This window comes from Dromiciops gliroides, chromosome 5 (assembly GCF_019393635.1).
Source record: "Dromiciops gliroides isolate mDroGli1 chromosome 5, mDroGli1.pri, whole genome shotgun sequence".
NCBI lineage: Eukaryota > Metazoa > Chordata > Mammalia > Microbiotheria > Microbiotheriidae > Dromiciops > Dromiciops gliroides.
In genome coordinates, this window is record NC_057865.1 from 46,207,237 (window position 1) to 46,312,041 (window position 104,805).

The 104,805-nt window shown below is 39.5% G+C and overlaps 1 protein-coding gene across 1 annotated transcript; it reads left to right on the top strand.

The window, feature by feature from the left end:
* Nucleotides 1-27,188: 27,188 nt before the first annotated feature.
* Nucleotides 27,189-92,164, top strand: TMC2 (transmembrane channel like 2). The gene is made up of 18 exons (XM_043967503.1): nt 27,189-27,604; nt 30,439-30,591; nt 36,518-36,608; nt 40,961-41,042; nt 41,202-41,308; nt 45,802-45,900; nt 48,009-48,151; nt 51,004-51,151; nt 55,186-55,374; nt 59,448-59,627; nt 61,850-61,999; nt 65,662-65,790; nt 72,224-72,291; nt 73,174-73,413; nt 77,141-77,266; nt 81,329-81,407; nt 83,866-83,983; nt 91,938-92,164. The coding sequence occupies exons 1-18, from the start codon at nt 27,189-27,191 to the stop codon at nt 92,162-92,164; spliced, it is 2,745 nt and encodes a 914-aa protein (XP_043823438.1).
* The last annotated feature ends 12,641 nt before the right edge of the window (nt 92,165-104,805 follow it).

Genomic DNA, 104,805 nt, shown 5'->3' on the forward strand with positions numbered 1-104,805 from the left:
AGTGACAATTCTACTTAAATTAATTTATTTACTCAATGCTATACCAATCAAACACTCAAGAGACTATTTTATACAGCTAGAAAAAATAATACTGAGATTCATATGGAGGAACAAAAAGATAAGAATATCATGGGTAACAATTTTTTAAAAGTAGAAACAAAAAGCATCTATCAGTAACAGATCTCAAACTATACAAAAAACAATAATTATTACAAACAATGTGGTACTGGTTTAATAAAAAATGTTGGTCAGTGGAACAGAAAAGGTATATAATATGCACAAGCAAACAAACACAGTAGCATAGTAAGATAAACATAAAGTCCCCAGTTACTGTGGGAAGGGTACACTATTTGACAACAATCCAACAGGAATTAGGTTTAGACCAGTATCTCACACCACATACCAAGACAAGCCCCACCCCCCCGCAATGCATATATGTCCTGAACATGAAAAGTCATATCATAAACAGATTAGAGGAACAAGGAATAAATTACCTTTGGGATCTATGGATAGGGCAAGCGTTCATAACTAAACAAGTGATAGAATCACATTAGATTAAATGGATAATTTTGTGTACAGTATAAAAAATTTAAAAGACTTTGCACAAATAAATGCATTGTAATAAAAATAAGAAAGGTAATTGGGGGAAAATCTGTATAATAAGTTTTTTCTTCTGATAAGTTTTATTTGCAAGATATATGAGGAGCTGCTTCAAATTTATGAAAGTAAGATTCCCCAGGATATAAATGCTAGAGAGATATGAACAGGCAGTTTTCAAGGTAATAAAGCCAACCTATCAACAATTACATGAAAAAATGCTCTAAATCACTATTAAAACAGCTTTGTAGTTCTACTTTACACCTATCAGACCGGCAAAGGGGGCAAAAGAGAAAATGGCAAGTGTTGAAAGGTTCATGGGAAAACACTAGTATATAGTTGATGGAGCTATGAATTGGTCCAGCCATTCTGAGAAGTAATTTGGAACCACGTCCAGAAAGTACTGCATCGTGCATACCCTTTGACCCAGTTATAATATTACAAGGCCTATACTACCAAAGAAATCAAAAAAGAGGGAAAAGATTTATGATGTACAAAAATATTTATAGCAGCTCCTTTCATCCTAAACAACAATTGGAAACTAAGGGAAGTGGCTAAATAAGTTGTGGTACATGAATGTAATTGAATATTATTGAGCCATAAGAAGTGATGAAATGGACAATTTCAGAGAAAACTAGGAAGTCTTTTATGATGTAGAATGAAGTGAGCAGGACTAGGTGAACAATTAATACAATGATAACATCATAAAGGAAAACAACTTTGAAAGACTAAACTCTGAGGATGAACTTCAAGTCCAAAAGAATGAAGATAAAACATACCGCTTATCTCCTGACAGAGAGGTGATGAACTTAACGTGAAGAAAAAGACTTGTTTTTGGACATGACTAATAAGGGAATTTGTTTTGCCCAACTATGTACATATATGCTGAGAAATTCATTTTTTAATTTTCTTATAGCATGGGGCATTAGTGGGAGGGACAGATTAATTTTTTAAATCACTTTGATAATTTAAACTAAATTCCAAATTGTAATTTAATTTAATTCCAAAATTAAATTTTAATTTAATTCCAAATTTAAATTTAATTTAGTTCCAAAATTAAATTTTACTTTAATTTAAACTAAATTCTAAGTTTAAACTAAAATCATAAAAAGCTAAAAATTAAAGTAAAATAAAGAGATGGGACTAGATGACATCTGAGGTCCCTTCTACCTCTCTATTTATCATCCCAAGTCTGCTCTGGATCTTGGAGTCCTTTTCTGTAAAATGAAGGGGCAGGACTCTGTATGACTCCTGAGTTGTCTTCCAGTTCTCTGTTTATGATCCTAAGATAACCCTGTGCCTGTCTTTCTTCTTCTACAAATTTAGGGGGCTGTACTAGATGACCTGTAAGGTTTCTTCCAGCTGTCAATCAATAAACGAAAGGAACTGAGATCCTGGCTCGGAGTAGCTTTGTAAAAGATCCCCCTAAAACCTTGCTACAACATTTTGACGTCCTTCAGCTCTCTGATCAGAGTAAACCTAACTCCTTTGACCTTTCCCTGAGACTCCAATCTTTGAAAGTTGGTATCATTCTGTGTTGACTTACCCTACACCCTATCCCAAGCAATGATATCCTGCCGGCTGTGGTGTGCAGTAGTCTGATGACTAATCCAGTTCACATTATCCAGATGGGGTGTAGCCTCCCAAGGTAACTGTATCTGCTCCATTGTATTGTTCTGCAACCTCCTCCTTATGCATTCAGGTGTCTTGTAAGGAGATAGCAAAGTTGTTTACTTGTTTCCTTTTTCCAATAGGAGAATGTATCAAGAAGATTGTCACCACCGTACCTCTTCAGCAAGTTATGTTACAAACTAAACACCAGTGGAGTTGGACTCCCAAAGATCCTTGGTTTTGGCTTCAAATGATGTGGCTTTTGCCTTAAATAACCTTCCATTTGTTTCCACTGATATTGCATTAGAAGCCTATATAAAGACAATCATGTTAAGTCGAATCACTGCAGAATAAACCATTAAAATAAAAAACAGCAGGACTTTTTATCACCCTGCAAGAATATTAGTTTGCACACTTCAAAAATTACTGCAGGGGGTGGGGGGGATGGGGACTTCTGAGTCAACTATTACTTATGGATGAGTCAAATGTTCAATAAATGTAACTGAAGTATTAATTAGCTAAAGTCCTGTGTTAACGAGAATGAAAGAAAAGAAACCAAATATCTCATTAAAAGTTAAAAGGCATGTTGTTTTCACCGCTGGGATCTGGTTACACTTTTCTCAAACTAAACTGTTTTTACTTAAAAACTGTGAGCCTGTGAAATGTCAATCAAAAGGCTTAATGTTACAAACATGTTATTAGTTGATGCAGTGGAGTAAGGTCGACCTGTGTGATACAAGCTACCGGGGAGCCAGCTAAAGGAGAAGGGGAGAAAAGAAAGACCCTTTCCTAGACCTGCCCCCAAAGACTTGGGCACCATAATACTGCTAATTTATGGGGGATTAGATACCCAAATGAGCAAACTTTATGCCTCTACCCTGTATATTCAAGAAACATTCCATGCTTACGATGCCCAAAACACTGTTCTAGTTTCTAAGAATATCATTTTTAAATAGTACCTGCCCTCAAGCAGCATATATTCTTCATCATTCTCAGGATATGATATGTGATATGATATTTAAGGGCACCAAGAGGATCACCCATGCTCAAAAAATATCCTCTACTACAGTGCTTTATGCTCTTACTTGTACTCATTCCTTTGGGCTAAAAGGCACTATTTCTAGAAAGACCCTATAGGAAATGTGTTATCAGTAGAGAGCAAGATGCTTAGAGAAAGAGTCACAGGGAAGATCAACTAAAATGTGGGAGCCAGAAAGTGACCGATAAAATGGGCTCCTTTCAATCAGTTTCATTGAAAATGTACTAATAATGGGCCAAAGAACAATTAGTCAACCAGTCAATCAATTCAGTTGAGTCAAACCACTTGTGTGAAAATAGGCAATGTCTCATATATTCAGAGTCTTTTTATTCCATTCTCATCTTCCTTAACTTATTTCAGCATCTGATACAGTTGACCTACAACCTACCCCCTCCTATGTTGGCTTCAGAGATGATACTCTTTCCTGGTTCACCTCAAAGTGCACTGATTGTCCCTCCTTCTATAGCTCCTTCATTAATTCTTTATCCTCTGTGTCTCTATGTGTTCATTTTCATTATCACTTTAGAAGATCATGGAAGTGAATAGCTCATTTTAAAAATTGGTTACTTGGACTGGAACTTGGATTTCTGGACCACAGCTGTGTCCTGGACCTGGATGGGGGAAAGGGAAAAGAAAAGAATGAGCACTTATGAACACCCTACTCTGTGTCATACATTGTACTAAGGGCTTTACAAACATGATCTCATTTGATCCTCACAACAACCCTGAGAGGTAGATGCTGTTATTATCTCCATTTTTTGGTTGAGGAAACTGAAGCAAATAGCTTAAGTGACTTTCCCAGAGTCACACAGTTAGTAAGTATCTGAGGCAGAATTTAAGCACAAGTCTTCCTGTCTCCAAACCTTGCACTCTATCCACTGTACCACCTAGCTGCCACCTACCTAACAAGGGATGGTAGAAATAGATTTACCTAGAGTCTTCAAAATCTAACCAGCTGTCCTTAAATTAAAAGGAAAGGGGAGGGAGAAAAATACTTATGTATATTCTCTAAGCTAGATACAATAGAGAGTATTCCTGATTATAGAATAAGGAATGATGGTAAAAATTCTCAAAAAATTTTAAATTAAAATAAATTAATTTTTTTAAATAAATTAATTTTTTAAAATAAATTCTCAAAATTCATAGAAAACAAAATTTGAGAAGGAATGATCAATAACATTCAAGTCCTCAAAGTTCTATACAAAAATGCACAAAAGTTTGGGTAATAGGAAAAGTGAATTAGAAATCCTAATTCAAGGAAGCAAATATGACTTGATAGGAAATTTGGTGGGAGAATGAGACCCAATTAGTTGCAAGTTCCTGGAGGGCAGGGATTGCTCTGTTTTTTTCTTTGTGTCCTCAGTGCCTAGAACTGTGCCTTGAACATTTTGGTCCAAATCTATTGTTTCCTATTATAAATTACTCTCAGTGAGAAAATTCTCTCTACTAATTTTCTCAAGGGGAACATGATTAGAGATTATGCCATATCCAAAAGAACTGGTAGAGATATGAGAGGGGATAGAATAACATTATTCATTAAGGAGATATGATCATATGAAGAAATATAAGAATGAGAGGAGGAAAAACGTGGGAGAAAACCTGGATGAAGATCAGCAGAGGCAGAAACAGAAGCAATATTGTAATTAAAGTACACTGAGGAGGAAATAGGGTAAGAGTCATTTTTAATTGCCTTAATCAAAATTTCATCCTTCAATAGGTAGGAGGACCAGTCAAGCAACTACTATTCCATACAAGATTCACACCAATGAAAAATGGATTGACAATGTGGAAATCAAGGGAACCTTGGAGGCAAGTGACCAAACCATCTTAGAATTTGTAAAAGAGAAGAAAGCCAAGCATGGTCTGACATGAATCCAATGTTTCAAAAGAACAGACTCTAAAGACTTCAGATAAATACTAGGTAAAATAAAATCCTGTGGTCTAGAATTCCATTGAGAAATTTAGCCCCTGAGTGACAGGAAGTTCTTAAGAATGAAATACTCAACAGAGAATAAACTAGAGAGCACAAAATCCCCAATATTCCCAATGAATATAGATGCAAAGATGTTATATAAAATATTGGCGGAGCAGCTAGGTGGCACAGTGGATAGAGCACTGGCCCAGGATTCAGGAGGACCTCAGTTCAAATCCGGTCTCAGACACTTGACACTTACTAGCTGTGTGACCCTGGGCAAGTTGCTTAACCCTCATTGCCCCACAAAAATAATTTTCAAAAGAAATTAAATTTAACTCTTTAATTAAAAGGGGGCAGCTAGGTGGCGCAGTGGATAGAGTACTGGCCCTGGAGTCAGGAGGACCTGAGTTCAAATCCCGCCTCAGACACTTGATACTTACAAGCTGTGTGATCCTGGACAAATCACTTAATCCCAATTGCCTCACCAAAAAAATATAATAAAATAAAATATTGGCAAAGGAGTTACAGTAACACATGAAAAAGATTATACATTATGACCATGTTGAACTTATACCAGGGTTGTGGGATTAGTTCAATATTAGGGAAATTAAACACATAATAGACTATATTAGTAACACAAATAATGAAATGCTCAAGCCAAACAAAAAGGATTTCAACAAGGAAGAAAATGGAAAGTTGCCTAAAAAACTTAATATAAAAGCATAGAGGATTCATTGACCAAATTAGATTTTTTTTCAAAGATATGTCAAAATATATAAGCAAGAATAGTAGGGGCAGCTAGGTGGCACAGTGGATAGAGCACCGGCCCTGGATTCAGAAGGACCTGAATTCAAATCCGGCCTCAGACACTTTATACACTTACTAGCTCTGTGACCCTGGGCAAGTCACTTAACCCCAATTACCTCACCAAAAAAAAAAAAAGTAATGGTGCATGAATACAAAAGTGTATCATGGCCTTAGAAGAGGGAGGCAACATGGTACAGGGGTGAGCACTGGCTCTAGAGTCAGAAGACCCAGATTCAAATCCTGATTCTGATGCTTCTTTCATTGTGACCTTGGACAAATTATTTAACCTCCCATTATCTCAGTTTCTTCATCTGTAAAATGGAGAGGTCACACTAAATAACCTCTGAAGTCAGTTGTAGCTCTAGATCTAGGGTCCTATGATCTTAAAAACAGCTTCACTAATGCAAACACTTCAAAAGAGGTGAGACTGTCCAGAAAGGTAAAGATGACATAGACAGATGGATAGATGGGGAGAGATGAATGAATAAGTAAACATATATATATATATATACACATATATATATATACATACATACATGTATATATGTAAGAGGAGAGATGAAAAGAATAAATTCAAATCTAGAGCAGGACTACCATACGAGGTAAATGGCGTAGCTGATGCTTGGGAAAAGGTATAACTAATGAACTTCTTTTTTCTTCTTTTTTCTCTGCTAAAGAGAATGCTTCTTCCTGGAAAGGACAGGGAAGAAATTGGCTAATTAAAGCCAAAGATGATTAGGGTTAGAGAATATCTAACCTTTCTTGATGATTTCAAATCACCAGATCCAGATGAACCATAGAGCTCAGTGTTGTCTTAATTATCAGAAAGAAAGAAAGAAAGAAAGGAAGGAAGGAAGGAAGGAAGGAAGGAAGGAAGGAAGGAAGGAAGGAAGGAAGGAAGGAAGGAAGGAAGGAAGGAAGGAAGGAAGGAAGGAAGGAAGGAAGGAAGGAAAGAAGAAAGAAAGAAAAGAGCCTAGGGTTGCAAATGAGAGGCTTGTGGGTTTGATTTTGGCTTGTGGCACAATTCTAGAATGTATCCAAGGGTTAGCTAGTGAACATCTGAAAAGAGAATCAGTGATCACAAAGGAGCACCACAGCTTTATCATGAACAGGCCATACCAGACTAACTTTATGTCCTTTATTGGTAGTTTATTAGACTGGTAAATCAGATGATGCTATAAATAAAATGTACCTAGTCTTAAAGCATTTGACAAAGTTTCTTATGATACTTTTTAGAGATATGTAGGTTGCCTGATAGTACAATTAGGTAGATTTAGAGATGGTTTCATGGACAGAAGAGTTATCATTAATGGTTGGAGGTACATTTGGAAGATCTTTGGCACAGTGCCCCAGTTATCTTTGCTTTGTCCTGAGCTGTTTATATTTTGCCACTGCTGTGGATGAAGGCACAGGCAACATGCTTTTTTTTTTTTTTTTTTTGGCAGGGCAATGAGGGTTGAGTGACTTGCCCAATGTCACACAGCTAGTAAGTGTCAAGTGTCTGAGGCTGGATTTGAACTCAGGTCCTCCTGAATCCAGGGCCAGTGCTCTATCCACTGCACCACCTAGCTGCCCCTGCAACATGCTTTTAAAATGTGCAGATCAAGTATCCTGGCCCAGACCTAACACAGGCTGGTCTAGCCTAACACATCACCCAAAATTTTCCAACATAGCTAACATAATGTATGAGAGAATGCATATCCAATAAGACATTGATAAGATAGAACATTTGACTGAATGAAATAAGATTAGATTTAATAGGGATAAATCTAAATTCGTACACTTGGGTTCCAAAAATCAACCTCATGAAAGCCTGAAAGGGTGAAGAGTGGCTAGAGAGTTGATCATCTCAAAAATATCTGGGGGGGGTGGAATTCCATCAACTACAAGCTCAGTGAGTTAATAGCATAGTATAACTGCCCCCCAAAAAAACCAACTCTGTAATTTGATCGTGAGATACATTAGGAAAAACCATGTCTAGGTCTGAGGGGTGACAGTCCCAAGTCACTTTGCTCTGATTAGCTCAATGTTGAGCTGTTGTGTTCAGTTTTGGGTGCCACATTTTAAGGATGATGATAATCTGGGGAGTTCATAGGGGAGAGTGACTGAGAAGGTGAGAAGGACCCAAATTCATGTAATATGACAATTAAATGAAAGAACTGGAGAAGAGAAATGTGGAGGGAAGGGTACACAAAAGCTGTGTATAAACACCAAGGACTTTTATGTAGAAAGTAATTTATTTCATCTGGCTCCTAAGGGAGAAAAAGGAAAGGGGTAGAAGTTGCAAAGAGACAAATTTAGATTTGACATCTGGGGAAATTATAATGATTAGAGATGTTTTAAAAAAACAAGTCAGGGCAGCTAGGTGGCACAGTGGATAAAGCATTGACCCTGGATTTAGGAAGACCTGAGTTCAAATCCCATCTCAGACGCTTGACACTTACTAGCTGTGTGACCCTGGGCAAGTCACTTAACCCTCATTGCCCTGCAAAACAACAACAACAAGAACAACAACAAAAACCCAGCTCACTATTGGGTTCTCTCCCTGAAATTTTTCAAGCAAATTCCAGGAGATCATTTCTCAGGGATGCTATAGAGGGGATACTTGTCCAGGTACAAGTTAGATTCAAAGTCCCTTGAAACTCACATTCTTTGATTGTGTGATTATCTACATTGTTAGTTATCTGTGATGATGGTTTATTTCCTCACTAGACTGTTAGGTCCATAAGCACAGGGACGTGTTTTATCTAAACATATCTCTCCCAATGAATGTAGTATACATAGTACACAGTGTATATTGTCTAACTATATAAGCACTTGTTGAATTTGAAGCCCTAGAAAGGACCTCCATTCTTGTCACCTGTTTCATCTTCAGAATACAGCATTGACACAAGATGACAATCTGACCAAAAAAAAAAAATGGAATGAGATCATAAAATCTCAAAGGTGACCTTTTCAGGAAATGTGTGTTTTGCTGAATGGCTGTTCTTTTTTTGAAAAGTGTCAGCGTGATTGTAGCTTATTTTCCAATTTAACCACTGTGCCCAGGGGCCCTCTTTTCTCTGTATGTGGTCTATGTGTGATGCATTCTACCTATGGGATTCCAGTGCAAAAGCATTCTAAAATAAGGAAAAATTTCTTCCTAGCCTATGAGCTGTCCATTTTTCTAGTGCTGAAAACTAGCCCTAGTTCATAAGGCTCCAAAGGAGACGAGAGTGAACCTAGGGAAACATAAGACATCAAACCTATAAGAAATATAATCTACTCTCCATTCTAGTTCCTTTATGTTACATTTTTCTTGTTTCCAAAACAATAACCAGAATAGAGTAAAGATGTTTCTAATACCTTTGGCATTGTTGGTCTCCATCTTCAGCTAAAATGAGCCTTATCAAAAGAGCCATGATTTCATAAGAACATGACCTAATGGAGGGAGGGTCATCTCCCACTCTTAAACAGTCTTGTGAGAACTAGGTGGATAAACTATTCTAAAGTATGAATTAACAGGAAAGAGATCCCAGATGCTACTGGTGGAACAGGAGGCTGTACCTTGTGTCTCTAAATGAGATCCTTCTTCTGTATCTATTTCCCATTCTCTTTTTATACTTGAGTCTCATCTTTCCAACTCCATTAGACAGTAAGATGGAGGGGAATAGATGCTTCACTGGCTTATTTTTAACCTAATAAGTTAATGCTTAATCATCTTTGGTTTCAATTAGTTATATTTTCCCCTCTGTCCTCTCCAAGCAGAACAAGCATTCCCTTTAGCAGAGAAAACAAGAAAAATGATTTGATTAGCTACACTTTATCTCAAGTATCCACTATCAGAGAATCAAATCCTCCAAATCCTAGAACCACAAAAGTTGGCACCAAGCAGTTAGCATCAAGGAAACAAGGTCAGGTTTGGAAGGAGAGCCCAAAAGCTAGGCCAACTTGATGCCAACACCCAGCTCCAAAGATCTGAGAAAAGCAGGAAAATATTTGTAAGAGCTGAAATTTAGAATCAGGAAGTCAGTATCAAAGGATATTGAGATGCAGATAATGGCAGGGAACTGATGTTATTTCAGACATATTTTGAAGCTGAATGCAATCCCTGATCCTTGCAGGGATCTGTCTGCCCAGCTTCCTCCTGACTCAGTTTCTAGCTGAGCTTCTAGCTCATACACCTAAAGCCCTCTTCTGTCATGTGTTTATTGCTTTCTCCTCTCCATCTTCTAAGAGATTAACATATGAAGAATGTTGTTTCCTGAGCCTTCTTACTATAACCCTGGCCTCCACAATGGGTGTGTTTCAGCAAAAATGCCAAATAAATGTGAAAAATAAAATCAATACTCCAACATCTGAGACACCCCCTGCCCCATAACAGGCTCCAGTCTTAGCCTTCCTTGCTAACCTCACCAAGTAATGTGCTGGTGTTGATTTCAGGCACATTCCTTCTTGAAGCAACTCATGATAACAAACACAGAAAAGAATGACAACCTGTCTGTTTGAATGACCAACTCCCTTTTCCTTCCCTGGGATGATTAGAATCTGTCCTATCAGATTTTAGGTCCCAGGAATGCAGAGGGGAGGGTCAGTGATCCTAAATTCACAGTCAGGTAATGCTCAAAAAGCAGTCTGGCTGTGGACAAGTGAACATCAAAATCAAAAATGTCACCTACCACCCTGGATCTGGGATTAGTTAAGCCTCAGTACAGTACAATACAAGTCAATGCAATCCAACAATGAGTTATTAAGCACCTACCATGTGTGAGGCACTGTGCCGGATGCTAGGGTTAGAAAGACAAAAATGAGATGTTCTGAAGGAGCCGACTTCCACTTGGAAATCATCATTATAACCATTAACACCATTGTTGTCATCCAACACTTTAAGATTCACAAAGCACCCTACATAGGATATCACATTTAATCCTCACCACAACCCTGGGAAAGAGGTGTTATTATTATCTCATTTAAATAAGAAACCGAGGCACAGAGAGGTTAGGTGAATTGTCTGAGGTTATACAGCTCTCTGAAAGAGGCGAAGATGTGAAAGGGCAGTTAGGCTATAATAAGCTGATTTGGGCTTCTGTACCTATCTGTAAGACTGGTCTGCCTTGGAACCAAAGTCCCCCCCAAATGGCCATCGGGTTCATTAGGCTCTATCATGACTTGTTTAAAGGCCAATTAAATCTAAGATGTTGCTGAAGTCGAAAATATATAGGTGATGGTTCTATTGCGGGCAGAGCATTGTGCTAGAGCCTGGGAGAGATTTAAAGTTTGATCGGACTTTGTTGTTGTCATTGTCGTTTAGTCATTTCAGTCATATCTGACTCTTTGTGACCCCATTTGGGGTTTTCTTGACAAAGATACTGAAGTGGTTTGCCATTTCCTTCTCCAGCTTGCTTTACAGATGAGGAACTGAGGCGAACAGGGTTGAGGGACTTGTCCAAGGTCACACAGCTAGTATCTAAGGCCGGATTTGAACTCACCAAGATGTCTTCCCAATTGTAATCCACTGTGCCACCTAGCTGCCCTAGCTGGCATATAGTAAGTGTCTAAAATTATTTGAATTGAACCGAGCTAAAAGTAAAGTATAATAAGCACATTAGAAAGATAAACTAATTTCTCTGTGCTTCGGTTTTCTCGTCATAGAGATGCTAGAATCCAAATGTAATCACAGATTTAGGGCCGGACGGGAACCCTCCTCTCCAATGATATGGAAAGGGTAGTGGATAACTTAGGGCCAAAGGTATGATCAGTGGGATAAAGGGCCAGAGCTAATGGGCCTTTGGGTTTTTCAAATGTTCAGTGATTTGTTTCTAATTTCCAAGTGCTCCCTGGAAAGAAGTTTAGGCCCAAGTCAAATTGAGTTCAGAGCCTCAAATAGCACAAGAAGGATAAGGGTGATTGAGAATACATAAGGAATGTTCATAATCAAAATACCCAGGCCCAGCTCTAACTGAAACACTCAATGTGAATGGCAGAGTGGCCATTTAAGATGTTTATTATTAGGGAGCAGCCCTGAGAAATGGTCACACTGGGCAATGACTCCATCAGTGAGAGCCAGACTGATCAAACCTCTAGATCTACTAGCTGGGTCCCCTAGCCAGCATTCATCCCATGGCCCAGACCACAGCATTAACAGCCAAATAGGCAGTCACAAAGGCCAGACACCTGGAGGAAAGGGGGCATCCACGAAACCCAAGGTATCACAGAGTTGGAAGGATTAATAAAACATCCAGCAACTTCCCCAAGTGAATTGGAAAGGTGTGCTTAAAGGGGCAGATCATCCTGGCAAATGGACTAGATGTTCCAGGTCCACACCGGATATTTATTAAAATGCCTTGCTATTCTGGACACCTCTGCCTGAATTGCATGAAAACAGCAGCAGCCTGTGATAGATAACTCCATACAGTGTCTGTTGTCTAGGGCCCTGCTTCATGTTTAAATAATGCCCTGTAACCTAAGGCAGGCCAGAGCTTGGCACCAAGGAAACAGGAGCAGAAAAGTGTGCAGACTGGATTGATCGATACTCAGCATGTGTTTTCCTATTCCCCTTCTCCCCTCTCTCTTCCCCCCCTGTTCCCAGTCCCCAACTGCACCCTGGGAAGGCTTCCGAGAAATTGACCAGTGCCAAAAAACTAGCACAGCAGTGTTGAAAACAGGATGATGATGTGCACTAAGCTTTGCAACAGCATGCGCTAAGGAACAAGACGGCTCTGGAGGACACAGAAAAAGAAAAGCCAATTAGAGGTCCTCATGGAAGAAGGTGGGCTCTGCTTGGGATCTTTGGGAGCCCTCTCTTTCAATATCTCTTATTGACAAATAGGGCTTTGGGGGCTACTCATTATTTTCTGGGGAAAGTAGCCTTTTTGTAACTACTCTTTAGGGTGTGAAATCTCATTGAGGACCTTTCCAATGGATCAGAAATGTCCATGCTCTGGGGAATGAGGAGTTTCAAGGCTTCATCAGAGGACAGGAGCCTAGCCCATTAGGTGAAATTGACTTACAGAATCCTGAGAGATTCTGAAACAATATAAGAAGGAAGGGAGGTCCCAAAGGCAAGTACCTTCATCCCTTATTCCTTTGTCTTCTTGCAGTGAATATCACCATGCATGGGCCTGCGAGGAACTCACCTAGTAAAGGTAAAGGGGGAAATTGCATCCTGGTATATATACCAGTGTGAAAACTGCTTTTCTGTCTTGTGCATCTGAACATTACGGTGATGGTTGTGCTGAATTCCTTTCCTATGTGCTTGTCTTCAAATTTTCTTATGGGTTGGGAAGGGCACCTGCGTAGGGCAAGATGGAGTAGATGAAGCATTGAACTTGGAGTCAAGAAGCCCGAAATTCAAATAGTGTCTCGATATTTATCAGTCACATGACCTTGAGATATTTAACCTCTCTGGCCCTTAATTTTTTCTCTTTGTAGAATAAAGGGATTTGGTTCAATTACCTCAAAAGCTCCTTTCAGCTCCAAATCCATTAATAGTATGAATTGAATTTCATTAGGTATTATGTATTAGGAGATCTAGGTTCTAAACCTAGTTCTCTCTTTTTTTGTGAGGCAATTGGGGTTAAGTGACTTGCCCAGGGTCACACAAGTGTCTGAGGTCGGATTTGAACTCAGGTACTCCTGAATACAGGGCCGGTGCTCTATCCACTGCGCCATCTAGCTGCCCCTAAGCCTAGTTGTCTCATAACCATAATAAGGCCTTGGACAAGTCATTTACCTTCTCTGTGCCTCAGTTTCCTCATCTGTAAAATGAAGTGGTTCAATTAGATAACTCTGAAGTCCTTTACATCTCTGATAGTCTATAAAATATACATAAGATCCTAATAACTGACAAGTATATCACACTTTAAAGTTTGTAAAATATTTGATATATGCCATCTCATTTGAGGCTCATAATAGGTCCATGACTTATTTCCTAGAATTATCCCAATTTACATATAAAAAACTGAAGTTAAGAGATCTGAAAGGATTTGCCCAGAGTCACATAACTGGTATCAGGGGCAAGATTTGAATTTGGTCCTTTGGTGTCATCTAACACTCTCTCCACTATGATAAATTGTCTCTCAGAAGGAAATATTCTGGAATGGCCCATAAGATTACTCCTGCCTTGCCCATAAAGGAGTATTCCTAACACCAGGGTTATGAGACTCACAACCTAGATTTTTGACATTTTAATAGAGTTTTATTGTAGAATTTTTAGACTGGCTTCCCAATAGCAAGGCTATTAGCCATAAGGGTCCTCTTCTCATGACTCCAAAAGGAGTCTGGGGGAAGAGAACATGCCAAATGAAGATCACTTAAATGAACTAAGGTTATTTAGTACAAGGAAGAGAATACAGTGCTTAGGAGGGGAAATGGTAGTTGTCTTCAGATATTTGTCAAGTCGTGGGAAAAAGGATTGGATTTGCTCCCTTTGACCTCAGAGGGTAGAACTGTACACAATGAGTAGAAGAATTCACTCCCCCAGTGGTTGATAAGCAGGGCTGGTCTGCAGTTTTTGTATTACCTCCTCTTTCTCACATACCCCTACCTGCAAATTGTCCCATTTTTTCCACCTTAGGGAAGAACTGAGATTCAAGGGCCCAATCTCTTTTGCTAAGGTAGACCTACCTGGATTGTCTTTTTTGTTGTTGTTTTGTTTTTGTTTTTGTTTTTTACGGGGCAATGGGGTTAAGTGACTTGCCCAGGGTCACACAGCTAGTAAGTGTCAAGTGTCTGAGGCTGGATTTGAACTCAGGTCCTCCTGACTCCAGGTCTGGTGCTCTATTCACTGCGCCACCTAGCTGCCCCTGGATTGTCTTAAAGTTACCTAAAAAAGCTGTCTCCACCTTGAAGTCATTGCTGATCTTCAATGATCTTCAATGTGTTGCCAGCTTGACTTATAATAAAATCCTTTTAATTCTCTTTTGTCCGTTTTGCCTCATTAATCAGGGTGAGAGGCCAAAGGAAGACTTTTCCTTTCAACACAGTAGAGGAAGTTGTTGTTCTTGTTGTTGTTTGCCCTTTGTTCTCGAAGAAGACAATGATAGACATCACCAATCTCAGTCTCTTGCCAGTGGCAAGCTATGTTAGCAAGACAACAGGACAAGACCTCAGATGTAGAAGGCATTTGGGGTAAAGTGACTTGACCAAGGTCACGTAGCTATAAGTGTCTGAGGTAAGATTTGAACTCAGGTTCTCCCAACTTCAGGGACAGTACTCTATCCACCACTCCACCTAGCTGTTCCCTAGTAGAGGGAGTTAGTCACACAGGAGTTCCCTTTTCCAATGAAATCACAGGTTCGGTCCCTTTCTGAGACAGGGCACCAAAAATAAAGCATTTCTGTTTTTACCATATTCTGTGGCACAGGAGTGTAACATCTGTGCCAAGGACATGGGAAGATAAACTACTACTCCCTCATTCTGAAGCTTAAAGTAAGGAGCTGATCTGACCAGATACACATCAATTTACTACCTGTATGACTTGGAGCAATGCACTCACTTCGGATCTCAAGGAAGAACTCGTTGTATCTATTAAGCTGTAGACTGAGATTGTGACCTACTTATGTTCAAGGAGTCTCCACACCCCACACTCATATATCCTTGACAAATTTTGGCTATTTCAGTCCATTCTCAATATTACTCAGATTTCTCACTTTGCCTGGGCTTGTGATAATTGTAGACTATTTGAAAAAAAAAAAAAAGAACAGTGGGAATCACTTAAATCCCCAGAGTTCAAACAACATAGTTTTGCAAACACCACACATAGATGTGTGGGTTTTGGCAGTATCATTGCCAGTTGTTGTTGTTGCAGGTTTTATTTAACTTCAAATATTGAGCAATAATTGCACTGGCTGGTTTGGGACAACTTTTCTACTTATTTTCACACATGGGAACTGGACCATGATTTGTTATCTTCCCTTGCATATAGTGATTGTCTTTAACATTCATTAAGTGCCCACATCCTCAGAAACAAACAAAAAAAAATGCAATGCAAAATAATGGCCAAATAATGTGGCTTTGGGGGTCAAGAAGACTTAGTTTTCAAGTCCTGTCTCTGATACATTTACTTGCCGTGTGACCCTGGGAAAGTCACTTAACTTCTCAGCGCCCCAGGCAACTCTTTGGGACTAAGTCACAGGACAGTTGAAAATCTGCATTGGCAGATGGATATTTTTTTTAAAGATGGAGTCCTCCTATTTTGCCAGGACTAGAAGTACAGGGAAGAAGACTCTGTGGGAAATGACATACATACTTGAAATAGGGTAGAAGAGGACCCAGCTGAAGTTTGGGGGCCATATATGTGATTCATTAGGGAAGGGAACTCCTAAAGAGGAAATTCCCTCTACCAATGCAGGTCAACACCTGGTCTACTTTGTAAAACAGTCTTCTTGTTGTTTGTCCTTCCTTTCAACAGAGCAAGTTGTTGTTTGTCCTTAGTTCTCAAAGAGGACCATGATAGATGTCATGACTTGTAGTGAATTGGATTTAAGTGAGAAAGGGCTGTACAAAGTCACTAAACTCACTCTCTCCTCCAGAGCCATCTGGGTCCAATCAAAACATATATATTGGGGCAGCTAGGTGGAATAGTGGATAAAGCACCGGCCCTGGAGTCAGGAGGACCTGAGTTCAAATCCAGCCTCAGACACTTGACACTTACTAGCTGTGTGACCCTGGGCAAGTCACTTAACCCCAATTGCCTCACCAAAAAAAAAAAAATATATATATATATATATATACCAGGATACTTGTGACTCATAAGAACTTTCTCATTATTAGGGCAACTGGATGGAATATATTAAGACAGAGGGCATAGGTGTGAATTGAAAATATATATATAGATATAGATTTAGATGTAGATGTAGATATAGATATAAATAGATATAGATGTATCAGGATGATTAAAAATAGCCCCGGATGGGGGCAGCTAGGTGGTGCAGTGGATAGAGTACTGGCCTTGGAGTCAGGAGGATCTGAGTTCAAATTCGACCTCAGACACCTAACACATACTAGCTCTGTGACCTTAGGCAAGTCACTTAACCCCAATTGCCTCACCAAAAAAAGAAAAGAAAAAAAAGAAACAGCCCCGGATGTTTAAGGCAATTAGGATTAAGTGACTTGCCCAGGATCACACAGCTAGTAAGTCTCTGAGGTGAGATTTGAACTCAGTTCCTCCTGACTTGAGAGATTAGGTGAGGATAAAATAAGAATATTTGTAAAGTGGTTGACAAATTTTAAAGTGCCGTACAAATGCTAGTTATTATTGCTATTATTATTGGCCTGGATGATCTCTGCAGTCCCTTCCACACTGAGATTCTATGTTTTGGGGTAAACCTTGAAATAAAAGGATCTTTTGGCTTGGATAGAATAGAGATGAAAATGGAAGGAACCCAATGATTACTTTTCTTTCTTTCTTTCTTTTTGTGGGGCAATGAGGGTTAAGTGACTTGCCCAGGGTCACACAGCTAGTAAGTGTCAAGTGTCTGAAACCGGATTTGAACTCAGGTCCTCCTGAATCCAGGGCCTGTGCTTTATCCACTGTGCCACCTAGCTGCACCCCTGCAATGATTACTTTTCACCCAGCCCTGTCCCACCTCATCACTATCACACCTTCTCTGGTGCCTCCCCTGGAAGTCAGTGATACTGGATGAGTCTCTTTCCATGTACCTTTTCCCAGCCATTCTTGACGAACCCAGTCCTGTTGGCACACTGGAAAAATGGCCTGCATCCCCAAAGTGACTCACAATATAGCAGAAAGAGCCTCAGACTGGGAGTTTGAAGGCCTCAATCCACTCCTGTCCGCTTAATTCTCCAGCTGTGTCCCTATGATCTTGGGTTTCTTCAACTACAAAACTACAGTAATAATATGCAGGGTCCCCAAAATCTCAGTGTAGTCATAAGTTTTAGGAGTTCAAAACCAAGCGGACTTTTGGGATGTCTTTTACTTGTAATGCCTCCATCTCTGGGTCGTTATAAGGAAAGCGATTGGTAAAGTGCTGCATAAATGAGTTTCTATTATTATCCTCACCAGCGTCAGCATCCCCTTAATCCTTTCATGGAGCTGGGGAAGGAATCTAGCCTCTTTTGCTCGAAGAGAAATTACTAGGTCAGATACATTTGGGATACGGAATGACCGGTGGGGATAATTGTACCCTAGCACTTAGCACAGTGCCTGACACATAGTAGGTATTTAACAAATGTTGATTGCACTGGATTAAATTGGATTGGGAGGTCACCAGCCTTGATCAGGGAGGAGAGCCCCTATGTGTGTAAGAAGGCAGTGTTGATAGGACCAGATGGAGAATATAGGACGTGGGGAAATGAAGTGGAGAAAGGCAAGTAGGGAAAGAGATGGACCTGATTCCATTAGTACAAGGAACTTCTAGTGAGAAAATTCTATCGATGTGAATCGATGAAACTTTTAGCATTAAAGACTTTCCAAGGGCACTGAGAGGGTGGGTGAGAGACTTTCCCCGAGTCACACAATCAGAATGCATCAGAGGGGGCAGCTAGGTGGCACAGTGGATAAAGCACTGGCCTTGGATTCAGGAGAACCTGAGTTCAAATCCAGCCTTAGCCACTTGACACTTACTAGCTGTGTGACCCTGGGCAAGTCACTTAACCCTCATTGCCCCACAAAAAACAAAAAACAAAAACACAAACAGAATGTATCAGAGGCAGGACCTGGATCCAGGTCTTCCTGGCCCCGAGGCCACCAGTTCCACCAGAAATGTCAAACATGTACCTTTAACTACAGCCTACAACAATCCTCAGGCTAAAACGTAATTTGGAAATATTTGACGAAATAAGTAAAAGGACAATATAACATAGGTAATTTTAATTTGTGGTTTTCTATGTCAATATGTAGTCCTCGAGGATCCTCATGTATGTTCTGATAATAACAATGGCTGACATTTATGTAATACTTTACAATTATTATCTCATTTAATCCTCACAACAATCCTGGGAGATAGATGCTATTATTACCTCCACTTTACAGACAGAGAAACTGAGGCAAACAAAGGCCAAATAACTTGCCTAGGGTCACATTTTGAGGAAGTGTCTAAGGCTGGATTGGAACTCAGGTCTTCCTGAGTCTAGGTCCAGAGCTCTATCACCCGAGTCAGTTGAGTGGTCCCCATTTCTATTTGAGTTTGACACCACTGTGTTACACAATGCTGCCTTCAGGAATAAAAGCAAAACCAAACAAAAATGGAAGTGGTTCCCACACACCCCTAATACCCATTCTGATAGACACTTTTCCTTCACTTGCCTTAGTTTCTCTTCGTGACATCTCCTTTGTTTCCCCTTTCCTCCTGTTCCACTATAACCTCTGCTAGTCTTCGCAGGAAATTTTTCCTCTTCTCCTTCATTTTTCCCTTTACTTTGGCTGACTCTTCCAGCTATCCTTACGGCACTTGGAGAGCATGGTTCTGGTATCCAAGTTGAGTCTGGATAGTAAGGACAGGAAGTAGGCTGAGGTGCCTGTCTGTCTCAGCAAATCAAACTACCATGCTTCCCAAGGCATAATGCCTTCTTCACAGTGAAAGAAGGCTCATGCCATTCTTTGAAATCTCATGAAAACTAGGTTGTAGTTTAATTTCAAAAGCCCAAGAGGGGGGATGAACACATTGAGGTTACTTTCTAGACTGTCATTAGAGAAATGGCAAGTACATATATCAAAATTTCCCCCTTTAGAATCATTACTGAATGAATCACTTGATTATCCTATTTCTCTTGCTTCTACTTAATAGAAAAAAAATAAGGAAACGTCATCTTAAAGATTACTTTTATAATACAAACCTTCAAAATGGGTCAGCCCTCCTCCTGTGCATTGATATATTCTATTTACTTGCTAAATATAGGTAGTTGATAATTTCCTGAGGATGAAAGCCTTCTCCCTTGCTGGCCCCTAACTGCTATAATATGCTATTTCAATATTAACCTGTGTTTTCTTTATTCCTTTTCCCTGATTTATGGATAAGAGATTCCAGGATGACAGAATCAGAGATTTAGAGCTGGAAGGGACTGTAGAACCCATCAAGTCTGACACTTTCATTTTACAGATGAGGAAACTGAGTCCCTGAGAATTGTAATCTGCTCAAGGTCACGTTGACAGTTGATGAAAAACCAAGATGAAAGCCTGCCTAGAGAATTAATTAGATGCTGAGTGAGATGACAATATAATCCTACCCTACTTTAGGAGGGACTTTATGTGCTCTGGGAATAGCCAAGAACATTTCCTAAGGCAATGGTGGAAAACACTTAACTCAGGGATTACACTAATAATTATAATTTATTCAAGAGTAATTATGGAGCCACAGTGAAGGAGAGTGCATGGATGGAAAGACATCCTAGGTGTCAGGATTATTGTTGTTGTTGTTGTTGTTGTTCCTTTGATTTCAAATGTTTTAACTGGAGTGACTCTGATGCCTCCTGGCTATGTGACCCTGGGCAAGTCACATATAACCTTTGTAACTCACAGTTACTCTCTACTACTACTCTGCTGCTGCTACTTCTACTACCACTAGCACTCTACTGCTGCTGCTGCTGCTGCTGCTGCTACTGCTACTGCTACTGCTACTACTACTACTACTACTACTACTGTCTACTACTGCTGCTGCCACTACTATTTCTACTACTCTCTACTATTACTACTATGCTGCTGCTACTACTTTGTTTGCTACTACACATACCAATGTGCATCAATAGAGAAGGTTTCCTCACGATGCCAACAAAATCACAGGTAGAAGCAAAATTAGTAATTACTGAGCAGATATTTGTGTCAATTGTCCTTCTAGGCACTGTGCAAATACAAAGACAAATGAGATAAGGTGAGGTGCCACAATGGATAACCAGGGCAGATTTTCAGTCAGAGAACCTGGGCTTGAATCCTAGTTCTGCTCCTTTCAACCTCTGTGACCTTGGACAAGTCACTTAACCCTTTCTGGTCTTCAGTTTCTTCATCCATACTTGGTACTTCTCCTCCAAGGAATTCTAGTCCAGTTATAATAAAGCAGGAACCTAAGTGAGAAAAAATATCACTGCTGGAAAATATCTACCTTCCAGCTTTAAAGACTTTAAGAGATAGCTTTGAGGAAGTTTTATGGGGATATAATCATAATTAAAAACAACAGTTAGCATTTGTATAGTCTTTAAAAGTTTGAAAAGCACTTTACATATATTATCTCATTTGATTCTTGCCCAGGGTCACAAAGCCAGTGTCTAAGGCAGATTTTAATTCAGATCCTAGTTGACTCCAGACCCAGTGCTCTAGCCATTATACCATCCCAGGGTTGCTGTAAGGATAAAATACAATATTTGGATTTTTTCTTTTTCTTTCTTTTTTTTTTGCAGGAAAATGAGGATTAAGCTACTTGCCCAGGGTCACACAGCTAGTAAGTGTCAAGTGTCTGAGGCTGGATTTGAACTCAGGTCCTCCTGAATCTAGGGCTGGTACTTTATCCACTGCACCATCTAGCTGCACCCCAAATACAATATTTGTAAAGTGCTTTGAAACCCTTAAAATTCTGCATAAATTATTTAGTCTAAATAAGTATATGTGATTCATGGTATTACAAAGACAGGAAGACCTGGGAATTTTGAAGCCTCAAGAAGGGTAAGGAGGTACCGGTGTTAGCTCAAAGTACCTATGGGTCATAAGTGGTCTGAGCTTTTGATGCCCAGTTGGATTCTACTCCCCTGTAGCTTCTGCTAAATGAACAAAGATAATGGTTCTCAAGATTCATCATAATAATCCCACTTCAGACACCTATTAGCTAAGTACTCCTAAGTCACTTAGCCTCTGTCTGCCTTTGTATCCTCATCTCTAAAATGGGTATAATTACACCCACCTCCCAAGATTGTTGGGAAAATAAAATCAGATAATATCTTAAGTACTTTACCAACTCAAAAATACTATATAAAAACTTATTATTGTCATTATTATTACACATATATGCAAAGCATTTTAAGATTTACAAAGTGTTGTTCCACAACAAAGAAATGTGACACTTATTATCCTCATACTAAAGATGAAGAAACTGACACTCTGAGATAAACGTTTTGTGCAAGGTCCTGAAAGCTAGTGCAAATACCAGCTGTTGCTGTGTTAAATTGTGGTCTGATAAGGCAGATTTAAAGCACCCAAATTCATAGTAATTCTGCCCTTGGAACTATGAAAGAGTAGTTAGAAAACATGAAAATGGATTTTCATGATGGCCTACAGTTAGATAGAGAAAATTCTCTAACGTGTGCTATGGTATGGACCCCCAGCTCCGATTCAGGAAAGATAATTTCTCTATGAGGCTCCCACATCCTCAGGACATAAACAAAAGGCCAAAAGAAATGCAAAGGGGGAGCAGTTAGGTGGCTAATTACATAAATCACCAACCCTGGATTTAGGAGGACTTGAATTCAAATCCAGCCTCAGACACTTGATATTTACTAGCTGTGTGACCGTGGGCAAGTTACTTAACCCTCATTGCCCCACTAAAAAAGCTGTAAGGAATTAATTGTTATTTGAGGTTTTTATGCCTCAGCACACACTGGCCTGGGGCTCCTTCCTTGCCTCAATATTGCAGCAAGCCGCTTAGCTAACACTCCCCAATTAAAAATTGGTCCCCACAAAGCAAAGGACAGGGTCAACCAGAGGTGCTTATGAGGTCTAAGATTAGATAAGTCCAATGAAGTCTTTACCAGAATTTTTTTAAAAAAGCTTAGAAATAGGTACCAGTGACACTAATGCATTGTTGGTAGAGTTGTGAACTGATCCAACCATTCCAGAGAACAATTTGGAACTATACCCAAAGGACTATCAAACTGCACATACCCTTTGATCCCGCAATACCACTGCTAGGTCTATATCCCAAAGATATCCAAAAAAGAAGAAAGGACCTATTTGTACAAAAATATTTCTAGCAATTATTTTTTTGGTGGCTAAGAATTGAACAACAAAGGGATACCTATCAACTGAGGAATGGCTGAACAAGCTGCAGTATATAATTGTAATGGAATATTATTGTGCTATAAAAAGCAGCATGATTTCAGGAAACCTGGAAAGACAACTTCACTTTGCATCAATTCGTGTAATAGAACCAGGAGAACTTTGTACACAGTAACAATAATATTGTTTGATGAAGAACTGTGAATGACAGCTATTCCCAGCAAATCCAAGACAATCCCAAAGGACTAATGATGAAACATACTATCTGCCTCCAGGGAAAGAACTGATATTGTTTTAATACAGACTCAAGCATCCTATTTTTCATTTCCTTTCTTTCATTCTTTTTCTTTTATTCAAGTCTTCCAGTATTAAGCAACTAATATGGAAATATTTTACATGATTTCACATGTATAACTTATATCTGATTGTTTACCATCTCAGGGAAAGGGGAGGAGAGGAAGGAAGGAATAGAATTTGGAACTCAAAACTTAAATTGTTTTAACATACAATTGGAGGAGGGAAATAAAATATATTTATGAAAAAGAAATAGATGCCAATGACTCCCATCTAAAGTAAGGCAGAATGGGGCAGGATATAATGACTACTAGTTTCCCTATGTCTGGTTTTCCCCCCCACTCAGAATTCCAACCACCTGAATGAATGCCCAAGAGTATTTTTTGTGAGGCAATGAGGGTTAAGCGACTTGCCCAGGATCACACAGCTAGTAAGTGTCAACTGTCTGAGGCCTGAATTGAACTCAGGTCCTCCTGAATTCATGGCTACTGCTTTATCCACTGTGCCAACTAGCTGCCCCACCAAGAGTATTTTTAAAAAATAAAGCCTTAGCTCTCACCTCCCCAGTGTCCCAGAAAGAGGCAGGAGTATGAGGAGGGGAACTGCAGATGTGGCCACCACTGCTTCCAAGGTCATCATGATACTCCATGGGCAGGGAAAGCCCCACCACCATCTTGCATTTCTAGGTGTCCTCTCTCCTCTTTCCTAAGATCTTCCTTTAGTCTGACCCCTGTCCCAAACTGTGTGATGTTTCCTTGCCTTAAGAGATAAGCAAAAAACTTCAAATCCCAGAAGTCTGGGCAGGTCCAGGCTATTCTTGCCCACATCTAGGAGACACATTACTCTAGCCTGTATCAGATGCAGGTCACTTTGACCCCAAATCACTTGCCACTATAATACCATCCTACCTCACACTACTCCATGGTCTAAGAGTTCCAGCCACATCAGTATTCTGATACCTCTCCAACCAAGAAACAAATATACTGCCAAAAGAGCAAGGGACCTAAGGGATGCCCCAAAATCCACAGATGAGTGGCAAGGTGTGTGTGTGCACGTACATTGTAGGGGATGCACGTGTGTGGGGGGGGTGTATGCGCATGTTATGTATGTGTGTGTGTGTGTGTGTATGTGTAGGGAGAAGCTCAGGCATAACAACCAGAGGGGGCATGGGCTTTCATTTGAGTCAGGACACTGAGTGAGGTACAAGGGTTCAGTAAAAACAGCCTCAAGAAAGAAAAAAATTCTGCCCTTGAAGAGACATGAAGTGAGATAATAGAAGGGAAAGCACCTTTAAAAAGCATAAGGCAGTGTACAAATATGAGTTATCATCAGTGAAGACAGTAAGGCTGAAGTGGGTTTGAAGGGCATACCAGCCTGCTGAGCAGACTCTGTTTCCCATCCTGTAATTAGCTGTGTGACCCTGGTCAGATCGTTTTGTATCTCTGAACCACATTACCCTCATCTATAAAGAGAGGGGTTGGACCAGATGAACTCTAAAGTGGATTCTAGCATGGCATCTATGCTCTTATGACTCAAGAGTCATCTGGAATTGGGGATACACTTGTGTAATAGATTTGAGCAAGTCACATCGTGACTGCAGAGGAGGATGGATGACTTGCATCAATCGGAGCTGATAATTGCATGAGAGTCTCTTGTTGGAAATGCTGGTGTTTTGTATTTAACATCCTGGTGAACAGTCGATGCATGCTACTTCCATTTCTATCTATGACCAAGGAATTTAAACAGGAAGAAGTATGATAGGAAGGAAAATTATTAATTTAAAGCATTCTAATTAAGGGGAAGCTTTAAGGGACTGCCTAGAGATAAGAGCTAGTGTTTACATGGTGCTTTAAGGTTTGCAAAACATTCTACACATATCATTTTGTTTGATCTTCAGAACAACCCTGGGAGGAAACATGGCATAGTGCATGTGATGTTAGACAGCTTCAAGAAGGTCTGGGTTCAAGTCTTACCTTAAATACATACTGGCAGTATAATCAGTTCTTCATCTGTAAAGAAATGGATACTCTTTCCTCTTGTAATATACAGGATGACGCAGCACACTGCCTAGCATAGATCAGGGCTTTATTAAGGATATGCTGAATTGAATTGGACCAAACAAGCATCACTGCTGAACCCAGAGGAAAAAGAGTGAGATGAGGCATGTAGCTTGCTGTGCCCATTCTCCCAATCCAAATTGGGGCCTTGAGTCAAGTATATCAGTTTGACTCAAGGTTCAGTTTGAAGGATATTTTGATTTTCTGGTTCAAAAGCAGTAGAAAAAAAGCTGATAGTATGTGTGTATGAGTGTGTATGTATATGTGCATGTGTGTATGTATGTGTGGGGGTGTATATATGTGTGTATTGGGGGTATGTGTGTATGTATATGTATATGTATATGTATATGTATATGTATATGTATATGTATATGTATATGTATATGTGGAGGAGGTGTGGGTGTATGTGTGGGGGTGTATGGGTATATATGTGTATGTGTGTGGTTTTTGTGGGGGGTGGGGTGTATAGAGGAGTAAGGGGTGGAGGGTATATGTGTGTATGTGTCTGTAGAGGGTGGAAGGATATGTGTGTGCATTGGGCCCAGACCTGTGGATTCACTGGGACTGGGGAATCCCAAATGAGGAAACTCCTAGTAAAGCAGGTTGGCATCATGTCTGCACTTACTCTCTTGGTGTTTTTAGCCACTCTTTAATATTATAAGCCCCCCAGGGTCAAGCAGCCAATGTGTATCAGAAGGGGGACTTGCCCTCGGGTCTTCCTGGCTTTGGGGCCCTTTCTCCAGCTAAAACACCAGACTGCCTCTCAGGCATTCTAGATCTAGATGTTTGTATGCTTCTTTCTTTTTGTGGGCAGGAAATGTGTCCATGTTTCTGCTTTGCCCTAAGCAGTCCTAGGGTCTGACACTACCTGTATAGAGGGGGAAGGGACTGATGTGTAAAAAAAGAATGAAGAAACTAGGTATCTTGGGGTAATAAGGAGACTCCATCAGGGAGGGGGAAATGCAAAAGATGGAGGTGGGGAGTAAGAAAAGAAGAGGCCATGGTTTTTAAAAAAGGTCACGTGACAATTTTGTTTAGAGCCAGGACTAAGAAGGAAACTTCACTGAGGTAGAGAGGCATCATGACCCCAGGCACACAGGATGGATATACAATGCAAGTGCTTATGAGCTACAGTTCATACAGCTAGGCGGCTCTGAAGAATCTATCCCATTGACAGGCTTCATGAAAGTCCATTCCAAATGAGTAGAATATTGAGTATTGTTGGCCTTAGTCTGCCCCCTGTATTACCACTGGCCCCCAGCCCCGGTGCATGAAAAATAGTTTTTATTTTTAGTCCCTTCTCCTTTCGGGTGTGAAATCCCATTTTTGGAGTTGGTGGGTGAAAGATATTTGTAGCAGGAAGGCAATTTAGAGGTCATTTAGTCCAACCCCATCATTGTATAGATGACGAACTGAGGCCAAGAGAGATTGAAGTCACACAGGTAAGTGGCAAAGTCAGGATTTAAACCCACATCTTTTGACTCCAATTTTGCTCTCTGTAGTGCACCAAGTGATACTACAACATGCTGCCTCCCAGAAACTAGAGGTATCAGAAGTACATATGGTCTCTATATGGAGACCAGATAATTAAAGAAAGCATGGTTTATAAGGAGCAAGATTTTGTCAACCAATGAAAAAGCCCAACCACTACTGAATCACTTTCTTAGTCTGAACTGTTCCTTACACTTAGCAAGTAGTTATGGGACCGACTTGCCCAAGGTGTCTAGATGCCTTCAAGACAGAGCCTAGATTTGGGCCTTTTGCATTGGGTTCGTGCTTTTCTTGGCTTTTCCGTAAACAAGGTGTCAGTGGCTCAAAGCTTTCTAATGAAAACGATTAGAATGTGTTACTTGCTACCACACAGTTGAAAAGTCACCTTGGCCCTTGGGTCTCTTTTATCTTCTCTTTTCCAATTTCATCAGAGGAAACTGGAGAACTCTACACACTGGGATGGGTGGATTCCCCATCCCAGAACATGAAGTGAGCTGGCGCCTTCTTTGTCCTCTTCCATCCCATGCAGATTTGGTGGACGGGAAGAAAACCTCCAGAAAGCCAATCCCAAAGGCAGAGACCACACCAAGCAGGCCACAGGCTCCTTCCAACAGGAAGAAGAGAACCCATGACAGCAGAAGGGAAGAAAAAGAAGGAGGCAGTAAAGAAACCAAGGTCAGGGACCCCCACCGGAAGAAAGAAGTCCGAAGGAAACACCGTGAAGTGTTTGGGGAAGAAGAGTGGAGCAAAGCAGAAAAGTCTTGTAATGGGAAGAAGAGGAGGGACTGGAAGGCTTCCCGCAAGAAACAGAAAGAAGCCAAGAATAAAGAAAAGCAAATTCAGAAGAAGAAAGAGAAGCAACTGAAGAAACACAGGTAGGGTATTTTACCTCCAAACTTAACCTCATCCTAGGGAGAGGGGTCATAACCTGGGATCCATGTACCCCTAAAGGGTCAGTGGATAGATTATGGGGGTCTATGAATTCAAATGAGGGATTACATTTTTATTTTCACAAGCCTTTGGTTTCTTTTGTAATCCTGTGTATTATATCTTATGCGTTTAAAAACATCCTTCTGAGAAAGGGTCTGGAACCCTTTCCCAGCTGCCAGTGGGGTCTATGGCACACAAAAAGTGAAGAATCTCTGCTTTACAAGGTACCCCCTCCCCTTCCTGACTTGGGCATGTTGATGAGTCATCTTGAGACTTATTCAGCCTCAAGGATTCTATTCCTTCTCTGCTACTTGCATCCCAGGTAAAATGTGAAAGGAGAAGGAAAAGAAGATTAAATTCTATTCTGCCAAATTGATGGTTGTTAGCAGCTCCAAGAGGTTTAGGGAGAAAGTAGATAAAACTAATGGTCAAAATAATCTGTGAATTTCATCCATTCATTCTCTCCCCACCCCCAAATAGCAGGTAGAATCATGCCAATACTTAACTTATTGGGAATCAATGCAGCTTGAGACAGATGGGATAATCTCCTCCAATCCTCTCATTTTACAGATAAAAAAACCTGAGCCCAGAAAGGTTTAAATGCTTTGCCCAAGATCACACAGGTAAGAAGGTTAGGATAAGGTAGTATATTTAGAGCTGGAAGGGACCTTGGAGACAAGCTAATTTTTACTGATGAGGGTACTGAGGACCTGAGGAGTTAAGTGACTTAGCCCCGGTTACCTAATTAATAAGTCTCAAAAGTAGGCTTCAAACCCTCTCTCCCAGTACATTTTCTGCTACAGGAAATCATTTCTAAAGACTATACTTGTCCAAAAATAGAAAGGGCTGCTAATATTTGCCCTGTCCCCCCAAATAATTAACGTGTATTTATTTTATCTATTTTCATGTTTATGTGGAAAGCAGTCTGGTAGAGGGGGCAGGTTTTGGAACCAGAAAGATATGGTTCAGATTCCACTTCTGACATATTGGAGCAGCTAGGTGGCCCAGTGGTTAGACACTGAGACTGGAGTCAGGAAGACCTGAGTTCCAATCTGGACTCAGACGCTTACTGGCTATGCGAACTTGGGCAAGTCACTTAACCTCTGATTGCCTCTGTTTCCTCATCTGTAAAATCAGGATAATAATGGCACTCATTTCCCAGGGTTTCTGTGAGAATCAAATAAGGTAATAATTGTAAAGCACTTAGCACAGTGCCTGGAACATAATAAGTGCTAGATAAATGTTAGCTATTTTTATATCAGCCGTGTAATTATGAAAAAGTCACTTAACCTCTTGGTGCTTTGGAAAAGTCCCAGATGTATGAATGGCATAGAAGGTGTGTACCTACTTTGGGAGAAAGAGTTTCATCATCGAGGCTTTGCCAATAGCAATAAAATCACAGGACCAGTGTATATGTGTCCCTATATGTGTATATGTTGTCCCCCTGATAGAATATATGCCCTTGAGAACAGGGACAGTTTCATTTTTGTCTCTGTGTCCCTATTGCCTAGCACATAGACATCACCTAAAAACTTCTTGTTGATTGATTCATCAATAGTAGGTTCACTCTCCTTGCGAGTCTGAAAGCAGATGTTGGATGGTCACTTATCAGCAGTACTGTCCGGATGATTCTTATTCAGTGATGAGTTGAACTTGATGACTTCTTTTTTCCATATAAATATTTTATTATTTTACAGTTACATTTAGAGATAGTTTTCAACATTTGTTTTTATAAGATTTCTAGTTTCAAATTTTTCTCCCTCCCTCTCCTCCTTCTCCCCTCCCCAATACAGCAAGTAATCTGATATAGGTTATATATGTACAATCATATTAAACATATTTCTGCATTAGTCATGTTATGGGAGAAGAATCAGAGCAAAAAGGAAAAACCTCAAAAAAGAAAAACAACAACAAAACCAAAAACAATAGAAATAGTATGGTTCATTCTGCATCCAGATTCAACAGTTCTTTTTTTTTCTGGATTTGGAGAGCATTTTCCATCATGGGTCCTTTCGAACTATCTTGGACCATTGTATTGCTGAGAAAAATCAAGTCTATCACAGTTGATCAACACACAATGTTGATACTATGTACAATATTCTCCTGATTATGCTCATCTCACTCATCAGAACTTGATGACCTCTGAGATTCTTTCCAAGTCAAAGATGCTGTGACTCTGGGGTCAATTGCCTTAGAGAGTCACCAATGCCAAAGAACACAAATAGATCCCAAGTAACACAGGGCGACGGGTTGTTCTGGGATCTGGAGAGAATCCTACACTTCCCCTTCCCAATCTAGCATTACTTGGTGGAAGTGATGAGATACAGGGAGCACAGATGAGTGTGGGGTACATCACAACCCCTTTACCTTCTTCCTTGACAGTGTAGCTTATTCCCAAGACAACACAGTGGATAGAACACTGAACGTGGAGTCAGGAACCATGGATTCAAATCTCACATAAGATACTTCTTAATTTTTGATTGTCAGGAAGTCCCTCATGATCTTGGTTCCCTTCAGTTTAACCTTCAGTGCCTCAGTTTCTTCATCTGTAAAAGGAGGACAATGACACTTGCACCACCTTCTTCACACAGCGTTGTAAGGTAAAGAGTTTGTAAACACTAAAGCACTATTGAATATAAGTGTGACATGATTATTATGTTTCTCTCTTTATTTCTTGAAGCACTTCAAGTTCCCCAAGGTGATTTCTGGACAACAGCACAAAGAGCCCATAGGTGTTTTTTTTTTAAGTTTTCCTCTCTATCTGGAATTTCTCTCCTAGCTCTTCTCCATCAGTTTCCAATTCCTCAGATGAAGAGTCCATTGCAGAGGAAGAGATGGCCCACATCATGGAACAGGTTGAAGAGAAAAAGAAGGTGATAGCCACCATTCGGAATAAGCCTTGGCCAATGATGAAAAAATTAGAAGTTCTCAGGTAAATCTCAGTCAGTCCTTTTTCTACTTGTGTCCCTTCTCCCCTATCCCAGAAGCCACTAAAATCAGAGGGAATTAAATGGTTCTGAAGCTGGCAGCATGTGAGGATTCTGAGAGGAATCCCAAGGCTCTTGACCCATTCTGGGGATGAGACCAAGCCCTCATCTGGGAAGGAGACACTATCTTTAGCCCAAAGGCTGCCTCTTCAGCAGCCCAGGATCCATTGAGACAAAACATAGCCTTCACCAAAGTAAGGGATGAAGCAGTGCAATCAATTGGTATTTAAGACACAGAAGTAGTATATGGCCAAGGCCTCTTACCTTTGGGCTTAAAGTCTAGTGGGTGAGATGGCACTGACAAATGAAAAAAAATTAAATTATATGAAACAGGATATGATCCAGTGTTAAGTCAGCTTCACCGACTAAGTGCTTCTGGTATCCAAGGCCACCTCCTTCCAGAGGTAGAATAACAATCCACATGTCTGTGTCACTTCAAGGTTTACAAAGAGCTTTCCTCAGAAAGCTCCCGTGAGGTGATGGAAAATGTTCTCCACATCCAGAAAAAAGAACTGTGGATTCTGACTGCAGATTGAACCCTACGTTTCTACTTTTGTTTTTGCTTTTTCTGTTTTGAGGTTTTTCCCTTTTGCTCTGATTCCTTTTTCACAACATGACTAATGCAGAAATATGTTTGCTGTGATTGTACATATAAAATATCAGATTGCTTTCTGTCTTGGGGAGGGGGGAAGGGAAGGGAGGGAGGAAGAAAAATTTGGAACTAAAAATCTTATGAAAACAAATGCTGAAAACTATCTTTACATGCAATTGGGAAATAATAAAATACTTTTACGATTTAAAAAAAGAAAGCTCTCATGAGGTAAGTAGTGCAAAACCATTTTACAGGTTAGGAAACTAAAACATAGGGTAATACAGTGACTTGCCTCAGGTTATTCTTTGTGGGGATAGGACCTGTGATTTCACTGGTTTAAGGAGCATCCCAGAGATGAAAATCCCTCTACCAACGCTATTCAAGAATTTACAAACCTAGAACATTGTCTGGAACACCTAGAGGTTGGGCGACTTGCCCAGCATCCCAGGTGTCAGAGGTGGTACTTGAATTCATGCCATCACAATTCCAAGGCTGGTTCTCTAGTTCCCGCTTTCTACCCACTATGTCATATAACCAGTAAGTGTCAGGGCAATTATTTAAACCTGGGACCTCAAAGACCAGTATTCTTTCCCCTATAGCATTCTGCTGAAAAAAACAAAAAAGCATATGTCTAGGGCAGTGGTTACAAAGGCATGGAACCCTGGGAATCCCTGAGACCCTTTCAGGAGATTGGTATGGTCAAAACTATTTTAACAATAATACTAAGATTTTTTAATTACTAATATATTAAATATTAGTAGATATAACCAACTTAAATGAATATTCTTTGTGGGAGTCCTCAGGAATTTGTAAGATTATAAAGGGGTAGGGACAGCCAGGTGGTGCAGTGGATAAAGCACTGGCCCTGGATTCAGGAGTATCTGAATTCAAATCTGGCTTCAGACACTTGACATTTACTAGCTGTGTGACCCTGGGCAAGTCACTTAACCCTCGTTGCCCCACCAAAAAAAGAGTATAAAGACCACAAAGTTTGAGAACCATTGATCTAGGGCATTTGGAGGTAGGGAGGCAGTTGTGGACCTGAGAGTTACCTTTCAGTTTTTCAGGAAGAATTGAGTATGGGCATCCTGACATTGACATGATGGTCTCCAGAAAGGAGCATCAGCAATTCAATGGAAAACAGGTAGTGCCAGATCCTAGGACTGCTTAGGGCAAAGCAGAAACATGGACACATTTCCTGCCCACAAAAAGAAAGGATCATACAAACATCTAGATCTAGAACTCCTGAGAGACAATGTAGTGTGGTGGCTGGAGAGCTGGCCTCAAAGCCAGGAAGACCTGAGGGCAAGTCCCCCTTCTCATATATGTTGGCTGCTTGACTCTGGAGGGTTTATAATATTAAAGAGTGGCCATGAACACCAAGAGAGTAAGTGCATAAATGATGCCAATCTACTTTACTAAGAGTTTTCTCATTTGGAATTCCCCAGTCCCAGTGAAACTACAGGTTTGGGCCCAATTCACACACACACACACACACACACACACACACACACACACACACACTACACATAGATACACATAAATATACATATACACATATACATACATATATACATACACATACATACACACACAATCAGCTTTTTTTCTACTGCTTTTGAACCAGATCAAAATATTCTTCAAACTGAACCTTGAGTCAAACTGATATTGTACTTGACTCAAGGCCCCAACTTGGATTGGGAGAATGAGCACAGCAAGCTGCATGCCTCATCTCACTCTTTTCCCTCTGCATTCACCAATGAAGCCTGTTTGATCCAATTCAACTCAGTATATTCTTAATAAGACCCTGATCTATGTATGGCAGTGTGCTGGGTCATCCAGGTGAGGAAAGACCATCCACCTCGTGCCCTCAAGAAGTTTCTCCATCAGAGTGAAAGACATGTGCACAGCAATAAATTAAAATAGGATAAGTTTATTGGAAAGGTCAGAGTTATACTAGAGATTCAAGGAGAGAAGCCTGTTTCTATGGGGTGGAGGTGAGGATGGGGAGATCAGGGAAAAGACCTTCCATAGATAAAAAGCTGGTCTTGAGGAAAAAGGATGATTTCAGCAAGAAAGATCCTTCAACCCATTCCTGTTCCATCCCCTCTAGTGATACTCCTGTTTTCCATGGGAATTCTCTCCTGGTCATCCTTCCTATATGTGGAATGCTACTATCTAGATAAACACTGAAGACTTCCTAAGAGCAGGAACCACTTGGATGTCAGCTGCCTGAAGCTAGGCTGCATCCAGTGATAAATCAGTTAACAAATCCCCAGCAGGGCAGGAGGGTGTGGCTTTTATCCAAAGTCAGGGGTGTGGAACTTCTTCATAAATCTAGAGAAGCAGAGTAACTGGGCTCATCCTTCAAGGTGAAAAAAAAAAGTAGGAGAAAAAAGACCTCAGTGGTCAGCATCTATTTGTCTCTTCTCAGTTGTAGGTAATCAGGTGGTGCACTGGATAGAGCACTGGGCCTAAAGTCAGGAAGACCTGAGTTCAAATACAGATAACGTTTGCTAACTCTGACATTGAACAAATCACTTAACCTCTGTTTGCCTCAATTTTCTCATCTGTAAAATCAGGATAACAACAGCACCTGCCTCCCAGGGTTGTTGCGAGAATCAAATGAGTAAAGTCCTTAGTACCTTTCCTGGCATGTAGTAAGGAGATAAATAAATGCTAGGTACTACTACTACTACTGCTACCACCACTATTATTATTATTATTATTATTATTATTATTATTATTATTAAGGCTAACCTTAAGTAAAATTTCACATAAAAGACTGAAGAGTTTATCCTTTTTCTCAGGCCTCTACTTTCTGGATTGCCTTTCTCTCTCCATCTTCTTCAAAAGAAACTCCTGCCTTCTTCATGCCCTGCCCTCTTTAAAAAGAGAGGATTTGATAATTAGCAATTTATCCTCACTCATTCATTCAATGAGCATTTATTAAATATAGAAAGTTCCATATATGTGAGGGAAAGGTGCAAGAAGGGCACTTTAATATTCGTTTTTTAGAAATGCGCTTTTTTTAATGAGAGAAGTTTCTCATCAGAGGGGAAGTCAAGGTCAGTTTTCAAAGTTCCTGTGGAGCTGTTGAGTAAAATCTCTAGTGTTCTATTCTGAATAGTTCTGGCTTCCAGATGAAAGGTGGCTCATGGTTTGCTGATTCTGTCCCCATTATATTATTAATGGGTATCATTTTAGGGAAGACTTTGATGAGCATCCAGAAGAGGGTAACCAGAATAGGAAAGGCCCACATGGGGATCACTTGAAGGAACTGGGTTTGTTTAACTTGGAGAAGAGAAAGAAAACAGGTGGGACACTGTTACTATCCTCAAGTATTTGAAAGGTTGACCTATAAAAGAGGGATTAGACTTTTTTCTCTTGAGTCCAGGAAGGGCAGAAGCAGTCAGTCAACAGGCATTTATTAAGTACCTACTGTGTTTCAGGCACTGTGTCAAGTGATAAGAAGAAAAAGAAACGTGAAAACCCTGGCTCTTATGCTGTCAAGGGGGATATAGTCCAATGGAGGAGCTTACACTCTAATGAGACACTGGAAACAATGGATGAAAGAGGAAAGAGAAAACTTTTGAATAATAAGAGCTATCTCAAAGTCAAATGGGCTTCCTCAACAATCAGTAGGTCCCCCCCAGAAAAAAAAATTCAGTAGGTTCCTTCTCACAGGAAGTCATTAAGTGAAGGTTAGATAACCACATCTTGTACAGGGGACATTGATTCAGATATTAATTAGGGCTCATGTCTGACATTTTGAAGTTATAATGTGGAGAAATCTGAAACAACAGTTCTTCAGATCATTTGGTGCTTTCTGGTTGCATTTGTCCCCAACCATACCCAATTCTTTTATAGGTTTCTGAAAAGTTAACATCAGAGAAATAGCATGATCCAATCACCAGGCATTTATTAAGGACCTACTATGTGTTGGATTCTTTGCTAGGTCTTTAGGATAAAAAGAAAAAACAAAACCATTCCTACACTTAACATTTTCTCAAATGAGAAAACATATAAACATATAAAACATACAAACATATAAAAATAGGTACAAAAGATGTGACCAAAAGAATAGAGTGCTCCAGGAAGACCTGGATTTCAAATCTGCCTCAAATACTTACCAGCTGTGTGGCCCTGGGCAAGTCATTTAACCTGTGATGCTTAGTTTCCTCATCCAGAAAATACAGGCATTAATAGCCCCTACCTCACAGGGTTGTTGTGTGAATCAAATGAGATAGCATACACAAGGGTGTGTTGAAGAGCTGGGTGTTAAATTTTCAGGGTAAGCATTTATACGTCAGAAATCTGCAATCTCTACAAATCAGGGCTCGATTTACTGTTTTGTTGATTGTCTAGACTTAAGAAAGTGGTCATGCAGATCAAAGTTAAAGATGTGTATATACATTCCCCCCTCCCCAATCCAGTCGTTAAACACCTACCCCAGTTCTGCTGTATAAACATTACTTGAGCTCAGGTGTGCAGTAAAAAGGTCAAGGAAGAAAGTTATCATCAAGACTAGATGTCTAGTGACTGAAGGCTAATACTAATACTAATTTATTATTGTTGTTGTTAATTATTATTTGGGCAACTTGGTGGTGCAGTAGATAGAGCACTGAGCCTGGCATCAGGAAGATGAGTTCAAATCTAAGACACTTCCTAGCTGTGTGACCTTGGGCAAGTCACTTAACCCAGTTTTCCTCAGTTTCCTCATCTGTAAAATGAGCTGGAGAAGGAAATGGCAAACCAGTCCAGTATCTCTGCTAAGAAAACCCCAAATGGGGTCACAAAGAGTTGAATATGACTGAAATAGCATCATTATTATAATTATCAGCATTTACATAGCACTTTAAGGTTTGAAAAGTACTTTATTATCTCATTTGAGCCTAATGAGCTCTTTACCTTTGACTCATTTGGGGTGGCATAAAAAGAATTCCTTACCCCTGTATGAAAAGGACCCTGGTTTCCATGTCCCCTTCACTCTCTGAAGACATGTATATGTGTGTGTGTGTTTCTTTGTTTGTATATGTATATGTGTGGCCCAAATCCAGAATATTTTCCAGCTTGACCTCCGTGGATGTCTGTGGATACCCTCAAATGCTCTGACCTACTGGAGAATATTTAATAGATGGGCTGGTTCGTATCTTTGTCACTCAATACATACATGAATATTAAAGCCTTGTTATTATTAAGCCTCCTGCACACCCTTGTAGAGCCTACTTCTCTTATGTTTGGTTTTTAATTAAGCACTTGCCCTATTTTTTGACTAGGGAAGCCCAAGCTTTTGTAGAGAAGTTTGAAGGAGCATTAGGAAAGGGAAAAGGCAAGAAATTCTACGCCTATAAAATGATGATGAATAAGGTATGTGCCACATCTGTGAGAGATGGAGGGGAATGGGGCAGTTCGGTTTCTGGGTCAGTCTTGTCTTTATTCAATGATGATGATGAGTACATTGTTAAGAACTTATGTTCAAAGGTATTAGGGAAGCCCATTATCGATAGAAAATCTCCAATCCATGTAAACGCTTCTCAGATGGTAATGAGTGATCCCCAGAAAGCTGACGCTGTGTGCTGACACAGAGAGCTAAATGCCTAGTTCAGGGTCACACAATGAGTTGCTGACAGAGGTGGGAAGTGGATCCTGGCTCTCTCTTCCTGTTTCCATGCTCTGTCAATTTCTTTGCCCTGCTCTGCCCAAGCCAGCCTGTTAGGGTAGCACTATGTGTAAGACTTATTTTTTCTCCAACTCATTGTTGGAGATGAAGAGTTCTTCCATTCCAGCTATAACCTGGCTGGGGGGAGGGAAGGAGCAGGGAGGAAATTCAATCCCATGATCAAGGGATTTATAATCATTTCTTTATGCTAATGCTTCAAAGTCTCACCTGAGCTTCCTGGCTTGACTGTGTCCCTTGTCCTCTCGCATACCTGGTCATATATAATTAACAGTTAATTTTTAAAGCTGTGCTGTAATTATTTGGGGCAGCGAGGTAGTGTAATGGATAGAGCACCTGACCTAGAGTCATGAAGGCCTGAGTTAAAATCCAGCCTCAGACACTTACTAGCTGTGTGACCCTGAATAAGTCACTTAACCCTGTGTGCCTCAGTTTCTTTATTTGTAAAAATGAGCTGGAGAAGGAAATAACCTACCACTACAGTATCTTTGCCAAGAAAACCCCAAATGGGGCCACAAAGAGTCAAATATGACTGAAATGACTAAATAAGAAATAATTATTTACATGGAATTTGTTTCTTTATGTTATTCCTATAGAGTGATGAGCTATAGTGAACAGAAAACCAGCCTCAGATTCCAGAAAACTTTGGTTCAAGCCCTATCTAGGACATATATAATTGACTGTGTGACACTAGACAAGTTATTTAACATTGCATTTTCCCCAAGAAAGTCTCTAAGACTATAAGAAGCACAACCAGTTTGAAGAACATTAAAAATCTCTCTACACCAATTAAATCAAAGGTCTAAACCAAAAAAACAACCATAGCATTCTCCATGCATATACATACCATTCCCTGAGTTTGTCACTTCTGTTTTCCTGGTGAGATCTTTAAGGAACAAAAAAAATGAAGGAAAGAAACCAAGGAACGTGCTCAAATGATTCTAGATTTTTGATCTGCTTTGTTGAATTAAATATCTTCTTGAAACCTCTGTTAAAAGTTGGGATAAAATTTGGCTTTTGGATATGGACTTTAATTTGTGTTCTAATCTTTTCTTTTCTTTTTTTTTAAGTGAGGCAATTGGGGTTAAGTGACTTGCCCAGGGTCATACAGCTAGTAAGTGTTAAGTGTCTGAGGTCTGATTTGAACTCAGGTCCTCCTGAATCCAGGGTCGGTGCTCTATCCACTGCGCCACCTAGCTGCCCCTCTAATCTTTTCTAATAGCATAGTATTCAATCAATAAATGAGCTGGAAACGGAGATGCCACTATAAAAAAAATTCACTGTCCCTTTTTGCCAAATGTGAGATAGGGTAATAATAAGTGATCAGGAATAATCACCCAATATCAGCACAATGTAACAGATAAAAATATCTGCCAATGATCTTTAAGGAATATGTATTTGGGGTCAAAAAATTCAACACACTTCTAGGCCACAGTGAAAAAATGGTCCAAAAATAATATGAAATGACAATTTTGAAAAGGAGAAATATAAACTGTTAATAATTGCTTGAAAAAGCATTCATTCTCATTAACAATCAAAAAGATATTAATTAAAATAACTTTAAGATGCCCCCCCCAACCAACTAATTGGACAACTTAAAGGCAATGAAATCATGAAAGTCAAAGCCAGAGGGGGTGTGGAGAAATATCACTGGTAGAATTGCTAGCACGTAAAACCTTTTGTGAGAGTAATCTGGCAGTCACAGTAAAAGTTATAAAACTAATCATTTCTTCTGACCTAATACTTCCATTATTGAGAATATGCCCTGAAAATATTCTGAAAAACATAGCAGCATTATGTACAATTGAAAAAATCCTGGAGTCAACCTAGAGTCTAACAATAGAGATATAATTTAATAAATTGTGGTGATAGTAATAATAACAACAATATAGGGGCAGCTAGGTGGTGCAGTAGATAGCGAAATGGCCCTGGAGTCAGGAGTACCTGAGTTCAAATCCGACCTCAGACGTTTGACACTTACTAGCTGTGTGACCCTGGGCAAGTCACTTAACCCCAATTGCCTCACCAAAAAATAAAATAATAACAACAATAATTAACATCTATATAGTGCTTTAAGCTTTACAAAGCTCTTTACAAGTATTATCTTATTTTATCATCACACCAGCTCTAGAAGGAAGGTGCTCTTATTATCCTCACTTTACAGATTAAGAAACTGAGGCAGAGGTCAAGTGACTTGCCCAAGGTCACACAGCTAGTAAATCTCTGAGACTGAGTTTGAACTCAGGTCTCCCTGACTTCAGGTCTAGTACTTTCATCACTGCACCACCTACCTGTAGTGGTACATTAGCGTAATGGAATACCATAACATAATTAGGACCAATAAGTATAGGGATATACAGAAATCTTTTTTGAATTATGTTGGTTCATTTTGCAGAATTTTTTTCTTCTTTTTTTATATATTTTTATAAGCAATTGTTGTCTGGAAGAAAGAGTAAGGAAGGATACATTGGGAACTGTGATTAATGTAACAACAAAAGATAGCAACAAAATATATTTTTAAAAGAAATTGTCCAAAGTGAAAAAAGCAGACTCAGACATACAAAATTCACAAAACTACCACCATCTAAAAGGAAATATAAATTAGAAGGAATGGACAAAGCATCTTTGGTGGAGACTTAGAGGGAGAGACTGAAAAATTCTTGGAAAATTTTATCCATTAAAATGAGTGTAAGTACAAATAGTTACTAGGTAAATTTAATTAGTTTTATTGATAATCAATGTCAAATTTGTAATAAATCATCTAAAGTTTTAAAGCAGGAATTGCCTATATATTGAAAATAATTTAACACCTCTAGTGCCTTAGACATAAAAACATTTTATGTCTTTTTTAATTGGACTTAAAAAATAAATCCAACCCACATTAATTAGACTCTTGGCATGCGTGAGGCAATATACTGGGCACAGAGCACCAAAAAAAAAAAAAAAGAATATATTCTCTGCTTTTATGTATCATACAATCTAGGAAGTTGGCCTTGGGTCTTGACAAACAAGGAAGATAATAAAGGGACAAGGCTAGAATAATTCAGAGGGGGAAAAAAACTGTCATCTGAAGCACTGGACAAGCCTGATTTGGCTAAGGTTTTTTTCTCCCAGTCAATGAAGGTCTGTGTCTGCTAATAATACTCAAATACCCAAACATATCTGTGATGTTACATATGTGAATGCGCTCTTCAGTGATACAGATCAAAGCCGATCCATGCCTTCCCATCCTCTTGTCCATGGCCTCACATCAGTTCACTGAAGGGCATCTGCCCAATTCACTGGGGGCCTCCCTCACTTAATTCACATCTCTATGGCACCTGAAGATTTACAAATCACTTTTCTCACAATATGCCTGAAATGAGGAACTTGAATACCAATGATCCCCATCTTAGAGTTGAGAAAGTTGATCAGAGAGGTCGAAACTAGCAACTATTACACAACTAGTAAGTGTTACAGACAGGATTTGAATTCAAGTCTCTTCTGATTGTAGGTCCAGCACTCTTTTCATTACACCATCCTGACTCTCCATCATAGATCAATCTCCATTGTTTTCAATCAGTTTGAAATCTCAGAATGATATTTTTAAATTTTGTTATAATGTTTTCTAATGATATATATATATACATAATATCCATACTTAATATATTCTAAGACAGGATTGTGTTCTCCTGGCATAATGCTTAGCACACAGTAGATGCTTCATAAATGATTATTGACTTGACAACTAACAAAGTACTCAGTAGATATGGCAAATAGACATGTTGCTATTATTATATTTTCCATTATTCTTGCCACAGCTTCTCAATTACTTTAAAAATGAATGGGGTGGAGACAAGGCTTTGCTCATCGCCAACCTAGCCACTGATCCTCTCTCTCTATGGCTGGCCCTGCCACAGTTGCAAAGTGCTGGACCAAGGTGATTCCAATTGGCCACTGCCCCAAAAATGGCCCACCCCCTCACCATCCTCCACCTCCCAAATCAACCTTCTTCCACCTGCTGCTCTGGTAAGAATGCTACAGGTCAATTGTTTTCTTTCAGAAATGGATCAAATTTAAACGGGATTTCGATAATTTCAAGACTCAATGTATTCCATGGGAAATGAAGATCAAAGAGATTGAAAGTAAGTGTTTCTTGGGCTCTTGTACTCAGACTGACAAATGTTCAGCCAAGCAAGAGTTTGGGCGGTGGGTGTGCTTGGTCTTCTCTTCTGCTCACCAAATAGACCATGAAGTTTCTAATTGCCCCCAGACTTGAATTTCTTTCTTTTTCCTCAACCCAGGTCACTTTGGTTCTTCAGTTGCCTCCTATTTCATTTTCCTCCGATGGATGTATGGAGTGAATCTGGTCCTTTTTGGTTTGATTTTTGGTCTGGTCATCATCCCAGAGGTAAGAATAGAAGCCTCTTTATTTATGAATAGTAGCCTAATGTTTATGGCGGAAAGAGCAATGGGTTCAAGGACAGTAGACCTGAGTTTGAATGCTGGTTCCGCCACTTTTTACTTCTACATACTTAAGCAACATTTAACCTCTCTAAACTTCAGCTTGTTCATCTGTAAAATAGAGATATCAAACAGCCAAAATGCATTTAAGTGCCTACTATGTGCAGTCACTATCTGATAGCATTGTTATGAGGAAAGCACTTGGAAAAATCTCAAATATTAATCAATATAAGCCATTCTTCTTCTCATCATGTAGCATTTACCAAGTATGGGCAACTGGGTGGTACAGTAGATATAGCACTGGCTCTGAGGTTGGGAGGAGCTGAGTTCAAATCTCACCTTAGACACTTACTAGTTGTGTGACCCTGGGCAAGTCACTTTACTCCAATTGCTTTAAAGATCTGGGGCCATCTCTAATTGTCATGATGTATATCTTGCCACTGGACCCAGATGGCTCTGGAGGAGAGAGTGAGGTTGGTGACCTTGCACAGCCCTCTCTCACTTAAATCCAATTCAGTTCAAGTCATAACATTGCCCCAATATCATGATCCCCTTCAAAAAAGAATAACAACAACAACAATTTACCAAGTGCTAATTGTAAAATAGCTTATAGTCATTTAAAATATCACCCTCACAATAGCCCTGTGCCCTAAGCACAGTCAGTAGAATAGATACGACTAAACTACATGTGCTTCTACTTGAAGAAGTATTCTCCTGAGGTCGGATGCCATTTTAATTACCATAAGATTTAGGCTTAGAAGAATTCCTAGATCTTATATAGCCCAACCCCCTGATTTTACTGATAAGAAAACTGAGATCCAAAAAGTTAATTTGTTCAACATTATATTGATGATGATGATGGTAATGACTAGTGTTTATAGAGCACTTTTAAAAGTGTTTATTAGGTAACAGTCAGGATTTAATCCCCTAAGAACTATTCTTCAATATGGTCATTGTAAAACAAATATTTATTGAGTTTCTATGATATACGGTAGAACACAGCCTTCTAGAGTGCAGGGACAGTTTTGTCTTTGTATCTCTAGTTCCAGAAATGCTGTAGGTGTTTAACAAATGTTGGATTAATTGAACTGAAAATAATATGCGAGCCATTGAACTAGGTGATAACTCTTTGATCATGAGCAAGTCAAAACTTCTAAGAGCCTCTGTTTCCTCATCTGTTAAATGGGGATAGTAATTCTTGGATTCCTCACCTCAGAGGGTGGCTGTGAAGTTCAAATAAGACAAAGTATGGAAAGTATTTTGCAAGTCTTAAGGCAATATCTAATCATTCACTCTCATTATTGTTCACTTCTATTGCCTTGCTCTGTTCAGTCTTTACAACACATCTGAGAGGTGCCCAAAGCAAGGGATATTGTTCCCAATTCATGGGTGAAGAAAGCAAGGCAAAAATAGTTAAGTTACTTGCCCTTAGCCTCCTGACTCTGGAACCTGGACTCTTTCTATTAAACCCCCAAGTCCATTAAATTCAGTACACATCTACAGTTAGCTTTATTTGCTTATGCTTGTAGCAATGTCTTATGAATCCAAATGCATTCTTTGAAAAGGCTACAAGATAACATGGTTTCTACATGTAATATTTTCTTCCTGGTTTACCAATCAACCTTACAATAGCTGGTCAATAATTATTCTGTTATAAATGTATTACAAGCACATTGGACCTAATGTTACCTTTCATCACCACCCTTGGGACAATTTACTGTTCAGCTGTTCATCATGGAATTCAAAACCTCAACACAATGGAAATTAAAATGGATGAGTTAGAAGTGGCTGCCAGTGTGTTATAATGGGCCCAGACTGCAAATGTAAGCTCTATTATTTACAAACCCTTTGTTCCAAACTATACATTAGCCAAAAAAGCCTATTCAAATACCTTATTAACTTAGCATGACTCTTCATTGGCAAGCCTTAAAATCAAATGTACCTATCCAATTTAATATTCCATATTTTTATTAAAAGAGATAATTTCCTGACTCAGAGGCAGGGTAATTTAAAACCTATAGATATAGCGGATAAAGAACTGGCTGTGTGACCCTGGAGAGGTCCCATGACCTCTTACTGCCTTCAGGCAACTCTAAGACTAGAAACAAATGTACAAAGCAATTGTCAGTCTGTTTTGGTAGATGCAGTTCCCTGTACAACAGAATCATGAAGGCTAAAAATAAATAAATATCTATGGTATTTTTTTTAAAATCTGCAATATTGTATTTATGGTTGTTAATACTTGGACCGAAGTCTCCTGAGAGGGGAGTAAGAAGGATTAAACTCATTCAATATGCTACTTCTTACTTTTGCCTCATAGAGGATACTAAAAGTCCCCCATTAGCTAAAAGGATTTAATTTACTAATCCACTGCAATCCAGCCCTTTGAGCATTCCTTAAATACTGGCCAAATCCAAGCCTGGGGATGCAAAGGCAAGAGAAGAAACAGTCCCTGTCTTCAAGGAGTTTACATTCTACTTGCTAACTGTAAAAAATTTAGGCACCAAGGGAAAAAGCAAGAAGTCATTAAAATACCAATGGCATAAGATTTTCTGAATAATCTCTATACACATCCTGATTTTGGAGGGCTAGGGTTCCTTAGGATTCCCCTGCACAGAAATAAATTAGGAGCTGAAGCCAAGAAGAGCTCAGAGAAGTCATCACAAGTCTAGTAGAAAGGTCAAAAGTATACCTAAGATATTAAGAACTTGCTGACAGAGTGATATCTCAGAAAAAGAGAGATGTTCAAGTCACTTGTCCCCAAAGATAATGGTGTAATTGATCTACTTATAAGGTTATCCATCTTATAGGAGCCTCCTCAAAATGAGATTCAGAGCCCCCTAGGGAGATACACCTCAACAGACACATTCTTTCCAATATGCCAATAGCATGATATGATCTGAAGGGTGCCAAGGAGAAGTCTTCACCAACCACATCCCCTATGCCTGAAATTCTGCTTTTAAACATACATGCTTTGTGGTCTACAAAGATCTTTTATTTGCACTGATAATGCAAATATGGGCAGTACACACACACACACACACACACACACACACACACACACACAGTTTTGTAAATATTTCATTTTTAAGTGAGTTGTTAGAATTTTGAAAGCATTTTTCAATAGAAGCAATATTCTCCGAGGGGGTTAAGTTTCTAGAATACCCCACAAAAACCTATTTAATGTGTAACATAAATGAAATACTGTTCACAGTGATATTTCATACATTTAAAGTTACCTGGCCTCTTAGAGGCTATCTTGTCTATGCCCAAGGTCACATAGATTATAAGCATCAGAAGCTGAATTTGAATACTATTTGTAATCTGGGGGCTTCATGTATTTCTAGGAGGGAATGACACCTTACCACTTTATCAATGAACACCTTAACAGGAATTTACATTAGAAAGTAGAGGATTGGGGGCAGCTAGGTGGCGCAGTGGATAAAGCACTGGCCCTGGATTCAGGAGTACCTGAGTTCAAATATGGCCTCAGACACTTAACACTTACTAGCTGTGTGACCCTGGGCAAGTCACTTAATCCCCATTGCCCCACCAAAAAAAAAAAAAATAAGAAGAAAGTAGAGGATCAGGTTAGGGTATAGTTTGCCCAGAATAAGGCAAAGAAGCCTTGGAAAGAAGCACTGGTATTAAGAGAAGTGAAAGAGGGGCAGCTAGATGGCGCAGTGGATAAAAGCACCAGCCCTGGATTTAGGAGTACCTGAGTTCAAATCCGGCCTCAGACACTTAACACTTACTAGCTGTGTGACCCTGAGCAAGTCACTTAACCCCAATTGGCTCACCAAAAAAACAACAAAAAAAAAAAAACCTAGAAAAAAAAAGAGAAGTGAAAGACATTGAACAGGTAGAAAGGAGGACTCCAAAACACAGTTAACCTACTTCACCATCTCCCCTGGACTTGTATAGCAATATTAATATGGCTATAAGTAAATTGGTTATTCTGGTTAAACTAATATGTACCTCTCTTCAAAGGGAAACAAAACTCCTCAAACCTATATGTTGAAAACCAAAATCACTCAGATCCTCAGAGTAATTTTCTGCAAATCATTATCATTTTGTAACACAAAAGTGTTATCACACTGTGGTAATCTCCTGCACAATAGTATTTGAGAATTCAACTAACAGTGGAACTCAATCTCCTGGAGAGAGGCTGATGATTTTCTGAAAGGTAGCATAGTTAGAAGAAACCATTCTGAGTGTCTGTCTGCTCCTTCTACAAATAAATTACCCAAGTTTGCTTGGAGAGATTTTACTGACCCCCATCAGCAAATTCAGCAAACAAGATAATAATGGAAAATGTATGTTCCTCACTTTAACACATTAGAAGCTAAGGAGAGAAACACACACATATGTGGAGATGGAGACAGAGATAGAGAAATATATGGCCAGTGAAATAAAAATGTTAATCTCTCCCTCAACCAGGTTTTAATGGGTATGCCCTATGGGAGCATACCTAGGAAAACTGTACCCCGGGCAGAGGAAGAGAAAGCTATGGATTTTTCAGTTCTTTGGGATTTTGAGGTATGTATGGAATCCATCCACGAGAACCATTTTTGACTAGCTGACACACTCAAGCATTGTATCGCTATTTCACAAAGCCTCCATTTTCTAATCCTGATGGAGAGAGGTCAATGATTTTTTTTTAAACGGGGCAATGGGGGTTAAGTGACTTGCCCAGGGTCACACAGCTAGTAAGTGTCAAGTGTCTGAGGCCGGATTTGAACTCAGGTACTCCTGAATCCAGGGCCGGTGCTCTATCCACTGCGCCACCTAGCCGCCCCCAATGATTTTTATAAAGATGTTCAAATTCAAGCATTAGGTCATTGAAAAGCATGAAATTTTAAAAAAAGAAAGAAAAGCATGAAATTTAAATAGCTCCATCTCAGACTTGAAACATTGTGATGCCAAAACACACCATGAATGAACAGGGACTCAAGAGGGAATGTAGTCCTTTCTAAATAACCATTAGAAAATGGAAAATGGACCCTAGAAGTCATCTCTTTATTCTGCACTTCTCTACCCTGATACAACTTTAGCATCTTGGGCATCCTTTATTCCTCCTTGCCTCCCTTATGGAAAGAAAAGATTGTTTATAAACTAGTGATTGATAGGGAGCCAATTGTCAGAAGTACAATGGCAATTTGCCAGACCTGACCCAGAAAATTCCAAATGTCAATCAGGGACTTGCCAGATCAATTCTCAGCTATTCCCGAGGATTCCAATCATTATTCAACAAACTTAGGGTCCTAGTTAGTCCATATCCCCCAAGGTCACCTCCAAACCCAAGGGAAAAATAACTCAGATGGAGAATTGGTGGAGAAGAGGGAAGAAAACAGGATGGAATGGAATGTCTGATAACAGCCCAACATCTCTAAGGCTTGTGGGATAGGGGCTACATACAGTTTATCTGGAGCCTTTGAGGAATCACTTCAATCCCTCCAAAGAGAACCCCAGGTATTATAGATAGTAAGGGCTCAAGGATACCACAAGAAAATGCTGTCCAAACCCAGGATGTTTCTTCCATAAGCTGACAATAGGAGAGGATGATTAGTTGATGAGTAACATCCTTCTTGCTTTCCCCCACCCCCTCCAAGGTATCACCAAATTAAAGGATCATGCATAAGTCACAAGAGCCAAAAATAAACTAATATTATTGTGGGGGAAGAGCGAGTCTTCTTCTTTCCCTATTTACACCACACTGACCACCCATGGCAACATCACTAACCCCCACCCCAACACCAGGAATCTGAAATAGAAATACTCCCAAGAATCAAAAATTTTACCTTTGGTCCTATGCTCCCAAACCTATAGTCTAACATCTGGATGGAGTTATTCCATCATGAAATAGTAGGGACTTCTTGCAAGCAAACACACACACACACACACACACACACACACCCCTCCCATCCAATACTAACCCTAGGTAAGTGATCAGGGGTCCCTAATTGATGGCACATTTCCAGAACCCTTTCTCCCATAGAATAAGAGGTGGTCCAAATTCAGAACCATCTCTCCTACCCCAGGACAGCTGGTTGCTTTAGACATACACTGCCATACATGCAGTGTATCCTGGCTAAGATTTTGATTTCTAGAGATGGAACCTAAGAAGAAAATCTAAAGATGCAATAGCATCAGTGGCAAGACCTCCAGCACTTAAGGACAAAAAAAAAGCATATTTTTGTGAAATCACATTAAATCTGGACATTGAGGAATAATAGAAAGATATAAATGATCTAGAATGGTTTTACACATACACACACATACACAGACACCTCAAATGTAACCTCAGTGTATAATTCTTCCGCATCCTAATACCAGTTAGGCTTTAGAGAAAAAGGAACATTGCAAAGGAAAGAAACTAAAATAAAAGAAAGGATATGACAGTGAAGGGCAGTGGGCATAAAATGCACCCCAGACCTTAAAAATAAGAGAGCTAGAAAAAAATGAAGCCTTGCTCCCTTCCCTTCTTTCCACCTCAAGCATTAATTAAAACACTTCAAAAATAAAAACATAAAATAAAAAGCATCTGGGTCTCTGTACTTCATATATACTGAGTTTATTATACATTCACTAAACTCAGGGACATAAGTCACCAGAGCAATAAACAGTTGGCATTTACTATTCTGCAGGGTTACATCAAGTATTCTGCTCTCTTTTATGGCTACTACAACAACCAGAGGACGATTGGATGGCTGAAGTATAGGTTGCCAATGGCCTACTTCATGGTGGGGGTCAGTGTGTTTGGTTACAGCCTAATGGTTGTCATTAGATCGTAAGTAGAGTTCCTTCATTAAAATGTTTTTGTCTCCTCTATGTTAGTTGTCCCTTCAAGTCCAGCTCCCACAGCTCATCCACAAACTTCCTATTCGAAGTTCACATTTTTGTCTGAAAAACCAATTATATTGGAGCCTCTCTACCTACATGGCTTGTGATTCAACCTGTAGTATGATATTCCTTGTTTATTCTTAATAACCAATGGGCAGCTAAGTAACATGGTGGATATAGTACTGGGCCTTGAGTCAGGAAGACCCAAGTCCAAATCTAGCCTCAGGCACTAATAAGCTATGTGACTGTGGGCAAATCACTTCACCTCTGTCTGCCTCAATTTTCCCAACTGTAATATGGGGATAATAATAGCATCTATCTCCCAAGATTATTGTGAGAACAAAATAGGATAATATTTGCAAAGTGGTTTCTAAACCTTAAAGCACTATACAAAAGCTAACTATCATCATTTTTATTAATCCAGCACTAAAACTTGTATGGCTACACATGCACCATGGACAGCTCCCTCTTTCCTTCCTCATTTTCTGCTAGAATAATGAAGATATAAAAGTCAAGTAATCTCTTAAGCCCAAAACGAAGGGCTAGCAAGATACAGGCAGGCCTGGTTTAACATTCTACTGGGATAGCTCACATAAAAATTAAGTTTTCTTCTTGAGAAGAGGGAGAGAAGGGAAGGGAAGGGAAGGGAAGGGAAGGGAAGGGAAAGGGAGGGGAGGGGAGGAAAGGAGAGGAAAGGAAAGAAGAGAGGAGAGGAGAGGAGAGGAGAGGAGAGGAGAGGAGAGGAGAGGAGAGGAGAGGAGAGGAGAGGAGAGGAGAGGAGAGGAGAGGAGAGGAGAGGAGAGGAGAGGAGAGGAGAGGAGAGGAGAGGAGAGGAGAGGAGAGGAGAGGAGAGGAGAAAAAAGAAAAGAAAAGCTTTTCATTCTCCAGCCCTGTCAAATCAGTAAGCTGCTCCTGGCTATACTCTTTGATTTCTACCAATTCTGATTTTTGTTCTATCTTGCCCAGAACATTCTCAAATTCATGTGAAGTATTATCCTTGTGAGCCAATATTTGCATTTATATGCAGAGCCCCATAATGAAAGAGCTTTGGTTTTGTCATCTATAAAACAGGGATATTATCTCTACTTCCTAACTCACAGAATTTGAATTTCAAATGAGATAATGGAAATGAAAGCACTTTGAAAATTATAATGTCCCGTATGAAAATAAGCTATTGATATTATTATTATTTCATATCTTCTCATCTTTTTCAGTGGGGTTCAGAAGGAAATAATCTTGGGATAAGGCATAATCCTGCAATTCTTTTCTAATTAATGTTCTGCAAACTATTATTATTGGTGTCAGTTTCTATGATATCAGAAGTGATTAAAAATTAGATTGAACTTGATGGCCTCTAAGGTCCCTACATGTATAATAATCTGATTCTAAGAAAATCGAGCTAGATAATGAAATAGTTAAATATCTAATAGATACACAATAATGCTTCAAGAAAACTTGATTAAATAAAATCTAGATTTATAAAACAGATCAAGTAAGGGGAGGGGAGCTATTGCTTCACAGAAGAATTTTTCATGATGTATTGGGGTTTCTTTAAGTATCAAGTTTCTTTAATATTTTATGAGAGGCAACATGATTTAGCACATAGATTGCTGGTGTCAGGAAGACCTGTGTTTGAATCATACCTGGGGCATTTACTAGATGTGTGACCCTGAGCAAGACTCTTGACCTCTCTGAACCTCAATTTCATCATCTGTGAAATGATGGTGCTAATATCATCCACTCCACAGGGTAGTTGTGATGATCAAATGGTATAATGTATGAAAATTATTATAAAAACTTGATAACACTATGTAAATATGAACCATCATTAATAATTTATTGCTATAGGGATCCATAATTCCATACCTATAGGTGATCTTCCCATGACACAACTCCTCCATGCCTTAGTAAATGGGTCTTTATGAGTAGCTATGGATAATAACATTTATTACCTGGCAGTCAATCTTTTGGTGATGAGCCTTTCCGCATTTATTTAGAGCGAGGGATCTTAACATAGGATCTGTGAACTTGTTTTGTTTGCATCTTGATAACTATTTCAATATAACTGACTTCCATTGCAATCCTACATGTTTTATTTTATGCATTTAAAATATTATTCTGAAAATAGTTTCATAGGTTTCATAAGATTTTCAAAGGTGTCCATCACATACACACATACTCAAAATAAAAACCCTTAAGAGCCCCTGATCTAGGCTAAAGGACAGGTTCACAGTCCATCAGTACATCCACAATTGAAGCCTTTTCAGATTGGCAGAATCTGCCAAACCTTATGGTCTTCTGTCATATGCTCTAAAAACTCCAAATCACCTCCACATCATGATGAGACACCAAAAAAGGATGGTAGTAGAGTGATTAAACACAAAATCCACCAAATGTAATTTCCATGTAACATATATATTATTTAAGTAAGGCATCTGATAAAGCCAGAATTTGGTTCCACCACATACCTGTTGTTTGACCCTAGGTAGGTGTCTAGATATGTGCATGTTTTGAATGATGAAATAAAGAAGGGAAAGAGTTGCCCCTTTCTTACTTGACAAGATTCACATTTGCAAATGCTGAAGTCCAGGGGGATGAACTATATTCAGATTATCCTCAACCTATCCAAACTATACCTTCATCAAGATTCCTGCCTTGCTGTCATTTTATGCTAGAGGATTTCAGTCTTCCCTATTCTCTAACTCTTTATAACTTCCAACTTTTGCTGGGAGCATGTCACTGGGCCAGGTGAAACCAACTGCATTGTCTCTTGATCCTGTGTAATGTTTCTCTTTGCAGCATGGCCAGCAATGCCCAAGAAAGCACAGGTGAAGGAAATGGTGACAACTTCACTTTCAGCTTCAAGATGTTTACTAGCTGGGACTATCTGATTGGCAATCCAGAGACAGCTGACAACAAGTATGCATCTATAACCACCAGCTTCAAGGTAGCCTCCTGGGGACCCCTTTCTTCTTGGGGAAATTTCCTAGCATTTCAACCATCTCAGTTGGAGCTTCGGAAAGCAATTTCCCTAATAGCCTCATGACACAAATTTTATAAGATTGAGTTAAACCTGCATTTCAAGTATTAAGGGGGGGGGGGTGGCGCATGGCTATTGTTCCTTAATGAATGAATCTCTTGTTATCTATTTTTTTTTACTGTCATGGAGAATTGCTCTTTCCATGATGCCTCCCTTTTCTCTTTCTTTCTCTTTCTCCTTGTTTTCTATTTCTCATTTCTATTGTACTGTTCTTTCTTTTCTCTGGTCTATACCTTCAGGTTGGCCCCAGAGTACCCAAACCATTACTTGGCTTCCCTGGTAATGGTAAGGACAAAAGAAATTCTTGACTACCTAGCAAAGAACTAGGTCAAATTTAGCAGTAAGCAAAGATGATATCTGTCTACTTGGTGTGGTTTGAGAGTCATTAGGCAGGAACCTTGCCTAAAAATCAATCCCGTCCTTTGGATCATCATAACTACTGGCAGGAGAAGGGCAAAATGGATAGAGTGCTGGGCCTAGAGTCAGGAAGACCTCAGACACTTACTAGGGGCAGCTAGGTGGTACAATAGATTGCAAACTGGCCCTGAAGTTGGGAGGATCTGAGTTCAAATCTCATTTCAGACACTTACTAGTTGTGTGACCCTGGGTAAATCACTTAACCCCAATTGCCTTAAAGATCCGGGGCCATCTCCAGTTGTCCTGATGTATATCTTGCCACTGTACCCAGATGCCTATGGAAGAGAAAGTGAGGTTGGTGACTTTGCACAGCCCTCCCTCACTTAAATCTAATTCACTAGGGGGCAGCTAGGTAGTACAGTGGATAAAGCCTGGCCCTGGATTCAGGAGGACCTGAGTTCAAATCTGACCTCAGACACTTGACACTTACTAGCTGTGTGATCCTGAGCAAGTCACTTAACCCTCATTGCCCTGCCAAAAAACATCCAATTCACTGCAAGTCATGACATCACCCCAATGTCATGGTCCTCTTCAAGAATGAGGACAAACAACAACAATAACAGACACTAATTGCATAACCCTGGACAAGGCACTTAACTCTGTTTGCCTGAGTTTCCTCATCTACAAAATAAGCTGGAGAAGAAAATAGCAAACCATTCCATTATCTCAGCCAAGAAAACCCCAAATGGGATGACAAAGAGTCATATATGACTGAAATGACAGAACAACAGGAGAGGGATAATGGCTGCAAAAACAAACTGTATCGGGGGCAGCTAGATGGCGCAGTGGATAGAGCACTGGCCTTGGATTCAGGAGTATCTGAGTTCAAATCCGGCCTCAGACACTTAACACTTACTAGCTGTGTGACCCTGGGCAAGTCACTTAACCCCAATTGCCTCACTAAAAAAAAAAAAAAAAAAAAAAAAAAAAAAAAAAAACTGTATCTAGTTCACAATTGTGTTTAAGGATGGCCCTTCCTAGAGTCTCCCTGGTCTATATTCTACAACTGCCAGGAACATGCTTGCAATGGTGGCCAAACAATTCTACAGGAACAATGACACAAGCCTATTGTTTTTGGAGAATATCATAAAGCAGTGGCTTCTGCTTGTCTGCTGAAGTCAAAATCTCTGCCTAGTGTTCAAGATCTTCAATAACCTCATTTCCCACTGACCCCCAAAACAAATTATTTGTATTAGACCATTCTCTACAACTTTCCTAAATGTATACATCATATTTCAGTGCATCTGCTCTGCTCTTCTGCATCTCTATCTATTGAAATGTACAAGTTTCTGATTATTTTTTTAAAATAAAAGTATTTTATTATTTTCCAGTTACATGTAGAAATAGTTGTCAACATTTGTTTATATAAGATTTCAAATTTAAATTTTTTCTCCCTCCCTCCCCCTCTCCCCTAGACAGCAGGTAATCTGATATAGGTTTTATATATATAATAACATTAAACATATTTCTGCATTAGTCATGTTATAAGAGAAGAATCAGAGCAATAAGGAAAAACCTTAAAAAAGAATAACAACAGCACCAAAACCAAAAGAAGTAGTATGGTTCAATCAGCATCCATATTCCAGTTCTTTTTTTTCTGGATTTGGAGAGCCTTTTCCATCATGAGTCCTTTGGAACTTTCTTGTACCATTGTATTGGTGAGAAGAATCTAGTCTATCACAGTTGATCAACACATAATTTTGATGATACTGTGTATAATGTTCTTCTGGTTCTGCTCATCTCACTCATCCCAAATAATTTTTACTTCCACCAAAAGATTCCCCTGCCTACTTTGAGCCCCCTGCCCCACGATGATATCTTTCTCCTCAGAATTCACCTCTGTTCTTATACTTTCTTTTGTCTAATGCATAGAACTGTAGAAGCAAAGCATCTCAGAGTTGAAAGGGTCTTTGAAGATTCTATAGCCTGGCACCCTCATTTGACCAATAAAAAAAAAACCGGGACCAATAAAGGGGCTAAGGTTTGTCCATGGTCACATGGTAAGAGACAACATAGAAAGGTGTTGGGCTATAGTTGGAGGCAAGAATCCCACCTCTGACACTTACTAGTTTTGTGACCATTGGCAACTGTTCTAACCTCTCTGAACCGCAGTTTCTTTGTCTATAAAGTAAGGATAATAAAACCTAGAGCACTGACCTCACAGCATTGCTGTGGGAATCAATGTATATTATATATGTAAAGTCTTTTACAAACATTAACTCTTTTGGGGGGGGGGAGTGAGGCAATTGGCGTTAAGTGACTTGCCAGGGTCACATAGCTAGTAAGTGTCAAGTTTCTGAGGCTGGATTTGAACTCAGGTCCTCCTGACTCCAGGGTCAGTGCTCTATCCACTGCACCATCTTAGCTGCCCCCGAACATTAACTCTTTTTTTTTTTTTAAGTGAGGCAATGGGGGTTAAGTGACTTGCCCAGGGTCACACAGCTAGTAAGTATTAAGTGTCTGAGGCCGGATTTGAACTCAGGTACTCCTGACTCCAGGGCCAGTGCTCTATCCACTACGCCACCTAGCTGCCCCGAACATTAACTCTTAAAATGAAGATCAGCTGTTATTATTAATGACAAAGATGACAATAGGAGGTCTCCTTAATCCCAGTCCTGTACTCTCCATTGGAAAGGGCCTGCCAGTCTTACATTCCCAAATACAATTTTAACTCCAGCAGATCTCCTACTTCTCATGTATTCTCCAGGGTGCCTTGTATAGTGCTCAGCATATAGCAGGTACTCAATAAATACTTACTTTTTGATTAAAAAGAACCCCTCCCAGGTGGTGAAGGAGGTAATTTACTAAATAGCTATAGTGCCATGGGGAATAGTAAGTAGTCTACCACTATTGCAGTTATTTTTATCCAAAGACAAATAGAAAGTAGTATTCTCTGCACACAACCTTCAAATATTGATATTTAAAACAAGAGACTGATCTGCAATGTTTACATTTTGGTGACAATATTAATTTATTCAGCAAGTGTTAGAGTTAAGGAAGGTCAACACTTTGAGGGCAGAGACAGTTTTATTTAGATTCTGAGTCTAGCAGAGAACCTTGAACGTTAGGGGGTTGGAGAGAGGGGAGTAGGATACCAGTGTCACATGACTTCATCAGTTTCAAGAGCTCCCCTTGTGAAAGTTAACCTCTACTAATGCAGATCAGCAACTTAATCATAATTTACATCCCTAGAAAATCACCTGAGTAACTTGAGAAGTTGTGATTTTCCATGGTCACAAGACTGGCATGGTCACAGATAAGACTTGAACTCAGGTCTTCCAGTTATTTTGCCTCCCACAATGCCCTTAATAGGTGCTTCACATATGCTTGTTGAGTGGAATGGATGACATAACATTGTACTGTGGGGAATACAAAAATGTCTAAAGTTCCCACACTTAGGGAGTTTTGGGTTAACTATAACCTTTAATGACTGCTCACATCTTCCATTTGGAGTCTGAAGACCAGGTTACAGTTCCAGATTACTCGGTCATTATATTTTTTGTTGATTTTCTTTTACACATAAGGAGTCTATTGTGGATGAACAAGAGAGCAACAAGGAAGAAAATATCCACCTGACAAGATTCCTCCGAGTTTTGGCCAACTTCCTCATCATTTGCTGTTTGTGTGGAAGTGGGTATCTCATTTATTTTGTGGTGAAGCGATCCCAGGAATTCTCCAAAATGCAAAATGTCAGCTGGTATGAAAGGAATGAGGTAAGAAGGAAAAAGCTGAGTTACTACCCATGCTTATTGTGTTGAATGGTGCACACAGTAAAAATCTGACTGAGTCAGGTCGGCAGAGGGACAAGCAAAGTGAATCTGAATCTGTGAAAGTTTGAGCCACTGATTTTTTTAGACACACACACATACACATACACACCAAATTAAACTTGGCTTTGGAGTATTACCTATTAGAGTTCCTTAAGGAATCTGTTTCAATAAACAGATAAGACTGATTTATAATTAGTGTATCAATGATCTATAGTTTAAAATGAGGTGTTTCTAGAGTGTGAGAAAATACTTAGATCTCTGAAATCAATGAAATATCTTTGCTTTTGATCTCATTTACAATATTAACTTACTTAGTAAACTTATTCCCACTACAACTATAAAACCAATTAATAATCACTTATTAAGCACCTTTTCATGATAGGTAAACCAGGTTAGGGGCAGCTAGGTGAGGCAGTGAATAATGTACCAGTCCTGGAATCAGGAGGACCTGAGTTCAAATTTGGCCTCAGACACTAGCTGTATGACCCTGGGCAAGTCACTTAACTGTTTGTCTCAATTTCATCATCTGTAAAATGCGCTGGAAAAGGAAATGGCAAACCACTCCATTGTCTTTGCCAAGAAAACCCTAAATGGGGTCATGAAGAGTCAGACATGACTGAACAAGGGCAGCTAGGTGACACAGTAGATAGAACACTAGATTTGGAAATAGGAAGATTCATCTTCATGAGTTCAAATCTGGCCTCCAACACTTACTGTCTGTGTAACCTTGGGTAAGTCACTTAACCTTTTTTACCTCAATTTCCTTATTTGTCAAATGATCTGGAGAAGGAAATGGCAAACCACTCCAGTATCTTTGCCAAGAAAACCCCAAATAGGGTCATGGATAGTCAGACATTCCTGAAATGATACAACAACAACAAATACGAGGTACTGGGGATTCACAGGCAAAACCAGAACAGCCCCTGTCCTCAAGGAGCTTACATTCGATCAAGAAAACAATATGTATAAGAAAATGAAAGGTACAAGAAAATAACAAGTATAAAAAAATAAAGAATATAAGGTATAATAAAATAAAAGCATATACCTAGTAAATACATGTTGATTTCAGGAGGGAGGAGGCACTAGCAGCTGGAAGGGATCAGGTGAGATCTCACATAGGAGCTACTTCTTGAGCTGAGCTTTGAAGAAAGTTAGGGCTACACCAAATGTCGCCCCTGCTGTTCCTCTTCCTGCTCCTATCCCTGTTCCTCATCTTTCTCCTCATTAGCTAAATCTACCGTATTTTGAATTCACTCTCTCATTAAATGTTTCCAACAGCCCTGGGAAATAGGTGGTACAGGATGAAGGTCAGCCTGACCCTGTGTGAATTAATAGGCCCAGAGTTCAAATTGGCCTTTATCATATATTGCATTTCCTCCAGTAAAACGGAATCTCTTTGAAAGAAAAGACTGTTTCATTTTAATCTTTGCCGTCTCCAGGGCCCAATACAATACCAGGTACACAGTAGCCACTTAATAAATGTTTGTTGAATCATTATTTTACCTCCTTCTCCCTCTTAAGAGGGAAAGCAGGGAATGTGGGGTGCTTGAAGAAACAAGTCAAACAGAATGCACAGGTTACCAAATGAATGAATGAATGAATGAAGTTAGTTTACGATGTGCAAAAAATACCATGCTAACTACTAGGGATAAAAATAGAAAAATGGGACAATCTGTGCTCTCAAGGGGCTCACATTCTAATGGGGGAAACAACCCATGGAAGGATTCAGTTACAAATTAACTGGAAAAATCCCATGGTCCTTAGGGTGCAGTGGCAAAGCCAGTGGTCATGTCATGCCTCTTTCTTAATGTCATTTCTAGTGGTAAAATAAGTTTCTGATGTTGAACCATTTAATAGAACAAGGACTTTGGTGACAAGAACTCTCCTTTCTGGGTCTTTGGTAGCAGGGACTGCAGCCCCTGAAGGAGCAGGGTCCAGGCTGCATCCCCATAACGATAGCATCCTAGGATGACAGCAGAGAGGACTGGGATGGAAATATGGCTACTCCCAATGTTCTCGGGTTCGGGGTCTTAGGCTTTCTCTATTAGGGTTAGCTACTAAGTGGATCAAAATACACTAATGAGTAGCAAGCTTTTAATCTTGTGTCTAGCTTAGCTCACTTCCATTAGTATAGGAACTCTCCTACCTACTCTGATGACAAGTTTCAGAGAGCTTTTTGAGGCTCTAAGAGAATGAATGACTCAGCCACGGTTCCACAGCTAGAAAGTGTCACAAGTGGGATATGAACTCAGGTCTTCCTCATCCAAAATCTAGCACTCTGGCCACGGTGCTACAGTGACTCTCCTTTGCACACAATCCCTTCTCTATAAAGGCCTGCTGACAAAATCAATGAATCGCTGGGTGAATCTCTCTATCTTCTAGCCTTATAGAGAAATCTGCTGGGGTCCCAAATAAGTTAACTCCAAGGAGATGTATATAAGGACAAGCCTAGAAAGGGAAGGGATTAGGACTGAAAGATAGAAGATAAGTGAAGAAAAGGGAAATAATGTGGACAATTTAACAACAAAGTGAGAAAGAAAATTAGAGTCAGTCCTGAAAGCCAAGGAAAAATAAATGATGATGAGGTAGAGAAAGGGATAAAGGCCTGAAAATAGAAATTCACTTTCTAATTCATTTGGAAACTAAGCAATACATATTGTGTCCTGGCAAAGCTTCCCAAATCCTGTTGCATTGTCTCAGGGTGGTCATTGCAGGTGATTGTCCTTCCACACCTTGGTTGGAGGCTGACTTGGTGAGGGTCATTTATAAAATAATCCCCAGTTTTGTTCCTCAAAGTCAGCATGAAAGGCAGAAACTCAAGCAGCTGTGTTCTCTTCCCCGTTGTCCTATCTGCATGTCAAGAGATGCAGAGTCAGGGGGCAGCTACATGAGATAGCCACCCAAGCAACTCACGGCTTCATTTTCCAAAGGAAACACCATAACTAGCAGCCTAGAAATCAGTTGGTGGAAGGACTGCACAGGGTTAATTCATCTGGATACAGTGGTGATGACCAGTGCCCCATTCTGCATTATTAGCAAACTGGACAGGCATCAGATTGGATCACCGAGGTGATTCTAAGAAGTAGTGGAGAAAAACTCTTCTCCCCAGCATCTTTTGCTGCCACTGATGCCATGCCCCCATCTGTATTTTTAATAGAAGATTGTTTCAAAACACATCAAGAGGAATCATGTTTCTGCTGACAGAGAGGATCTTGGGTAGTGTGATGTGGACATGTCATTTAACCTTAACCTTGTTTAGCACCTAACTTACAAGATGGTGGAAAGAAACAGATGAGATAATATATGCAAAGTGATTTGCAAATGTTAAAGCTCTATATTGATGGTTGTTGACCATTATTATGATTTTAATGAAGAAGCCAGGTCACCAGGCACAGTACTCCACTCCATCTCCATATCACTGTTACTTGCATCTCTCCATCTCCAAAGGAATAAAAACTCCGATTATCTCATAGCCAAATATCCCTGGGATCAGGCAAATGAGCAACCAAGGAATTCTAAGTGGTTACTACATGACCACCAATAGCAAAGAAAGATAAAAGGGTCCCTTAAAGAGTATGTCATCTTTCTGGAGCATTAGAAGCGACAAACATAAGCCTCTCCTGGAGAGGACAATGCATGACCAAATGTAATGAGCTTATGAGTTGCATGGTACATACAAATGCTACAGGATCTGAGAGAAGATAGAAGTCAAGAAGGTCTAAAGCAGTCAGAAAGTCTTGTTCTATGGTCAGATTCCATCATAATTAACAGGAATTCCCTATTTCCCAATGTCCCACCTATGATATGGGCTGCCATCTCATGGTATCTCCAGGAAGTAAAAAGATAAGGCAAGGAGCTAGATTTGATATTATGATCATAAGTCAAAAAATTGGTGGGCTAAATGGGAATAAAATGATGAAGTCTATGCTTGGGATATTGGCATTATTATTGTAACAACAGTGATTAATGGTGATTTTAAAATATGTAATCATTGATTAGCTTCCTCCATTTGGCAGGTTGAAATTGTAATGTCCCTTTTGGGGATGTTTTGTCCACCCCTGTTTGAAACCATTGCTGCCTTGGAGAATTACCACCCTCGAATTGGGTTGAAGTGGCAGCTAGGACGCATCTTTGCTCTTTTTCTCGGAAACCTCTACACATTCCTGTTGGCCTTAATGGATGACGTCCATCTAAAGGTAAAAGGCTTACCACCAAGGGCATGTCCCCAGAACACTTGAGATTTGGTTGTTTCTATTCTTGTAGCTAATAGGAATCACAGTTTCAATTTATAATCTCGTGGTCATCATCATTCACATTGATATTTAACCCAATGACAGTATGCTTGATATACAGGGAGCCAGTCTTTGAATCAGGAAGACCTGAACTCAAGTGCCATCTCTGACACACATTAGCTTTGTGACACTGTTCAAGTTGCTTAACCCCTCAGTACCTTGGGCAACTCTCTAAGACTATCACGTGTCAAGTAGGTGCCAATATGCATCGGTGGAGAGAGTTTCTTCACTGGGAGGTACTAAAAACTTGTAAAACCACAAGTCCATTCTCCCCCCAAAAAAATTCCACTTTATGGAAGACATAACAACCCTAAGAGGTAATAAAGGTGTGTTATCTCAGTTTTACACATGAGGAAACTGAGGTTCAGAGGTTTGTCCATGGTCACATAACTAATAAGTATCAGAACCAAGACTTGGACCTTGCTCCAACAACAATGTTCTGTCCCCTGCTCCCTAAGATGATATTTACACCAAAGTACTGCATCCTCCAGTGCCATCATCCCCAAAGCTTGTGACTCTGGCAAACATCCCTTTTAACGTCCCTTCTAGTAAAAGGTGCTTGCATTCTCAGGTTCCAATCATCCTTTTAATATTCAAGTTTAAAAGGCAGGTTTTGAAAATAGAGATCACTGAGCAAATTTCTTCTTCTTTGCTCTACAGGATGAATGGTTAAAAAGGGGGGAGACTCAAGTCCCTCTTTCAGCTCAGGAACCAATAAGCTGAATGACCTTTGCCAACTGTTCATCTCTCCAAGATTGTAAAATTACTATTTTCTCATCTGTAAATTAAGAGGGTTAGATTAAGTGATCTCTGAGGTTCCTTCCCATTCTAAAATCTTACACTTCTAGGAACTGTTAATATCTGGAACACTGAGTTACCTCTAACTAGATAGTCCCTATGACTGTCATTGATCATTGTCAAGACAGCCAAGGTTGAAGGAAGAGACATTATCCTTCTTGCCAGGAACTAAGAAGAAGTTTTGGCACAAAGACTTTGGATAATTGTTTAAATTAAAACAACTGAGAAAGCTTGGACCCTTCAAGGCCACCTTGTGGTAAAATACCATATTGGGTCACTTCTCTGTGCTCCACAATCCACCCCAAGCCCACTCTTAATCATTTATTCATCTGCCCACTTGTCTAACCCTCTTCTTGATCCCTTCCCAGCAATGGACCTCTTTGAACCCCAGCATTGCAGGTTTGATTTTTTAGTGTCATCTAACAAAGACTGGCCTAGGTCCTCTTCTCTGGTTTATGCCCACTGCCTCAGTTTCCATAACTCCAAAATCAGCAAAACTTTGTCCCTGGGCATCTTTCAGATGTTCTATTCATTTGAAGACTTTGAGCCTTTTGATAGTAAATGCTCTAGAGGCAAAGGGACTGAACCCATTATTTCATCAGCATAAGGAATTCCAAGGTGAAGAAACTCCCTTCACCAATTTATAGTCTTAGAGAGTTATCCAGAACACTAAGAAGAAGTGACTTGCCTAAGGTCACACAGCCAGTATATGTCAAATAAAGACTTGAACCCAGATCTTCAGCTACACTCCATACTGCCTCTCCATTATATTCTCTCTAACAAGTCTTCAAATAGTTGAGGAAAATTATTATAGCTCTCCATTATCTTCTCTTCTCTGTGTGAAATAGTCACAGTTCACTTAACCCTTTTTCATAATTCCAAACTTTTCCAGAACTTTCAAGGAGCCTAACATTGATTGGGGAAAGAATAGCCAAAGAAGAAAGGGTCCCCTTTCATCAAATCCTGGCATTGGAAAGTTGGGTCAAGGGGTTGTGAGATTGTGGGACAGATTCAGATATAAAATTATGCCAATATCTATGTCGTATCCTTTGCTACTTCCAGCTTCAGTGTAGCTATAATCACTTATGTGAGTCACAAGCCCAGCCTAACTAATATATTATTCTAATGCTAGACTTCAGCAGAAGCAGCTAGGTGGTGCAGTGGATAGAGCAGTGGGCCTGGTGGCACAGTTAAAACTAGAATCCAGATCTCCTGACTCCTCACCCAGGGCCTTCTCTGATATGCAACTGCTTTGCTTTGATGGATTCACAATGCAGTAAAACTGAAATCTGACTTTGTCAACCCTGTACCTCAACCTTCCTTTCTAGCTTTCTAATGAAGAGGCAATAAAGAACATCACCCATTGGACCCTATTTAACTATTACAATGCCTCTCTGTGGAATGAGAGTGTGACTCGGCCCCCACTTCATCCAGCGGATGTGCCCAGAGGTTCTTGCTGGGAGACAACAGTGGGCATCGTGAGTAACATGGTTTTCCCTTAAAGATAAGAGTTCTATCACTCTGTTCAGTCATAGCCAACTCTTTGTGACCCCATTTGGGAGTTTTCTTGGCAAAAACTCTAGAGTAGTTTACCATTTCCTTCTCCAGCTTATTTTCCAGATGAGGAAACTGAGGCAAACAGGGTTAAGTGACTTGCCCAGGGTCACACAGCTAAGGTGTCTGAATCCAGATTTGAACTCAGTTCTTCCTGACTCAGCATTCTATCTACTGTACCACCTATCCCTACCAGGTTTCTTTTCATTTCTTTCACTTGTTTGTTTTCCACTTGGTGATTTTTCTAAACCACAAAAATATCACACCTATTTCCTTTGGTAAATTCTAGCCCCTTGTTTGATCCCATTTTCCATACCTTTTTTCCACATGCCTCCTATAATTAACAAATACCACTTAGGCCAGCTCAGGACATAACTGAGACATTTGCTTAGGGAGAACCACTCCCCCTCCCCCCAAATCACACCGACTATGATGATTCATATTGTTGCAGGGTATTAAAATACCTAGAATGATGCTTCTTCCTAGTGTGTATGACACATGCTCCCTGGGAACAAAATTCAAGTATATACACTGTCTGTCTAGATGATTCATTTGGCTTTTTTCAGACCACCAAATGGCCCATGTAACTACTATGCCATCTACTGTAAAAGTTTTGCCTTCCAATGAGTCAGAACACTGATCTGGCATCCATTAAAGAAAATACAGGGACTACAGGACTAAAAAGTTGTATATCTTTTGCCAGGTGGTTCAGGGTTAGTGGAAAGGTTGTTTTCTTTGGGGGAGAAGGGGTCAGAGAAAACAGTATTTGCATATTGTGTTCATACAAGGCTAAATTGTGTTTATCCAGAAAGCCACCTGAGCTGACATGGAAAATGGAGTGTGGCATTTTTCCAGTAATTCTTCTTATAGTATGAAATCGGGAAGGAGAGGAAAGTGCAGAGTTATAATCTTAGGCACAGAGGAACCTTAGAAAGCATCTAGTTTAGTTTCTATCTGGGAAACTGAGGCCTAGAGAGTGACCCAGTCACAGCAAGGTTGTAGCCAAATTGGGATTGTAGCTGAGGTTACTTGACTCCCACATCTGACCCCAAGCTAAACAGTCAAGATCTATTACTTTTTAATTACAAATTATAAAGTTTGTGATCCAGAGAAGCTGCACCAACAGTTTCAGAAAGGGATGATGGGGAGGAGGAAGAAAGAGAAAGCCTTTGGGTGTTTTAACAACTGACCTCTGCTGGTTTCTCCTGGTTTCTAGCTAATCCTCAAGCAAGTCTCCTGACTTATATAATACCTCAATCCCTCATTTATTTTCTTTCTTCCTCTTTATTTTCATCTGATCTACTATAATAGCTTCTTAAGCAGGTGTCACACTTTGTTTCTCTCCTTCTCACCACCAACAGGATAATCCTAAGTATGACCGCATCATTCCTCTGCTCAAAAATCTTCACTTTCTCTCTACCGTCTACAGAATGAAATAGGAATTCCCAAGACTGGCATTCAAGCAAGGTCTTCCTCTTTTTGCCTGAAATCTACACTGCAATCCTTACAGAATCCTCCCCTCTTCCATTCACTCTGCCTTCCAGCCAAACCAATCCAAACATTTTGTACACACAGTGACCACCCTATCTATCTCCTCCACTTTTTAAAGTCTTTTCCTTTCCTCAAGGATGACCTGAGGTGCCACCTACTCAATGAAGCCCTTCCTGAGCCATGAAGGATTTATTACTCCTTAATGATCTCATCTCATTCTGTTTCAAGCTCTTCTGTTCATTTCTCAAATAATAAATTGTAGCTATCAATGGTATTATCATTTATGATGCTTAAAATCTGTTAGGACTAAAATCTAATGTGTGGTCACCTTAAATTAAAAGCTTATAGCACCAATCTTTGGGCATTAAGCATTTATTAAAGTATTTAGAAGTTAGCAAAAGACAGAGGAAGAACATGTGGAGTTCAGAAAGAAGAAGCCTAGCTACCCTGCCCTGTAGCTGCAACTACTGCAACCTCCAACAGAAAGCAGGATCCCCGTTCTCCTAGAGTGGAAGCTACCTGCAGGACCGCCAGAGGGGCAGTCCCCACACACAGCTCCAAGCTAATTGGCTGGTAGCATTAATTGACATGACTTACAGGCAGGTCTATGAATAGATGTAAGTTCTGGACACCAGATGGCCTCTGGACATAAGTCACATGCTTTCTCCTAGGGGGAGTTGGGGGGAGTGCTGCCCTGATTCTCACAATGTCTTTCTCAGCAGTGGTGTGGCACCCTGATTCTCACACATTCCTACTAGATGAGGGTAGAGACTGTTTTCTTCCACAAGGATTTAACACTTATTTAGCAAGTGGCAACTATATGACAAGCCCTGGAGACACAAAAACAATAAAAAAAAAATGATCCCTGCCCAAAAGCAGCTTACATTTTATCAGAGGATACAATATGTACATCATGTACATATGTGTAAATCAATATACAACACACAATTGTGACAACAAAGAGTGATTTTTTGAGGGATGACCTTAGTAGCTGGTTGGGGGGAGGGATGGATTAGGAAAGGTTGCATGCAGAAGGTGGCACATGAGCCAAGGTTTAAGGGAGACAAGGGCTTCTAAGAGATCTAGGTGAGGAGAGAGTGCATTCCAAGCATGGGAGACTATCCATCAAAGGCACTGAGATGGGAAATAGGGTATGTGAGACCCTTTGTGCATCCCCAATGCCCAGCACAATCCATTGTATACACTGGGTTCTTAGTAAATGCGTATTGAATTGACTGATGCCCATGGCCTATGCTATGTGTAGATGTGGAGAGAACTGTTATTAAACAAAGCACCCAGATGTGATGGTGCAAAGCAGCATATAAAAACATCTATTACAGGTGAACAGGTGGACATTTACAGACAGCTGATACTTAGTCCTTCCTGCTTCCAAAGGTTTTCAGAGACTTCCTGTTGTGTGTCTTCTAATAACTGGGAAAGAGGCAGAGCTCTTTTCTTTGTGCCTAAGAAAACGTCAAGAAACAGAAAGATGTCACCGTGATCTGATCCAAGATGCCAACAGAACCCCTGACTCTTGAGTTGTCAGTCTGTTTTTGAGTACTACTGTCTCTTTTATTTTGGGGGGGGACAGGGCAATGACGGTTAAGTGACTTGCCCAGGGTCACACAACTAGTAAGTGTCAAGTGTCTGAATCTGGATTTGAACTTAGGTCCTCCTGAATCCAGGGCCAGTGCTTTATCTACTGCAACACCTAGCTGCTCCCTGATTCCTACTGTATCTTAAATAAGAAGTGAGATTCTGGTCATCCTCTCAAAATAAGTCAGAAGGACCCATTTCAGATCTAGGATAGAAGCAACTCTATTGCCCCAAAAAGTCAACAAGAGGAAGTCAAGAGAGGATTACTGACATCCTTGAAGAAAAGTGAAGAAATGGGGGTAGCTAGGTGGTGCAGTGGAGAAAACACTGGCCCTGGATTCAGGAGGACCTGAGTTCAAATCTGGTCTCAGACACTTGAAACTCACTAACTGTGTGACCTTGGGCAAGTCACTTAACCCTCATTGCCCCACCAAAAAGAAAAGAAAAGTAAAGAAAAAACTACCACACTGACTGCTCTTTTCTTTGCTTTCCTTTTCAGGAATTTGTGAGGCTCACTGTGTCTGACATCCTGGTGACATTTATAACCATCCTGCTGGGAGACTTCCTCCGGGCTTGCTTTGTCAGATTCATGAACTACTGCTGGTGCTGGGACCTGGAGGCAGGATTTGTAGGTCATTGTTTTATAGGCTTTTGGTGCAAATGTTTTAAACGCCTTTATTTTATTTTTATATGTAGGTTTATAGATTTTTTTAATGCCTAAGGATGGCCTATTTGCTATTTCAGAAAATGGAAGTGTCTATTCTGCACTTTCTTCAGGTCATGAGATTTGCTTGGAGAAGAAAAAACATAGCTTATTCCAGTTTAATTTATACTATGACCTTCTAAAATGGTGGTCTTTGACATAGGGAAAATTTAGTCGATACATTTAGGTGTTACTTGGATGGATGCCATGGATGTATGAGGATGGCAAGAGTTATTAATGAGGCCAGAAGACTAGGAGAGTAAAGGAGAGAGAAAGAGGTTAAAGCAAAAAGAGTCCTAGGGAAAGAGGAAGAAAAAAAATAATGTAAGAAAGCTTTTGTCATTTCAGGAAGTGTTAGACAAATCAAATAATGGCATGGCTCTTGGGCCATACTTTTGGAATAAACCTTGAGAAAGGCCCTTTCATATTCAATTATTTTGTAATTCATTCAAATAATTAGTAATAAATTCATTAATTCATTAATGAAATGCTTACTCTCTGTAAAGCACTGTTCTAGGTACTGAGGATCCAAAAAGAAAAAGAAAACCAGTCCTCTCCCTATCCTGTCGCAGTTATATCAGTTCAAATGCTGTTGGCGTTCTGACAGGATTGCCTTCCTCATTTTCATGCCATAAATGAACCAAGGACAGTTGGACTCAAACCACAGTCTAGATGCATTAGGGTCCTTCTTCCTAGTTCAGTCATCGACCAAAGCCTGCTTTTGTCTAAAAATAGCCTAGAGTCTACCAGGTTCCCCACATGGGATCCAATGAACAAAAAAACTAAAAGTTCTTAGACTTGGACAAGATTAGAAGTCATAAGTTAGCTTTGTGCTTTCTCCTCCTCTTTTCTCTCTCCCTCCTTTAAGGTGTTCCTTGACTGTAGGCCTATAAGGAATGTCCTAATTGTTGCACCAAACTTAGGTCCTCTCCTTGATAGGGAGAAATTGATGGCTTGTGAACTTAGGGCCCTCTTCCCTAGTTGTAGGGCTAAAGCATGCAATCTAGAGATTTAGAAGCCAAGTGGTATTTGTCAAACAACTAGCATCTCTGAAAATCTAAATATGCATTTCCCCCTCAGACATATAACCCAACTCTATGGTATTCCCATTATCTCTACGGAAAGTTACTTAAGTGTGTTTAGTTCTCCCTTGGCTAATACAAACAATCCAATCTAATTCCAGTGTATTTAGTGCTCTTTGAAGGGCTTCAAACCATAGAAGGCACTATAGGTTTTCCTAAATCACAGCTGTTCCACTCCACAGGCATTTTTTTATGGAGAAACGTAAAACATTTATTTAGAATAGAAATTAATACGAGGGGAAAAAAGATAGTAATCCAAGCCTACATTCCTTGTTAACATAGCTCTTCCTTCTCTACCTCTCCCCCTACCCCAAATATGCTCTCAGGTCTTGGTCCCATTAAAGACTGTTGTGGTTTAGTTGTTTTCAGTCACATCCAATTCTTTGTGACTCCATTTGGGTTTTTCTTGGCAAAAATACTGGAGTGGTTTGCCATTTTCCTCTATAGCTCATTTTACAGATGAAGAAACTGAAGCAAACAGGGTTAAGTGACTTTCCTAGGGTCACATAGCTAGTTAGTGTCTAAAGCTGAATTTGAACTTAGATCTTCCTGACTTCAGGCCTGACACTATGCTACCTAGCTTCCCTCCACCCACATTAAAGATTCATGAATCCAAAAACTGGTTGCCCATAGTAAGTCCCTCCATGGCCCAATGGCAAGTTAGCAAGAAATTCTCAAAATAAATATAATTGGAAGCCTTATGGGGCGGAGACTGAGTCCAATTTCCAATGGGGTAATGCCATTTCTTCCTAGCCAGGTTTTATCATAGGCTTCATGAAGCATTATTATATACGTGGGATATATCCAGGGTCACAGGAGGTGAGATGAGCACAAGGCTGCTTGGACAGTTGCCTGGATTGTCTTGCTGATTTAGGCCTTATTCAAAAACAAAGGCTTTATATAGTACTGAGTAAATGGAGTACCCAGCTGTGGGATGTATTGTCCCCTGGATTTCAGTTTTATTGATTGGGGGCTCTAAATTTAATCATTTGTACAATACTTTAGCAGAGATGTCTCTCTAGATACCTGACCATTGCCAACCAAAAAAACTACCAGAGGAGTGTGACTCCTTGAATTTTTTAGGTTTTATTAATGTGTTTTATTTTGACATTATGAACCTTTATAGATTTCCCCCACTCAATGATAAATCTTTCATAACAAAATAAAAGAATGTCATTTGAAAGCTCATGCAACAGTCCAAATCTATACAACCCTCCCTTTAACTCTCTCTCTTTTTTTTTTTTTTTTGGTGAGGCAATTGGGGTTAAATGACTTGCCCAGGGTCACACAGCTAGTAAGTGTTAAGTGTCTGAGGCCGGATCTAAACTCAGGTCCTCCTGAATCCAGGGCCGGTGCTCTACCCACTGCGCCACCTAGCTGCCCCTTAACTCTCTATTTTTAAAATTATTTTAAAATAACATAAATCTCTTTTCTCTCCCTTTTAGTCTTTCATCCCACTGGGTGGGGGAAGAGAAATTAAAAATAAATTCCTTGTAACAAATACACATGGCCACAATCTAAAATATTTGGGAGTCTACCTGCCAAGACAAATCCAAGGACTCCATGAACAACCACAAAACACTTTTTATACAAATAAAATCAGATCTAAACAACTGGAAAACTATCAATTGCCCATGGATAGACTGAGCTAATATAATAAAAATGACAATTCTACCCAAGTTAATTTACTTATTCAGTGCTATACCAATCAGACTACCTAAAAATTATTTTATAGAATTAGAAAAAATAGTAACAAAATTCATCAGGAAGAACAAAAGATCAAGAATATCAAAGGAATGGGATGGAAAAAAATGCACAGGAAGGTGGGCTAGCCATACCAAATCTGAAGCTATACTATAAAGCAGCATTCATCAAAACTATTTGGTACTGGCTAAGAAATAGAGTGGTAGAGCAATGAAATAGGTTAGGCACAGAAGATAGAGTAGTAAATGACTTTAGTAATCTACTGTTTGATAAAATCAAAGACTCCAGGTTCTGGGATAAAAACTCACTATTTGACAAAAACTCCTGGGAAAACTGGAAGACAGTATGGCAGAAACTAGGTAAGACCAACATCTTATACCGTATACCAAAATAAGGTCAAAATAGGTACATGATTTAGACATAAAGGGTGATACCATGGGTAAATTAGGAAAGGAAGGAATAATTTACCTCTCAGATCTTTGGAGAAGAGAAGAACTTATGACCAAACAAGAGATAGAGAATATTATGAAATGCAAAATGGGTGATTTTTATTACATTAAATTAAAAAGAATTTGTATAAACAGAAGCAACTCATCCAAAATTAGAAGGGAAGCAGAAAGCTGGGAAACAATTTTTACAGTGAGTATTTCTGATAAAGGCCTCATTTCTAAAATATGTAGGGAACTAAATCAAATTTATAAGAATGCAAGTCATTCCCCCATTGAAAAATGGTCAAAGGATATGAACAGGCAGTTTTCAGATCAAGAAATCAAAGCTATCTATTGTCATATGAAAAAATGCTCTAAATCACTAGTGATTAGAGAAATATAAATTAAAACAACTCTGAGGCACCTCCCCACACCTATCATATTGGCTAATGTGACAAAAAAGGAAAATAATAAATGTTGGAGAAGCTGTGGAAAATTGGAATACTAATGAATTATTGGTGGATCTGTGAACTGATCCAACCATTCTGGAGAGCAATTTGGAACTATGCCCAAAGAGCTATAAAACTGACTCAGCAAAACCATTATTATGTCTTTATCCCAAAGAGATCATATAAAAGGGAAGGGGACCCACATGTACAAAAATATTTATAGCTACTCTTTTTTTGGTGGCAAAGAATTGGAAATTGAGGGCATGCCCATCATATGGGAAATGGCTAAAGAAGTTGTGGCATATGAATGTAATGGAATACTATTGTGCTGTAAAAAACAATGAGCAGGTGGATTTCAGAAAAACCTAGAAAGACTGAACTAGAATGAACTGATGCTGAGCAAAATGAGCAGAACCAGGAGAACATTGTACACACTCTCAACATCATTGTGTCATGATCAACTGTGATAGACTTAGCTCTTTTCAGCAATACAATTATCCAAGATAATTCCAAAGGACTAATGATGAAAAAATGCTCTCCAGATCCAGAAAAAAAGAACTGTGGAATCTGGATGCCAATTGAACCTTACTGTTTCTACTTTTTTGTTTTTTCTTTTTTGATGTTTTTCCCTTTTGTTCTGATTCTTCTTTCACAACATGACTAATGCAGAAATATGTTTAATGTGATTGTCCATGTATAAAACTATATCATATTTCTTGCTGTCTTGGTGGGGGGGGGGCGGGGGGGAAGAAGGGAGGTAGAGAGAAAAATTTGGAACTAGAAATCTTATAAAAACAAATGCTGAAAACTTTAAAAAAAATACACACAGCCAAGAAAAACAAATTCCCTAACTGACTACATACAAAAATAGAATATGTCTCATTCTGCACCCCAAATCTATCACCTGTCAGGAGATAGACAATATGTTTCATCACTGGTCCTCTGGAATAGTGGGTGGTCCTTGTACCAATCATAGTTTTAATAGTTTTCAAAGTTAAATGTTGTTCTTATTGTAGAAATTGTTCTCCTGGTTCTGCTTACTTCACTATGCATCAATCCATAAGAGTCTATGGCTCTTTTGAAATTATCTATTTCCTCATTTCTTAGAGTACATTCTATTGCTCACATTCATATACTACACAACATATTTAGCCATTTTTCAACTGATAAGCATTCTTTTAGCTTCTAGCGTTTTTTTGTCATCACACACACAAAAAAATGCTATAAATACTTTTCTACTTATAGGACCTTTTCCTCTTTCATTAATATCTTCTGGATATAGGCTTAGCAGTGATATAGCTAGGTGAAGGGATATGCACTGTTCAGTAACTGTTTTATGCATAATTACAAATTACTTCCCAGAATACTTAGAACCATTAACAAGTCTACCACCAGTACATCAATGTGTCTGTTCTCCCACAGCCTCTCCAATATTTATCATTTCCTTTTTTGGTCAACTTTGCCAGTATTGTATGAGTATAAGTATGAGATGGAATCTCTGAATTACATTAATTTTCATTTCTCTAATTGGTCGTGATTTAGAGCTTTTTTTCACATAGCTACATAACCTGTTTCTTCCCTCGAGAGCTGTCTATTCCTATCTTTAGACTATCAATTGGGTTATGGCTCTTATTCCTAAATTCTTATATATATGAAGCCATTCCTTTTCTAGATTGGAGCACTGTGTTGGGCAGTTGCTAAATATCATTTTTAGCTTTTAAAAGCAAGACCTGGTTTTAACATGTCTACCACACTTCAGGAATTTTGTCAGACTAGAGACTTAAGAGCTATAAAAGAATTAAATCAAAGCAAAAGCCCTGGTGCTCTTTAATGAAGGCTTTGGATTGTGGTCATTTCTTCCTTCTTTTTTTTTGGCTAAATTTTCCCCCTTCTTAACTTAGCTTCTTCCTCCACTACTCCCCATGAATCCCTTCCTTGGCTTCTTGAGAAGTATAGCCCTTAAGGAAGCCCATTCTTGAATCCCTCCTTCCTCTTTGCTCTTAGATACTTTGCAAAATACACAATATGGTGAAAAAATTCAAAACAAAAAGAAAAACTGTAAATAATGGTCAATTCACTGCCCTCCCTGGTAGGGTTCACAGATGTTTTGATGCTAGAAAATGCAAGTATTCTGTTTGTTTTTCAAAGGTCTTCTTTTCACATCTCACAATTTAATGAATGAGATTCATCCACCTATTGTATTTACTGGACTCACTCTTTGTTTTCTCCAAGGCACATTTACAAGGGTAGGAGAAATAAAGACAATCCTCTATCTTAGTTCCCCAGGAGATGACCAAACGAAAGCAAAGAGACTGAAAGGGATTATTTTGAAACTACAGCCCATAATAAAAGCAAATTCCATTTTCTTTTTTCACAAGAGGAGCCTAGTCAGGCAAGATACACGTGTTAACTAACTGCTTCCTGTGTACCAGAAAATATGCAAAGTGCAAGGGATACAATGAAGGACAAAAAATTATCTTTGGCCTCAAGGAGTTTATATTCTAATAGCCAGTACTGTTTAGCTTTAAGAACATATCCCAGTGGGGGGATGCTGGTAATAGCTACCAGCTTCAGTTGGCTTTCAATACCAACAGTCTGGTTGATATAAATTCTATATAACTTCAGCTTGGACTACAGCTAACCACTATTTGATCTCATTTAATTATGCTTCCCCCTCTTTCTCCTTCTTGGGCAGCCCTCATACTCAGAGTTTGACATTAGTGGAAATGTGCTGGGTTTGATCTTCAACCAAGGAATGATCTGGTGAGACACTTCTTTAGTTTTTAGGGGGCAGCTGCTTTGAGGAGGTAAGATATTTGAATTGTATCCCTGATTCAATCACAATGATGTCAGTGTGAATGATGATAAGAATCTACTCATTTATATAGCATTATGTGATCAAAGTCAAATCAATTCACCTCTATGGACCTCAGTTTCCTCAACTCTAAAATTATTTTAGGATTAGACAATCTAAAATACTTCTGAATTTTCACATTCAATGATTCTATGTCACCTTCCCACTTGGTCTCATCTGGCTCTCTGGACTTTCTCCACATGGCTCAAGCAGGTGTCCATTTCCCCAAAGAAATACCAGCCACTCTGGTTGCACACTCATGCTATTTTCTTTAGCAAAATCCTCTTGCCTGAACAGAAAAGTGTTAATATATGAGACTTTGATATGAGCATTAGTGATTGGCTTGTCTTCTTTCTAAATGACCTACTTAAAAGAAAGACTATAGAAGGGAATCAGTTGTTCCTTCCAGATGCCCTTCTGAATTTTTAGAAGTTCTAGGAGAGAAATATTAGTCATTAGCCTTTGCCCTTTATTTAAAGGACTCAAATAATCTTCTGAAGACCAACTTCATTTTATGTAAGTAGAAACTCAGATGAGAGATGGAGTAAATTGTCAATGGTCAAACAGCTAAGCAATAGAGAGGCTAGGATTGAAACTCAAGTCTCCTGATTCTCAGTCTATCATCTTCTCCTCTCTGCCTTATTTCCTCTCTCACTTGGTTGGAGATTTCTAAAACTGGAAAATGGAATGAGTGGAGCACTCCAACTCCTCCCATTACTATCAAAAGACTCCCTTCGTCCAACTCTTCCTGTTCCCTTCTGTTTATGTTTGCTATTGTTTTTCTTTTTCAGGATGGGCTCCTTTTATGCACCTGGACTAGTTGGCATTAATGTACTACGCTTATTGACCTCCATGTATTTTCAGTGCTGGGCAGTCATGAGCAGCAACGTCCCCCACGAACGGGTTTTCAAGGCCTCCAAATCAAACAATTTTTACATGGGCTTATTACTTCTGGTCCTGTTTCTCAGCCTGCTGCCAGTGGCTTATACCATCATGTCCCTGCCACCTTCTTTTGACTGTGGACCATTCAGGTATAGTGCATGCATATGTGTACAACAGCAGCAGCAGCAGCACTCAAACTTTGGTTTTATTTGATCAAGTCCATAGCTTGGGTCCAGACTTGAGAAAGAGCATTCCGCTCCAGTCAGAACCCTTGAGATAGAGTGCCAGCTTAATCACTTAATCTCTATATGTCTCAGTTTCATCATCTGAAATGGAATAATAATCCTTACCCTCAGGGGATCTTAAATGCTGCTAATTACCACAAGGATTAGGAAAAAAAGAAGAAAATATGACAGGGAGGAAGGGGGATGGGTTTAATGTCAGAGGGCCCAAGGTCAAATCCAAGCTTTGCCACTTAGTGACTTGGGTTACCTCTTACAAGTTACTACTTCTTTGGGCCTCAGTTTGCATACTTATAAAATAAGATTAACTTCCCCAACTTCTGTTTAGAAGTGGTAAACTATGGGTATAGAATACTATATACAACACTGGACTTTTCCAAATTGTTATTTAATTGTGTTGAATGTTTTTTTGCCTTTATTTGTTTGTCATTGTTGTTTTTATGGGAATGACTCTCTGGGAAGGGAAGGAATATATCAGGAAATGTTAGTGGTATAAAAGATACCACATAATCTTTTTTTTAATGAGATGACTTTTAAATTAACTTCCATTTCCTACTCCTATCAAATAATATTTTCTATTAGCACACTACTTAGCACATAGTAGGCACTTAATGAATGTGTATTCCCTTCCCTTTCCCCTATAGAAGATAATCCCCATGTAGATGAATATGGCGTTCTGGAAAGACAGAGGGCTAGATTGACTACTTTGTAAACAATTCAATTCAACCAACATTCATTAAGCACCTACTATGTGTATGACACAGTCCTAGGTGCTAGGAATGCAAAGACAAAAACAAAATGTCTCAGTTCTCAGGGAGTTTCCATTTTAAACCCCACCGCAGTGCTCAGAGTACCATAAAGGAGGCTTCTATAGGATCCACGGTGGAAGGTTCTCTAAGGAAGGTGGGCTGGGGTAAAGACGATTTATAACCTGTCAGAAAGCACCCACAATTTGCACATCAGTCATCAGCTTTGACCAACACTAAGTTGGATAAAATAGGGGGGAGGGGGATGGCAGGACACTGTGTTGGTTAAATACAGCTGGAGATTTGGCTCGCCCTGCGACAAAGCTTGACTGGCTCAAGCCCAGTACACCTCTGCTTCCCTAGGAGCATTTCTTCCCATGTTTCTGCCTTGGCACTGGCTGACCCTGGTATGCTAATCAAGCCCTAATTGGATGCAGAGACACAACATCTTGTCTGAGTCAGAGAAAGGCAACAAATCTGGACAAATTAGACCTCTGGTTGCGTGGTCCTGAGCTTTTGCTAATGAACAAAGCACTAGCTAGGAAGCTGCTGAGGGCTTAAAGAAATGTCCCTGGCATCAGCTTGCTAGATCAACTATTATACTCCAGGGCATACTTAGTGGCTTCTGTACATGAGACAGAATCAGAATTTCAAGAATATAGTTTGGATTCTGAATTAATTTTTAATTTGATTATACTGTTTTGGGAGATGAAGAGAAGTGGAGCAGGCATGCCATTTACAAATCAAATCTCTCACACTTTGTGCCTTTGTGACATGATATTTACTAGTAAGAAAATACCATTGATTCTGCCCATGCAAATGTAGCCTAGTTTTTTTATCTTTGGTGCTAATAAAGGAAATGGAGAAAGTGAGCAGGGAGATCTAATACTGTCCCCCACACCTTGTTTTAGACCATAAATTCTGCCTACCTTTCTATTTCATTATTTGCTTAAACCATGAACAAGGAGAAAAATAACTGGCTGAATACTATTTCATTGCCATTTCATTCTATTAGTTTATAAGCTCCTTGTAAGTAGAGATTTCATTATTCTTTATATTTTTAACCCAAGGGCCTAGCACAGTGCCTGAAACATAATGGGTGTTTAATAAATGCTTTCTGATTGATTAATTTCCTTTCTATCTCCTGCCCACAGCTTTGTAGAAGTTCTAATGGCAAGTGAAAGAAAGTTGGGGTTAGGGGTGGGAGGAGAGAGAAAGGGCTACAAAAATCCATAAATCTGATAATCAGCTTCTCACTAAAAGGCAAAGGCACAGTCTAGACCCCTGGACTGAAGACTGGCAAAGGAGTCAGGAAGCCTCAGGTCTATGCCACTTCCACTACTGGCCCTATGGAGTCAACTTGGACATAGTCCTTTATCATTATAAGTTGTCCCCTCTGTATAACTGAGATAATAATGTTGAAAAAGAACGTTTTCAGGAGGATATCTGAAAAGTGTGGGTATAAAGCAAAGTATAAAATGAGGAGACATCTGTTCACCTAAAAGGTATACCAGTGATGGAAGATGTCCAGCATAATGACCAAACAGGATTCCACATATATGTTGAGTTCCTTCAAGTGCTCCTATTCATATAATCAATTCCAGTTGCACTAATTCTATCAAACCCAAACATACTCCAAAGCCTCCTTAGTGAAATCCACAACAATGCAAAAGACTTGGCCATTCACACTAGAAAAAAAAAGTGGATGAAAAATGTGTATGCCCCAAACCATGACATAATCCAGAGCAGGAAGCCCATCAAGCCCTCTCAAAATACATATTTTAGGCAGACTTTGCATATGGACAAGTATGAAAATTCTGTAACAAATCAGGTTGGATAACATTTTAGAAGGCGTGATACTTACAATGATCCTAAATATTCTGTTGTTGTCAAAGTCCATCTCTTTAATGCTACCATTCACATGATGGTCCTGTATGATTCTGGTCAAATTAGTTAACTTCTCTCAACCTCAGTTTCCTCATTTGTCAAACAGGGATAATAATAGCACCTACCTCAAAATGTTAATGTGAGAATTAACTGATATAACATATATAAAATACTTTGCAAACCTTAAAGAGCTTTATAAAAATTAGCTATTAACTATTATATTGAAATGTTCAAGATTTTAAAAATAAACAGGAGGGAGTATAAAGACACAAACTTATGAGAACAAACTGAGATGACAGAGAAGTATACAAGTATGTAAGAGAATCAAGAGAAGATCTAGCTAGAAAAAGTTAACAAGTATTTATTGAGGAGTCACCATGTGCCAGGCACTATGCTAAGCATTATAGTCAGAAATACAAACAAAAAGAAAGGCAGTCCCAACTCTCAAGGAGCTTACACTCTAATGGCAGAAGACAGTACATAAAGGGAGCTCAAAAGCAGTAGACAGATACCAACACTGAGGCAGGGAGGCAAAGTCTAGTGGGTGCAGGATCTCCTGTCTGGGCTCTTCCTCAAAATGGAGATGCTGGGAAGAACTCACCAATGGTAGAATGGGTGTGCAAGGGTAGAAGAACAGTAAAATACATTATGGAAAAAAAGGAGGAGAAACAATAAATAAATAAATATGTTAATGTATGATTGTTGAGAGTTCAATATGTTATGATAGGTATAGAACATGAATCTATGGGAAAGGAAAGCAGAAAAGATGGATATTAACTAAAAATTATGTTTGAAGTTCTATAAAAAGTATGATTTACACTAATAGTCTTCCTCTGAGCAAATAGTCTATTTCTCTGCCACATTAGCAATGGGACTTGACTATTATATATTGAGAGGAGTAACACAGCTTTAAATAGCAGGAACACAATGGCTATTTATATAAATCACAATGCTGATAAAAGAAATTGATGTGTGGCTGACCAGTCCTCTCTTCTTCCCAGTGGGAAAAACAGAATGTATGATGTGATCCAGGAAACCATTGAGAATGATTTCCCAACCTTCGTTGGCAAGATCTTTGGTTATATAGCCAATCCAGGCCTGATCATTCCTGCCATTCTACTCATGGCGTGAGTTGGGTGTGGACCCTGTCTACTTGCATGCCAGTGTGACTTAGTCTTTTCTCTGCAGGTTATATAACAATTACAATATTTTTTGGAAACACTGCTTGTCTCATATTCTTGGTTCCCAAGATACACTTTAGACAAATCAGTTTCTCTCTCAGCTCCAAACTTCACGAAAAGGCAAGAAGAAATTTGGTCTCCTATTTGGCAATCCCCACAGGATTTCTCACCGGAGAATAAGAAAAGAGAGGTGAATTCAAAATAATGATGGCTAAAATACTCCTATCCTGGTGACATGAAAATCCCTTCTTTCAGAGTCAACTCCTTTGTTGAGTTTGTATGGCACCTACCCCAATAAAACCAGCCTATGATGGAGCTATGCACAGAAGGATGGAGCCCTTTAATTATCTTTATCTTTTTATTCTTGGCCTGCACTTCATAAATAGGACATCACTGAGTGGAAAAAATTAGATCCTACTGAAGTTATACAACCATGTCTTGATCATCCATAGCAATTATTTTTTTTAATGGCTGGCCATACAGCACCCTCTACCCTCTTTTTTCTTCTAACTCACACAGACCACCATATGCCAACCTCTTTGTGTATATTTGTGAAATGCAAATAGATGCTAACATCAATTTAAGTAAAACATGATTCAGTCAGTCACAATGACAACCAGAAACAGTTATAAATGACTTCTTACCTGGGGATAATTGATTATCCACATAAGAATACCCCTTCTTGATATGAATAATCTATTTTGGATTGGGCCTTCAGGACCTTGAACTTTAAGTATTTATGTTTAGCTTTATTTGTTATTATCTGTAAAGAATTTTTCCTTCTTCCTGAGTCATTCTTATTGTCATCCCACACTTACACTTGCGCAAAGGTAAATTGTCTCTACCCTTTCATCATTCCAGTGATGCAGTTCCACACTGCCCCCAGTCTTCTCCCCACACTTCTTGCTATCCACAAATGATCCCTTTACTTCCAGTGGTTTTACTGCAACTGCTTTATTGAAAAGCACAATGTTCTTCCATACTCTTTGAAGTGCATCTCCAGGACTTTCAAAAGAGAGCCTTTTAGAAGGCAATTGAAAGTCAGTACCAAGGACAGCACACCCAACAAGGTAGAAATTCTCTCAGGACCCTGAGGCCAGATTGTGAAAAGCAATTCCAACAAGTCATAACCTTTCTTGCCTCGTGATTCACTTTCCAGTAATGCTTTAATGATGGGTGTCCAGTGAGGCCATGGTGGTGAAATGGCATTAGCTGAATCCAAAGAAAGATTGGACTTTGGAAATAACAACAAAGGGAAGAAATACACTGAATAGTACCTTAGCTAGCCTAAACAAATGAAACCACCTTTGTCTCAGAAAGAAAGTAGAAGAGACCACCAAGCAGAAGGGCTTCCCGTCACTATGGTACCAACTCTGTTCTCTACTAACAATTTACCCAGAGATGTGACCATTAGGAAGATGTAGCCCAGGTTACAGCCTACAGATGCCTTCCAACCTCATTAGCACACCTTACAATAGTTTAAATGCTGGGGGAATGATTATTAAGCATATATTTTTTAATTGTACATTCCGGGGTCCAGTGCTGCCCAGCAAAAAGAGGCATTGGGTACAAATACTAGAGACTTGTGCTACCAATAATTAAAAGGGTTGAGAGTAGTTCAGTACTTAAATTGCCCTGCAGCCTTGAGGAAGTCACTTAACTCATTCATTTCAGTATCTCCATCTGCAAAACAGACATAATATTTACTTATCAGAGAGCTATGAGAAAACAGGATAAAGTTAATGACTGAGTTTGGGAAACAGAAATTTGATCACGGTGTCTAACAACGGCGAATATCCCAGAATGTAGTAGATAATAGAAGACACAGCATTTCAAACTGATGAGATCACTTGCTTTGGGGGAAGCCTCCAGATTCAAACATGGCTAGATTAACACTATATTTAATGAATTGCTTAATCAATTGGAAAAAAAACAACTTGATCAACAACATCAAACTCCCCCCCAAAAAAATCCTGGAGAACTCAACCAAGGAACTGTATTGGAATTGGAGCATTATTATAAACCAAATTGGTACCCACAATTGTCTGGATATAACAATGCTCCACAAAAATTGAAGAACTATGTTTTTAATAGATCATGCTGATTTTTCATAGCCCCTCCAAACTAGGTGGAATGAAACGTTTTCCAAATATAGAGACATAGTAGAAGAAATAAAAGATGTGGCAACAGGAAGGTACAGATATAAAATCTCTAGCTACTACAGTTGTCTCAAAGATGCCTGAAGTGAGTCTACAGAAGACAAGTTTGCATCCCAATACTCTCATTCACTTCCAAAAATCAGTCATGTTAGCCACTCGTGTTGGTACATAAATCATAAAGAGTAATAATAGCATTTGCATATCACTTTAAGGTTTGCAAAATTCTTTACAAATATCTCTTTTTTTTTTTTTTAGTGAGGCAGTTGGGGTTAAGTGACTTGCCCAGGGTCACACAGCTAGTAAGTGTTAAGTGTCTGAGGCCGGCTTTGAACTCAGGTACTCCTGAGTCCAGGGCCAGTGCTCTATCCACTGCGCCATCTAGCTGCCCCTTACAAATATCTCTTTTGATCCTCAAACAACCCTAGGCAGTAGGTACTATTTTGATTCCCATTTTACAGATGAGGAAACTGAGGTAAATGGAGGTTAAGTGACTTGCCAAGGGTCAGACAGCTAATACATACCTGAGGCTGAATTTGAACTCAGGTCTTCCTGACTCCAGGTCCAGCACTCCATCCACTATACCACCTGTCTTAGGGTCATTTCAAACCAAGCTCATCACCCAAAAAAAAGAAATGAATGAAATAATAATAATAATAATAATTCCTCACATTTTATATAGGGCAATATGTTTGCAAAGTGCTTGATGTGTATTATCTCATTTAAACTAAAAAGATACATATTCTTCTCTGTGGACAAACTCAGGGGCAAGGGGGCCAGACTGGGGAAGGCCAGGTGGTGAATGGATAGAGCACAGGGCTTAGAAACAGGAAGACCTGAGTGCAAATCTTGCCCCTTACTAGCTTTGTGACCTTGGACAAATGCATTATCTTCTCAACTTCAATTTCTTCCTCTAAAGCTGGTATCCCCAATGGGTCAAGAGTGATCTACCAGTTACCTAATTTTACCTTGGTCATTTCTAAGCTAACTACTACCATGTTATTCTGAACTGGTCCTGATTCAAGCCAGTCCCTTGGTAGTTTGTTTAATATTAGAATTAAATCAGATACATATAAGTCATTTGACTATTATCCAAAGGAGACATGTAGCCATAGCATGAAAAGAACCTTCAATACGAACTGAGGATGCTCTGAGTTGGTTCAGCCAACTGAATCACTGCCTGCCTCTGAGTCAGCCACCTTGTTCCATCGGCCAAGTGCAGCTAGAGCTCCTCATTTGTTGTTTTTGTTTGTTTGTTTTACCAGGAAGTGATATCAACAGCTTAATCCCTTAGTCCCCCTGACCCAATCCAGTCTCAGAGATGGTTTCAATACCTTTTGAAGAAAAGCCAGCCTAACTTTCATGGGAGAAAGAGGTTAGAGTATTGCTCTAAGAACATGTGTGTTGCTCTTCCATTAAAACGTGAGCTCCTTGTGGGTAGGGATAATGTATTTGCCTTTCTTTATATTCTTAGCATAGTACCTGGCACACAATTGTTTAAAAAATGTTTATTGAATCCATCAATCAATCAATGAATCTCTATGGCTCAAGAAGTTTTAGAGTGAGGTTAGGAACACCACACACCTTCATGTTTCCCACCCTCCAACACTCACTGATTTCTTCTCTCTTGGGTCACTGTCGCCACCCCGTACCACTCAGAAGCATCAATATTCTTTTCCACTTATGGAAATAATTTTTTAAAGTCTTTGGGGGAAGTAAAAAGTACTTCTTTCTCATCAATACTGTAGAGATTCCATGCTCTGCCTCCTGGATTCTTAGGAAACTGAGCAGCATTGAACCTTGTCTGTGATTATCTCCAAAGGTGATTGAACCACATTTTTATCTTTTGCAGGTTGGCTATCTACTACCTGAATTCTGTTTCTAAAGGCCTTGCACGAGCCAATACACAGCTGAGGAAGAAAATCCAGGCAGTGAGTAGAATGAGTATTCTTTCCTGAACAGTAAAGGGATGGTTTCATTCATTTTCTTTTTTTCTTTCTCTTTTTTTTTTTGGTGGGGCAATGAGAGTTAAGTGACTTGCCTAAGGGTCACACAGGTAGTAAGTGCCAAGTGCCTGAGTCTGGATTTGAACTTAGGTACTCCTGTATATCCAGGACTGGTGCTTTATCCACTGTGCCACCTAGCTGCCCCCTGAATTCATTCATTTTCTTTTTCTTTTTCTTTTTCTTGGTGAGGCAATTGGGGTTAAATGACTTGCCCAGGGTCACACAGCTAGTGTCAAGTGTCTGAGGCTGGATTTGAACTCAGGTCCTCCTGAATCCAGGGCCAGTGCTCTATCCACTGTGCCACCTAGCAGCCCCTCATTCATTTTGGGTTTTGTTTTTGTTTTTGTTTTTTGCGGGGCAATGGGGGCCAAGTGACTTGCCCAGTGTCACACAGCTAGTAAGTGTCAAGTGTCTGAGGCCGGATTTGAACTCAGGTCCTCCTGAATCCAGGGCTGGTGCTTTATCCACTGCACCACCTATCTGCCCCCCTCATTCATTTTCAAAATAGATTTGTTGCATGAGCCCAGATAGATTATTCATAACAGGGGCAGCTAGGTGGCACAGTGGATAGAGCACCAGCTCTGGAGTCAAGAGGACCTGGGTTCAAATCCAGCCTCAGACACTTGACACTTCTGAGCTGTATGACCCTGGGCAAGTCATTTAACCCCAATTGCCTCACCAATATATATATAAAACGATAAGTTTGTCTAGCATTTATATAGTAATTTCAGGTTTGTAAATCACTTTATATGTTATCTCATAACAAGCCTGTTAGGTGAATGCTATTATTATCCTCGTTTTACAGATGAGGAAACTGAGGCTGAAAGAGATCACACAACTAATAAGCATCAAGAGGAGGATTTGAACTCAGGTCTGACTCCAAGTCCAATACTCTCTCCACTGTACCACCCAGAGTTAAATCAAAGAATTAACTCCCTTGAAACCAAATCTCAAGTTCAGCATCAAAAAAAGAAATTAGCATTTACAGTGTTCAATAGCATTCATTCATATATAGGGGCATTTGGGGGTTAAGTATAATTATGGTAATGATTTATAATAAGTGAGAATATTAGCTCATACCAAATTAGAGTGGAATTACAATGAATTCACAAAATATGCATACATGATAAATTCATAACCCCAGCAATTCAGTCTGATTAAAGTTAATCCTGTGAATTATACTGCAAGGAAAGTATGTTGCCATAATAATAGATTACTTAATCTTCAGAGCCCAACTCATCTGCTGGACCTCACACCAAGAAATAGCCCACCACCCCACTCCATCCTCTCCACCTCCCAACCCACCATTTGCCCTGCCTAACATTAACAACTGACCTTTATATAGTAAGTCAAGGTTGAGAAAGTGTTTTATATACATTATGCCACTTTACTCCACAAGCATTTATTAAGTGCCTACTATGTGCAAGGTGCTAGAGATACAAAGACATGGCAACATATGTGTTGCAACACACACACACATATATATGCTGATACACACATATACATACATGTGTGTATATCCCTGTCTTTGCTTTGTATCTCTGGTACCTTGGACATTTCCTTGAGGGAAACAAATATGCACACTCACAAATATAAACATATGTAAATTCCTTGAGGGAAATTACATGTATATGTATGTATGCATATGTATATATACAAACACATATACATATACATATATATATATAACCTTCCAAGGGAATTGAAGAACCGTTTTATCTTTTGCAGATAATATAGTTGCATATTTTATAGGTATATTTTTATGTTTCATATATATTCATTTCCCTCAAGGAGTTTACCTATATGTATTTGTTTATGTATATATGTAATATCGATTAATAAACATCTATTAAGTGACTGCTATGAGCTTCCTCACCCTTCTAACCAAAACTTCTTTTAGATCATAAAGTAGCTTTCTGCCCTCCCTTTATTATGCAATAAACTACTAATAATACCTACCCATAGCATCAATAACTTAGAGTATTTCATATAAGTTACCAAAGAAATTAAACTATAGTCCCTGCTCTTATGGATCTCACCCATCCCATCCCACTCCCACCCCCAATCGCCTGTGCCCTATCCCCCCCACCCCCCCATTTTGTATCACAGAGGTCACTAATGAGGCAGCTAGGTGACACACTGGATAGAGTCCTGGACCTAGAAGCAAAAAAAAAATCTGATTTCAGATCTTCCCTGAGCAAGTCATTTTGCCTCTTTTCAACTCAGTTTCCCACATCTGTAAAATAAGGATAATGTTAACACCCAACTCCTAGTATTATCATAAGTTAAAATAACATATTTGTAAAGCAATGTGTAAACACTAAAAGTGCCATTTAAGCTCTAGTTGTTGTTATTGTGGTTGCTTTCATCATCATTCCTGCAGCTCCGAGAAGCTGAGAAGACAAGCAAAAGCATCAAAGCCAGTGCAGCCATGAAAAACTTACAAGACACATTCACAAACCACTTCAAGAATATGAACCAGCTCCAAACCACTGAAGAAGGTGAGCAGTACTAGAATCCCACCTTCCCCTTCCATTCTGAAACCATTCAGACCATGAGCTGACGGAGGGTGGAGACATCTGTTCATTGAAGTGTCTGGGTGGTATTGGGTGAGGCTTATGAGAGGGATGATTAGATGCCGAAAGTGTCAATACTTAAGCATTTAGATATTCTTTCACTTCCTTGTAAGACACTTATTCTGGTCTTTTTGACTCACCACACACCAGAATATAGGCTCTCTTTATGCCCTGAAACTTGAGCATTGTATAACTAGGTCCTGATTAGTGGGAATGATTAGTTCCATGAAGTAGCCGAGTGTATTCAAACTATTTAAAGTTATAATCATGAAAAATATGATGAGCAATTCCAATCTGCTGGACATATATGCCATGCACATTCCAATAATGCAACCACATATTCACAGTAATTAGGGCCCTGCTATATAAGGGAAAGAGCCAGATTTAGAGTAAATCCCATCTCTAACACATAAAAATTCATGTGACCAGGGGCAAATTGTTCAGCTTTTCTGCAGCTGTTTCCCTGTTTCTGAAATGTGGATAATAGTCCCAGTTGTTTGTCCTTTGCTCTCGAAAAGGACCATGACTTGGATTTAAGTGAGGGAGGAGATGGCTCTCCTCCAGAGCCAATCTGAGTCCAATGGCAAGATAAATATCAGGATGACTGGACATGGCCCCATATGTTTAAGGCAATTGGGGTTAAGTGACTTGCTCAGGGTCACACGGCTAGTAAGTATCTGAAGTGAGATTTGAACTCACATCCTCTTGATTCCAGGGCCAGTGCTCTATCCCCTGCACCAACCTAGCTGCCCCAATAATAATCCCAGTAATTCTTCCTCAATGGGTTGTCGTGAGGCCCCAAGGATATGATCATCATATGCTGCTTTGTAGACTGGAAAACACTGTCGAAATGCCAGCTATGATTATTACTCCCTTATTATTATTATTAGCATTCCCTCTTGTTCCCTATCTGTCCCACTCCTCACATGTTCTCAATGACCCATACATTTCAGTACAGATTTATTTATTTCAATACCTGCTTTATTTATTCCCTTTAACCAGCAAAGCACTCCAGACTCTGTTGACAGAAGAAAGCATTCACAGATGCCTTTAAAGCTCCCTTCAAAAGCACTGTGCAGGACTAGTCCCTTATGTATTGCTTTAGGGGAAATGAGCTCAAGAGTTTTCAGGGATGTCTAATGTGACTCCTCCATTGCATGGGAGCAGAGGACTGTGGGGTTTGGGGCAATAGTAGAGCTAAAGTGAAGCTTTGGATGGTTTACATAGTGGGGTTTCTTTATTTTCATGCTAAAGGAAGAGAAGCAGATGAAAATCAGGCACTTTCCCACACACACACACATTTCTTTCTCCTTTGAAAAGATAATAGTTCAGGGGCAGCTAGGTGGCACAGTGGATAAAGCACCAGCCCCGGATTCAGGAGGACCCAAGTTCAAAGCCAGCCTCAGACACTTAACACTTACTAGCTGTGTGACCTGGGCAAGTCACTTAACCCTCACTGCCCCGAGCAGAAAGAAAGAAAGAAAGAAAGAAAGAAAGAAAGAAAGAAAGAAAGAAAGAAAGAAAGAAAGAAAGAAAGAAAGAAAGAAAGGCAAGAAAAGATAATAGTTCAACTCAACAAATATTTATGAACTGCCTACTACACACCAGGCACCGTGCTTTGGACCACAAAGACAAAAAGGAAGAGTTGCTACTCTCAAGGACCTGACATACTACTAGACAAATATAATACACTTAAATAATCAAATACGGGGGGCGGCTAGGTGGCTCAGTGGATAAAGCACTGGCCCTGGATTCAGGAGTACCTGAGTTCAAATCCAGTCTCAGACACTTGACACTTACTAGCTATGTGACCCTGGGCAAGTCACTTAACCCCCATTGCCCCGCAAAAAAAAAAAAAAAATCAAATACTAGGTCATATGAAAAGGAGAAGAGTACTAGCAAATGGGATGGGGCAGGAGGAGGGGGGATCAGGAAAAATTTTAGGAAGAAGGTGGCCCCTAAGTGGAGTTGAACCTTGAAGAAAAAAACTCTAAGAGACGAAAATGATGAAAGAATATATTACAATTATGATGGATGGTTTGTGTAAATTCATGAAGCAGAAGATGAAACATTGAGTTCAGGGGGCCAGTAGTCTCCCAGTTTGGCTAGAATGTAGAATATAAGCTCAGGCTGGAAAGGTGGTTAGTTTGGAGCCTGCATATTCAGGGACTGCCTTTATTTGCTTTGTAAGAGCAACCTTCTTCTTTCAGCTCTTTGAAAAGGGAGCACTTGGGAAGGAGAAATAGAACTTTCTCATCACATTTCCCTTGGGGGAGGAGGAGAAGGCTGGAAATTTATGAGGTCAAAGTATGGCTTGGTAGCAGATTATTATTACAGCATATGAGAGACTGCCAAGTTGATTAGTGCTGGACATCAATACTCAATTGATAATACAACCTTCTACTGTGGTAACTGAATCTCATGAGGACATCTCTGATCATCCCAAGGCATCACAGGGCTCTCCACCAGCTCCAAACACCAATCAGCCATGCTAGCCCTGATGGGCAGCCAGATCTATTGTAAACTGTAGCAATTGTTTAATAATGCTTAGGCAGGTTAAGAATGGATATGAAGGGAAATAGCCCAACCTCATGAAAATCAATAGGGGTAACCATTGATTAGAGAGACCCAGAGTAGAGAAGAGATGGGCAACATTACTCTGAAACAATCCCTTCTGCTACCTCAGAACAAATGATGCCACTGCTGCTTACCTAGAGCTAATTAAAATATGTGGTAACTGAGGAAAAAATAGAGGTTAGTTCCATTCCTTTCACTAGCTACAGCAAACTCTGTAAGAGAGGCTGATTTTTTTTAAGTATGGGCTACAACCTTCTTTATATGGATAAATCAGAGTGTCCTCCAGCTCTGCTTCCCCAGAAATTATCCTAATTTCTGAACATAGAGTCCCAAGGCTGGGAGATGTTTACCTAAAACACTAAATGTTATCATAATTCCAAGAAAATATGATAAGTATCTATGTCATTCATTTCATGGTACTTGGCACTGTTGCTTCACCCATGCTCACTCCCAAAGCCTCTTTAAAACCACACACATCTAAACAAAGACAAAAAAAACAGCTAAGTGGAGATGGGATTTTTCAGGCACATGGACACCTGGATAAAGGGCTTATCCTGACTTGTCAAGGACCATCCTTATTTTGAAATCAGAGTAGGCTCTCTGCATATAGCCTCTGAACAAGGCACACAGGAAGAGAGAGGTCAGAGCCTTGGGAAGCTGATTGGCTGGCTCCACCTTTCCCATTTGTACCAAATATGAATCAAACCCATTGCAGTGATTTATTTTCTCTTACTTAACTTACATGGCCATGGCAACTCAGGGAAGAAAGAAAAACACAAAATGGCCTTCAGTCCTTCTGGAGTATTGACAAAGAACAAAGGTGGCATACAGTGCCAAGAATCACAAACTTTAGACTGTGATTAACTTACTGTTGGTACTTTCAATGTCACATCCTTGTCCAGTGACCAATCTATCAATCAACAATCATTATTAAGAAATTCTTATGTGGTAGGCACTGGGAATACAAAGACAAAACAAAAATGGGCCCTGCCCTCAAGAAGCTTACATTATAATAGAGGGGATGGCATAGATAGATAGATAGATAGATAGATAGATAGATAGATAGATAGATAGATAGATAGATAGATAGATAGATAGACAGACAGACAGATAGATAGATAGATAGAGGCATAGAGACATCCGATAGAAGATAACCTTAGAGGCGGAAGCATTAGCAGCTGGGGGTAGTAAGAAGGACTTACTGCAGAAGGCAACCAAAGCACAGACATAATAAGGAAAAAAATGAATCATATTAGTCTCAACAATTTCACTATGAATGAAACACAAGACAAAAAGAAGTTGTGCCCAAATGTAAAGGTGACTCATAGATTCTCCCTAAAGAAGCAAATAAAAGAAATGGTGGAATTGGTTTCCTCATGTATTCAAAGACAACAGATACATCATTTCACAGATACTTAGTCACCTGATGTTGCAGTGCTTGATAAGCATTTGCAAAAAGATCATCATGAAGATAATTGCAGCTTTTGAGATAACATCTATTGCAAAGGATAAAGAAATAGAGAAATTCAGGGGCAGCTAGGTGGCACAGTAGATAAAGCACCAGCCCTGAATTCAGAAGGACCTGAGTTCAAATCTGGTCTCAGACACTTGTCACTTACTAGTTGTGTGACCCTGGGCAAGTCACTTAACCCTCATTACCCTGCAAAAAAGAAATAGAGCAATTCAATAAAGAAGTTAATATACTCCTCAAATTAATAAATCTATACTTAATACTCATTGACTCTAAAGATGGGCAAAGGGAGGGAAGTAAAAAATATGTAGATAATATGGTTCAGGAACAAAAAAGGAAAGGTTCACAGATCTCTATGAAGAGAACTGGGAGTTGCCTAGGTGACAAGAACCAACTGACATCATAAAAATGAAATTAATTATAGTCTAATACACAAAAGCTGGTTAGTAAATGTAAGAGTCATTTCTGAATCAGCTATCTTCGATAATCAGACTACCAACTTCTTAGAGTGAGGATAAAAATCAATACCAAATTAGAGTAAGAATGAGAAAAAGAGGTATGATGTGTAATTAAAACTACAATCTGACTTAAGTTGGCTTATTAAAAGCTCATTTAAATTTATTTAAACAGTATTTTAAACACTAAAAAATGGGAAATGGATAAAAGAAGTCAATAGAGAAAATTATTTAAGGACATTTAATCTATATTAATCAATTATCATAACAAAACCAAAAGAGCATAGCTATTCAGTCAACAGACACTTAATTTCTTGCCAAACAGAGAACTATGACAAGCAAGAGCAGCACAAGCTTTTGATATAAACTCAATTGTAAAATCTTAAGAAGAAAAATGTTGAATTATGAGTAGTATTGCCTCATAAAATAGTGAAAAATAGTGGAGGGAAAAACAAACGTACAGAAAGCTTTGTGTAAGACCCAATAACCCCCAAAATATTTAAGGATGAGCCTGGAAGGACAACGGATGAAAAAATGTAAAAGATTCATCAAGATTTCTATAACAGGGGCAACTAGGTGGCACAGTGGTTAAAGCACCGGCCCTGGATTCAGGAGTACCTGAGTTCAAATCCGACCTCAGACACTTGATACTTATTAGCTGTGTGACCCTGGGCAAGTCACTTAACCCCCATTGCCTGAAAAAACAAAAAGATTTCTATAACAAATTATTCTTTTCCATCAATGGTGGTGGAACAACCACATTTAGCCTCTTCACATCATGGTCCATATTATTTATTCTAAGTGGAAGTAAAGATAACATTAAAGTAACCAAAGAAAAGAAAAGCAACTACACTAGAACAACCATCCACAGAGGAGGTCCATACTGAAGACAATATAAATTTGAGGGTGTTGACATATTGGTTCTCCAGGTAGTCAAAAGAGGAAAAGCTTCTGAATGACTGGGAAGGGAAATAATCACATTGTAATGGAAAGAATACTTGATTTAGGGACAGAGGACCTCAGTTTAAAACCTGGCTCTGCCACTTACAACTTGTATGACTGTAGGAAAGGCATTTAACCCTTCCAAACCTCAGTTCCTCATCTGTAATAAGTCAGTTAACAAATATTTATTAAGTGCCTACTGTGATGTTGAAAATCTAAATTGTGGTCGCCTTAAATCAGAAGCTTCAGCACCAGTCTAGCCTAGAGTTCCAGCCTGGTTGGGTTCTTCCTGAAGTCCTCCTCCACGAGCCTGCTTTAATCAGGAACTCACCAGCAAGCTGTTTGTGGAAGCTTTTTATAGATTTGGAACAGAGGCGGTCCTTACACACTGCTTCAAGGTGATTGGTTGGCGTCATCCAAATCCATTGGCTTTATCCAAATCCATTGGCTTTGAAGGTGTTCTCAAGTTGAGTTCACAGTCTAGTTTCTGAGAACAATGCCTTCTTAAGGGATAGCCAGGTGTGATTACAATCCAATTAACTTGAAGTAGGCTTAATCAGCAGTCAATCCACTCTCACTTGATTCAATCAGTATAGATTAATCTCCAGGTGGGTCTTTGAGTATCTGCTAAATCCCATTATTTCATCACACTACTATGCGCTAGGCACTACTCTAAGCCTTGGCAGGGATACAAAGAAAGGCAAAAGACAGTCACTGGCCTCAAGGAATTTACAGTCTAATGAAAGGACAACATGCAAATAACTGTGTACAAACAAAATATGCACAGGACAAATAGGAGATAATCAAGAGAAAGAAGGCACTAAAAATAAGGAGGATTGGGAAAGGCTTCCTTATAGGGTTTTAACTGAGAGCTGTAGAATGAACAATTGGACTACTTGGCCTCTCATTTCCCTTCCAATTCTACATTTATAAGTCTATGATTTAAATTTTTTGTTTGTTTGACACTAATTTTCTACAGCAGGCTACATCTTTATAGATTACAAAATTGACTGAAAGGTGAAAAATATATAAGATTTCCTGTGCTTGCTACTTGTTGACTATTAGAAATGTACTTGATGTGAATAAAGCAAAGTGCTGCCTCAAGCAAAAATGGTTTCTTCCAACAAGCTGCCCCCTGGGCCACATGATAAAAATCATACAAGATTCTCTTAAAGATGTAACAACAAGGATGTTTGCTTGACAAACCTCTGATCATTGATATCAATCAAGGCATAGGACAAGGAGAAGAATGTTCACCAAAGGTATTTGCCACTGTCTTGGAAGATGTCTAGCATAACGTCCAAATTAAACAATCATTCCCTATAGATAGCAAGGTCATCCAAATGCTCCTTTTTGCTGATAACATTGTGCTAATAGTACTAAGCCCTAGAACACTCTTAAATGAAATCCATGATGACTCAAAAGAGTTTAGCCTACTACTCACAAAGGAAAACATAAGTGAATTTGAAATGCCTCATTTCCAGATTGTAATATGCAATTGGATGGATAAACCATAGAGCTCGGTCTGTCCATGCATAGCTCTTAGGCATTGTGGAAGAACAACAAACTGGCATCATAATTGAATAAAAGGAGAAGAGTAGCCTGGATGATACATGAAAAATTACTTTTCATTTAAGTCCCAAGTTTTTTCCTGAAATAAAGGTCTATCTCTTTGGATCAATATTATTCTGGCTCAAATGAGATAATGTATTTAAAGTGTTTGACAAACTTGAATTATGGAATGTCAATTTTTTACTTTATGGTAGATGGGTAGGCTGTGGCATATTTAACAACAAAGAACTGGGCAGAAGAAAGCATATGTATCATAGGACCAGAGAAAAGGACTCAAGGACCAGGAGACAAATCAGTCATGTAATGAGAGCACATGATAACTAGTAGACAGAATGTAAGCTTCACTGGTATCTCTGTAAAGTCAAGATATACAGGAGGAGAGGGGCAACTAGATGGCACAGTGGATAAAGCACCAGCCCTGAATTCAGGAGGATCTGAGTTCAAATTTGGCCTCGGACACTTGATAGTTACTAGCTGTGTGACCCTGGGCAAGTCACCTAACCCCAATTGCCCCACCAAAAAAAAAAAGATATACAGGAGGAAGCCTAGAGCACAGGGGTCGACCCCCCTCCCCTGTGAAGGATCTGTGGGAAGGAATGAAAAGAAGTTGGAAATGTACGGAACATGTATATAGCATACAAAGGTATACAGAAAAAAATATGTGTAAGTATATTCAGGGAAGTGTGTTAAGCTTTATTTCATCAAACAGATCCAGGAGTGACCGACTTTCATAGTGTGTTATTTTAGTTTAAGGAAGGAGTGAAAATGAGGGGTGGGAAATGAGGGCAGGGAATGGTACACTAATTCTTATGTTTTTTAATCCTTTCATTAATTTCTTCTCTCTCCCATTAATTGTCTCAAGGAAACAAGTCAGAATCTGACATTCAAAACCACCCTAAGAAGAAAGAGGAGAAGGACACCAGAAATATCAGCTCTGGAAGAGGAACAATGCTACCAGCCACCCTGCGCCTAGCAGTAACCAGACCCCCTGGGCCAAGGTCTGGAACACCCCCAGTGGGGCAGCTTCAGCCCCACCTCCAGTCACCAGGATCATCCCCTGGAAAGGGAAAGGGGAACCTAGGACAATGACACGAAGAGAGAACTGGAGTGGAGAACAGTGGTTCTGAGGTGGAGTCCCTCCTGCTGCTGTCTTCCCATCACTCCACTCCACACACTCCTCCCATTTTCTTTTAAGAGGTTTGCTTCATTATTCCCCAGTCCAGGTTGCAGCAAAGTATGAAATGTGGAGGGACAATTATTCAATTTCATTTAAAAACAAATCTATGGTGGGGCAGCTAGGTGGCACAGTGGATAAAGCACAGGCCCTGGATTCAGGAGGACCTGAGTTCAAATCCAGATTCAGACACCTGACACTTACTAGCTGTGTGACCCTGAGCAAGTCACTTAACCCTCATTGCCCCACCAAAACAAAAACAAAAACAAATCTATAGTGCCTTCCCTCCCACCCCCAACCCCTAGTCTGGCCCTTTCTATATGTGTATGCTTCTTAGCTCCTTTGGGTTCAGTTAATCTAAGTTTAAAGCAAATGTTCACACCTCTAGGATTCCTTGAGAGTTCCATCCTTGGGGAATAGGAGCAGGATTGGGACTGGCCATTCTTGGCTCTCTCGGTGTGTATGCTCATGGAGGGGACAAAAGTACTGTGACCAAAAGTAGAGGAAAAGATGGTATCCAAAGATATTGACTTCACCAGCACAGATATCACCTCACTCTATCTCCTCCATGCATACATCAATCAATTAATCAGCATTTATTAAGTCCCTACTATGTGTTGGGCACTGTGCTCAGCACTTGGAATACAAAAGCTAAAAAAACAAAAACAATATAATCCCTGTTTTCAAAGAGCTTATATTTTATCTGAGGGGGGTACAATAGTCCCAGTTCTGGGGGAAGAAGTGCTGGGGGTAGTGGTCTGAAAGCAAAGAAAAAGGATCCGACACCAGCATGAATATCTCAGGGACATCAAGCAGCTGTCTTAACCTAAAGCACCTAGACCATGTTAGATGTAGGAATAGGTCTCTGCTCTCTTTCAACAGCTCTGACTGTGCACCATCTCACAGGACTGCTCACAGAACAACCTCTGGAAACCCAACTGACACCTAACTGGACACCACCACATGCTCTAAAGTAGATCCTCTCAAACCAGCATCCATTAGAATCACAAAAGCACAGGATATTAATTCACTTCAGGGTGGGGTTAGTCTTCATAGGTAGGAAGACAGCATCACTACCTTGTGGGGAAGGAGGGAGGGAGGGAGGGAGAAAGGGTGGGAGGGAGGAAAGAAGGGAGCAAGGAAGGAAGGAAGGAAGGAAGGAAGGAAGGAAGGAAGGAAGGAAGGAAGGAAGGAAGGAAGGAAGGAAGGAAGGAAGGAAGGAAGCACACAGCATCAAGAAAAATGCTGGCACAGAAGTTCAGAACTGGAGGGGACCTTGGCCCAACCTCTTCACTTTGCAAATAAGGGAACAAAGGCTAAGAAAGTCAGAGTGACTGACTTGCTGAAGTTCTAACAGTCAGATATCCACAGAGCTGGAACTATGACCAAAGACCCAAAAAAACTACAGAATTGTGGTATGAAATGATCTTGGGCTACAGCAACAGTGCTGTGTAGTAGACAGAGCCCTCCAATTGAAGTAAAACTATCTGGGCTCAAATCTCCGCTCTGCTTACTTGCTACCTGTGCGATCTTGAGTGAGTCTATCAACTCCCACAAGGTTCTTGTGAAGAAGTAATAGGAAAAAATATACATATGTATATATACACACACATACATTTATACACATATACGTGGATCTATACGTCACTTTGTAATTTTGCCTATGCTTTATAAACATTAGCTACTATAATAATAAAAAGTGACTAGAAGGCAGTGATTTATCCAAGTTTCATGGTCAGTAAGTGATACGGCTGTGATATGATCCCTGATTTACAGAATCATGGTCTTTTCCACCTGAATGCAGTTTTTGATGACACGGGTTGGACCAACAATGCCTGACTAAGAAGGAAGACTCCGATCTTGAGCAGAATGTATATTCCATCTTGCATAATGAACAGAGGTCATTTGACTTCACAAAATCATAAGTTATAGACTCACAGAGTCTTGGGGCCAGTCCAACCCTCATCTTATTTTTCTCATGAAGAACCTGAAGTCAAGAGCACAAGTGAAGGATGGATCGGGAACCAGCATCACAGAAACCACAGAAACATAAAATCACAGAAATGCGGAATTGTGTTATCCAAGGTCCAGAGAGGGAATGCAGTGGTCACACAGCTAAAAGGTCCAGGTCTAGAATCAGAGAATCATGGAATCCCAAGATCACACCCCCAGGTAATGAAGGGATCATGGATCACAAAACAATAGCAGAAGAAGTAATTTTTAAATTCATCTACTCCTAGAATCATATAATTACAGATTTAGAACTGGAAATGTCTTTAGAGGTCCTCTATCTTTATTCTCTCATTTTACAGACAGCTAGGTGAGGCAATGGTTAGTCCGTTAGCCCTGGAGGCAGGAAGACCCATGTTCAAATCTGGATTCAGATACTTACTAGCTTTGTGACTCTGGCAAGTCACTTAACCTGTTTGCCTCAGTCTTCTTATCTATAAAATGAGGATAATGGGGCAGCTAGGTGGCACAGTGGATAAAGCACCAGCCTTGGATTCCGGAGGACCTGAGTTCAAATCTGGCCTCAGACACTTGACACTTACTAGCTGTGTGACCCTGGGCAAGTCACTTAACCCCAATTGCCTCACCAATAAAATAAAATAAAATAAAAAGGGCATAGCACCTATCTCACAGGGTTGTTGAGAGAATCAAATGATATAGTATTTGTAAAGCATTTAGCACAGTGCCTGGAACATAGTAGACACTATATAAATGCTGTTACGGCCATTATCATTAGATGAGAATATGGAGAGGTGGAGTCAATGAAATTAGATGAGAGAGATGGAGTGACTTGTCCAATGTCACATCCCTTACTAACCAGTAAGGAAGCAAGCTCAGACCCATATGATGGAATAATACATTTATAGAATTAACAGAATCATTCGATCAATGAATGTACAATTGGAAGGGACTTTAGGGATAATCTAGTCTAAAACTTCTTCATTTTACAAAAGGGGGAACAGAGGCCCACAGAGGTCAAGTGACTTACCCAAGGCCACAAAGCTAAGACTGACACGGGTAAGACTAGAAAGACAGAAACACAAAAATGATCACAGAAACTCCAAAAGCACATCCCTTTTCCCCTGTATTAATTTGCTCTGTTTGTTAAAAAAAATATAATTCTTTCTATCATAGGGAATTTTCAAATCCATTAGCCACTCACTGTCCTATTGCCTGAAGGTTAAATTGACATCAATTTGCCAGGCTGCCTGTCAGAGTATTTTATCAGTGCCTTTTTAAGAAATAAATAAATAACCCTAGGTGTGGTGATAAGGAGCATTTTGTGAATTGACATCCAAAATCATTTTCTAAAATTTTTCTTCTGGCATTTGCAGGAAAGATTAAAAATCCATCTCATTTTTCTCCTGAGGCTAAAGAAGAGAAAGCTCAGTGATGTGGGACTAGCGCCCTCCTGCTCGATAAAATGCCTTCTCTCCCCGTGTCCATGTCCCTCTGCTGCTGCCTGTGGCCGTGCACTCACCACCACAGAACCACAGATTTAAACCCGGAGGACACTTGAGAAGGCATCTGGTGCAGGACCCCCGTTTTACAGTCCAGCTGAGGCTCTTGGAGAGCAAGTCATTTGCCCAAAATCACCCAGGGAGTGAGCAGCGGAGCTCGCTTTGGAACCTAGCTTATCTGACTCCAAACAAAGCCACTGTTTCCACTGTACTGCCTTAGAAACGCACCAACAGGTCTGCCCAGATGGTACCCCTAGGATAGCCAGGTGTGAGAATTGTTCCATAGGAGGTTTGGTGGCCATCATTTAAGATGGACATTCAACAAATGTTTACCAAGTCCCTACCCTGTGTGAGACACTATGCAAAGCACAGGGGATATGAACATGAATTAAGACCTAGACTCTGCCTTCAAAAAGCTGACAAGCTGATGTGGATCTACAGATGGATTTATGTCTACTTAGTGTAGGTAGGTACCTATGCAAGAAATCTATGGGGCACTGAGAAGATGCCCTCCAACCCTCAATAAAATGTTCATCAAATTACTTTGCAGTTGAGCCTGAGGCTGGATCTTCATGGAATTGAGATTGATTGGAAAATGCTAAGCTTTTTCCTTCATTCAAAAATTATTACTTAAGTGTTCTGAGTCCTATGAGGTAAATGTAACCCTTATGTCAATGGTAAGGGGGCAAAAAAGATCCAAGATGCCTTTTGGAAGTCATCCCTCTTTTCTAAATTTGAACCCTAATCCAGCAATCTATTTGGCAAGCTGGGCCAGCACACTTGTAAGTACTCACACCTTGAATAAACTTTTCCTAACAAGGTGTGTAGAATTTCATCGGTCCCCTTTAGGACCACTGACTCAAGTTCCTGTTTACTCTCAGAAGGACAGACACCTTCAGTTCTCAGATCATTTCCAAAACAGAGATGACTAACATAGCCTGAGCTCAATGAATTATCAAGCTTTTCTCTGCTTGTAACAAACTCTACCCATTTCCCCAACATCTCTCTCTTGAATCATCACCTAAATGAGCTACACTGCCCCTCCCCCAAAACCCAGGGTATCAGTCTTCCAAAATCTTATAACAGCTTTAAAATACTACATCAAAAATGCCTTTGGGGGCAGCTAGGTGGTGCAGTGGATAGAGCACCCATCCTGGATTCAGGAGGACCTGAGTTCAAATCCGGCCTCAGGCACTTAACACTTACTAGCTGTGTGACCCTGGGCAAGTCATTTAACCCCAACTGCCTCACCAAAAAAAAAAAAAAAAAAGGCTTAGAACAACATCAAATAGACATAATTCACAAACTTGTGACCTTAGAGACCAGTTAGAACAATCCTTCCTTTCGCAGGTGAAGAAACCAAAATTCAAAGAGATTGTGATTTACCCAATAATTTCTACCAATGGATGAAGAGAATGACTCTCAAGTAGGAAGGATGCAAGGCTGTTGGCACACTGGCACTGGAAAGACAAAATGAAAGGCTGAGAGACCCAGAGTAGTTCTGAGGATCTCCCTCCCCTAGGACATGGTAGGAACCCTGATATGTAGTTACCATACCCAGAAAGTTTTAAATGGTCCACTACTAATTCCATCACACAGCATCTATTAGACTAAACCTTTCAGATGAACTACATATTCAAGTTCCTGAACAAATTGGCAACTAAAAGCCCAATTTTTTTCATATTTTTTTGATGAGAAGCCTTAAGCCTGATCAGAGTCATTGACTTAACTTTATATTCTTAGCAATATTCAGCTCAATTTTTTTCTCAACTATTTTTTTGCTCATTATATCAATCATAGCATGTAGCAGTGCTGAACACATAGTACATATCTATTAAGTGAAGATCTGTCAATCTTCAAAATACAGAGATTATTTTGTTCAGCAAAACACTGCCCAGAAAAATGATTATGCAATGGAGGCATGTAACTATGGGGTTTTCACCTTGAGTGGTACTCATATTAGTGGGCAAGTGATAAATCTCCCATTCAAATAGTTTTTACCAATTTTCATAACATCCAGCTACATTTTTAATTTTTTTTTATTTTTTTCCAACTACATTTTAAGGTCAATAACTCACCTGGAACTGAAATCATTTACAGGAAAATGGAGTCATTTGACTTAAACCTCAAAAAGGATATGTTGGCCTTGATTCATTCACTCTTCTCTCGTTGATTTAATAAGTCCCTAATTTCCTGTTTGTTAATTTCAATTTGTCCTTTTCTTTTAATAATAAAAGCTACCCTGATTTTTATTTTTGGAATGAGAGGTGTATCTATGAGAAGGAACTTTCTCATATTTTTTAAAACAAAAATGAATCATCATTAGATTGTGATTCACTAGTTTGACATCAGTCCCTCAGTTGGACTCATTACAAAGACAAAGGTGGACACCCTGCTGTTGGTCCCACATGCTCCTCTGCTAAAGAGACAGCCATTAGGAAAAAAGACCCTCCTGGTAGCATTAGAACATATTACATAGAAGAGCAGCTCAAAGTGAACCAAATAGCTACAAAAGAGAGACTAAAAACATTTGGATCACTATCTATAAAGGCAAAAGGGATATGACTGAAGCCTATAAAACATGAAGAGCTATCAGACAACAAAGGGATGTGGTTGAATAGATTGTGATACATTAAGTAATGTAATCTGATGAAGCATTAAAACTGACAAGTATGAAGACAATGAAGAAATCTGGAAAGAACCTTATGAAAGTGAAAAAAAGCAGAGGTAGAACAGTACACGCTAACAGTGACCATGGAGAAGAAAATGTGAATGAGAATGAATAGGGAAAGAATTTTTTTGAAAACTTAGTGAGTAGCCAAAAAATTATGCTTCTTTATGCATTGAAATTAATTCATTGGGCAGCTAGGTGGTGCAGTGGATAAAGCACTGGCCTTGGATTCAGGAGGACCTGAGTTCAAATCCAGCCTCAGACACTTGACATTTAACTAGCTGTGTGACCCTGGGCAAGTCACTTAACCCTCATTGCCCTCAAAAAAAACAAAAAAAAAAAAGAGAGAAATTAATTCATTTAGGGGCAGCTAGGTGGTGCAGTGGATAGAGCACTGGCCCTGGATTCAGGAGGACCTGAGTTCAAATCCAGCCTCAGACACTTAACAGTTACTAGCTGTGTGACCCTGGGCAAGTCACTTAACCCCAATTGCCTCAGTAAAAAAAAAAGAAAAAAAAAGAAAGAAATTAATTCATTTGAGTGTAAATAATTACAAAATGAGTAACTAGTATTGATGTCTAATTTTTACCTGAATCAGAAATGCATAGAGTTGTTTATCTGTACTAGAAGTCCAGGGTCTTGGGTTAACAGATTTAAAGGTAGAAGGGACTTCAGAAATCACCTAATCCAATCCTCCTCATTTTACAGAGAAGAAAACTAATGCTTCAGCAAGTCAAGTGCCTTGCCTGAGGTTATGGGGCAAGTGGGGGGGGGCGGGGTTGAAGGGGAATAAGCATTAGAGATGGGATTTGTCCAGGGAATGCCCATCAATTGGGGAATGGCTGAACAAGTTGTGGTATATGAATGTAATGGAATACTATTGTGCTATAAGAAACAATGAGCAGGAGGAGTTCAGAGAAACCTGGAAGGACTTAGATGAACTGATGCTGACTGAGAGGAGCAGAACCAGGAGAAAGAACATTGTACGTAGTAACAGCAACATTGTGTAATGAACAATGGTGATAGACTTGGCTCTTTTCAGCAGTGCAACAATCCAAAACAATTTCAGAGAATTCATGATAGAAAATGTTCTCCACATCCAGAAAAAAAAAAAAGAACTGTGGATTATCTATGCAGATTGAACCATACTGTTTCTACTTTAGGGCTGGGTTTTTTTTCCCTTCTTTTTGGGGGTTTTTCCCTTGTGCTCTGATTATTCTTTCCCAAGATGACAATGCAGAAATATGTTTAATGTGATTGCACATATATAACCTATATCAGATTGCTTTCCATCTTGGAGAAGGGGGAGGGAAAGTAAGATGGAAGAAAAATTTGGAACTAAAAATCCTATGAAAACAAATGTTGAAAACTATTCTTACATGTAACTGGAAAATAATAATATACTTTTATTTTAAAAAAGAGAGAGAGAGAGAGGGACAGTTAGGTGGTGCAGTGGATAAAGCACCGGCCCCGGATTCAGGAAGACCTGAGTTCAAATCTGGCCTCAGACACTTGACACTTACTAGCTGTGTGACCCTGGGCAAGTCACTTAACCCTCATTGCCCTGAAAAAAAAATTTTTTAAGAGAGAGATGGGATTTGTACCCAAGTTCTTTGACTTCAGAGTCAATGCCCTCTCTACAATGGGCTGTCTCTCATATCCCTAAAAATTTTTAAAGAATAGTTTGGGGATAAATTAAAGGAAGTCCTGCTTTTCACAATGAGAAATAATTTTCCCCAAGAAACTCTACAAGATGAAAATGTAAGCAGGTTAGAGACAAGTTTAGATAAATAAATTAGTTTAGCTAACATTCTATGTTTGCAAATTACCCTTTGCAGACAGTGAAGAGGATTGCAACCCTCTCCTATAAAATGATCTTCTTAGAAACCAATGTGATGGGGCAGTTAGGTGGCGCAATGGATAAAGCACCAGCCCTGGAGAGTCAGGAGTACCTGAGTTCAAATCCAGCCTCAGACACTTAACACTTACTAGCTGTGTGACCCTGGGCAAGTCACTTAACCCCAATTGCCTCACTAAAAATATAGAAACCAATGTGACTTTCATAGATTTGCAGAATCTGAGTATAGAAGAAACAAAAAGGCCATTTAGTCCAACCCATGTCTAAACAGAAAGGCCTTCTACCGTTTCCCCCCAAAAAATAACCACCCAGGCTCTATCCAAAGATATTCAAAGATAGAAAATTTACTACCTTATAAAGCAGCTTACTTCCCTTCTGAGCATCTCAAATCATTATCTTTTTTCTTTGAAACAAGTTTAAGGGGCAGCTAGGTGGCACAGTGGATAAAGCACCGGCCCTGGACTCAGGAGGACCTGAGTTCAAATCCAGCCTCAGACACTTGACACTTACTAGCTGTGTGATCCTGGGCAAGTCACTTAACCCCCATAGCCCCACAAAAAACTCCCCCCCAAAAAAAAAACGAAACAAGTTTAAATCCATGTCTTTGAAACTTCCCTCCATTATTCCTATTATGCTTTTTGGAGCCAAGGAGAGTACCTATGCATATGGGAGGCTGTGGCAAACATAAAGACCCTTGTCCTCGAACAAAATCTGTAGTGCTTCAGGTAAATTTAAAAAAAGCAACAGTAGCAGTCATTATCTTAGCCAAGACAACAAAAATAGACCTGATTTCAAAAGATAAACTGTGAAGTGCATTAATGCTTGTAATCATAGAAGATGAATATCTCCCCAACTGATTAATGGTCAAGGTATATTTTAAAAGAATTAATTAATACTAATTATGTATACATGTACCAAATGTCATAGCATCTAAAAATAATTCATCAATTTATAGAAATAAAATAAAATTATACTAGTTGGGTATCTCAATGTACCTTTATCAGATCTAGACAAATCTAATCAAAAGATAAAGAAAAAAGTTAAAGATCTGAATACAATTGTAGAAAAGTTAGATATGAGAGATGTCTGGTGATATTTGAATGGGAGCAGAAAAGAGTGCATATATTTTTATCAGCGATAAATAGGACAATTACAAAAACTGACCATGTATTAAGCCATAAAAGCCCACAAATACAGAAAATCAGAGAAATTAAACATATCCTTTACTGACTACAAAAAATTACAACAAGAGTCTTCAAAGAAATGTTAAAAATTAATTGGAAACTAAATAACTAAGGGATTTGTAGGTCAAAGTACAAATCATAAAAATAGTGGGCAATTTCATCAATGAAAGTTACAATCAGACAACATAACAAAACTTGTGAGATGCAGTCATAGTAGCCTGAGAAATATACGTATGTACATACATACATATAGACACATATATATGTGTGCATATATTGTATATATTATATATACATATGTGAGTGTGTGTACATAGACTTAAATGAACTAATGCACAGTGAAGTGAGAACCAGGAAAAGAATTTATAAAATAATAAGCAAAGTAATGTGGTGAATTTATTTTTACTATTTAAAATAAAACAAACTGCACATAATAAAGATTCTTAGTATCATATCATCCTCTATTTCTACTGTACTTCACATAGGGAAATGTTAGCTCTTTTTTGGTGTTCATTAAATTCAGAATAAAAACAATTTTTAAAAAACGTTAATGGGCAGCTAGATGGCACAGTGAATAGAGCACCGGCCCTGGATTCAGGAGTACCTGAGTTACTAGCTGTGTGACCCTGGGCAAGTCACTTAACCCCAATTGCCTCAGTAAAAAATAAATAAAAACGTTAAAAGGGGCGGCTAGGTGGTGCAGTGGATAGAGCACCGGCCCTGGAGTCAGGAGGACCTGAATTCAAATCTGGACTCAGACATTTGACACTTACTAGCTGTGTGACCCTGGGCAAGTCACTTAACCCCAATTGCCTCACAAAAAAAAAAAAAGAAAAAAAAAGAAAAAGAAAAAAACATTAAAAGACTCTTGCCCTTGGAGGGAATTTCACACCAAAGTTCAGTATATGCTTGCACAAAGTAAGCTTTATTCAAATGCTTTTTCATTCATTTCATTCCTATCCAGTTAGTCTCATTAATTCTATACCATTATCTCCCCCACTTCCCTTCTTTCCACTTGCATTCTAGTTCAGGATCTTCACAACTTTTGCCTGCAGTATTGAAATAGGTTACTAATTGGTCTCCCTGAACCCTTCTCCAATCCATCCTCTCCATAGCTTCCAAATTAATATTTGGAGGGGGGGCAGGGCAATGAAGGTTAAGTGATTTTCCCAGGGTCACACAGCTAGTAAGTGTCAAGTGTCTGAGACCGTATTTGAACTCAGGTCCTCCTGAATCCTGGACTGGTGCTTTATCCACTGTGCCACCCAGCTGCCTCCCAAATTAATATTTCTAAAATACAGGTCTGACTATGTTCCTGCCCCGCTCACAAATTTTCAGTGGTTGCCTGTTGCCTCTGGGGTCAAAGACAAACTCATCAACGTAGAGAGTATTTACAGCCTCTGGCTCCAATCTACCTCTCCAAACTTATTTCCTGTGTCTCCCCTTCTAGCACTATACTCTGGCCAAATGGATGCCTTAAACTTCGTATTTCATCTTCCATCTCTTGGCTTTTTTCAGAAACTGTGCCCTATGCCTTCAATGTATTCCTTCCCAGACACCCCTCCCCTTTAAGAGGCTCTAGCTTTCTTCAAGATTGCTTTCCTATGCTGAGATAAACTTTGGTCTGATTCCCCTAAGGCTTGGTGCTCATGCCCCCCTCAGATGATCCTGTATTCACTCATCTATGAACATGGTATTTCCCTACTTTCAATCCCCATTAGAGTTTAAACTCTTTGAAAGCAGGGAAGGAAGAGGAGGAGGAGGAGAAGGAGGAAGAGGAAGAGAAGGGAAGGCATCAATTAAGAACTTTATAAGAATTATATGCAAATGTATATATGTATACACGTATTGGATATATGTATATATGTGTATGCCTAAAAATTCTGAGGTGAAGGGGAGAGGAGATAGAGGGGAGAGGGAGAGGGAGAGGGAGAGAGGGAATGGGAGAGAAAGGTTATTCTTGAGGGAAAATTGAGAAGCAACCAGGCAGGCTTTCCCCATTTCCTACAGCAGACCATCCATTTCATCTCCAGTATTTACATGTTTCCTAACCAGTTTCTGGGCTTCCCCTCTTTCCCCTCCATACCATTCCCACACAGCTACCCAAATAATCTTCCTTAAGCACAAGTCTGATGGAGTCACTACCTGGTTTCAGTGACTCCTTCTCATTACCTCTAGGATAAAAGACAAACTTCAGTTGGGTAATGTAAGTCCTTCACCAGCTGGCTCTGTCCCAGGGGTGTCAAACTCAAACAGAAACAGGGCCATTTAAACCAACCATAATGATCCCTGCAGTCCACTTGTTGACTTAGAAAACCACATATTAACATTATCTACATCTATTGTATTTTTATTTATTTTGTGAACTATTTCACAATTGCATTTTGACGAACTTCAGACCCCACTAGGAAGTGTTTTGACAAACACCTGACACCTCTGCACTAACCATTCTCACCAGACTTAACTCACACCACTTCTCTTCCTGAGCTCTACACTCCAGCCAAACCCATGGAGTTGCTGTTCTCCAAACCTGCCCCTCCCACGCCTCTGCCTTTGCTCATGCCTGGAATGCCTTCCCTCCACCCCTTAGAATTTCCAGCTTCTTTCAAGCTGGAGTTCATGTACCATCATCTCCTACAGGAAGCTTTTCCTGATCCCAAGAGTTGTTGGTGTTTTACAGTTATTTACAGCCATATTACAGCCTCTCATCTGCTCTTGATAACTCTATGAAGTAGATAGAACAAGAATTATTATCTCCTTTTTCTTAGGGGAAAACTGAGGCACAGAGATATTAAAGGATTTTTCCCACCAAATTCACACAGTTAGCAAATGGAAAAAGTCAAGACTTAGAAACCAAGTTTTCTAGGGGCAACTAGGTAGTACAATAGATAGAGCACCTCCCCTGGAAACACTAGGACCTGAGTTCAAATCCAGTCTCAGACATTTAACACTTACTATGTGACCCTAGGCAAGTTACTCAACCCCAATTGCCTTGTAAAAGAAAATAAAGGAAAAAAGACAAACTAAGTTTTCTGGCAATTGTAGTATTTTTCCCACCTCTTCATATAGTAGTCACTTAGTAAATATTTGATGAATGAATGAATGAATGAATGAATGAACCTATTCTATCAGGCTATTCCTAATGGAAGCCAGAGGTATCAAACACTCTGTGGGCAATCTCCCAAACGTGCTGGGAACCAGATTAAAATGTAATTGGGAAATTACAAAGTAAAACTGTAGTTGAGAAATTTAACAAAGTGAATAAAAATACAATAAAACATAGATAACTTTACATTTTCAAACTAAGTTGATATGACCCCTTCAGGGATCCTTGTGTACAGATTGGCAGCCCCATTTCTATTGGGGTTCAACA

Excerpts from the sequence above, each read along its gene's own strand:
- TMC2 (XM_043967503.1), top strand. The coding sequence starts at position 27,189 with ATGGGTGGATTCCCCATCCCAGAACATGAAGTGAGCTGGCGCCTTCTT. Across the intron at positions 51,152-55,185 it reads CTATAACCACCAGCTTCAAG|GAGTCTATTGTGGATGAACA; the intron begins GTAGCCTCCTGG and ends TTTACACATAAG. Across the intron at positions 77,267-81,328 it reads CCTGCCATTCTACTCATGGC|GTTGGCTATCTACTACCTGA; the intron begins GTGAGTTGGGTG and ends TATCTTTTGCAG.